The sequence below is a fragment of the Psammomys obesus genome, unplaced genomic scaffold (genome assembly GCF_907164565.1).
Source record: "Psammomys obesus unplaced genomic scaffold, mPsaObe1.curated_primary_1811, whole genome shotgun sequence".
Taxonomy (NCBI): Eukaryota; Metazoa; Chordata; class Mammalia; order Rodentia; family Muridae; genus Psammomys; species Psammomys obesus.
In genome coordinates this window covers 32761334-32905512 of record NW_026596073.1, presented here as the reverse complement: position 1 = coordinate 32905512, position 144179 = coordinate 32761334, and the positions used below count along the sequence as shown (strand labels likewise).

The window sequence follows — 144179 nt, the reverse complement described above, 5'->3', positions numbered from 1 at the left end:
TTTCTGTACCCATTCCTCCGTTGATGGGCATCTGGGTTGTTTCCAGGTTCTGGCTATTACAAATAAAGCTGCTATAAACATGGTTGAGCAAATATCTCTTTTGTGTACTTGAGCAAACTTTGGGTATATACCTAACAGTGGTATAGCTGGGTCTTGAGGAAGCACTATTCCTAATTGTCTTAGAAAGCGCCAGATAGATTTCCAGAGTGGTTGTATCAGTTTACATTCCACCAGCAGTGGAGGAGGGTTCCCCTTTCTCCACAACCTCTCCAGCATGTGTTGTCCCTTGAGTTTTTCATTTTGGCCATTCTGATGGGTGTAAGGTGATATCTCAGGGTCGTTTTGATTTGCATTTCCCTGATGGCTAATGAGGAAGAGCATTTCTTTAAGTGTTTCTCTGCCATTCGATATTCCTCTGTCAAGAATTCTCTGTTTAGTTCTGTTCCCCATTTTTTACTTGGATTACTTTGTTTGCTGCTTTTCAGCTTCTTTAGTTCTTTGTATATACTCGATATTAGTCCTCTGTCAGATAAAGGGTTAGTGAAGATTTTTTCCCAATCTGTAGGCAGGCATTTTGTTTTGATGACAGTGTCCTTTGCTTTACAGAAGCTTTTCAGTTTCATGATGTCCCATTTATTGATTGTTGCTCTTAGAGCCTGTGCTGTTGGTGTTCTGTTCAGGAAGTTGTCTCCTGTGCCAATGAGTTCTAGGCTGTTCCCCACTTTTTCGTCTAACAGATTTAGAGTATCTGGTTTTATGTTGAGGTCTTTGATCAACTTGGACTTTAGTTTTGGGCAGGGTGATAAATATAGATCTATTTTCATTTTTCTGCATGTGGACATCCAGTTGGACCAGCACCATTTGTTGAAGATGCTGTCTTTTTTCCATTGAATGGTTTTGGCTTCTTTGTCAAAAATCGAGTATTCATAGGTGTGTGGGTTTATTTCTGGGTCTTCTATGCGGTTCCATTGATCCTCCTTTCTGTTTTTATGCCAATACCATGCAGTTTTTATTACTATTGCTCTGTAGTACAACTTGAGATCGGGGATGGAGATACCTCCAGATGATCTGTTGTTGTACAGGATTGTTTTGGAGATTCTGGGTTTTTTGTTTCTCCATATGAAGCTGAGAATCTTTTTTTCAAGGTCTGTAAAGAATTGAGTTGGTATTTTGATGGGAATTGCATTGAATCTGTAGATTGCTTTTGGCAGGATGGCCATTTTCACAATGTTAATCCTACCAATCCATGAGCACGGGAGATCTTTCCATCTTCTGAGATCTTCTTCATTTCTTTCTTCAGAGCCTTGAAGTTTTTCTCAAACAGGTCTTTCACTTGCTTGGTTAGTGTCACCCCAAGGTACTTTATGTGGTTAGTGGCTATTGTGAAGGGTGTTGTTTCCCTAATTTCTTTCTCGGCCATTTTGTCTTTGGTATACAGGAGGGCTTCTGATTTTTTTGAGTTGATTTTGTATCCTGCCACTTTGCTGAAGGTGTTTATCAACTGGAGGAGTTCTCTGGTTGAATTCTTGGGGTCTCTCATATATACTATCATATCATCTGCGAATAGTGACACTTTGACCTCTTCCTTTCCGATCTGTATCCCCTTGATCTCCTTTAGTTGTCTTATTGCTCTGGCTAGGACTTCAAGTACTATGTTGAAGAGGTATGGAGAGAGGGGGCAGCCTTGTCTTGTCCCTGATTTCAGTGGGATTGATTTAAGTTTCTCTCCATTGAGTTTGATGTTGGCTATAGGCTTGCTGTATTTTGCCTTTACTATGTTTAGGTATGTGCCTTGTATCCCTGATCTCTCCGAGACTTTAAACATGAATGGGTGTTGGACTTTGTCAAATGCTTTTTCAGCATCTAAGGAGATGATCATGTGGTTTTTCTCCTTCAGTTTGTTTATGTGGTGGATTACATTGATGGATTTCCGTATGTTGAACCACCCTTGCATGCCTGGGATGAAGCCTACTTGGTCGTGGTGGATGATATCTTTGATGTGTTCTTGGATTCGGTTTGCAAGTATTTTATTGAGTATTTTTGCGTCAATGTTCATAAGAGAGATAGGTCTGAAGTTCTCTTTTTTTGTTGGGTCTTTGTGTGGTTTAGGTATCAGGGTGACTGTTGCTTCATAGAATGAGTTTGGCAATGTACCTTCTGTTTCCATTTTGTGGAATAGTTTGAGGAGAATTGGTGTGAGCACTTCTTTGAAGGTCTGGTAGAATTCCGCACTGAAACCATCTGGCCCAGGGCTTTTTTTGGAGGGGAGACTGGGAATGACTGCTTCAATTTCCTTGGGGGATATTGGGCTGTTCAGTCTTTCTACCTGATCTTGACTTAATGTTGGAAGATGGAATCTATCAAGAAAATTGTCCATTTCATTTAGATTTTCAAATTTTGTGGCATACATGCTTTTGTAGTATGACCTAATGATTGTTTGAATTTCCTCAGTGTCTGTAGTTATGTCACCCTTTTCATCTCTGATTTTGTAGATTTGGATAGATTCTCTCTGCTTTTTAGTTAGTTTGGCTAAGGGTTTGTCTATCTTGTTGATTTTCTCAAAGAACCAGCTTTTTGTTTCATTGATTCTTTGAATAGTTTTATTTGTTTCTAATTGATTGATTTCAGCCCTGAGTTTGATTATTTCCAGCCTTCTGCTCCGCTTGGGTGTATCTGCTTCTTTTTTTTCTAGGGTTTTCAGTTGGGCCATTAAGTTGTTTGTATGTGATGCTACAAATTTCTTCTTGCAGGCACTTAGTGCTATAAATTTTCCCGTGAGCACTGCTTTCAATGTGTCCCATAAATTTGGGTATGTTGTGCCTTCATTTTCATTGAATTCTAGGAAGTCTTTAATTTCTTTCTTTATTTCTTCCTTAACCCAGCTGTCGTTGAGTAACAGGTTGTTCAGTTTTCATGTGCGTGTAGGCTGTTTGTTATTTCTGTTGTTGTTGAGGTCCAGCTTAAGTCCATGGTGGTCAGATAGAATACAAGGTATTATTTCAATCTTTTTGTATCTGTTGAGGCTTTCTTTATGACCAACTATATGGTCTATTTTGGAGAAGTTTCCATGTGGTGCTGAAAAGAAGGTATACTCTTTTGAGTTTGGATGAAAAGATCTGTAGACGTCTATTAGGTCCATTTGATTTAGGGTCTCTGTAAGTGTTTTTATTTCCTTATTTGTTTTCTGTCTAGTTGATCTGTCCCTTGGTGAGAGTGGAGTGTTGAAGTCTCCCACTATTAGAGTTTTAGGATCAATGTGTGATTTAAGCTTTAATATTGTTTCATTTACGAATGTAGGTGCTCTTGTATTTGGGGCATAGATATTCAAAATTGTGATGTCCTCTTGGTGGATTTTTCCTTTGATGAGAATATAGTGGCCGTCCTTATCTTTTTTGATTAACTTGGGTTGAAAGTCTATTTTATTAGATATTAGGATGGCTACTCCCGCTTGTTTTCTGGAACCATTTGCTTGAAAGACATTTTTCCAGCCCTTTACTCTGAGGTAGTGTTTATCTTTGTTGCATAGGTGTGTTTCTTGGCTGCAACAGAATGATGGATCCTGTTTCCGCAACCATTCTGTTAGTCTGTGTCTTTTAATTGTGGAGTTGAGTCTGTTGATGTTGATAGAAACTAGTGACCAACAATTGTTACTTACTTTAGATGTGGTGTTGGTGGTGTCACTGAGTTTCATTGCTTGTCTTCTTTTGGTTTTTTTGTTGTGTAGTTATCTATTTCCTCTGTTTCCTTCGATGTATTTGTTTTCTTTGGTTTGGAGTTTCCCTTCTGGTAACTTCTGTAGAGCTGGGTTACTATGTAGATATTGTTTAAATTTGGTTTTGTCTTGGAATATCTTGAATTCTCCGTCTATGTTGATTGAAAGTTTTGCTGGGTATAGTAGTCTGGGTTGGAATCTGTGGTCCCTTAAGGACTGTATGATTTCTGTCCAGGCCCTTCTGGCTTTCATAGTTTCTGTTGAGAAATCTGGTGTGATTCTGATAGGTCTACCTTCATATGTTACTTGGCCTTTTTCCCTTGCTGCTTTTAGAATTTTTTCTTTGTTTTGTAGGTTCAGTGTTTTGACTATGATGTGACGTGAAGAATTTCTTTTCTGGTCTAGTCTACTTGGTGTTCTGTAGGCCTCTGTATGTTTATGGCCATCTCCTTCTTTAAGTTGGGAAAGTTTTCTTCTATAATTTTCTTGAAAATATTTTCCGTACCTTTGAGCCTGATGTCTTCTTTTTCTTCTACTCCTATTATTCTTAGGTTTTGTCTTTTCATGGTGTCCTTGATTTCTTGGATGTTTTGTGTTTGGAACTTTTCTGATTTTATTTTTTCTTTGAGAGATGTGTTAATTTCCTCAAGTGTATCTTCGGCTCCTGAGATTATTTCTTCCATTTCTTGTATTCTGTTGGTTATGCTTACCTTTGTAGTGCCTGAACTTTTCTCTATGTTCTCCAGCTCCTGGTTTTTCTCTATTTGTGTTTTCTTTATTGATTCTAATTCTGTTTTCATGTCTTGCACCATTTCCTTCATCTGTTTGAATGTGGACTCCTGCTTTTCAATGATAGCTTCTATTTTTTTGTCCGTTTCCTCTCTATGTATCACTAATTGTGCCTCTACTTCTTTGGGTATAATTGCCTGTATTTCTATGAGAGCTTTGTTCATTTCTTCTTTATTTGCCTTCATTTGTGTGGACATTTCTTTGAGAGCTTTGTGCATTTCTTCTCTGTTTGCCTCAATTTTCGTTGTCATTTCTCTGAGAGCACGATTTGTTTCCTCTTGGTTAGTCTCGATTTCTTTGGTTATTTCTCTGAGGGCTTTGTTCATTTCATCTTTATGGGCCTCTACTAGCTGGAGAAACATAGTTTTGAGGTCATTTTCTTGTATATCTAGTGAATTGAAGTGTCCATTGGTTTGTGGGGTTGCTGGTGAGGTCATTATGTCCTGATTTTTGTTGGGAGTGTTCTTACATCTGCTTCTAGCCATCTGGTTATTTATAATCCTCACTGGTTGTTCCTCGAGATTGTAGTTTGGGCTATGATCCTCTCTTTCTGTTTTCTGGGCTGTTTTTTCAGGAAGATGAGAGAGGTTCACTGCTTTGGGGGTGTGCACTGTGTTTTCAGTTTTGCCTAAGTAAAAAATGTGACGCTGGTGCTATTCGCGTGCGCTTATAGCGGGTGAAGTGTGCATGCGCGGATTCTCTGATTATTGCAGTGGCCTGAAAGCCACTATTACACAGTTCTGACTGAGATCCAAGGATTGTTTGCCTGGATTACCCTGGTGGACCCGCAAGGCAGAGGCTTTAATGTTGGGGTCGCTATCCCAAGAATCCCTCTGATGCCCACACTAGGAGTGTGGGTGGCAGGGATCTTGTCTGGTTACTTCTGTGGAGAGGCCCTGGGTCTGGGGAAATCTCTCCCTAGAAGGCTTACTCACTCTCTTGCAGGACCAGTTGGAATGCACAGGGGTTCCCCTTGCTCACTACTCTCAGTTTTGGTCCTGCTGCAGAAGTGCACGGGTAGGGTAACAGTCAGCTCTGTGACACTGTGGCCGCAGGACTCGGTGTCCACCTTTCCTGTGTGCTGCCTCTTTGTTCTTTCCCTCTGCCAGGAGGGGTTGTGTTGACTGGTCCCTGGGTGGCGCGGGAAAGAGTTAGGGTGAGTGTACTCAATCCCAGATCCTGGGCCCAGATCTCTCTGCCAGAAGCAGCCTAGCAGTAGAATCTATGTTTGCTGATCCCAAGAGAGTACCGGGTAGGGTTGAGTGTCCTCAGATCCAGAGCTTGGGTTTCTCTGCTAGGGGCTGCTGGAGAGAGGGTGCTGTGTCCTTGGCAGGCTGCCTCTCTGTCCTTCCCCTCTGACCTTCTCCTCTGCTAGGGCGAGCTTATGGAGGTGCTCTCAGGGGAGTGCCAGCAGGGGTTGGGGCTTCTCAGTGGGATCCTGAGCCTGAGTTTCTCTGCCAGGGGGCGGGGGCGGGGGACGCCGGTGATAGAACTTGCTGCTAGATCTTATTGCGCTGGACCCAGGAGAATCTCAGGACGCGTAGGATGACCACAGTCCCAGATCCCGAGCTGTAGTTTGTTTGCTAGGAGTGGCCGGCAGCACTGGAGTTCTGGCACTGTGAAGCCGCTGTGCGCCTCTTTATCCTTCCACTCCACTGCGGCAGGGTGATGGCGGCGTTTGGGGGAGTGCCCGTAAGGATTGGGTTTTCTCAGCCCCGATCTCGGGTTGGGGTACAGACAATGTGCTCTGTGGCAGATTCTGTTGGGCACCTCCTGCCTCCTCTGAAGAGGGAGTAGGGATTTTGAGCTGGGCGCGCAGCTGCTACTGCCCGAGGCGGGAGCTCAGTTGTGATGGCGGCAGGTACCCGCCCTGGTCGGAGAGACCTTCCAGGGAAAGACTAGGTGACCCGTGACCAGTCTGGCAACTTTCCTTCCCTGTGGGTTTTTTTTGCGACTGGGACTCGCAGCCTTAGGCCCCCTTGTGCCCACCAATCAGCCTGGGAAAGTGATGGGGACAAGCAGGCTTGCGGCACCAGCCCGGAGACCCAAAACCCGCATTGCCAGGTTCTCTTCTGGGTTCTGGCTGGGCAGCCGAGAGTGGACCTGACCGCTTCCCACGCCGTGAGAGCCTCCCCTCACCTGGGAAACACAATCGCTGCTGTTTTAGGGCCCAGAGTTCAGTCTCTTGGTCGCTGCATGGAGTGTGTTGTTCCACTTCTCAGACACGGTGTTCTCCCGGTGCCGCCATCTTGGCCCCTCCCCTTGATTAGCTTCTTAAGGGCTATAGATTTTAGTAGGTTTATTCTATATTATACGTCTAATAACAACTTACGAGTGTGTGTGTCTTTCTTATTCTGGGTTACCTCACTCAAGATGATCTTTCCTAGTTCTCACCATTTGCCTGCATAGTTCATTATTTCCTTGTTTTTAATTGCTGAGTAGTATTCCACTGTGCAAATGTACCACAATTTCTGTATCTATTCCTCTATTGAGGGATATCTAGGTTATTTCCAGCTTCTGGCTATTATGAATAGAGCTGCAATGAACATGGTTGAGCAAATGTCCTTGTTATATAGTTGAAAATATTTTGAGGTATATGCCTAGGAGTGGTATAGCTGGATCTTGAGGTAGCACTATTCCTAATTTTCTGAGAAAGTGCCAGATTGATTTCCAAAGTGGTTGTACAATATTACATTCCCACCAGCAATGGAGGAGGGTCCCCCTTTCTCCACATTCTCTCCAGCATGTGTTGTCACTTGAGGTTTTGATCTTAGCCATTCTGATGGGTGTAAAGGGAAATCTCAGGGTCGTTTTGATTTGCATTTCCCTGATGACTGAGGACATTGAACATTGCTTTAACTGTTTCTCTGCCATTCAATATTCCTCTAATGAGAATTCTCTGTTTAGCTCTGTATTCCATTTTTAAATTGGAGTTCTTGGTTTGTTGGTGTTTAACTTCTGTAGTTCTTTATATATTCTGAATATGAGTCCTCTGCCAGATAAAGGGTTGGTGAAGATCCTTTCCCAATATGTAGGCTGTCATTTTGTCCTGATGACAGTGTCCTTTGCTTTACAGAAGCTTTTCAGTTTCATGAGGTCCTATTTATATTGATTGTTGATCTTAAAGCCTGTGCTGTTGGTGTTCTGTTCAGGAAGTTGTCTCCTGTGCCAATGAATTCAAGGCTCTTCCTCACTTTTTCTTCTAACAGGTTTAGTGTGTCTGGTATTATGTGGAAGTCTTTGATCCACTTGGACTTTTCTTTTGTTCAGGGTGATAAATATGGATCTTTTGCATTTTTATACATGTAGACATCAGTTAGACCAACAGCATTTGTTGAATATGCTATCTTTTTTCCATTGTATTGTTTTGGCTTCTTTGTCAAAAGTCAATTATCTGTAGGTGTGTGGGTTTATTTCTGGGTCTTCAATTCAATTCCATTGATCCACCTTTCTGTTTCTATGTCAGTATGTTCTTAAAATCTTAATCAAAGTTTTTAAGTTTTCCTCAGAGTTCATAAGTATTTTTACCAAATTTATACTTAAGTATTCCAATTTGTGGGGTTTACAATATATAATAATGTGGTTTTAATCCTATCATTTATGGTTTAATGGGAAAAAAAAGGCTGACATTCGTACATTGACCTTGTATACTGCAATTCTGTTATCATCGAGTTGTTTCTAGAAGTGTCTTTGTTGTTAAATTTAGGTTTCCTGCATAATAGTCCTGCTAGCTGTGAATGACAGTTTTATTTCTCTCTTCTCAACATGTGCACCATTTGTTTTCTTTTTCCTGCCTTCTCTCCTTAGTTGTAACTCCCAGGAGTGTGGTATAGAAGTGGTGGTGACAGTCTACCTCCTTACCTTTACTAGATTTGGTGGAAAGCTTGCTGCTTCCACCACAGTCTGTGATGTGACCTGTAGGTATTTCAGACATTTTCTTGATCAAAAAGCTCTCTTCTTAGTTTTGCTTTAATCATAAAAATTGCTACATTTCTGTCATATGAGTTTGCTGTATCTGTTGATATGATCCTTGTTTTTGGTTTGTTTTCGTCTTGTTGCTGTGATAGATTGCATTAGCTGATTTAGAAAGCTGATGTAGCCTTACATGTTTGCAATGTGTCATGCTTCAAGATGGTGTGTGATTCTCTAAATACTATTATCGGTTCTCTGTATTTATATTTTATTGAGAACGCTCATGAGAAATGTCTGTCTGTAGTGTTCATTCTCTTCTTGTCATGTAGATGTGTCATTTGGAAATCAGAGTCATGTTAGCCATGAGGGCCTAGAAAATGCAGAAGATAATGTTATAATTTCTCTGTTAAATTCTTGCTATCATTCACCATCAGACCTTCATGGGCCCTGTGCTTACTTTGTTGATAGATTGTTAGTTGTTAATTCAGTTTCTTTAACAAGTATAAGACCATTCAGATTGCATATTTCTTCTGTGTGAGTTTTGTATGTTTCAAGGAATTTTTTTATGTTATTATAATCAATTTTGTGGGCACAGAATTATTTATGAAATGCTTTAAAGGCTTATTCTCCAAATATCCCAGAGATACGTAATAATGTTCCCTTTTATTTCTGATATCAGTGATTTATGTCTTTTTGTTATTTAACTTAGCTGGAGATTTATTCATTTTATTGATATTTTTCAGAGAACTAGCTTTTTGTCTTAATTTATTTTCTCTATTGTTCTGGCTCCATTTCATTAATCTTTCCTCTAACTTCATTATTTCTTCATTTTTCTGCTGATTTTGGAGTTTAATTTGCTCTCCTCATTTCTGCTTTCCTAAGGTTGAAGCTTGGATTATAGACTTCAGACTTTTTATTTGATTATTTATTCATTCAAAATGATAGATTATACTTTGATCAGTTATACTTTTAACTTACCTTAAAGTTTTTAAAATTATCTTGTTATTTTTCTTTGTGTTTGATTTATTTATTTCTATGGTTTTCTGAACTTCTTTGTATTACTGATTTCTTTGTGATCTGAGAGTAGACATAACTTGGTCTCATCTTTTAAGTCTAAAAATGAGTTTTAAGGCTAAGAAAACTGGTTATGTTGATGAACGCTCTGTTTGAGTTGGGTAGGGATATTTAATCAGCTTTGGTTGTGATGTCCTCTACAGGTGATTTAGTGCTGTTATATTGAACCCACTAATCTGCTGCTGTGAACCTGCCCATTTTCCCAGCTACAAAAGTGGTCTCTTACGTTTCTTCATGGACTTTTGGCAGGTTCTGTTGGGGATACCTGGAGGCAGTTCTGTCAGGTCTATGCACAATGCAATATTTCTCCTTGGACTTCTACACTGTCATCCTTACTCAAAGCTTTTCTTTTCTTTGGATGATTTTTTTTTCTCTGAAGTCTGCTAGGCTAAATTTAATATGGGTTAAAATGTAGTTTATTCTTACTGTGTTTGTCTTTTTTTAAGTTAAAGGAGTAACTTGATTTGTTTATTTTATTTTTATTTTATTATGGCTTGAGAATTTCATACATGTATATATGTTTTCATCAAACCCACAACCCATTTTCCCTCTTCCAATTTCTCTACTGCACATCTCTCCATTCTTCACTCCCAACTTCATTTATTCTATTTTTAAGCTCACTGACTGTACTTAGAGCTGCCTGTATACTAATATGTAGGACCAGGAGCTATTGGCAATAATGATTGCTGAAGGAGGGAGAGTTTGTTTTCTTTGGGGATGGGGGCCCTTCATACAAGCATGTCTTTTAACTTTGTTCTAGAAGTAAACATGGTTCCCTAGCTGCCATTATAGTATTAGAATATCATGAATACTTTCCTTCATTCTTGATACATTCCACTTCATATTTCTTCTAAGGCTTTTATAATTGGGGTGGTCTTTATCTTTCTGAAGGGTGGTTTTACCAAATTTATATCCCTGACAGGATGTTTTTGTGTATTATTATTTCTTTGTATACTCTGAACATGCTACCTGGTTCCCACTGAGCCTACACTGTCTCTACTGACAAGTCTGCCAATAATCTTAATTGCTGTCTTTGGTCTCTTGTCTTAAAGATTTTTGAACAGCTCACAATTTGGTTACAGTATGGAGTATTGGCATGCTATTGAGTTACCTTTCATGAAATCATTGGAACTTTATGAAGCTGCATGCCTACATTCATTCCAAAGCCTTTGTCTAGTTCTGACTACTTGTTCCTTGGTAATAGGTCAGTGTATTAGCTACCTTTCTCATTTCAATAATAAAATAGCTGATAAAATGACTTAAGAAGTAACAATGCCCTGTGGCTCTTGATTGGAGGGTACAGTCCATAATTACAGGGGATTTATGGTGACAGGTGCCTGGTCACATTGTATCTGCAGTCAAGAAGGTGAATGCTGGTGACCAGCTTGATTTCTCCCTTTCATTCAGTACCAGACTCCAGTCCATGAGTAGTGACACCTACCTTTCAGTTGAGTCTTTCAATCTCAAGGAAACTTGCCTGGAAACATACTCACACATAAGTCAGATGTTTGTCCCCTGTGTGATTCCACCTTGTTGGTAACCAAGATTACTCATGTAGTTACAGGGCAAATGCTCAGTCTAAGCTTAATGGGTGCAGGGTTTATTCCAGGTACACAGAGAGTGGATTTACTTTTGGTACCTATGAGGCTCCTGGAGGCCACTTGGTGGGTTCCTGAAAGGAACCGTACCAGTACCAGACGATGTCCTATAAGTTGTAACTGAGCCACAGGGATGCATCAGGGTCCTCTGCAGACAAAATCTGTGGGCCTGTTTTCAAGATTGTGTCCTGGCAGGCTCCATGATGGAGATGGGAACTCTGAGATCACAGATTATGGGGACTAGAGCCAATTTAGTGAGGCATTTAAGATCTGTGAAGGAGCAAAGTCGGTGTGCTTGTCTGCAGGGGTCTTAGGTGGGGGTTCTCTTTCCGACATGTTGAAGAGTGAGGACACTTCTCAGAGCTTGTCTGAGAAAGCTTAAAACTGTTTCAGGGACACTTCCAGTCTGTTGTTGCAATGTCACATTAACTTGTCTACTTCTAGGTCCCAGTTCAAACACTTCAGAGTGGCCTCAGCTGAGAAATGCTGATGCTGAAATTTAGTACCATTTCAAGGGTTGTGTAACCTGGAGAGAAAGCCTGTGACTTGAGGCTCAGGGTCACTTGAGTCCTTCTAAACTCCTTTGCCAGTATTTCTTGTTGCAAGTGACAAACCAAAGGGGCTGACAGAAAATCCCCTGTGGGTCTACTTCTGATTGAAGGAGGGATTGCCGTCTGTGAATGCACTGTGTTTTCTCCAGCGCCTGGTTTCAAGGTGACCTTTTCAATTCCCCAGCTCTTTTGAAGTTTTGCAGCTTTCTGCCTGAACCCCAAGACTCCCACAAAGCTGCTAGGCCTGTAGAAGCCATGGGATTGCTGCTGCTTGGAAACACGAGTGGGCCTTTTTGTTCTGCCATTACAAGTCATCTGTTTACACTTCTCATTTCTTCTTTCTTTGTGTTTGCCATTTACCTCACATGTTTTTGTTGATGTTGTTGTTTTTAATATACTTACTGCTTTTCATTATTGACAATTTGCAAGACATCATCACTTTCTCTGCTCTGGTTTGAATAGGAACAGTCCCCTCAGTACAGGCTGATGTGTCTAAAGGTCTGGTCCTAGCTGGTAGTGCCTATTTTAGAACATAATGCAAACATCATGGGATGGGGCCGGGCTGGAAGGAGGTTATTAGGAACATACCAGGAAGGCCCCTTTCTGTCTTTCTAAGCTTCCTGGATGCTCTGCGGGGAGCAGCTCCCTGCTCTACCACATTCTCCCATCACAATATTCAGCCTCACCACTCACCCAAGAGCTGGCCAGGGCCCCACTCCAAAACCATCGGTCACAATCAGTTTTTCTTTTCCAAACTAATTTCTCTCAGGTATTTGTCAAAGCGTCAAAAGTAAAATCTCTAATCTTGATACAGTGAGGTAAAATATGCATTAATTTACATATTGAAATTTTTAGATGTATTTTATTTTTAAGTACATATCTCTGTATGGGTATATGCATACGTGAACACACGTGCCCAAAGAGGGTAGACAGGGGCATTGCATCCTCTGGAGCCAGCGTTACAAGCAGTTGTGAGCTGCTTGACATAAATGCTGGAATACAAACTCAGGTTCTCTGTAACACGGTACACTTTTAAACCACTGAGCCATCCCTCCGTCCAATAATCAATGTTTTGTTTTTTCATGTTTAAAGCCTTTATTGAAAGAATTTCTTGGAAGAAACCTCAAGCAAATATGGCAGAGGAAATTATATAATTATTTGGTTTACTATATAAATTATAAGACAGTATGGATATAGTGACTTATATAAAGGATATACATTAGGATATAAAATAAACGTCCCTATACAGGAACCTTTACTGATCTACGTCTGATCACTTTGATGCAAAAAGTGCTCTTCTTTCAAAGTATAATTCCTAACAGCTATCACCCAAGAACAGAGACAACCATAAAACACTAGGTAATTTCAGAAGCCTTTTGTTTACATTAATTTACAAGAACCTTTTGCTTACACAGTAAGTTACCTGGCTACTGGACACATTGAAAGCAGCTTTACCTTATGCACATAATTTCTCTTGGTATCTTTAGAGGTTTCTGAAACACAGTGAACTTATGGAATCCATTCATCTCTGTGAGCCAACATATTTTAAGTAATAGAAAGAGCCTGGGAAATTCCTTATGTCACATATATATTTCTTGTGTTCTTTTATCATTTGATTTATCAAGTTCAGAAGTATTATTCTAATAAACCAACTGAACTTAAGAGAACAATGACATTTTTCTTTACAAGTAAACCAGGTTTTGAAATTGAATCCACATTGAAAACAATGTGGATTGTTTCCCTCTGAGAGGGAAACACACACACACATGATCTTTTGGTCTGTGATTTTTAAAAGGTACCATTGTTAGTTATTTTTGACTTCTATTTCTATACTGTCATAGCTAAAGGAAAATAGGCTTATGACTTGTGCCATTCAGCTGTACTTTTACTCATGCAGTCAAGGCTCTCTGTGCCCTGACATCCAAGGGCCCCAGTGATACGGCTGGTTTTGTTAAACATTTTGGTCATTATTTTAAGAGAATTTTTCTAGTTGAAATTTCTAATAGAATTTTAATAGCATAATTCTAAGAGAACTATTCTAACAGAAAGCCTTTGGAGACTAGATGTCTGTGAAGCACATGGGCTGTTTTAGCGAGGCCTTCACTGTGAGGAGTGACTTGGAGGAAGAGGTGCCTACATATGGAGAGCTCAGTTGGGATGACTCTCTTGGAACATGCCAAGGTCCTGCTCTGGGGTTGTGCCAGTGTGCTGAAGACAAGTGGGAGCTTCAGGGAGACAGAGAGGAAATGTTACAGTTTCCCAGACCTTAGTACAACTGTTGCCATGCTGGAAGTAACATGTAGGCCTTGGAACCCAGCACGTAGGCAGCAACACCTGACAGAAGGGGAACAAAGACCTAATCCATCAAAGTCCATAGTTCTGGAAAAGTCTCTAAATGTGCTAACTTTGCTTCTGACTTCTGTAGTTCCACTCTGGCTAACTAACTGTTTTTGCTAGCTGAAGTGTGTCAACTCAAGATGTGGTTTTCATGCTCGAAAGCTCACCCTGAGAAAGGTGGTCCTGAACTCCCACTGAAGGCATTGGCAGCTAATATAGACCTTCTATTGGCTTGAAACTGTGTCTGAGTGGTCTTCTCTGGGAGATACCACGCAGTGTTAACAATGTTGGCAATGGTTTGGAGATGAAGATATAATATGTAATGATGAGCTTCCCTATTGTTTGGGGGCAGTTGGGAAATTAAGGGTTAGTGTGCGACTAAACATTTGTTGAGAAGAAACTTGGCTTGTCTCTTCTAACTGCCATGTGAACAAAATTTTCTAAACTTCATGTTATACGATTGTTGCCATTATCATAACAGTTCACAAAGGGCAAAACCAAAGCCCATGTCAAATGAAGAAACTTTCTCAATTTCCTTTACTTAAGAATTGTTGGGATTGGAATAAAACCCTTGAGTCTATTCTCCATTCGCTCACTGATCACATCCGATATGCTTTAGACAAGCATATTAACATGTATATATTATCCAATCACAATAGACTACATGTCAGAGCATCGCTCCTGTCTGCCCGGGGTGCAACGGCTCAAGCATCAAGTGCTTAATTGAATGGGCTCTTGAGTTCTCACTCTTGAGCCACAAAGATCAGAGACTATACTCATTTCTCCATCAATGTGGGTCTAAGCTAGAATCAGGTAGGTGGTGAATGACAGTGGACAGGATGGGAAAGCCACCAAAAACTGCGTTCACTGAACGTATCTCTGCTGAAGGAAGAAGGCTGAGAGAATGGTCAGAAGATTGACAAGGCATGCCAGAAGTGACATCATTATGCTTCAAGCTGCCCTAGATGGGCAAGACTAAATGGAGAAGGACCCTGGAGATACTGAGGTATGAGGAATCTGGGAAGTTGTTCCAGGCGTGTGTGAGTCTCAGGGATGAGTCTCCCATTGTTGGTACCACCAACCACAGCTATGCTAATTTTTATTTTAATCTGTTTAATGTGCTTTAATGTGAATACAAGCAAATCTTGTCTATAAAAACATACATGGCCTGGTTTTGAAATTTGTCAACAGCACAGAAAAAGTTCAGATGAAAATATCCATGTGCATATTTGAAGAGAAAATTAAAGTCGCTTAATACTGCCCATGGCGGCTCTGAATGTATGAGGATAAATAAGGGTTTTATTTTCTCACTCAAATGCGTTCCTGATTTGATGAGTAAGCTGAATGAGCTGAAATGACAGCCATTATAGGCTCTTCCAGAGGAGCTCAGAGATTACCCAGGGTTTGTGTTTTCTTTCTGGCAGCTTTGTGTCTATGTGCTCGGGCAGATGTTCACTTTGTGACTACAGTCAGGTCATCAGAGAGTGGCCTCAGATCCAGCCACGTCACCGCTGTGAAGCAAGGCATTCTCCAGACCATGCGCCTCTGGGACAATTTAAAGATGAAGAGAATTTGCAGCCTGTGGGGGACTTAATCTATTTAGGAAAGGGTAAGGATAGGCGTATCCCAAGCTTAAGATAGCACAGATGAAAAAAGGAGCCTTCACTGGAGGAGTCAGAGGGGTGACCTAGATTAACTGGGTGCATCTCGCCTTCCTTCGAATTTCTGACAGTGTCATTGCTGTTGTGTTTTAGTTAAAGCCACTGACGAAAGAAAAACTCTCAAGGAACAAGTGAATCACATGAGATTCACACCAAATAGCACTTCTCAGGGCTTGTGGGTGTGCACCTACAACGCAGTGAAGGCTTGCACAAAACTAAACTGTCAGAACTTATTTCAGTATACCAGTTAGAGTCAGCAGAAAGGCCGGGTGCTTATGTTATTGTTTTAGACTGGTACAAAAGCTCTTACCAAGAAAACTAATGCAGGTATGTCCACAGAGCACTTGTTTTGGGGAGGTGAACAGGGTACAGATGCAATCTACAGCCCCTGGGTGCTTTGTATGTATCAGGAAGAATTTGTCCAGATGTGTATTTGAATAGTGTGTCCACAAGCAGGATATTCCAACCTGACTGAATCACACAGGTAAGTTCACCAATTCACTAAGAATCAAGAGCATTATAAACACTTCGTGTAGTTCATTAGGATATTAAACACAATAGTGGGCTCAAACGACATTCAAATTTATCCAGGATAATTCAGAACTGGAGTTAGGTTCACTACAACAGAAGGGAGTTTATGCACGCCTGAAGGGTTACTACAATGGCCTGACTCCAAAGTGTCACTGAAGAGATTTTTATTTAATTCCTTCATTAGCCTTTACATAGCTGGGCATAGGGGTGCACACTTGTAATTCCAGTTCTCAGAGCGCTTTGGCAGCAGGTCACGCATTGAGTTGAGCCTGGGCTGTACCGTAAAACTGGGTCTCCAAAAATCAAAGCAGAACTCTCTTCCCCTAAAACACACCCAGTTAATGCTCTCTTTCCTAAATCCAGGAGTGTCATATCACTCATCATCACATGAGTTTAAATCCCATTCCATCGCAGTTTTCAGTGGACATAAACTTGGAGTCACAGAGGTGAGGTGTATTTATCAGTGACAGAGGGCACTGGTACACTGGGAACAATGTACCAAGGGGCCAGGGGATCATCTTGCTTACATAATTGTGGGTGGCCAGACTCATTCTGGTCTCCATGTGCCACTGTTCTTTGTTGCTCCACCTTCAGTTTCCTTCTTACTTGCCATTCTTTGGATTTACAGATTCCAGCTACATTAGCACTGTTGATCAGGTGGCAGCACTATGATAAAACACCAGAGACAACCAGCTTAGACGGAGGAAAGGTTTACACTCACAATTTCAGCTAAGGGTTGGTTGCCCTGTTGATTTGGGGCGTGGCACATGGTATACATGGTAGGAGGGTGTGGCAGAGGAGATCGAGAACAGAGAGGGAGGAGAGGTGCCTGGCCCCAAATCCCCTTCAAAGCAACTTTACCTCATTTCTTTCCACTTACTCTTCATTGATAAAGGTTCTACTACTTGCCCAAGAGGGCACAGGCTGGGGTCCAAGCTAAGGTCCAAACAATAGCAATCTGTTCACAGCGTCGTGCTAATGTGGATCCTTTTGGCCATGGTATTTGTGGAATTTCTCAGACATAAGCCTGATAGCCCAAAGCCTGTGACAACAGAGTCCCATACAGAATACCAAACTTAAAAGATGCTTCAGAATGATCTTTTCTAGACCCCACCATTTACCTGCAAAGTTCATGATTTCCTCCTTTTTGATTGCTGAGTAGTATTCCATTGTGTAAAAATACCACAATTTCTGTGCCCATTCCTCCGTTGATGGACATCTGTGTTGTTTCCAGGTTCTGGCTATTACAAATAAAGCTGCTACAAACATGGTTGAGCAAGTATCCCTAAATATCACAGAAGGAGAAAGACAAACACGGTATATACTCACTTATATAGACCTATAAGATATGATAAACATAATGAAATCTATACACCTAAAAAAGATACTCAAGAGAGCGGACATGGGGTAAGATGATCAATCCTCGTTTTGAAAGACAGATGGGATGCACATTAAACATTAACAGGAGTCTACTGAGCGCGTCTGAAAGACTCTAACTAGCAGTGTTTTCAAAGCAGATACAAAGACTCATGACCAAACCTTCAGCAGAGTACAGGGAATCATATGAAAGAAGGGGAGTTAATATGATGGGGAAAGGATAGGAGCTCCACAGGACCCAATATATCTGGGCACAGGGTCTTTTCTGAGACTGACATGCAACCAAGGACCATGTATGGATATAACCTAGAACCTCTGCTCAGATTTAGCCTGTGGTAGCTCAGTAACCAATTGGTTTCCCATAGTGAGGGGAACAAGGACTATTTCTAACAGGAACTCAATGACTGGCTGTTTGACCTCCCCACCCCCCAAGGGAGGAGCAGTCCTGTTAGGCAACAGAGGAGGGCTTTGCAGCCAGTCCTGAAGATACCTGATAAAACAGGATCAGATGAATGGGGAGGAGGTCCCCTCCCATCAGTGGACTTGGAAAGGGGCACAGTGGAGATGAGGGAGGGAGGGTAGGTGTGGGAGGGAATGAGGGAGCGGGATACGGCTGGGATACAGAGTTAATAAAATGTAACTGATAAGAAAAAAATAAAATTAAAAAAAAGATGCTTCAGGAACTGTGTCAACCATAGTTTGTGGCTAATTTGTCTGAAATCTAAAACCAATATTTCAACCTTTCTAAAGGACACTAAAGTTTTTAGATTCAAGTAGTTTATCACGTCTTCCAATAGGCTTGGTAAATGAAAATTTGCCAGAACATGCCGACTTACACTTTTCTTTCTACAAAGAGTGAAAATTTTCCTGAAATATTTTGTTCTGTAGCAAATCAGACATGTCTCTTTCCTTGCTCATTCTTCTCTAAAACTCTCTCTCCTTCTCCATTGTCTTTCCCCACCCCTTCTCTTATGTAACATCAACAGATAGCACCAGCCTCCAGTATCTCCACTTTGGTTTATTTCATTATGCAAGGATTTGTAACAGTTTTCATTTTTTATTCTATCAGTTAAAATATTCTGAGAGTTGAAGTATCACACCTATAAATTTACACCTTGAAGGAAAACACATCTGCTGTGGGTCTGGATCCGGGTGTGTGAGCTTTGTAACCCCAGGCAACCTTAATTTCCCTGTGACAAGCTAAGAATATCATCTGTTCCCAAGTTTTATTGGGAAAATTTGCTAAAATATAATTTTTTTTTTCAATCTTACTACACATTGAGTAGTCAAGTAGTAGAAGCTACTAGTTTGTCAGTGTCTCTGACGAACTCGGAAGTTGACCAGGGACAATATTATTTAGTGTTCACTATCTTCTTTCATAAAATAATTTTGTTTCAGCTTTTGATCAGTGTAGTGGTGTGAATGGGAATGACTCCTCCCATAGACTCTTATGAATGCTTGTCCCATAGGAAATGGCACTATTAGGAGGCGTGGCCTTGTTGGAGGAAGTGTGTCACTGTTGGGGCAAGCTATGCTCAAGCCTCTCCCACTGTGGCTCAGTCTCCCTCTGCTGCCTTTGGAACAAGATATAGAACTCTTCTCAGCTCCTTCTGTAGCACCACATCTCCCTGCATGCCTCCATGTTGCTTGCTGTGATGACAATGGATAAACCTCTGAAACTGTAAGCCAGAACCAATTAAATGTTTTTCTTTGAAAGAGTTGTATGATCATGGTGTCTCTTCATAGTGATAGAAATCCTAACTAAGACCATCAGTAACTGTGCTCTGAACAGATGTGGTGACCCTCATCTATAATCTCAGCACTCAGGAAGCTGAGGCATGATGGTTATCAATATTCTGAAGCCAGCCTGGACTGTATGGTGCATCCAATGATAACCTGGACTAGTGGGTGGAACCTTGTATCAAAAATAAAGAACAATGAACATTCCTAATCATCTTTTAACCTGCCTCACTTTATTTCTGCACCCAGTTTTCTTCACTTATCTTTGTCTTCCTTCTTCCCTGAAAAACAACTGAAGTTATAATTTTGGCTAAGGATAACTTCCCTTTTCTACTGTTAAGATGAGCAGCTTTTCCCATGTTTTAAGGAATCATGGACACAGGTTTCATATTATGACAATTCTTTTCTTCCACAGCTGGTGCCAGCAGCTGATAGATACATTTAACACATGGTTGTTGGGCTGTGTGTCCAGCTTCTGTCACAAAAGGCACTTGTACTGCTAAAAGGAGGAGCTGAGATGTTGGCTCAGTCTTATGAAATGGAACACAGAGTTCTGCTCCTGTCCTCCTGGGACATCTGTATAGTGCTTGTCATTGCAACTCTGCTTCTCCTGGATAAAGAATGGCTGATTTAATACACCTTTTGTGTAGAGAGATGTCTGTTCAGAGCTGGAACCTTCTGGTGATTCCTGCTACGCTGTTTTTGTTTGTTTGTTTGTTGTTGTTGTTTTTTAATTCTTAATAGAGCCAATTGTTGGTAGAATACTCATGTACTGATGTCCATCTGACTGCACACTGTGCTTCCTTGTCCCAGCCTCTCTATGCCAACTGCCCTATGAAAACGATTTGTCCTTCACTTTTTCATGGATTGTTGTGTGACAGACTTCCTAGGAGACACAACACAAACAAATCCCAGAGAGGGAGCCGGTGACAAACCAAAGTACAGATACAACCAATGTCCAACATTGAGTTTTACAGGAATATGGGTGAGGAGTTACTTACATGAGCACAAAGGAATCAAAGACCGGTGCATTATCAAAGCTCATCCCAGCACGGGTAACAGTTCACAAAAGCTGAAAACTTGAAGTACACTGAACAGACTGTGGACAGGTCAGCAGGTTGAAGACAGTCCTTTCTAATGACTCAGAGCCTCTTTCATGCAGCTTCACTGGTTTTTGCTACTTCCAGGCAGTTTGGTTGGTTCCTGTTTATTCCAGGTAGCTGGGATGGTCTCAGTCTTCTTTGTAGCTTCTGAGAATGACTCAGTAGTCTTCTTTGTTTACTCTTAGGGAGGGAGGGGGCCGAGTAAATCTGTTTAGTTTCAGGAACTTCCTGAAATGCTTTTGAAGTTGTTTACTTTTTATTTTAATGAACTTCCCTGAAGGACTGAATCCTTCAATCTCAGAGATAACTGCTCAGAGATAACAACAGAGGTACAGTTTAAACATCTTTAATGCCTGTAGGTGGCCAGTGAACTTTTACTTTGGAACTCTGCCTGAACATAAAAAATTTTATCATATCTGATTATAACTCCAATGTGAGACAAAATCCTCACTGTATCAAGTTACATAAAACAAAGTATTATATTCTGTGCATTTATAAGGTTAATAGAAAACATTCAGTTTATTTCTACCTTGAAATAGATTCCATACCATAAAACTGTTAGCAATGAATTCATCTTGTTCCTCCTTGCACTTCCATTCAGACCATCTTTGTAATGCAGCTTCTTTAATTGGACTGTAATTTCTCTTATCGTCACCCTTTTATTCCCATGAAAATTTAGACTCCTAATCTAAGCTCTGATTAATAAACTCATCATGATATCCACAGCGAGACTTAGACATTCCTCACAACTCTATAATTGAGCTGACTTCTTTGCCAACCCGGACTTCTCCTCCAATCTCTCTCCCTGGTGTTTGGGTCTTACCAAGTTGTTGGGGAGCTTGGCAGAAAGTTACTAGCGCAAGTCTGTATCTGATACTATTAATCTTGTCTCTTTTTGACTTCACAGATAGTAATGGCTAACATCACAGAACCATAGCTGGGCATATGCAGCTTCCTAAGGATGATCTTCATGGTCTCCCGTCTTCCAGGAACCCCCTCTTTCTTATTCTTTCTCTTCTCTTTCTCTCTACCCTCTAGTCCTACAGATGGAGATGCAGTCAAGATCTCTTCCCCTTTTAATTTATTTATATTCCTCCCTCAGGTCTCCCTCTCATGGTCACACTCCACTCCTTTATCTTTAGTTTGTAGTTCCTCCCTTGATGCTCCTGATTACAGATGAGAGCTGAGACTCACCAGGCCCTTGGCAGAAGCCAGAAGGAGCACAGGTCAGATAGCATTCTCCCAGACTCCCACAGCCCGCTCTTCCAGATGTTCTGATTGCATCTCCTCCGCCCCCCAGCTTCTGCCTGCCGTGTGCCTCCAGGACGCACTCCACATGCCCGCCTCCTCTGCCTCTGAACTGCCTGCACAAGTTATCGCAGCAGACTCTGCAGCCCCTCAGTGTCATCTCCCAGACATGGGAAACATCTTACTTTTCTCTGTGTTCACAAGTGAAAAGGGCCGTTTGGTGATGCAGACGCTGTGCAAGTGTGTTCGTTGAAAGCCTCTGCGCTCCAGGAAAAGGAAATCGGGGGCACGGGAGGACCAAGAAATTGTAAATTTTAGCATGTAGTTCTTGGCGTCTAGGCTCAAAACCCATGGCCCAACCCTTCCCTGTACTGTGGTTTCAAGCGTATCCTCAGTGCAAAACACTGACCTCCAAACATAACCACTTACTGCTACAAACCTAGGTTAAGCATCTCTGATAAAATCTCTGCATTTTTAGAAGGAAAATGTCAAAGTGCAAAAGCTTAGAATTTGTAACTCTGTGCATTTTCCTACCTGAATTTTTGTTCTTAGGGGAACTGAAAGTTTACTTTTATAATCCTTGTGCAGGTGTGTTACTTAAAAGGTGATTTGTTTCCTTTTGCTCCTTTGAGACAGGATCTGGCAACGTAACCCAGGCTGACTTCAAATTTGCAATTTTCCTACCTCCGCCTCTGCAGTCCTGGGATCACAAGCGCGTGCCAGCACACCTGACCCTCCATTTTACTTCCTCTTAAAAAAGAACATCGCTACCATCAAATGCAAATATACTTGCAGACGTTATGCACTAATTAGAATTGTAAAATAACCATTTGTTAGAGTTTCTCTAAATAACGTCTTTCTCTTTTTTAGTCAATTTTAAATTCTGGTGAAAACAGGAACACATAGCTTTTAAAGAACGAGAAGCTTCATGAATATCCCCTTTAGCATAGGAGCAAACACATGAATTCCTGGATGGCTCTGGTCTGTCTGAAACATTTAGGCTGTATATATTCACTGGCAAATTAGCAGCCTGAAGAGCTAAAAGCTGAGTAGAACTAAAAATAAACATTATTGTCCTCCCAAACAACCAATGGCTTAAACTGTATTTACTCAAGCTATTTCTGAATGTTATGAATCACAATATATCAAAATATATGAAAATAATTTCTGTAATTGTACATTTACTTTCTTTTCTAAAAGCCATTTATAAAGCAGGAGGGTTGTAAGCTATACTTTATATAAACAAAAATCACTGAGAGTCTTGGCATCTCTGATAGGGTCTCAGGGCAGTGTTCAAATCCATGAGGCCCTAAAAGCTGGGATTGAAAAATGAGGGGAAAATAAAAAAGAAGCTTTCTATAAACATGAATTTTAGTATCTGACTTCAATTTCTTACAGTATCTTCAATTGCCTCTCCAGATATATTTGAAATATCAGCACAATCAGGCTATGAACTTTTGTGGCATTTATTGAGTTTATATTATTCACGAGTGCTCTCTCGGGTTCAGTAAGAGGCTCATTTCTCACCTTTTAGAGGGGGCTGTCTCTCTTCTAGAGAAAGTTCTCTTCAGTAATGGAGTAAGGCTGTTAGAAGTTAGAAGTCCTGTTTCCCAGCACAGTCTCCGATTAATGAATCTTCAAAGAATGGCTTCATTGGAATGAATTACTTCTGTACGACCCTGGATGCATTCACGGTGAAAAAGTTGCTCTTTAAACTGCAAAATACATCTTTTTTTTTTTTTTTAAATCCATGTGTGTCCCATAGGAATAGAATACACAATTTCATATAGATTGTTTCTGTGACGTCACCTTCCTTTATATGTGATTCTCTATCATCTTTTAGTATGAAAAACATTCTTCCTGAAGCCTAGCCTAGTGACTTGTAGCGCGAAGCTGTATTCGCTGTAGGAGTCATCAGGATATGTTGTACTTAGAGCAAGCTGAGGCGCACAGCCCTAAGCTATGTGGAAGAGGTGACCACAAGAGGGCGCGCTGAAGGAAGAGGCCAGACAGTGGGAGGAGATTCTCAGGGCTTTCTTGGTATGTGTGCTTTTCAGAATCAAGTGAGACATTTCTGTAAAACATATTTCTTTAATTTCAGAGACAGTTTTATGTTAATCAATGAAATTGGTTGGTCCCTATTTCTGTCTGTTGTATTTAAAAACAATGACAAGAAAATCAATAGTTTGTCCTTCGTTTCCCCCCCCCCCCTGTTTGTAGGTTGGATATTTCCCATGAAGGAACAGCAAACCGCCTAGAGAGTATTTCACAGTACAGTACTTGCTGATTTCTGTCCTTTTCAAGATAATATAAGACTAAAATGCTATTTTCTCTTGTATCTGAGATATCACTTATCATTTGAAGGTGATTATGTTAATAATTTTGTCCACTAATTCTACCACTGTCTATAGACTGATAGGACCAAAGGCTTTAGCACCCGTTAGAGTTTGGCGTTGAACTTTCTGAGATTTGGGGTTAAAGGAGTCTGTAATGGAGTAGGTGAAAGTCACAGTTTTTCTGCTTGAGAGCAATATTATACACGTACTTGATACTTTAGTGATGACGTGGTTTTTAACGCTATAATAATGTGGTGGTGGGGCATCATTTTCTTCTCAGGCTGTGGACTCACTCTAGCTGGTGAAAACTGAAGATGGCTAGCAGATCTCCCGTGCCGGGAAATTTCAGGGTACAAGCTTAATATTATATCAAAACAGTAAATCATCACTGGTATCCATGGGTCCTCAGAGAGAACGAGGAACGCAGGCTCGACAATCACACTCTCTCTTGTCCAACTTGCCTCAGGCTTTATGAGTTAGGTCAAATGACCAGTCTTCCTGGAAGAATTCCCTAATTCTTCATGCCCGGGACCTGTACACATCTTTATTATAAAACTTAGAAATGTGAAGGAAAGCAAGTCATCATCCAAGTAAGAAAAGCTAGATTATGGCCCTGGAAAGCTAAAAAACATCAGCAGAGAAAGAAACTTAAAGGAAAAGAGGTGATGGCAGACTAGGGAATTGAGACCAGGATCTAATTTTAAAATAACACTTTTTAACCTCTTTATAAAAAGGATTTGTGTCACAGAAGGTAAAAATTTTATTTTTTAAATTTCTGGTTAATTGGTTAAAAACACAAGCTGTAAATAGAAAGTAAAAATTTAATACTATGGTGCAGAAATTGATTTATTAAAGTGTATTTTCATCTCCAAAGAATCTGCTTCCTTTGCTTACAGATCTCTTAGCCACTAGCTCCAGCCACTGTATGGTCTCTCACTGGCCCCTACCCTCAGAGTCACTGTCCCCTAGACTCTACTGTCACCTTGTGACGAAGACTATGATGACTTACTGTAACATTCATACTTTGAAAACTTAATGTTTTAACTCAGGGAAGAATATAAAAGCTAGAAAATATATAACTTTTGTTTCAAAATAGTTTACAGAAATAGTGCCTAGAAACACAACTGAGTTTTCCATGTGTGGTATTTCGGGTTGGTTCAAGATAAAGCCAGGAGAAACAACGGAAATAACTCACTCGTGTGTGTGATGTATCGCTTTCCTTGTTGGCCATTATATCTTTAGGCTTATTGTGTTGATATTTGGTTTTGTTAATTTTCTCTAGTTTTTTTAGTGTTTATTTTCTAATATTTGTTATTTCCTTTTTACATAATATTTGAGGTTTGTTTGTCTTTCTTTAAAATAAAGTTAGGCTAGTGGGTTGAGCTAATTTTAATTAATGCTGAGATTACATGCATTTATTTCCACACTTGGCTCTTGATCTGTTTTGAGGAATTTACCTTGGAGATTTCCTGTTCAGTGCTGCTTTTGCTGTATTTCAGAATCTCTGGCCAACATTTCTATGCATTGTCCTGATTGTCTGGCAGCTACCCATTTAATGGGGAGTATTTGGGTAATTTCTCCTTTTAAAAACATCTCCAGGTCCAGACCTCACTCTCCCAAAGCTCCATTTCTTTCCTTTCTTAGTGTCAGTTGAAGCAAGAGACTCAGAACTTCTAACCCTGACACCTAAACTCAGTACCCTTATACAGCAGTGGTTCTCAAACTTCTTAATGCTGTGACCCTTAATAAAGTTCTTCATGTTGTGGTGACCCCAACAATACATTAGTTTTGTTGCTATTTCATAACTGTAATCTCGGTCCAATTATAAATTGTCATGTAAATGTTTTTGGAGATAGAGGTTTGCTACGGGGGTTGCAACCCACAGATTGAGAACATGGTTATTCAGCATGTTTATTCACATTGAAGAACTAAAAATCTGTGTTCTAAATTTTGCTTTAAAACTTAACAGTCATTTAAAATCAAGCCATTTATAGTTTCCAAGGAAAGTTACTGAGGATAAAACAATTAGTTGTTTTCAAACCACAGACATGCACATACACACACATACACACAGAGAGAGTTTTCAATGAGAATTTAAAGTTAAGAAAAAGACATTTGAGACATGGGAAGGAGGGAGATGGAGATTGTTATGATCAAAATGCATTGTGTAAATGTACAACATTTTCAAAGAGAGAGTAAACATGCCCCTTTAAAGATTTCGTGCTTCCTGTAACTACAGCAAGTTTAGAATTCACAAAGATGAAAATTTCTTGAAGAAATTTAAATAATTTTGTATCTCACTGTCACTAGCATGGCTACTCTTTGTACAGTAATTCTACCCTTGTCCAGTTTGTTAGCAGTGATGTCTTCCTAATATCTTAATTTTGAAATATTTTCTAAGAAGAGGCATTTGCTACACTCTTACATAGTTTTATTCGGTAATTTTCTGAGACAAAACTGGTGTAGTGATAGGAGCATAATAAATTAGTATAGAAATTCTTTTAAGAGATATCAGCACATATATTTCTAGAAATGAAACAATGGTGGGAACAGAAGCATTCATGCTGTGAGCACACTGCATCCTCCTACAGTCCATGTAAGTCACAACTGTCTGAGGAACTCTTTGCATAAAGAAAATTCATCCAGTGGGAAGAACTTACCCAATCAGAATCTTTTGAGTATAGTTCCCTACTCTGAATTGTAAATACTCGAGATAGAGCAATTTCCTGTACCCTCAATGAACAAAGATACTGGGAGCATGTTCCCTGCAGCCCTTCATTTTGGAAGTCATGAAGAGAGATTGCAGAGAAATGTTCACTCCCTGTTTGCTCTGAACTGGAATAATCTGGGATGCAAGGCTGATGGATCTTGGGTCAGACAGTGAAACCTCCCTTCACTTCAAGTGCCTGTCAACTCCAAGTATCAAAGACAGAGCACATTCTTGAGAATCCAAGTCATTTGAAGGCTGTCAGCAGCCAAACAGAGCTAGCCAAGATGTCTGATCAAGGGTGGATTCGCCTTACTCAGGAAAGCTGTCGTCTGGGGAACCAGGGTCCGACTTCTCTTGATGCAAATCCATCAGTCTTCAGTGTGTAGCCTCTATGACCTTCATCGGATGGGCTGCTCTGTAATTACTCAGGGAAAATTCTCCCTCAGAATGCAAAGCATATGTTTCAAGTATTCAGAGTAAAGCTAAGGAGAAGAAGCTCAGAGGAATTACAGGAATTGTTACAAAAACTTATCTTCCATTATTGTTCAACCCTGGTTCTCAACACACTGGCAAACAGTGCTCAGTGATTTTGCCTGAAATGAAAAATGTATACTATATTATTACACATTACAGAGATGAAATATACTTTAGATTAAATCCATCTCACATAAGTTTCCATCTCAAATAACCAAAGGGTTTTCAATTAAATTACTAGTGTGCCTCTGCATTCGGTGGTGAATGGTCCAATCGATCTTCTAGAGACCTAGGATGGAGGGCATGTGTGGATGTTCTTTGTAGTAGCTTTCCTCTGGGTTTAACTTCAGCTGCATACAATGAGGGCACTCTTCCTAAGCTTTTCCTGGGAACACTGAAGTAAATTGCAGCAACAAGCTTAAGAGGAAACAGATTTAAGCTTGTTGAGGGAAGATAAATAAAGGTTTTGTGACCAAGCTAAAAAGAATGTTATGTCACAGTGACATAGGTGTTCTCACCCATTTTGGGACAATAAAAGTCTCTTATAATTTGGAAATAGTTGGTCCTACCTCATTGGTACACGCTAGAAGTTTGAAGTGTCTCTCCATATAATTTGTGTTTTTTTTTTTAATTTTTAATTGTGAGAGTTTCATATATGAGTACTATATTTCCATGACTTTCATTCTTCTCCAACTCATGCCATGTCTCTCTCCCACTTCCTCCCAAGTTTGCGACCTATTCTTTAATTATTATTGTTACACACACAATAATTAATTAATTAATAATAATTAATAATAATAACATTGTTAATATATAACAATAATGTAATAATTATTGCTATCATTAATGTATAATAATTATTTATTTTTAAACACACACATGCAAGTGTGTGTGTGTGCTTGTGTGTGTGCATGCGCATTTTGTGTTGTCCATATGGACATAGGGATGACCACTAGGGATTAGACCGCCTGTAAGGGAACAAGTTCCTGGAGAAGACTGTTTGACTGTAGCTCTTCCCCTAGAGGTGGGGTCTTGTGAAACTTTTCTACATCCACACATCAACATTGACATGTGGGCTGCTGTATTATTTAGGTCTTGCTAGGGAACCATGTTGAGATTTTGTGGACGCAGCTTTGCTACCATGCCTAGAATCACCCTCTCACAGCAGGAGTCCTGAGACTTTCAGCAAGGGCTCCAAGAGACTCTCTAGAGAATAGAGGTTATCGTCATTGCTCTTGTTTCCCTTCAGAACTCAAAGGAAGGCCATGTTGCGGATGACAGCTCTCAGGAGAGTATTTTTAAAAGTTCTCCTTACTTAGTTAAACCTGTAGTAAATGCCAATAAATTTCTTGGTTTCTTTTCTTTATATTTACAAAACTTTTCCTAACACATTTGATGTATTTTCTTAAAGAAGGCATAACATATTTTTAAGAATTATCTTATTCTTAAACTTGGGTGTCTGTGCACTTTAGCGCAGTTGCTAAAAATGTCAGAAGAGGGCGCTGGTGTGGAGAACTGAATTTGGGTTCTCCGCATTCTTTTTTTTTTAAATAATCTTAAAATAATCTTTTTTATTTATAAAATTATGTTGAAGACTTGTTTCAAATTCTGAGCAAGGCAGACACACCAGAAGATACCAGCTTTATTTTACAGGCTGGAAGCTGAAGCCATGCTTCCTTAGATCACATAGTAGGTGAGCACTCCAACCCTGCAGTGCTCCCTACTAATACAGAATTTATATCCCAGAATGTTAAATACCTGTGACCATTTCTCCATGACTGCAATGCACATTTGGTTACATTTACCAATGCTCTCCAATAGCAGAGCAACACTGGACTCTGATAGATTTTTCTCTGACCTTGTAATTGGCATGTTCTGGGAAACTCTTAAATTTTTCTCTTTTGTTTTTCTTTTTCTATCTTTCTTTTTTTGTTGGTGTTTGTTTTGGTTTTTTTTTTTTTTTTTTTTTTTTTTTTTTTTTTTTTTTTTTTGTTTTTTTTTTTTTTTTTTTTTTTTTTTTTTTTTTTTTTTTTTTTGAGACAGGACTCTACATATAGTCTACGCTGGCACTGAATTGACAGAGATCAACTTACTTCTGCCTCCATAGTGTTGGGACTAAAGGCGTGTACCACTCTGCTGAGGTTGGCACTGTTAACTCAGTTTCACAGAGATGTTTCGAAGGGCCCAATGATACCTAGGCAAACAATAGCTCAAAGGAAACAAAAATCTCAATAGTTAAGAATGTGGACCCCTGGTGCTAGATCTAAGGAGAGGGCTCACAGGGAAATCTCCCTGAAGCCCAGAGTGAAATTTAGTGGGCATTCCCTGGGGTACATGATGTTTAGCAGACACAGTTTATCGCTGCATTCTTTTAATAGTTTCTGGGTATAGTCCTGGGTCTCCTGCAACTCTGCCTGCCTCTGCCGCCCAAGTGCTGGGATCAAAGGCGTGCACCAACAGGCTCAGCCAGTCACAAGTTCTTAGCAGAAAACAGCCAAGTGGGCAGCTAAGCTTCAGTCTCCTCCTCCAGCACTGAAGGAGACTAGTTTAACTGACCAATGCTACTAAAAGCAGGGCTGTCCTCACATAAGATGTTCAGGTGCCAGAGGGGTGTGTATCACCGCCATGGAGTTCCAAGCAAAGCATATGCGTGGATAGGTGTCCGTTTTCCTAGCATAGGGATCTCCCATCTTAAATCCTGAGCTATAGGAAAGGAACGGCCCTGCAGGTCAGGGCACAAATGCCACCACGCTGACTCAGGGACATGAACGTTCCAAAGCCGACACCCAAGTTGCAACATAGTCTCACAGCACAAGACTAAACACTGCCTTTGTCACCTTTCGAACTGCATTTCCTGTCTGAGGAACAAGCATCCAGGATGGGGGTGCGCACCCCTATAATCTCAGCACCTGGGAGGATGAGGGGGGGATTGGTGTGAAGTTTAAGGATAGCAGCACTATAGAAAGTAAAAAGCAAGACCCCTTTCTTCTGGATTCAGGTGTGCCCCTCGACGTGGTCCATTACTTTAAGAGTGTTAGAGGGATGTGATGTTTGGGCTATTTGCCCTCCCAACATTAAACACCAAGACGAAGGTAGGATGAAGCTGGGTAACTCTTTCCCTCGGCCTGCGTTGGTTTCAGAGATGGGGCAGCCAATGTGGAGATTGATAGTCCTTTTCCACAGAACTGGGCTGTGTTGATATGTTAGCAATGCCCATACCCTGTTGTCTTTCTCCTGACCCCTTCCTCCAGTTTTTGAGGGCAGAAAATAATTTTCTGTGAAGATGCTTGATAATTTTAACAACATAAACACTTTGGAAATCATGGTCCTTCTTTAGTTCAGCTGACGGATGAGTTAATTGATGCGCTCACCTTGGTAGCCAAGTGAGCCCATCTCCTTGAGGAACCCCACTCTATTCTTGACAGGCCACAGAGAGATGGGAAGGGCACAAGAGTGAAGAGATCTGCTGGAAATGCTTCCCTGGGAAGGCAATTTCATGGATAGGGTCTTCCAGGCAAATGACACCAAATCTCTCCAGGTGCTCCTCAATCACTGTGTTGTCTGTCAGAGGGACAGTCTTATCCTTAATCTTTGTTTGTCCGTGTTTCAAGATGAGTTCCCGGACAGACTTAGGATTTGGAAATCCCCAGATCACTTAAGATTTCACTGTGTACAATATCTTTACACTCTGAGGGGTGACAATGACAAAGACACCACTGAACAATTTCTTCAGGCGAAGTTTCCCCAGGGTCTTCTGCACCAACATACTCCTTCAGTTCTTTTCAGGTCTATAACGAAGGCCATGGAATGCTTATCAGGCACTTCCAAAGCCTGAGGCTTCACTTCTTGTCACTGTTGCTGCTGCTAGGACTCTCGTAGGAATGACTCCAGTTGCTTAAACCTGATCTCTTTCTGCTTCCTCTTCCTCTTCCTCATTTTCTATCACCTAAAAAGAAATCTTAGGAAAGAAAGGTGAATCTTCTCCATCAACTGTTATTAATATAGATGACTTTGGACCCCAGGCCTGGGGAGACTCTGCCCTACAGAACTGTGATCAAGTGTTCTCACAGACCACTGACAAAAATTCCTGTCAACCAGGAGAATGAAGTGAAGCCACAGTGATCTTTAGCCAAGTCTCCTCCCATTACCAAGAAGCAAAGATTCTAGGACTCTCTTTAGGTTTTATGGTTTAGAGGAGTCTATTCCAGAGAGTTTAAAATCTGGATAAAAACAGATTGTGACACAGATTGACTCTCCATCTCCAGGTAGACATTCTTCTGGCACCTGGCACTAACTGAGTCAACACTGTCCTTGCTGCTCATCCCAATGAGGCACCATTTTCCTTCCATCCAGCTACACCTTCGAAAACAGCTGTAGAAACTGCAACAGAACAAGAAAAATTTGCATTTAATGACTTAAAATTTCACCATAAATATTATAATAATACATCTTTCAAAAATATAGTCATGGCAAAAAAAACCTCAACGTGTTGTATATATGAAGTTAAAAATAAAACACCTGATTTTGATATGTGGTTTGGCATGGTAATAATTATTTCTGGCATGTGTGTCTACACAATTGCTCAAAGTAATGAATCATTTAAAGTTGAAGAACATTTCTTTTTAGTACCATTTATGTAAATTGGATAGAGTTTTCTATTAATAACAATAGGTGCTTGAAAAAAAAATGCTTGTGAGACTGAGAATCTCAGCAGATACAATCGCTGCAAAACGCATGAGGACCTGACTCGGATCTCCAGCCCCCACCTAAAAAGCTGGGTGTGGAGGCTGGGGAATCCCTGGAGCTCTATGCACAGCCAGTCCATCAAAATCAGTGAGAGACCCTGACTCAAAACATAAGGTGAAGAGTGATTGAAGAAGACACCCAATAACTACCTCTGGTGCACACACACGCATGAATGTGTGTGCACTCACACACACGGGACCATGGACACGCACTCACACACATGGATAATGCTGTATTTTTGAGGAAGTAAACTAGGTTACATGCATCTTCCTTGAAGTGAAATTGAAACATGTTAAGTATCCAAAATATATAGATGTTTGTGTAACTAATAGGTTCCCCTTATACAGTTTTGTGAACCAATGCAATGACTATACTGTAGTGTTAGTATTCCTTGTGTGTATGTGTGCTTGCACCCATGCATGCACGTGCCCACCGAGGCCAGAGAGGGCATCAGATCTTCATAGCTAGAGTCACAGGTGAGTGTGAGCTGCATGGTGTGGGTGCTGGGAAATGATCTCAGGCCCTCTGAAGGAACTCCTGAGCCATTTCTCTAGCCCAGGTGCGGTACCTGTGAGTGGTTACACAGGGATTAAACCTTAGCGCATGTCTCCATGCAGTGGGATGTTCAGTGTCTACTTTCAGTCAGGTAGAAGGGCCTTTGTTTTTGTTACCTGCTTAAATGGTCCCTTTTCTCTGAAGCAGCTGTTGGAAGGTAGCAGTGTTTAGCTACAGTCTCCAGCCCAACTCTAACCAGTGTCCTCCAGCAGCTATTCCAATTTAGAGGTCTTTATGGATGATATGCTACAGAGTGAGGATTTTCCACTTCTTTTTAAAGTGAAAAATTCTCTTCGCCTGGACGTCTTTCTTTTCACCCAGTGTATAAGAATGAGATGTAAAAAAGGGAGGGGTTTGGAGTAGGAGAGGAATAATCCACAGGTACCCAGGACAGAAAACGTAGAGTGGATGCTGCCAGTCATTTAGAGTGACATTCTCCTTGTCCTCTCAGTCTTAGGCACACACAGGGGACCACATCTTTAGTGAGTGTGGTTAGGAGTTAAAGAATTTTTAATTATCTTCAAAGGAGCGTGCTTCCTCACTTTGAGTAAACAACAGTTAAACGTAAGCTCTCTGTTTCATGCAAGGCCAGTGTTTTGTGTTTTGTGTTCAAGTGTTGATGGTGTTTAACTTTGACACACACACACACACACACACACACACACACACGGAAGGCCCAGATGAAATTGAAACCTTTCAGGTGTTCTTGACTTTGTACGTGATATCAACTTTAACAATAACCTCAGCATAAAGCTTTGGGGAGTCAATGTCTGCATTTTGTTGTAATTAAGGGATCTAATGGGGGAAATGTGAGTGGCCCCTGCTCCTCTGGTGCATGAGTGAGTGGCCCCGCTCCTCTGGTGGATGAGTGAGTGACCCTGCTCCTTTGGTACAGAGTGGCCACTTCTCCAGTTGACCTGCGGCAGTCCAGGTTCTGATTTCATCGATGCTTTTCAAGGAAGGGTGTTTTAATGAAGGATAGAAATGTAGATAATTCATTCCATGCTGTGAGGTTAACCACAAGCCTCTTCAAAATCACAAAACTTATTACTCCTGCAGCTGTGCTGGGGCTGAAGGCAGAGCCTGCAACAGGAGTGCTCTGTGGATTTTTTTTTCTGACTTGATTCCACTGTAAGGCATGGCCTAGTTAGGTGGCCAGATTTCTTTCTTTTTTCTTTCTTTTTCTTTTTCTTTATTTATTTATCTTTTTACAAGTAGAAGGAAATTTCTTTCTGCCTTTAGGAGAACATTCCATTTTACTGGTGTTCCGGAAACACAGTTGTGTTAATTCCATAACAGCGAAGGCTGAACAGGCAAAGCACAGTTCCTTTGTGTTTTCAGGGGAAGCGAAGCCCACGCCCCTGCTTCTGTCACTCTAATGAAGCGGGAAGGTGGGTTTAAAATCTTAAATGCTCATCTTCTTTCCCCTGCTTTCTGTAAGACTGATGCACATTGCTCTTTAAAGTTGAGTGGCATTAATGGAAATGGGGTTAGCTATTGTCCCGGTGAGGGGACTGAGAAGGAAGGAGCCATTGTAAACAGACAGGAGAATCCTTCTGTCCTTCAGGTCTCAACGAAGGTTCAAGAGGGGCAGGGTGGGCTCCAGTTCAATAAAGAAAGCTATCCAGGGACAGAGATCTGCTGCTGATTTCAGATAGACCTTCTAGGGTGGAAGAGGGAGAGGAGGACAAGACAAGACAAGAAGGTAAAATGCTGTGTGTCTCCTTTCTGCCCCTCACTTCTGACTATGTCCCAAGCTCTGCTGCCTCAAGCCTTTGGCAATCTCAGCTCAGTGGGGGGATAGGGGGTGGCATGGGGGTGTGCTCTATATCCACATTCCAGTCTTAAAGGCTGGGAGTGAAGCAGAAGGGAGACCAAGGTTAGCTGCAAACACTTTGACCCCGTGTGGAAGGCAGGGTGCTGTGCCACACAGGCTGCTCCACAAGAGTGACACATTCAGACACGAACTAAAGAATTTGGAGCTCTGAATGAGGTTCAGATATTACAACCTAATGGTATGTGGGCCAACAAAACATGGGGTGTAGTTATGTGTATTTTCTTTATTTTTTTATATCTAACTTTATGGCATGGGATTGTAGTATGGAAGACGCAAAACTATAACATTCGGATAATTCATTCAAATGATGTTAGTCCACCAGATCTTCCAGATTATGTAAGCAAGGCAAAAAGAAGAGAGTGGTGAAGTAACCGTAGGACACTGGCTATGGAATTGCGTGTTCACTCCTGAGGTGGAATGTATTCTTATAGAAAGTAAGAAGAAAATAGCAATATAAGAGGAAATCAGTGAGATAATAGAAAAATAAGTTTAATCATTAAAACAAAATTGTAGATTTATTTTATTTTATTTTATTTAAAAAACAAGAGTATCTACTCATTTGAACAAAAATGACACAGAAGAACAAACCATCAGTTTAGGAAAATGGTCACTGTTAGGTCCAAAGGAGACCCCCAAAATGGCAGTGCTGCTGACAATGTCCTAAATAATAGCCTCAGCCTAGCTGCAGGCAAGGCTCAGACTGGGCAAACAAGATTGCTATTCTGTAAAACTAAAAATTCCTCAGAAAACTCATAATTTGGATTTCTGTTTGTCAGGAAAAGCCATTATATCCCTTAACCATCCCTAATGGTCAACTACCTCCAACAAAGGGCAGCTGTTCTGGATTAACCCAGACAGCTAGCAACAGATCAGAACTCCATGCTAAGTCCCAGGCTGCTCTGGCTACAAATCTTCTCGTGCTACCTGTCCCTTTAAAACTGACAAGGTTTTCCTGGGGCCTGCTCTTCTCTGCCCCACCAAGAGATAACCTGGCACTTTGCTTCCCCAAATAAGCTGTTCTTTCTGCTCATGGAGTGGTCCAGTTTTACTGGTTTCACTCTGCCTCAGTTACAGTTGCCTATGAGGGAGGGAAAGAACTCCATGAAAAGAATGACTGTAAGAGATGCCACAGAAGAAAAGTTGGATGTGACACTGAACAGACCTCTTGCCTAATTGGAATACTCTGAGGTGTTTCATGCAACCAAAACCTAAACAAATAATGAAAATCAAGGAAGACACAAGGAAAACCCAAAGCTGTAATAAAAATAATAAGAAATATCACTACATTACAGAAAAAAGTTGTATAACTTTCTGAAAGAGGCAGGGGAAATATTAGCCCAATTCAATTCTAGAAAGCAGCAATTTGAATTAACACGAGGCCCAAACAAAAAACCGTTAATGCAGAACTTAGGTGCCGTGGTTGATACATTTTCTTCACTAAGTTATGGGTTAGCGATCTGAAACTAATGTTTGTTTAGAATATTACAAATAATGAGGGTCAGTCCTACATGGTGATGGCTTCTCTTTCTCCCAGGACCATAGGAGGCTTGTGAAGAAGGGCAAGAGGAGGGAGGGAGCATGCCACGCTTTTGTTGCTCTGCTCAGCCCTGGGCTGCAGAGCAACAGAGTATGTACAGGGCAGTGTTTGCTTTTTTCTCTTTCACAACTCCCCAGTCCTGAAAGTGATTCTTGGCCTTTGGAATAGATTTATGCTCCAATAGTGTGCCACAGTGCTTAGCCATGCTTTAAACTCCACATGTGGTAATAATGGTAAAAAGAAAAACAGCAATGTCCTTATAAAACTTTAGTTTAAATAGGTTTTTTTCAGATGGATTAAATTTTAAAAAGATTTGCTTGTTTGTCTTTAATTGTGTGTATCTGTGTTTGTCTCCTTTCTCTGTGTGTCTGTGTGTGTATCTGTGTGTTATCTGTGTTTATCTGTGTGTGTGTGTGTGTGTGTGTGTGTGTGTGTATCTGTGTGGGTGTGGGTTTGTGTGTGATTATGTGTGTGTGTTTGCCTATGTGTACCTGTGTGTGGGTTGATGCATGTGTGTGTCTGTGATTTTTGTGTGTGAATGTGTATATGTGTGTGAGTATACATGTGTGTGAGTATGTGTATATCTCTCTCTCTCTCTCTCTCTCTCTCTCTCTCTCTCTCTCTCAGTGTGTGTGTGTGTGTGTGTAGGTGTGGGTCTGTGTATGGGTTTGTACCAGTGTGAGTGCAGGTGTCTGTGAAGTCCAGAGATCCCGGGAGTTGAAACTTATGGAGCCAGAGTTACAGGCAGTTGTGAACCTCTCAACATATGTGCTGAAAACAGAAGCGAGATCTGTCAGAGCACCAGGCACTCATAACCACTGAGCCATCTCTCCAGCCCCAACTCTTTAAAGCAGACAGAGATTTTAAAGAGTCCCTCCTGCCTTGCAGATCATGAGAATTTATATGGCTGGGTTGTGTCTCCTACACACAGGCTGATGGAAAATGTAAAAGTCTGTTTCACAGAGGAGCAAGAATCAGGCCTACCTCAGCCAAGCTTTTATGGACTTTTTTCTATTATGTTTGTCCTTTTAACATATCTTCCCATTTTCATGCATATGTCTGTGAGTGTATGTGTGTATGTGTCTGTGTTTATGCATGTTTATGGCTGTGTGTTCATGTGTACATATGCATGCGGAAACTTGAGGTTGATGTCAGAGGCCATCCTCCATTCCTCTTCCATGATAGTCATTAAAGGTGTCTCAGTCAAGCCTGGAATGTGAGAGATGGCTGTTATCAGGACCATAGGGGATTCCTTATCTTCTTGATGTAGAGCCTAGTATTTACATGGATTCTGGGAATTTGAAGTCCTTTCCTCACACTTGTGTGGTAAGTATGTAACCACTGAGCCATCTCCATTTGGTGTAAATCATTAAACACCAAAATCCACTATTGTGGGACAAGTCAACCCCAATACTTCATGAGAGAACAGCAGGCATTGGCTTCTTCCCTTCTCCCAACCTGCTGCCTCATTATTAATCCCAGCTATCAGGCCTCACTCCCTGTTTGATCTTATAAGGTTTTTTACCCCTTGGAACTCATAGCCCCTGAGCATGCAGATGAAGTACATTTTGACACCCCTGTTTTGGCCAATTGAACATAGCTACACAATCCTTGCTGCAGAGACCCTGTCCACCTCCCCAGGGGCATAAAGGCATTCCCCTTCCCAATAAACTGAACCAGTTCTCCAAAACTGTTCCTGGGTATGTGCATTCTTTGCTGACCAAGGCCCGGGCTAAGCCTCCCACCCTCCAGCCCACACTATTTTTATAGTTCTTATGTCTATTATTGTCTATGCTTTTGAATCTCAACTTCTTAATCACTGAGCTACTATATATTTGCTAGACATTTACAGAGTTTTAAAAATAAAAGGTCATTGTCCCCATAAGACACAAAATTTAGTCCAAACCTCAGTAAATCTAGTTCTTGTCACCAATTCCTGGATGTATGTTTTACATGATATAAAATGACTCACTAGAAATCTTTATTTTGGTTTTGTTCATGAGAACTACCTAATACTTGTTTCATTTTCACTCAACGACAGACCCTGCTTCTACTGAAATTGTTTTTCCCCCCTAGCCTAAATGATCTTAAAACTTTATTAACTATTTCTCTAAGTTTGTAAATCATGTAGGATTTCTTTAATTAAAGTGAGAGAGGGTGACTTAAAACATGCGTGTTACAAGTGACATTTTTCTTATATAACTGAAAGACATAGGAAATGAGGGATTTGTAAGACTAGGGTGCTATGGAGGTGTACGATCTACCTCTGACGGCTGGAGCAATACTGGGTTAATGAGATGCTCCACGGATGCCTGGGAGATGGAAGTGGACTGGAATACCATAGAGCAATGTACCCAAAGTTGCCTATTCTTGATTTATAGATTAAAAAAAAAAACTTGGAGAGATGTCTCCATGGTTAAGATGACTTATTGGTCTTTATGACGGCTCACGACCATCCATAACTCTAGTTACAGGGTATCTCATGGCCTCTCCTGACTTCAGCAGGCACCGGGCACACATGTGGTGCAGAGAAATACAACAGGCAAAGGCCTTACACACATATAATAAGTTTTAGAAAATTTAGAAAACAAGTATGTGATTATAACTCAACTGTGCTATTTTGTCTACCTTACCATGCCATTGAAGAAAACCTTCCTCCACACTGAACTGAGAACAACCAAAAGGAGGCTATGACAGCAGTGAGCAAGAATTAGATTTTTTTGTTTCAAACAAAATAGATGAATTTACAGTGTAGATTATAAAAAATCCAAGAGAAACATAAATACTTTCTTTGAGTGATGGTATGCACAGAACATTCAGAGAATGCTGAATAAAGCTAAGGTAGTCATTGAAATTTATTGTTTTGAGTTTATTGGATCCAGCACAGGGTTATATTTATTCATGCTTCAGTAGTTACTTTAAATATATTCTTGTAAAAAAAATAAATGATTTAAATACCCGATGCTTTCTTAAGGAAGACTCAGTGACTTGTGTCCAAAACTTAAGCCATTTAAATTCTCATATATTTTATATCTACTGGAAATTTTCCACAATTGTTGACCAAGTAAGTTATTTTGGGCTTAGGAGAGGGTAAATCACATGGCATTATGATTATGTGTCTATATTCATCAGCTTGTTTTATCCAGTCCCCATTTTTGTATTTATATCTGTTTTTTTAGATACTTGTTTTTAAGTAGAAGACAGAACTCTGTTTATGAGAGCCGTAAGCAAATCTTGTGCAGAAAATCACTGTGCAATCAGACCCAAATGAAAGATTTTAGTGTTTGCTCTAAAAACATATTCTAAAAGCTTACTTCATCCCTAAGGGTTAGCAATTGGATATTATTATGAAAGGACACCCCACTGCTGTGTACCTATTTCCTCTGCATTGGATGACTATCCCTGGTGGGAAGGACACTCTTTTTTTTAAGTGTCAGGACATGGAAGGAGCCTACAAGGTTCTAGAAGTAAGCCTACATCACAAGTCTCAGGGAGACCCTAAGACTTACAGGATTCATCAGGCTCTTCCCCATGGCTATGGAAGCAGAAACAATAATAAGAAAAAGGAGACTCAGACCTTGTCTGAAAGTTATGCAAGAGGGCCCTGAAGATGCTGAACTGTGACCCATCCTTAAGTCACTGTCTTTGAATTTATACCTCAACTGAGGTCATAAAGATATATATGTTTCAAAATCAGTAGAGATGTAATTTCTTCTTTTGTTACTGTTAAGTCAAAATTCTTTTTCTTCCTTTACAAAACTGTAATAGCTAGGAAAATATTCCAAAACCCATATTTGGTATTTTTTTCTCAAATAATTTTTTTTTGCCTCAATTTCATTCTTCTTGCTTGCCAAATCTTCTGATATAGTTTCATAATCACATTTTCAGTGACATGTCCCAGAGGCTTCATATGCATGCATGAGCTATCCTGTCTCAACCTTTTCTACTCCCTACTCCTAAACTGAACGACAAAATTCTTTGTGTTTCATTGGTGTGTTGCATTTGATGTGTAGAATCAATTGTACCTAACTCACTTGTGAAAGCTGATCATTTTAATGAGCTTTCTAGAAAACGTCTACTTTGCTAGACTGCCCAATTAAATAAAAGTTTTAACTTCTTCATCAACCCTCAACTCCCTGTAGTAGTAATCTCTAAATACTAGTTCCCAGAAGCACCACAAAATGGCCTCATTTGCATGTACACATGTGTGTGTGTTCATGTCTGTGTGTGTGCTTGTGTGTGTTCATTATACATGAAGAACTCATTGACTTGAGAAAATAGAGAAAAGAAAATAGAAGTTGAAGGGGAAAAGGAGAAATGAAGCAAATACAGTACTTATGTATAAAAATCTCAAAAATACAAGCAAAAAAGAGGTTTAAGAAAAATATGGTATTTGAGTGATGCAAAATGCAATTTACTTTCTTTTTCTCTTGCCCATTTTCTTCTTCTCTGGAAATAAATGCAAAGGAGAGGTCAAAGTCTACTATGTACACTCATAGTTCCCACTCCACTTCTGGTCGGCACGCCCTGTAGCAGGTCAAGATGGTGGCTTAGAAGTCTGATGTGCAGTATCCTCAGGTCCGTGGATAATCGGGGCTGACCTGGAGGCTGCTCTGCATAGTAAATCATTTTGCTAACTTTTTAGTAATGTGAACAATTGTTAAATATAGCTATTATGAAAGCATGCGTATGTGAGCCTAGAACAAAGCATCATAAATCTTATTGCTTCCGATTATCCTATTATATTTTTTCAATATATTCCTGAGTCTATTTAAATTTGTTCTGTCTGTCAGGTGGGACCATATATGAGGGGGATAGCATGCCAGTGCTCTAATGATTGCTTTATAGTCACCTTGTAAGTGTGTAGGATATATATGTGTGTGTGTGTGTGTGTGTGTGTGTGTGTTAGACAGAGAGCAAGAGAGAAGGAGAGAGACAGGGAGAGAAGGAGAGATAAAGGGAGAGAGAGGAGACTAGAAAGAGGGGTATAGGGAGGAAAGAGAATTTTAAAAGTATATAGAGAGCAGAAAGCTTAAGAAAGAGAGAGAGTGAGAGCAGTTTGGTGCTGGTGTCTGTAGCCATCTTTAATCCTTCCTCTTGAACTGGATTTAGTTGAGGTTTCATTGTTTTCTTTTCCTCTTCCTTTTTTTTTTTTTTTTACATTGCAGGACTTAGGCTGCTGTAACTGAAGCTTTTGAATGGTTCCGGTGCTTAAGATCCTGGTCCTGCAGGCACTAGATAGACCCATAATAAAGCACCACAACAATTTCTTTAAGTACTTATGCAACATCAAGAAGTGATATAAAATGGCCTCAAATGAATTCTGCTATGAGGCTCGTTTTCCCCTTGTTAAAAATAGAGGGACTACTTGATGAAACTGTGGCATTTCTGACTTCAGTGCCTGTCTTTGTGTGTGTGCACATGTGTTCATTTGTATGGATGTGTGAGCGTGTGTGTACACTGTGTGTATGGAAGCCAGAGGTCAATGTCAGGAGTCCTCTGCCATTGTCCTACAGCTTATTTTTGAGACAGGATCTCTCACTGAACTCCCCCAGCACAGCTGGACTGGCTGTCAGTGAGCCCCAAGTTCTCCTTTTTCTGCTTCCATGGCTGGACCACACATGTGTACCACTTTTGCAATTGGCTTTTTAAAACAAATTCTGGGTGCTCCAACTCCGGGCCTCTATGACAAAGCAAGCTCTGTATTGGCTAGGTTACCTCTCAGCCCAATGTTGCTGTATTTCTATTTAGTTAAAAGTGTCCTTGTTTTAGCATCTGAGATTCCATTGATAAAGCATGCATTAGGGAAGCCTTGGCTAACTGTTAAAACTTATACTTCTTTGTCCCTCTTTTCCATTTTCTTGCATGTATTTGAGGCATGTCTGTGTACTTTGGTGCACTTCCTAACTTTCAAAATTATGATATGTTCTAATGTAGCTATTGTAGATTGTGATATAATTTTCTGTCAAAAAATCATTTTTATTTGAATCCTGATTTTTGTGGATTTTACTGTTATTTTATGGATGTCTTTCACATTGGCATTCTGATATCACACATTGGATTTAGTTTAAAAATTATAGCTGAAGCATAAATGTTTATCAGCAAATGTAAATTACTGTGTAATATTTATTTAGTATACTGCTTAAGTATGCTTATTTTTTCCTTAATGACATCCATGTGTTTCTAGTTCCCATTATTTTGCACAAAATTTATATCTGAATCAGGCTAAAACTATGTGCCTTTCTATTCCCTTAAGTCAGAGTCTTTATTCTTCTGGCATCCAAAGATTCTAGCATCGTTGTTTGTCTTCTGTGGAGAATTTTGGACTGATCCAGGTGAGTCAGTGGGTTCAACACCTCCGTACAGTGCTTGGAAAGCAGTGATTCGTTGCTAGTATAGAGCACGGCATTACGCTTCACGCATGTTGTGGATGAAAGTTCATGGGCTGTCTCCATGTAGCCCACGGCTACACACTTTCTGGTCCCCAATTTCTTCTCTGTTTGCTTGGCTAAGTATTTGAATTCAGAATTCACCCTTCAACGTTCTGACTTATATTTTTTGTACTTGTACTTTACAAGCCTGTAATGTTCTGACTTGTGCTTTTTCTACTTGCACTTTACACTTCTTTGGGGCCCTTCTGTAGCCAGAACTGTTTGTTTGGTCTTTCAAATTGCTTTGAGTTCAAGGTGCTTCTTACAATATGGAAGATCTGTGGAGAAAAATGATGATCAAGAACCAGGACGATAATGGGACTTTGTTTGGCCTCCAGCTTCCAAATAATGACATGGAGACCATTTATTAATTATGAAAGGTTGACCTTAGCTTAGGCTTGCTCCCAACTAGCTCTTATAACCTAAATTAACCCCTTTATACTAATTCGTATTCTATGACGTGGCTCCTTACCTCTCTCTTCTCAGTCCCAGCACCTTTTTCTACCTCTGAGTCTAGCTGGTGAATCCTTTGTGCCTGATTCTTTCCCAGAGTTCCTATCTCCTCTGAAGTCCCTCCCCTCTTTCCTCTCTTGCCTGAGCTATTGGGTGTTCTTGTTAAACCAATCAAAAGGTGTTGGAGGGAGTGTTTACAAAATATAATGGATTCATAAGAATAACAATACCAAAGGGCCTGTTCTCAAGTCTCTGCTGGTACAGAAATCAGCATTTGAATAATACAAAGACAACCTTTGTATTATTATACAAATAATACACTGACAACCTCTGTGCACAAGAGATTATTCAACACAGACAACATATACCACATCAACTTGGGAAAATATTTAATTTTAAAAAAATTCAGTGAACTAAGTAGTTGGCTACACCCTCAGGAGTATTTATAAATAAAGTCTGTGTTTTTAATTGATGCTGTTATTTAGAAACAATTTTATATTTATATTGTTTTTAATTTACTGTAACAATTAGACATTACATCAAGAGAACCCATAACTAACCAGGACACAGGACAAACAGCCACTCTTACTCTGAGTCACTAAGCCAGGAACTACATATTCTAATAAAATATGGATATATGAAACCTTTGGTTCAATTCTAATGATCACCAGGCTGTGTAGCTGTCTCCTTTAAGTTGACTGAGCCTGAATCAGTTCCTCCTGGAGGGAGAAGAGGGGCTCACGCAATACAGAAAGCTGACAAAGCCTGCAAGGCTAGGAAACTTACAAAACTCACAAGGCTCAGCTGACCCAGAAGGATATAAGGTTCAGGAGACAGAAGGGGTCTCAAACAGGCCCCAGCATAACAAATATGGTGATGGTAGGTTTTGCTCTTTCCCCTTCCCTCTCCCTTGCTAGACAGTTACATTAAATTCCTAAAGCTAGTCCCAAGATCCATTCCCGTATTTGGCCAGACCAAACACCAAGGTCCAGCTATCAAAACACCAAGGTCTAGCGATCAAAATTTATTATTTGACTACACTGGCTAACCTGTCCAGTCAGGACTTACCAGCTTACGTATCCCAGACTTTCCCTTTTCTCCTTAAAAACAGCTTCTGCAGAAACACTGCTGCTTGCTTGCTGTCTGCCTTTGCCTGATCCAGAGACAGCACCGCCCCCCCCCCTCCCCATCCTCCTCAAGTAATAAATCTCCTTTGTGCTGAAAATTTGGTGTCTGGGTGAGTTCTGAGCCGATTCCAAGGGACCCCCTTAAAGAGACCCCTCCCCAAAGGTGAAGAGCAGTAACCATCAGTGGAGAAGCAGCTGTGGTAGGTCCCTGGGGTGAGATTTTTGTGCTGGTGATGTTTTTTTTTTTAACAGTGCAGTTTCCTTTGAGTTACCCATGGATCCGAAAGCACCACCTCACCCATGTTCCCAGGAGCAGCTGCAAAAAATCTATTGCTTCACTAACCTAGACTTGGGTAAACTCATTCCTTTGGTCTCTTGTTGTTGGCTTATCTGGGGTGAATAGACATTTGCTCATGTCTCCCCAAGAAAAGTCAGTCCCAGGGCTTACTTTCAGCAGCATGAACAACTGTGAATTTAATCCAAGTTAGAAGAAATGCCACCAGGAAACAAGTGTCATCAGAGAGGCAGGTCAAGGAAGGCATAGAAGACTACCTTTCTGACAGTCAACACCCCAAAGAGATGATTTGCAGTAGGTTCCTTGGGTGAGCTTTCCTTTAACCAGAACAGCATTTGAAAATACTTATCATCTTCTCATCAGAGAAGTCTCTGCCAGAACTTTGTCAAACAATCCTGGCATGCTGACAAAATCTGGTATTGATAAAGACCAAATTTATCAAGTAAAGGCAGAAAGGGGGGTGGGGCAGAAGCCAAGTACAACTGTGATAAACAGCAGTCTGCGGAGGCTGGTGCACTGCAAGGGTTGGAGTCCCTTAGGTCTGTCTTTTTCACAGGGGCTCAGTGCTTTGCATAGGCCTTATGGTCCATACAGACTAGCTTTCCTTGCTGAGCATGCGCTGTCAGTCAGTCCTGTGTGCTGCGTGTTAGGTCCAAGGGCAACTCCAATTCCCCAAACTTCAGTGAAATATCCAGGCATGAGCTCAACTTGGACTAAAGAAGGATTTCTGGCAGTTAGATAAAAGCCAGCATTCATCAGGAACTTGTGAAACTGGTTCCCATTTACCAAAGGAGTCATTTCCCTTACCTCTGGCAGGAGGGACATATGGCTACCTGTGGTGTCTATTAGCATATCAAAAAACCTCATGCTGGCTTCCAGGCCCCCTCAGTATCAAGGTACCTGTTACTCATTTCAAAGTCCATGCTAGCAGACCTCCTCACTTCCTCCTCCCTATCCCTAAACTCCCTCCACCTAGCAGGCTTCCCTCCAGCTACTCACTCCTTTTAACCCTGTATTTTTTTCTCTTTCCCTTCCTCCCCACTGCCCCCCTCCTCTCTCTTCTGATCCTGCTTCTTTTGCTGTTTTTTCCATTCTCTGCTCTCTTCTCCATTCTCTCTTCTATTCTCTTCTCACTCACAGATAGCCTTGGCCAGGTCCAGTCTGCTGACCATATTCAGTTTACTGCTTTCTCTCTCTGCTCTCAACCCTTCCAGATACCTCTGGCTGTTCTCATATCTACAAGAAAAACCTATCCTTAACCACACCAGGGAACAGTTGCTTTAAGAGGAACTTGTATTCTGCTGTTTCAATTAATGTCTCAGAGGCTGATTGCCTCTGTCTGCTAACCTAGGCCTAGGCCTGAAAGCGTCTAGCCTCCTTATAATCTAACCTAGTTCTGGGCTGGCTGGCTTAACTCAGCTGTTCTGGCTCAAACTCCTCTCCCAACTAACTTATTCAATATGGCTTTTTTGTTGGCCTCTGAATTGCTCTGCTTGGCCTCAAACTAACTCAAGCAATCTGCTCTATCTCCTGGCTTCTTCAATGGCTCATTTGGTCCTGTGTTCTTTCTCTGCAACCCATCTTTATAACTCTCTCTCTCTCTCTCTCTCTCTCTCTCTCTCTCTCTATTTCTCTCTACTGAGAGACCAAAAGATAAATTAGCAGCTATTATTAAGACCTGAAGTAGGTACAAAAAAAGGCTAGTAATGCCCTGAGGGGAAGAGCCACCTCACTGCATTCTTTCCCCACCCACTAGAGATACAGTTGCTAGGAAACTGGACCATCCCTCTAGGGAGGGACACCTGGTCATTAATGGTCTGGGAACCTTCCTATAGCCAATCGATTCAAAATATAGCATTTTGACCAATAGATGCTTGCCAGGCAGGAATTGCCCCTGCCTTGGGCATGCTGGGATGGACCAGAATCTATATATCACCCAACTAACCTGGGCTCAGGGCGCTCAGCTCCCACCGCTTTGGCATTGGGGCTGTGTGGGCCCAAGCTGCAGCTTGTAATTTACAATAAAAAGAACCTCATGTATTTACAGCGGAGTCTGTTTATTCCTGGTCTTTTGGGGTTCGTGAACTGGGCAGAACACTACCACCCCTTACGTAGCTTCTGTTAGAATCGTGCAGGATGAGAGTTACACGGCGGGTTCACAAATCACGCCATGAGACCAGTTCCACGTGAGAGGTTTATTAGGGGAAGGGGTCGCAGGAACAGTCGCTGGACAGTCTGGACGAGGCAGGAGAGAAAAAGAAAGGAGGAGGTTTGAGTTCTCTTATAAGGCGACCCAGAGCATACAGAGGTAGTTTCCGGTGGTCAGTGGGTGGTCTTGCAGGTGGCCTCACAGATGCCAGATCATCAGGTCCCTGGGGGCTGGCCATAGAGATGGCTGTTATGGATCCCAACAGCTTCCCTTTCTCCTCTCTAAAACCTGTAACACCCATTCGGTCAAACCTTTCTCTGATTCATCACCTTTTCTGCCACTCAATTAAACATCACTTTCAAACACGGGTGCTTCATTCTACAAACTAACTTTACCCTCATTGCTTGGGATTAAAGCGTGTACCACCATGCCTAGCTCTAAGCTTTTCTTTACCCGAAACTTGCTCTATACCAGGTTGGCCTTGAACTCAGATCTGCGGGTCTGTGTCCTGGATTAAAGATATGTTTGCATTCCAGCCAGATCACACAGATCTAGAAGGTCTTTGAATGTGACCTCTTGTCAGAACAGCCATGTTTTGAATTAAAATTCTTCTACAAGTCACTGTTAGAAAACGTGCGAATGTAAAGGTTACACTGGGGTTCACAAATCACACCACGAGATCGGTTCCACGTGGGAGGTTTATTAGGGGAAAGGGGGAGAGGGGAGCAGAGAAAGAGTAAGAGAGTAAGAAACAGAGAAAGGAAGAGAGAGAGGGAGAGAGAGGAAGAACCAGGGAGCGGAAGAGGAAGAAGAGAGAGGGGAGGGCTCCAGTTCTCTGATAGGGTGATCCAGGGCATGCGCAGATAATTCCAGGTGGTCAGGGTGTCTTCACAAATGCCTGATAACCAACCGGTCTAACTGGGGCTGCCTGTAGAAGTGCCTGCTTACTGATCCCAACAGTCACATCATCAGATTATGCCTTGTGGACTTTGTTCTTCCTCATAGGAAGACAGGGAGGCTAAAGCCCTGGAGTCAGCAAAAGCTGTGCTCTCATGGGCCTCTGTCAAGGTTCCTAACCCTTTCATTGCTGCCTGTGACATTTTCCTGCCTGATTTCTGAATCCTGGTTTCAGAGTACCCTGATCTGGAAATGGGGAAGATCGGATGAGGTCTGTGCATTCCCGTTCAGGGCTAAGGGTCATGTCCCATAGCCCACTGCTTATTTCTGGTTAATCAGAGTTCATCCAGAGTCACCAGTTTCTCTCTTCTGACCTGCCTTGGAGCCCTCCTGGTCAGACCCAGAGTTGAAGTAATCACAGAGCCCCAGCACCTTCGTGCCCATCAACAGGATTCAAACACTTTGGCTGCACAACTAAATTGAGGACCTGTGGACATTCCAAGACACTGGGGGCCTAGATGAGGGTTTAGAAAGCACCAGTGTGGGTCCAGGAGCTGAGGAGAACTCAGAGAGACCCAGCCTCTGATGTCCTCTGACAGGTTCCTAATGTCTGGGTGGTGTGGAAGTATACAGAGCAGCCCCCTATTTGTTGAGAGGATTTCTCTTGGTCAGCCTGGTCGATCTCTAAATGACAATTGTTGATGATATCTTGTGTTTTCTGATGTCATTTTGGCTCTGTGTCTTGTCTTATCTGTCTTTCTGACACAAGGCTAATGAAAAGATGAACAATAAGACTGATAAGCTGGAGAGTTGCTCCTAAGGCCACCCTGGAGATGGCAGAGCTTTGGGGACATGGAGTTGATGTCTCCATGTTTGATGGCAGTATGTCTCAGAGTATAAGGCCCAGGGCCAGGCTTGGGGCTCGATGGGAGAAAAATCACCAACCCCGTGCAGAAGACCAAAGGTGGGTCTACTGTGGCTTCCCTTCTGCAGTCAGGGCAGCGGCTTGGGCGCTAATGCGCATGTGCAGCTGGAGTTACAACTCAAGCGCCATGCTCTGTAACCACTTGCTGCGGCAGCTGCCAGGGTGGCTCTGCTTGAAATTACTGCACTGGAGGAGGTAGGGAAAGCTTTTGTGTATTTTGTGTGTAGCATCCCTAATCTAACTTCTGATGTGCCTGTCAGTTTTTTTGTCTGTTTGTTTTTTGTTTTGCCAACAGGGAGCTGAGGCAGAATTGCATCAGGCTCAGTTGAATGTCTGAATGGATGGTGGCCACTGGTTTTGAATGTGTGAGTTTACTGGGATATTTCTCTTACCACTAGTCACCAAGGCTCAGAATTTATCTCCGGGCTTTCTGGCCACTGGAACTTACATAATAGGGATTCACATGCCAATTGAGTATTGAAAATATTGAAGTTGTTTTATGCTGTTTTACTTTACTGAAAAGCTGACTCTGGAATTGGGTTATGGCTCACATTTTTCAGACACAGGCATGCTTTTAAAGTCTCTATGTCTGGGGTTAAGAGCTACGATGAGGAAAAAGAATAAAGAACAGCTAAAAGGATTATTGGTTTATAGGTTTAGTGGGTATGGTTAAAAAAATCTGTAACATTTGTAACAAAAAAGTTAATTAAAAGCTCACAACATGAGATTGGTAATTGGAAATCTATGCATAAGGAATCCTAAAGGAACTATATGGCATGATTCTACTTTGGGATGTAAGCAACATATGGATTACCATCATCATTAGGCAGCCATCTTTGCTAGGGTTTCAGAGGAAAGATGTCTTATGGTTTCACTGTTATATTATGGGCAACCACGTGGTGTGGTTGACCAATGAAGATAACAACAGGACTCTAAAGATACTTATGAACTGGGCTGGATTTTTGTATTGTAATTCCTGTCCTGTCTTGAAAACAAGGTTTATAAAAGATAAGGTTTAAGAACAATGCTTATTTAAGAAGGTATTAAAGCTGCACCTCTAGGCATTCATATGCAAGAATGTACCTTGATGACAGCCAAGCTTTGTAACAGAATAGTCATCCAGATGTTACAGACAGTGTTTTAGAGACACTGGGTTGTTTGCACTGTTGGAACTTGGTTTTGACTCATGAAGATTTTGGTGGTGTCCTGTGTCTTCACTCTTGAAATAAAAAAGGTACTTTATTTTGATATTACAGGGACACACAATTGAGAGATTCAAATTTTTTTCAAGAGGAGATTTTTGAGTTTGGCAGGAAATTTAAATGAAAAAAAAATAACTGGGTAATTTTAAAGAAACAGTTTTTGAAAATATATAAGTTTTTAAGGCTATGGGTCATTTTCAATATATAAGATATTTATTATAAAGACTTAACAATATGTGATCTTGATAAATAGATAAATGAAAAACAATAAACACAAATAATAAAAAAATTAGGGCCATAGCATTGAGTACCAAACATTAAACGCCAGAGACCAAGGTAATCCTATCTTATGCTGCAGCAAGATGATGCAGACCAAAGCAGTCTGGCAGAGGGTCTCTCCTTACCTAAGGTCTATTCAGGCTAACAAAGACTGACTTAAGAATGTATGTCTATCTAACCTCCTTGTTTTTGCTAACATTGCTAAACTATAGCTATTTTGGTAAACTGAATTATAAAAGAAACTGTTACCTTCTATAATGGTATACTATGTAAGTACCAGGAAAATAGAGTTGCCAATCTTCCTATAGACTATTCATGAAAAGAACTTCAATTCAGAAATTGCTATTTTGTTATAAACTGTTAAATATAATTAAGCTTTTATATATTCAAAATTATACTTATAGCCATGCTAGGTACTAATGTAATTACGTACAGAAAAAAAAGCTTTATTTAGCCTCCTGTACATGCTTTCAGGGTATAGCTTAAAGCAAGTAACTAAAAACAAGCAAGGGTTGTTTAGATCATATATACTTAATAGATAATGAATCTCAAACTTGTCAGAGATCTGTTGAATGTGGCATTTAAGACGTTTAAGCTTCCTATGACAGAGATCCCACCTCCTAGCAGTGACCCTCCCCCAAGGTCTCCAAGAAGATGATGGGGCACTACAGTGACTTCACCTGAGCTGTGGTAACACTAACCATGGGGCAAGATTGCCTGCTGCCTTGCCTGCTGCCAGGACCTGGCTAAATTTGTAAACAAGCAGGACACTGGAGAGTTAATTGCCTCGCTTTGCCTAGACAAATTAAGAAAGGCCAGTCCCCCATGTTCCTTCTCCAGAGAAAAGCTTCTCATTTTCTGGGCGTGGTGTTTGAAGACTGATACATCCCTGGTACCTCTTCCTCCAATGCCATGTCGATACTGATAGATAAGCCCTTTGGATTATACTTCGTGCTATAGTTTATCCTTCTCAGACCTCTGACGTTGTCGAGGGCTAGGCTAACTGTAGCTTTGCTAGTTTGGCATCAACAGGCAACCAGATCCTTCCCCCAAGGTTGCCCATTCCCTTATTAGTTCATCTAAAGCTACTAGGTCTCTTGTTAAGAAAACACAGGCACGTTTCATACTAAAGGATAAACAGGTTTCAGGTATAACTTTTCAATAAGAAAACATGTCTTGCAATGACTGTTCTCAGTAATAACTACTCAGGTCCCTGAAAAATGATTATATGGAAAGAAAAAAAGGGTTAAAGTCTATGCATATCATAAAGAAAAATTATAAAAAATGTTTAAGCTATCTGAATAATGGGAAATGTTTTAGATTTTCCCCCTTCTCTGCTATTGTTATACTACAATTTCAAAAGTTCAGACTTTTAACATTGGTCAGTGGAGTTTGGAGAAGCTGGTAGGGCATTGACTGACTACTTGCTCTTTAGTCAGAAGCTCAAGAATTTAAATTTCATTTGGTTCTCTTCTAAGTATAAACTTAAAGATACTTCTCATTGGACTAAAAACATATACCCAGCTTTCTTGGATGAGGAAAAAAAATATTCATGCTTTTTAACTCAAATATATGGTTGTTACTAGGACTCAAAGGTGTAAGTCTATTCCAGCTGTTTTATAATACAGATTTCAGGACAGAGCAATCTTAGTATATCTAGAACTTTTATTTTATGTAGCCTTGGCTGTCCTGGACTCACTTTGTAGACCAGGCTTCCCTGGAACTCACAGAGATCTGCCAGCCTCTGCCTCCCTGAGTGCAGGGATGATAGGTGTGTGCCACTGAACCCAGCTTATATTTAGAGCTTTTATCTCTTTTTGTAAATTAAAAATTTCATGTAAGCTTCAGGGATGCAAAGAAGTTATATGACTTGGTTCTGCCTGTCACACGGACTTCAGTTCAGTGTAGCCTAAATTTCTCCACCTGTCTATTCCTAAGGATGGGATCTGTCTCTATTCCTTGGCCTTAGGATTTCTCCCCTTCTACAGTTACTAGGATTATAGACCTGAAAGTTCCAAACCTAAGATTTTCCTAGACGTTCCTAAGTTTTAACTCCTGTCCGGAGTCTATATTTGTAACAGCAGATTTTCACTTGGCTGACAGACACTATCTAGGAATCACCTGCAGACTGTAAACTGCTAAACTCTGGACTTTGGTAAAAGCTGATGTGATTGTTCTCTGTCTCTTTAGCCTGGTCAGCTAACCAGATTCTTTTGATAAATGCCCCATTCCCCAGCCTGTAACTAGCCTTTCAGCCTTCCTGAGCCCTGACACCACTGGAAGTAGTTACAAAAGAGAGTGTATTATCTCCTGTTTGTGCTCTCCACTCCTCTATGCCCCTACCTGACAATAGGATGAAATGCTAAGTCGAAAGGAAATTCTCTGGGATAGGGAACAAAAAAAAAAAATGGCTACCTAGAATGCTAGTTGGCCTATTAGGAAAATGGGCCCAGATTTATCAACAGTTAGATTCATTAACTGAGATAGTTTTATAATACAATACAATACTTGGCCTGCTGTATGCAGAACAAAGAAATATTACATGGCTCTGAAAGATAATTATTATTTCTACATGAAACATTCAGTATTATAATCTGGATGAACTAAAAAAAAGTTTGAAAAGGGGGTCTGAGATGAAATAAATAAATGTTACTCATCCATATCCAGGCTGTTCCTAGATAGTAACTCTGATGTCAGCCATCACAGGGCCTTTGACCCTCCCGGTTCTAATTACTGTTGGTTCTTGCATCATTGATATCTTAACTAGATGATAATTACTATCTTAGTACCATGAAGCTGATGGTTATTTGATCCCAGTATGAACAAGTACCCATCACAGAGTCAAGGATTTGGCCGAAGATACAACTCAAGGTAGAATGTAAGAGCTAAAGATAACCTATAATCCCCCATATGCCCAAGAACCAGGTAACTTCCTGGAATGCTGGGGATTGTATTTCTTCCTCCCTGCTCAAGAACCAGGTAACTTTATGGAATGTTGGGAGTTGTGAAAGTCTTAGAAAAGAAAAAAGCCACATGGAAAATATGGTGGCCATATTTTTTCCCCTCAAAAAGCCCCTAAAACATATGTCTTGTCACCCTTAGCTGGGATCCCAGAGAGTAGATCTGACCAGAGTCCATCCTGGTCTGTATTTAATTAAAGCTTGCTTCAAACTTGGCTCATAATTGTGGAACTGAGTTTTCTCTTTTAAATCTCAGAATTAGCGGGAAGATTGTTGTGTGATGCAGATGGTTTGTCTAGAATCTGGACTTATAGTAGGTGCCCTGAGATAGTGACATCTTGCTTGAGTCCTGATAGAAGGAAGAACCTAGGATCTTTCGAGGCCATGCCTTCAGGATTACTCTAGACAGAAAAACAGACACAACTGGCTGAAAAGGGCAGTCTTGGGTTTTTACCATGGGGTGTAATGCACCAGGCAATGGGAAAACTATGTAACATCAGTAAGTGGTTTTGGATTCAGTCAGCAATGGGAGGGTATTGGAAAATTTGGGGTATTTAAATCATTTGAATAACTCATACTATACAAATGTAATAATGATAGCATAAAGGAGAACTGGTTTGGAGTGACAGCTTGGAAACCAGTAACAAAAAATTTGCCTTCAGGAAAAACTCTCCTTAAAATAATAGAACCTACATAGCCATAAATATCAATCTGTTTATTTTATTTATCTTTGAGAATAAAAGTTATTATTCATTATTCAATGTTTAAGAAGACAACTGAAGCAATAGATGATTACACACATATTTCATTTATATGTATATATTTTCCACAATTTAAGATGTATGTGAACATAGACCAATAAACTTGGGATCAGATTTAGGGAGCCATCAGCGCCTTGACAGGAATCTAAAGTTGAGTGCATTGCAGAAGCCTGTGTCATCAGCAAACCATCAGACTGCCTTCTGAATAAGTTTGCTTATATTCATAGATTTGTGTTTCCCTCAGCTCTGGCTATCCAAGCTTCTTTCTGTAGTAGGTAGTAGTAATTGCAGGGACTCATAAATGCTCAGATTTCTGAGAATCAAGTGACCAGTGAATATCCATCACAAACCATCCACAAATGAACTATTTGTAGCACCCTGCCAAGGCTCAAGGAACACTATAGAAGGTGGTGTAGAAAGAACGTAAGAGCTAAAGATAGGCACAGAGTCTTGTTGAATACTTTTCCAGGAAGGACAGGACTGCTTAATGTTTGACCCCAAACAGCTTTGATTGACTAGGCACTTCTGGATCCCTGATTCTATCACGGAAGGATGAAGAGATCACGAGGCCCTGCCCCTCTCTGTAGATCTATAGGCAATTAGCAGTTGCTAGACAGAGGAGTTCGAAAGACACCCATACCTCATTTAAGACCTGTATGTAGTTAATGGTTTGGGGAGGGGAGGAGACATCATTTTCTTCTGTGTTGTAGTCACTGATAAGTTGCCTGTGGTCTGTGAATAAAGATCCCAGGCATGCTCATAAGCATTTCCAGCCCAAATCATTGGATCACACACATACACATACATACATACATACATACATACATACATACATACACATACATACATACACACACACACAATCAAGACATTACAGTAAAAGGGGGTATCGCTGGAAAGAGAAAGGGAGCAGTAAGAATGAGAGACCACTAGACTGTAGTGCAAGTTGAGTATGAGTCAAACACATTAAGTATGAACAAACCCTAATGAAGAGAAACCATCTGCTGATGAGAAGAGTTGAAATGAAAAGACGAAAAGCAAAAAAAAAAAAAAAAAAAAAAAAAAAAAAAGGTAAAAAGAGAAGAAAAAATAAGGAAAGTTTCTGTAACTAAGTGTTGATCCACAGTGCATGCTACCAAATGGGTGGCATGAAAGTCACTGAAGGGTGATCATGGGAGTTAGCAAACAGTCTGCAATGACCTAAGAACAGCTTCTTTTCTCGTTACCAGAATTAAATATTCTGTAAGTGGACTTAATGGCTTCTTTGCTTTGATATAGCATAGCTCCAGAAATGAGAGCATTCAGAAAATGTACGGAGAGCCCAAAGTCCAGAAATAACACAAAGCAAGAGAAAGCAGGAGAAGAGCGTTTCTCTCTCTCTCTCTCTTTCTCTCTCTGTGGATTTTGGTTTTTTGAGACAGTGTTTCTCTGTGTATTCTTGGTTGTCCTGGACTCGCTTTGTAAATCAGGCTGGCTTCAAACTCACAGAGATTCACCTGCTTCTTCCCAAGTGTGGAGATTACAAGCTTGTGCCACCACTGCCCAGCAGAAGAGAGATTTTGAATGAGTGAAAACTTCAGTCCCAGGGGCAAGTGAACTGTGGGAAGCTAAGACTGGGGAAACAGATCAATGGGCAAGAGTGTTTGCTGCACAACTAACAGGACCAGAGTCCAGATTCCAGCCCCTATGCAAAAAGCCAGGAGTGGTGATATACCTGCACTGGGCTCGAGAGGTGGGGCAGAAACAGGAAAGACGTGTTGGCAGAGGACAAACCACACACTCTGGTTTCACTGGGAAATACTGTCAAAGGAATAAGGCAGGGAGGAAGTGGGGACTCCCAGTGCCCTTCCCTGGCTTCCCTTCCCATACAGGTGCTGTAACACTTCCCCATATGTGTGGATACACGAACACCACACTGAACATATAAAAATAGAACTTGCACAACTGCAGATTCAAGAGCAGCACACATTGAAAAGATGGTAGGTGTGGAAAAAAACTTTCTCACCATTACAGTATAAACTACAACCAAAGACAATGCTAAAATTTATAATAACAACATTTAGTTGATTACTTTCAAAGGATCAAAAATGATGACTCAAAAGTATAAGGATCAGATTTGTGTCTCAAAAAAAACAAAAAACGTAAGGAAATGGTGATCCATTTGCTCTTTGAAAATGTTCAGAAATGAACAGAGAAAGACCTACTCTTCTACAAACAGAGCCTGCATCTGCTGTGGAGTAAGGAGCTCACAGCACTTCCCTCCAGGGAAGATCCTTTGGTGAAATGAACAAGGCAATGTATGTTGTGTGCCGTGTTCTGAGTCTCCCCATGGCAATGACTGTTCATCTTTTTGCCATGGAGAGGGCTGTGGAACCCACATGTCTGTCTTCCACAGTCTTTCCTAGTTGAAGGCTCATGAATGTTCTGGGCTTGAAGTTGGCCTTCTCAGAGTCTGATGGTGTCTGGGTTGGCTACATACTGGCCTACAAATACATTGCAATTTCTGCAAATACATTGAGATTTCAGCTTTATTTCCTTGTCTTTTCATATGTCAGCCACAGCCTGACTTCCTGTTTGTCATAAGCAGGACAATCTGTTCTGTCTCTTTTTAAAGGAAACTGCCCTTTTTGGCATCTGGTGTTTTTGTGATCTGTCTCTCTGATGAGGCCAGGAAAAGTTATCTGAATATATGGAATAGGATCCCTTAGCGAGCACAAAAACCAAACCAAACCAAAACCAAAAAGAAAACAGTACTTTTTGAAGATAAACAGAAAAATTCTTAATTATTGGATGTGTATCACAGCAGATGATAAAATATAATCCTTCACCCAGAAGAAGTGAATCATGAGTGAGCACTTGGGAAGCAGTGATGAACAATGGAAAAAGGAAATACATGAGTAAATCTAATGAACTGTGTCCACTCTAAAAATAATAATGACTTTCAGATTTAACAAACTTATATAACAACAGAAGCTCGGCCACGAGGAAGAGGCTTTAATTGAGTTAAGTCATTCTAATGGCCTTGGATTATCCTGGATAAATAATGGTGCTGTAAAAGAAATCATTACTCTTTGCGAATTTTTTTCATATGTACAATGAAATGCAACCATATTAAATCCTACTTCTCTCTTCTAAGTTCTGGATCTCTTCACACACATTCCCTTCCCAAATTCATGTGCTGCCCATATGTGCCTGGGTGTGGGGCCATCCACTGGAGCAAGGAAAACCTATCAGTGGCCACAACCTCAAAAGAAGAGTTCTTCTTCCTCCTCCAGCCATGATCAGCTGCTGATATCTCCCCAAGTTAGTGGTCATGAGCTCATCCTCCATCCAGAAATATTTTCTGGCTTGATCTTGTGCCAGTCTTGTGTAGGCAGCCACAGATGCTTTGTTCATGACTGTAATACCATGCCACGTCCAGAAGATGACATGTTGTTGTAAAAAATAAATAAATAAAACAAGAAGAAAAAAAAAAAACAACAACAGGTGTTTGACTATATATTATTAGCCTAAGATTATCATGGTGGTAGTATTTAACCTGCTGACACAAATAATAAGACACAGACACCTATTAGATTTATAGTTGCCTTTTTTTACCTTGGGCCAAGCAGCATTTCACTTACACTGTCTCAATTTTCTCACCATCCATCTCCCAGCCCCATCCAATGCCATCCACCTTAATCCCCCTCAGCTGGACTACCTTTCATCCATAATCCCATGGTACTTGCTTATATTCTTCATCTGGGTCCTTTCACACCATTACTGGAGTCCTTCCTTGGCCCCCGGGGTGTTTTCTCCAGGCTAACCCATCCTGGCAGCCTCCCTCTTCCTGTCTTTCCGTCCTTCTGTCTTTGGGATTCGCAAAAGCCCAGGAACCTTAGCCACACCTACCCTTTTCTTCCCTGACCAGATTGTTTAATTAGCCAATCAAGCTATAATGACTTAGGCAGGTTTACACAGAGAACTAGTAATTAGCATCAGACCAACCTCCAAACATGACATTTCAAAAAAATTTTCCCCATCCTACATTTTTTAAATTCTTCTATCCTTCTTGTCCACAGTGTTCCATGAGCCTGTTGATAAAGATGTCCCAACTAAGGATGAACATTTAGCAGTCATTAATTCTTAACACTTTGATTAATTATGAGCTCAGGATTGATTGCTACCCATTGCAAAAAAAAAATAAAAAAATAAAAAAATCTTTTCAAACCAAGGTAGAGGGTAGCCCAGGACTATTGGTATATACCTAAATATTCAGAAAGTGTTTTAACAACATGGCTACTTAATGATATATTCTACTACATACCATGACCTTCAGGCTTTGATTAGGTTTATAGTACCAGGCGTGGAATCCCTTCTGTGGAGCAGTCCTCAAATTGTACCAAAATGTAGTTGGTTATCCCACAACGGTTCTTTCACAACTGCAGCAGCAGGCACGCTTTTGTTTTGTGGGTGGACATCACAGCATGTGTGGTTTAGTGCTGAGTAAGGCCATTAACGTTTTCCTCCCCCACCAGCCTGCACCTTCTGAAACTGTGAAAGCTAACCAGAACGGAGGAAGTTCCCAGTCAGCTTGAGAATGAGATGTCTTACAGCCAGTTTGTGGTCTTCTGCAATAGTGTCTTACTGTGTCGTTACAGCGGGTAAACAAAAGACATAGCAACAATCTGTGTGATTTGGGATGCTTCTGGAGTCTTCTTGACCAGTAATGTGGAGGGAGGGATTCTGTGTATGGTTCAGTAATTTTTGTCTGCAGGGAGAAGAGGAAGGGGTGGGTGAGTCAAACAAAGCTAAGGATATATTTTTAAAAAGACTTATGGAAACTCAGTAGCTAGTAAGCTAATTTCAAAATATAAGTTTTCAGAAAGGAGTTTGAGTTGCTCCTTGAATGCTATATTGGAGCTCCTTTTCCTTCCTCTCTGTCTTTCTTTCTCTCTTTCTGGATGCCAGCAAGAGAATAGCTTTGCTCTTTGGTATACTCCCCACATGATTATCCACTGTGATGTTCCATAATCTCAGGAACAAGGAAATGAGCAAGAACTGCAAAATGGACATTGGCCCAGACCAAGACTTCCTCCCTCTAACCTGATAGCATCAGGTATCTTATCATGGAGTTGGAAATCTAACATGCCTCCGTAAACATTAGGTAGAGTGTACAGATTATCAGTTCACAGAGGAGATATAAATCGATGATGAGTCAGTAATAACCAGAGGACAGAAAGGTTTTTGTTCATTTAATTTTCAACCAGATTTAGTTAACAATATTTGTAAACATTCATTTCTCAAGATAATCTTAGGTGCACATGTGGATTGTACAGCGCAGAGCTCCTGTGCACAATGGTGAAAATTCTCTTGGAGATTAAGGGACATTACTTAAAGAGTTTACACTTTTACATGAATATTCATAATCACATATTATGGTTAATTTGTTGTCCAGGTTCGTAAGGTCAAAATGTACCTGTACTTCCAGAGCACTAGAACTGGAGTGAGAAGTTTGTGGTAGCCTACACACTTGTTGTCATGAAAGAGAACTCAGATTAAAAATGTTATGAGTAAGCCAAAACAAACAATTGACATATAACCACCTCTCGAAACCTAACGTTAACACTGAATTTTGATTACTATTACAGGCTACTGAAAGGGCTCAGTGGGGACAGGCACTTGCTACCAACCATGCACTATGACCTGAGCTTGATCCCTAGGATACTCAGGGTAGAAGGAGAGAACACACTCCTTGTAGTTGTTCTCTGACCTCTGCAAAAATTTTAAAGTAAAATTTAAAAGCAAGTATAAAATATAAAAATCAGATTTGTGCCCAATTAAACACATGCATAAAAATACTTTATGAGATATGTGTAAAATAGATAAACCATGTTAAAATCTAAAGATATGAGGGCAGTAAAATTTATAATGAAAAATGAAGGAACAGAAAAAGGGATGGCAAAATATCAAACAGAGCGTGGTTTTCATATAACTGCCCACATCCTATGAGTAAAATATGTGATACACCAAATCATCACCAGGTAGGGAAACCAGACATCTGCTAAAGGAGACGCTGCTTTGAATGAGTCCTGTCACTGACTGATTCTGTATTGTGCAGCATCAGGCTTTTATTGTGGATGTTTTCTCCCACACCACTTTGTCCTCTTCCACACACAGGCAGAAGTGGAAGGGAATTGGGTTGGAAAGGCAAAATCCCTTAGCTAGAGTTCTTTCCCAGAATGAGCTATTAAAGGCATGCACAGGTTCTCCTGAAGTATGACCTTTGAAATAGCAATCGTGGCACTTTAAGAATATTCCATTTGCCTTTAAGAGTTCCTGAGGCCTGTTTCTTTGACCAAGCGCAGAGCTTTCAGGGTGTATTGAACAAAGACGGACACCTCAGGGTACCCCTCTGCTAGCTACAATTTACTGCTTACACTTAAAATGTGTGCCCATCATTCAGGCATACTATCATATCATCTGAGAATAGTGATACTTTGACTTCTTCCTTTCTGACTTGTATCCCCTTGATCTCCTTCAATTGTCTTATTGCTCTAACAAGGACTTCCAGAACTATGTTGAAGAGATATGGAGAGAGTGGGCAGCCTTGCCTTGTCCCTGATTTCAGTGGGATTGCTTTCAGTTTCTCTCCGTTCAGTTTGATGTTGGCTATAGGTTTGCTGTATATCACCTTTACTATGTTTAAATAGGTGCCTTGTATCCCTGATCTCTCCAAAACTTTAGACATGAATGGGTGTTGAATTTTGTCAAATGCTTCTTCAGCATCTAAGGAGATTATCATGTGGTTTTTTTCTTTCAGTTTGTTAGTATGGTGGATCACCTTGATGGATTTTTATATATTGAACCACCTCTTCACAACTGGAATGAAGCCTACTTGGTCATGGTGGATGATATCTTTGATGTGTTCTTGTATTCGGTTTGTATGTATTTTTTTGGATATTTTTGCATCAATGTTCATAAGGGAGATTGGCCTGAAATTCTTTTTTTGTTGGGTCTTTGTGAGGTTTAGGTACCAAGGTGATTGTGGCTTCATAGAATGAGTTTGGTAATGTTCCTTCTGTTTCTATTTTGTGGAATAGTTTGAAGAGTATTGGTGTTAGCTCTTCTTTGAAGGTCTGGTAGAATTCTGCACTGAAACCATCTGGCCCTGGGCTTCTTTTGAATGGGAGACTTTTGATGACCACTTCTATTTTCCTTAGGGGATATAGGACAATTTAATTGATTTACCCGGACTTGATTCAGCTTTGGTAGGTGGAATCAATCAAGAAAATTGTCCATTTTATTTAGATTTTCAAATTTTGTGGCATATAGACTTTTGAAGTAAGTCCTAATGATTGTTTGGATTTCCTCAGAGTCTATTGTTATGTCCCCCTTCTTATTTCTGATTTTGTAAATTTGGATAGTGCTGGAGGGAATGTAAACTTATACAACCACTTTGGAAATCAATCTGGCGCTTTCTCAGACAATTAGGAATAGCGCTTCCTCAAGATCCAGCTATACCACTGCTAGGCATATATCCAAAAGACGCTCAAGTTTACAAAGACATCTGCTCAACCATGTTTGAGAAGAAACAGCCCAGATGTCCCTCAGTTGAGGAATGGATACAGAAATTGTGGTATATCTACACAGTGAAATATTACTCAGCGATAAAAAACAAGGAAATCATGAAATTTGCAGGTAAATGGTGGGAACTGGAAAAGATTATCCTTAGTGAGGTATCCCAGAAGCAGAAAGACACACAGGGTATATACTCACTCATAAGTGGATACTAGACATATAATATAGGATAAACATAATAAAATCTGTACACCCAAGGAGGCTAATCAGGAAGGAGGACTCTGGCTAAGATGCTCAATCCCCATTCAGAAAGGAAAAGAGGATGGACATCTGAGGAGGGAGAAAACAGGGAACAGGACAGGAGCCTACCACAGAGGGCCTCTGAAAGGCTCTACCCTGCAGGATATCAAGGCAGATGTTGAGACTCATAACCAAACTTTGGGCAGAGTACAGGGAATCTTATGAAAGAAGGGAGAGATAGTAAGACCTGGAGAGGACAGGAACTCCACAAGGACAGAGACAGATCCTAGAAGTCTGGGCACAGGGGTCTTTTCTGAAACTGATACCCCAGCCAAGGACCACTCATGGAGATGGCCTGGAACCCCTGTACAGAGGGTATCCTATGGCAGTTCAGTATCCAACTGGCCTCCATAGTAATGGGGACAGGGACTGTCTCTGACATGAACTGATTGGCCTGCTCTTTGATCACCTCTCCCCCCCCCACCCCGAGGGGGGAGCAGCCTTACCAGGCCACAGAAGAAGACAATGCAGACACTCCTGATGAGACCTGATAGACTAGGATCAGAGGGAAGGGGAGGAGGACCTCCCTTTTCAGTGGACTGGGAGAGGGACACAGGTGGGGAAGAGGGAGGGTGAGATTGGGAGGGAGGTACGGGGGGGGGATACAAAGTGAATAAACTGTAATTAATAAAAATTTAAAAAAACAAAATAAATAAGTAAGTAAATAAATAAATAATGTGTGGCCATCAAAAACATCCAAGTCCGTGATTTCTTTTCCTTAAATAATATAAAGAAAATGATGTGGGCTCTGGGTGTGTAGCTCAGGGGTCAGGTGCTTGCTTGGCAGGTGTGAGAACTTGAGTGTGACCCAACACCACATTTGAAGTCCATTTTCTGTGAATGCTATTCACAGATAAGAGCGCCAGTGTGGATGAGTTAGGGTGCCATTTCTCTCTAGAAATGCCTCCTCTAATGATGGGTATTGTAGCTATATATTTACTATGCCAGCTGCATGGGGGGGGGGGTTGTTGCCTAGCGTTGTGTAAGCAAAATGATAGATAAAAATGTTCTCAACTATATAAAAAGCTCAGCAATGTAGCCTCACAGGCACAATTACCATCTGTTTCTGGGCTTGGCTAATAAGAGAACTTGTTAAATTACACACTGCCTCAATCTGAAAATAATAAAACCGTGACTTCTATGCGTTAGAAAACATGCCCCATGACCTCTTCTCCTCAATCTCTGATCTCACTTGTTGAAAAACAAGGAAAACAGATAGACACACGGCCACCCACGCGGTTCTGTAAATTGGGGGGAGAAGTGAAAATAGCAGTCAATTCAAGTGAAAATGCTTGAATGCCTGAAAGTTTCCCTGGCCCTTCACACATGGACTTAATCACTTAGGCAAATTGTCCCTCCCTCCCACAGGAACTTTATAGGGCACTTTTCAAATTAAAAGTACCTTCTCCTCTTTCATGTTTTAACAAGTAGTGGCAGAGGAAAGCATCTGGGGAGTGATTGAGAGGAGAGCCTTTCATCATCAAGGGACTGGGCTGCTATAGGTGCCCTTATGGCAGGATGCTAGCAATTTCTGAGGGCTTTCTTTGTTAGGCGTATGTGTGCGGGAGTCACAGGAGCTACAGGGCAGAATCCATAAAGTCACAGCACACAACTGTCTCATGTGGGAGGCTTATTAGGAAAGGGGACACAGAGACAGTTTCTGAATGAAAGAAAAGGGAAGGGAGAGAGCAGGAAGGGAACTGGTCCTTTTACAAAGTGATGCATTGCATGTGTAGGGAAGGGACATATGGCTCAGGACAATGGTGAAGTGTGTGGCATCTCTGAGGTGGGTGATGATGTGTCCTGTTGTCCCTGGTCCCTGGAGCTGGCCGTGGGGGTGCCTGATTGCTAAAAGTGCCATACATACATGATTATATGCCTCCTGAAGTTCTCTCACACAGACATATTGGCGTTTCCTGAACCTCTTGCCTTCAGAGTCCCCCAGAGGGGTTGTTACTGTGCAAACTGACTGCTCCAGGGGAACACGTCACCTGACAAGACTGTCAATGCAGAGCCAAATGGTTTTAAACCCACCATTGTTCCAGAGCTCATTGGATATCAACAGGCTTGGAGAACTTTGGGGCTGGACTCTTCCCTGTAATCAACAGCTTATAAAAACAAGGACTCCAATTCTAAGCCAGAGGAATGGGGCCCAAGTAGTATCTCTGGCCCTGGAGATTTTACATCCTTGGACTGCCCAGAGAGTCACTACTACATGACTATGCAAACCTTCGTGTAAGAGACTAAACTTTGTGAGATTGCTGAGTAGCAAGGGGCTTTGTGATAAAAACAAAGACACACATTGCCTCCTGGTGTAAGGGTCAAATCAGACAGGCCTGCCAGCCGTCCTACAGGGCAAAGCGCCTCAGGAAACGCTGTTTGTTCTACAGGCTTAAAAATAGAGGAAGTCTACTCAGCATGTCCACCAACATAGTGCTCTGGCTTCTTTTCTGCCTTTCCTCCTGACACTGTAGCCCCTTTACTCTGTCATGAGCACAGGCTGCCTTCTATACCCCCATCAAGCATGGATTCTTTCAGTGGAGTTTACAAGACAAGAGAGTCAAGGAGAATCTAGACTGGAAGCCTGGAGTCACTTTCCTTAAACACTGAAGACTGTCACTCCCCAGTGGACTGGGGCCTTCATTGCTGGGTGTCCCTACAGATGTGGTCTCCCTTGACCGACGGTGTGAATCGCTTGCTGAGTAACAACTATGGGGCTCCAACAGAGGGAGTTCCCTGACCTTCACGGCTTATTTGATCTGCTCACCGATCACATCCCAATCTTCATTATGGTCAGTTGATTGAGGTGAAGGCATGAAGACCCTTGAGAGGTGTCCTGAGTGCTCCGTGGATGAGCTGCTCATCTCTGCTTAGCCTGTGCCCTCGACTCACGCCCATCTCTTCCAGGAACCCGCTTTTCCTGCATGGCTTGCTGTTCATAAGCCAGAGCTCCGAAAAAGTGTCCTCCCCCTCCACCCTCTCCATTCCCCCCCCCCTTCCAAAACACACACCAGCAAATCATTTTTATCTGCTTTGATCCTACTTCCCTCCTCAGGTGGATGTAGCTTGTTTTCTACAGAGCATTCTAGACTCTTTGGGGTAAGCTGGGGTGGGGGGAGGCTTGTAGCTGCTTACCTCTGCTTTGTAATACAAAAATAGACCTCCCTCTTCCTGTGAATAGCAGCTGTCTGTCAGTCCCCCATTCCTCTCCTGTGGCTGTCTGTCCCTTCCCCAAGTATTGCTTGCATAAGCAGAAGGCAGGCTGGAATCCGAAGTTGGCCCATAGTTTTTTGGTTTTGTTTTTGTTTTTGGTTTTTTTTTTTTTTTTTGAGGGGGGGTGGGGGGAAGGGAGTATCTGTAAACCTGTTTAGGTAATAGAGACAAATTCTTTGAATTTTTGAAGACAAAGTATCACAACCTTGGCTTTGTCAGGATGTGGACAGGACACTGACAGGTGTGTTCATTGCAGTGTGAAGGAGATGAAAAACTACGTGAAACCAAACCTTTGTGCTCTGAGAAATGGACAGACTTTGAAGTCTTTATATTGCATCTATCTATTATCTATCTATCTATCTATCTATCTATCTATCTATCTATCTATCTACCTATCTATCTATAGCAGAAACACATGTAGCTTAGGCTGATCTCAAATTCACTATGTAACCTTGGATGACACTGAATTCCTGATTCTCCTGCCTCTACAGCCTGATTGCAGGGATTGCAGAAGTGTCCAGCCATGTCCAGTAGATGTATTGCTGGAATCAAAAGCAAAGCTTTGTGCATGCTAAAACTGCATTCTACTGACTGGGATGCACCCTCAGTTTCTTTGCTTATCTGTGAAATGAGTTGATGCCTCTATACGGTGATAAAATGTGCATGAATGTGTATGGTTGGCCATGTCGTATTTCAGCCTTTCATTTAGAAAATGCGCTCAGCATACAGTAGGTAGACTGCATGGTTTGGAGTTTTGTTTAGAGACACCACTTAAGAACACCTAAGCATTAACACACATCTGTTTGAACTTGTACCAACTGTTCAGACAGTATCTAGTATCTGCCCACCATGAGTATCCTTTCACATGATCCTATCATGGAGTACAACTCCCTGTCTTTTTGTGATACATGGCTCATCTTTCAAAACCTATCTCAGTAATCTGTTTCTCTGGGATGTCCTAAATTTATCATTCACAGGCAGAGAAGCTTCTGTAAATCCCTCTGGCGGCACTAAAGACATTTTATTATTTTTATTTGCTAATTCTGCTTAGTAAGGGCACTTCAAAACTGTATACATAGTCTCATGAGTTCCTAAACAGCAATAAGAAAGAGGACTTTGGAATAAGACTGGTAAATGAAGTTATCTCCAGCAAACCACTTAATTTCTCCATGCCTCAGGTCCTTCATTTATGAAGAAGAGATTAAGGCAGTAACTGAAGGGAGATGTAATGGAAATTGTATGTTGTAATCTACATAAATGGCTTTAAGCCATGCATAAATGTGGCTGCAGCCATCAACATTGCTTTGGTATTTAAGTCAGCATGTCACACAGAAACAGTACTTAGAATGGCTTTCAAAGAACACAGTGCCACACATCTAATAAACGTTATGTTATAGCTACAATAAGTATTAGGTAAGATGGAAAACTATTTTATTAATGCCTGATTTTGATTTCTTATGGCACACATCCAGTTCTAGAAATTGCATTGTTTAAGGTTGATAGACTGCTAATGTATGGGGACTTTTGAGAAAAAAAAAAAAAAAAAAAAAGAATCCTTATAAATGATTTTTTTCCTTCCAGTCACCTTAAAAAAATATAACACCAAAGGACAAATGGCCAATAATTACATGAAAAAAACCTCATATCTTTAGTATAGAAATGCATACCAAAACTAAACTGAGGAGCTGGAGAGGTGCTTCAGTGGTGAAGAGCACTCACTGTTCTTGTAGAAGACCCAAGTTTGATTTCTAGCACCTCTGTCAAGAAGCTCAAAGCCTTCTGTAACTTCAGCTCTAGGGTATCTAACACCGTCTCCTGGGCTCTGCAGGTATACATTAATTCTGCATTAATGTACGCACACACACACTTAAAAAAATAAAATGACATTAAAAAGTTAATTTGAGATTCCATTCTACCTCAATCCAAAAATGGCTACCACAAACAACAGCAACAACACAAAATAACCAATAACATAAAAACCCAAACCAACATATAACAACAGCTGAGGGGAGCTACTGCTGGTAAAATGCCTTCCCCTGGACTGGGCACGTCAATTAAGTCATGGCGACCCAAGCAGCTGTGGCTGCCTGTCATAGACCTGTACACGATCAGGCCTATCTACTATTGAATATGGATCCTGAAGTGTTTCTTGTGGCCCTAACGCTCTACCCTGAACTACTGGCTACAGATGGATAAATGATTAATATAGCTCAAGACCTGACCTTTCTAATTAGGGTGCCTACTACTTCAGAGTGTAGTTCATAGTGTATCTAGTGTCTGTTTGCCATGTGCCTCCTTAAGTCATTATGTCATGGAGTACAACTCCATGTGTCCTTTCATGATACCCAGCTCATCTTTCAAAACCCATCTCAGTGGTTTGTTTTTCTGTAAAGGTCTGTAAAAGTAAATATTTGGGGAGCAGTGCAGCCGGTGTCTTCAGTAATGTGCCCACTGAGGAGCCCACCATGCTTCAAATAAATAGCTCCAAAGCCAGTGCCACACAGATGGTCCAAGGTAAACTCAGTAGGCTCACAAAACAGGAGGGGACTGAAAGGCAGGCCTGTGGGGAAAGACTTGGTTGTGTAGGGAGTGGCAGAGTTTCTAGGGATGGGAAGAAGATTAAAATGTCTTTGGGTGACAGCAATCAGAATGCTCTCTATTGCTGTAGAAAAGCACTGAAGAACAAACTCAATAAAAAGTTACAAAGTAGGGGTGAAGAGTATGTGGCCAATAAGGAAACGTTTGTGTCTGAATAAAATGCTGTTTTCTTTTTTTATATATATAACATTTTTTTATTAACTAATTCAAGTTACACCTCAGTCATAGGCCCCCCTCTTCTCCTCCAAGTCTAATCCTCCCTCTCACAACCCCTCTCCCTCAGAAAAAGGGAACCCCCTACCCAGACACCCCAGTTCATCTATTCACAACAGGACTGAGTTTGTCTTCTTCCCCTGTGGCTTGGTAGAAAAATTCAATCAGGGGGGAGTGATCAGAAAGCAGGCAACATAGTCTGTGTCAAAGACATTCCCTACTGCCCTAACCAGTGGGCCAACAAGAAGCCTAAGATGCCCACTGGACTTATCTTCTAGGTGTCTGTGGATTGTGGAATGTCTATCCTGTACTGTTTGATTAAAATCTGCTTATAAGTGAGTATAGACCATGTGTGTCTTTCTGGGTCTGTGTTATTTCACTCAGAATGATCTTTTCTAGTTCCATCCATTTGCCCTGCAAATTTTGATTTATTTGTTTTTAATGGCTGAGTAGTATTCTATTATATAAATGTACCACAATTTCTTTATCTATTCTTTAGTTGAGGGACATCTGGGTTATTTCCAGTTTCTGGCTATTACTAATAAAGCTGCTATGAACATGGCTGAGCAAGTGTCTTTGTTGTATGGTGGAAAATCTTTCAGGTATATGCCTAGGAGTGGTATAGATGGGTTCTGAGGTACTTTGAAAATCAATCTGTAGCTTTCCAGAAAATTAGAAATGTTGTTTTTATTTATTTATTAATTTTTTATTAATTACAGTTATTCACTTTGTATTCCAACTGTAGCCCCTTTCTTGTCCCCTTCCAATCCTACCTTTCCTTCCTCTTCTCCACCCATTCCCCTCCCCAAGTCCACTGATAGAGGAGGTCCTCCTCCCCTTCCATCTGACCCTAGCCTATCAGGTCTCATCAGGACTGGCTGCATTATCTTCCTCTGTGGTCTGGTACAGATGCACTCCCCCTCAAGGAGAGATGATCAAAGAGCTAGCCACTGAGTTCATGTCCGAGACAGTCCCTGTTCCCAATTACTAGGGAGCCCACTTGGACTATGAGCTGCCATAGGCTACATTTGTGCAGGGGTTCTCAGATATTTTCATGTATGGTCCTAGGATGGAGCATCAGTCTCACAAAAGATCCCTGGGCCCAGATTCTTTTTCTCTCCTTGTGGAACTCTTATCCCTTTCAGGTCTTTCTATTTCCCCCTTCTTTCATAAGATTCCCTGCACTCCGCCCAAAGTTTGGTTATGAGTCTTAGCCTCTGCTTTGATAACTTGCTGGGTAGAGTCTTTCAGAGGCCCTCTGTGGTAGGCTCCTGTCCTGTTCCCTGTTTTCTCCCTCTTCTGATGTCCATCCTGTCTGCCTTTCTGAGTGAGGATTGATCATATTACCCAGGGTCCTCCTTCTTGATTAGTTTCTTTAGGTGTACAGATTTTTGTAGTTTTATTCTATGTTATATGTCTAATATACACTTTTGAGTGAGTATATACCATATGTGTCTTTCTGCTTCTAAGATACCTCACTCAGCATGATCTTTTCTAGATCCTACATTTGCCTACACATTTCATGATTTCCTTGTTTATGGTTGCTGAGTAGTATTCCATTGTGAAACTGTACCACAATTGCTGTATCCATTCCTCAGTTGAGGGACATCTGGGATGTTTCCAGGTTCTGGCTACTACAAATAAAGCTGCTAAGAACATGGTTGAACAAATGTCCTTGTTGTATACTTGAGTATCTTTTAGATATATGCCTAGGAGCGATATAGCTGGATCTTGAGATAGCACTATTTCTAATTGTCTGAGAAAGCACCAGCTTGATTTCCAAAGTGGTTGTACCAGTTTACATTCCCACCAGCAGTGGAGGAGGGTTCCCCTTTCTCCACATCCTCTCCAGCATGTGTTGTCACTTGAGCTTCTTATCTTAGCCATTCTGATGGGTGTAAGGGGAAATCTCAGGGTCATTTTGAATTGCATTTTTCTGATGACTAAGAACATTGAACATTTCTTTAAGCGTTTCTTTGCCATTTGATATTCCTCTACTGGGAATTCTCTGCTCAGCTCTGTACCCCATTTTTTAACTGGGTTACTTGATTTGTTGCTGTTTAACTTTTTGAGTTCTTTATATATTATGGATATTAGCCCTCTGTCATATATAGGGTTGGTGAAGATCCTTTCCCAGTCTGTAGGCTGTCGTTTTGTCCTTTGCTTTTTTCCTAACTCTTATCTACTGATCCTGTTGGTCACTGCCTCGATTTGACTACTGTGACAAACTGTCTCTAGCACCTGCTCTGGCTTCTGCATAAACAGCGGCAGCAGCTCTTCATCACCTTTGGTAATAACAAGGGGAGTGAGGCTGGGTGTTGAGAACCTGAGTTTGATCTCCAGATCACATGTGATGCATGGTAAAAATTGTGCTTGCTTTAATAAGGCCAGGAGTCACTGTTCCTGTCTGTGTCCTTGCCAAAAAGAAGAGATGAGTGTCAGCTTTGGGCAACAGTCGACTTGCCTCTCAGCTGTAATCTGGAGGGATCACTCAATTTGAGGAATGTTTACTCAAAGTCACAGTGAGCAGCTGAAGTCCTGAGGGGGTCTCCTTTTCTTGTTCATGGCCTGTCCCACCACAATGGGGCTTGTATTTTCTAAGCTAATTATCAGTTCGGTTAGATGGTTTCACCTCCTCAGAAGGATAAAAGAATGTACCTTATGCACTGCAGTGTGAATCCAGATTCAAGCGGTTTTAATCCATGTTTAAGCATTTATGCTCAAGCCCACTGATTTGATAATGTGCATTTAACTAAACGTGCTTCATGCCTGCTGGCCTGGAAGAACAATGAACTAAAATTCAGCTTGTATTTAAAAAATTCTCTCTCTGTGATGTAATCATCTCACTGATAAGCTATGATCTATGGATCTGAATTTCAGTGCTGGACAGAATACCTGGAGTGATTTGGTTGGACTGGAGGCCACAGCTGTGCCAGAGCAGATCCAGAAAAGCAAAGGTCCCAGCTCTGCTTTGCTCACAGGCGAGGGCCCCCCCACCAAGCATGTGTCAGTTTGAACTTATAATAGAGTGGGCAGGTCATTTAGAGTGCAGACGTGCAGCCTTTGCTGTGCTATGTGTCCGCAGACTCTCTAGTTCTGTGGGGAACGCTAAACAATGAGCTTTACAGCGACACAAAAGCATGAGTTGGTGACGGGGTCTGTAAACACTTCTGGGAGCATAGTGATGCCTGCACTTGCCTTGGATGTTTAAGAAGTCCACGCCTCCCCCCTCAGGAAATGAGAGCACTCTTATTTGTCTTTGAATGTAATTCCAATGCCTTACTTTTTTTGTAATGTGTTTTCTTGTAGGAGTATTTTTGAAGACATTTTCCTTTAATACGTTTATAATAACACCCTCAGTTCTATGAATAGAATTCTCTTTTAGCATCAGGCAAAACCTGAATCCTTTTCTTTTTAAAACCCAGGTTGCACATTGGGGAGATAGCTCAGTGGATGAAGTGCTTGTCTTGCAGGCATGAGAACCTGAGTTTGATCCCCAGATCCCATGTGACAGAGTTGGTCACAGTGGCACATGCTTGTGATCCTGACAGGAGGGATGTAGAGACCGGGCTCCGCTGCCACACAGACAAATCGGCACTGGAGGCTGGTGAAGAAAGCCTGTCTCAGAAAAAACAGTGCATGGCTTCTGAGCCACAATTAGGGGTATTTTTGGATACTATGTGCTTATGTACACACGCCTGTGTACCCCCTGTGTGTGCGCATGCACACAGACACACACATACACACACACACACACACACACACACATACACACATACTCACACATACACACACACACACAAACACACACACACATTCTCTCTCTCTCACACACACATACACACACACTTACACATACACACACATATAGGGTAGGGGGTGGCAGCTGGACAGACACCCAAAACATAGATTAGAACATCGAAAAGGTATATTCTGATTTGTGAACATTATGCCATCTAGATTAATAATGAACACCAGCATTTCAAACCCTAAGAAGTTAGAGTTGAGAATTTACTAGAGGTGTCTCATTAGGCTGATTTTGAGAAAGTTGGAGAGTATGCAATGATTTACACTGTGGCACAATACAGGAAATGAAGGTGATTTTCCAGTTAGTGCTAAATTAATCAAAAGAGAAGTAAAAATGTGTCCCAGAGGGATTTCTGTGTGTCATGGTTCTTTTATCTAGGCTATCACGAGTGTGAGCTTCCAAGATACACTCTATATGTACAGCCTAATTATGTTTAGTTGCAGTGTTTGGGTTTTTTTTCCCATTTATTTTAGTACAATTAAATAATATCAGAACTTCTAACTTTAGGTGATGTTTTAAATTTTAGGACAAAAAAACATCTGTGATATTTCTTTTTCCTTTGAAACTCACTCTAGTGATGCTTTTTTTCTTATGTTTCATCATCCCCAAGAAACTGAATAGTGACAGGACCATCCCTGGCTTTTGAGGCAAATGCCATAGCCAGCCCACATCCCACAGGCAGCCCACAGAGGATGCTGTCCTGCTCTTGACTGCTGTTCCTGAATGTGCTTGTCCACACTGCCTGCTGAGGGAAAAGGGGATGCTATGGAGTATTTGCTCTCTCTGACTCATGGGAGACGGAGGCTTGGGCTGGGATTTACTCCACACAAGTTTCATCAAATATAAAACTACCCTGAGTGCTGATTGGCTGGCAAGACACATTTCTGCTAATGAGTTACTAAACAATAGGCATGATGAGGGGTTTTCCAACCCCATAGTCAGCCTATCAGTGGACAGGACTCCAACAGAGCCTGTGCTGTGTTTTGCACATAATTTAAAAGCTCGAGGCAGCTTCCGCTGAGCTGGATTGAATTCTTGAAATGCAGTGGTTTGTTGTATGGAAACAGACAAGTTTGGCTGGTTGGAGCCTCACAGTTCTGGCATCAGTTATGATTCGGAATATCATCTATTCTTATGTGTCTGATAGGAAACATCTTAATGAGGAGGCCATTTTGTTGTCACACTGGCTTAGAAGTGCGGTCCTAGGCAGCTTTTGCTCATCCGTGCCTGACCATCTGATTAGGACAGGCAGCGGATCAACTTCTGATTCTTGGGATGACTTTGCTTGAGATTCGCCTGCAAACCATTATTTCACCTTTTCAAGACTCGGTGGCACATTTCACTGGCTCTCTGAATTAACAACAAATTGAAGGAAGAGCTCTGGGCATGGCAGGAGCTGGTCTTCACCGTACATGAAGGGAAGCCTTGGCCCACAACTGATAAAGCATCAATCAGATATTTCAACACTGACCCGTGATGTAGATTCAAGGAATTTGCTCCACTAGCCAACATATTGAAGGGTTTATCTCTTCAGCACGTTCTTCCTAGGAAAATTATCTCAGCTCTCTAATAATTCAAACACAAATATTTGCCTCAATCCTCTGTATTTTAAAATATCTAGGACTGTCCCCAGTTAATTTTTATTCCAGTTTATAAGATTATATCAAAGTGGATAATATTTTAACCCTACTTTAATATTATCAACTTAGAGTAAGTAAATTTTACCCATTAAAAAGTACCTTTAACTTAAAGACACCCACAACATACCTTTACATTACATAGAGTATTTGATTACAATATTTGGGAAGATTATGTAGGTTATCTATACTATTCTTAAATTAACATGTTTGCATAATTGTCATAACTCTACATAACATATATGTATTACATGTATATTTATTTATATACTATAATTTACAGTAATTGGGTGAACTTAACTACAGGTTTACAAACTCAATTCAGACTGAAATTTGTATATTTCAGTTTTTCAACTGGAACTAATTCCTCTGTCTAGGTGGGTGGCTTAGAGAATGGTGTCACACTAATGATGTATCATGTGTCATTAAGTTCAATTAGCATTAGCAAAACTCTCATAAGTACTCAGATAAGTCAAATCAATTAGTTAGTTTTCCTATAGCTCTATGAGTGGGAAAGTATTACTGTCTGAGCTTTGTAGGCCTTTGCACTGAGTTAGGGGTAGGGTTGAGGACTGTGAAAGCACAGGTTCCTGGAGTCAGCAGGAAGAGTGAAGACAAGAGCCTGGTCTTAGTGACTTGAAAACTCATGCTGCTCATGACTGGTCAATAGTACACAGAGATAAGGGAAATATCCAAGTCCTGATGTAATGTGCCCACAGAAAAAAAAAAAAAGGGAGGGAATATATTATTTAGTAAACAATCACAATCCAAATGAAATGCATAGAGGCCTCTCCATGAGAGTCCAGAAAAAGGAGTGGACATTTATCAGGGAAGAAAATGTTCCAGAGAAATCACTGTATCAACGAACTAACAAAAACATTTCCAGATGAATTTGTAGGACCAGATAGCCTGGGAGGAGAGAGCAGAGGATGGGAGAGATTGTGGGTGTGGAGTTCTGAAATACAGTAAACTTGAGTTCTTTCCTATTCTCCTGTATACGGGCAACCTAGTTGTAGCACCAAATGTTTCTGTCACTCTCTTTCTATTTCTATCTAGGACTTAATGGCACAGCCAGAAATTGCTGGTTTGGCTTCAAAGAAGCCTTTACATGCTCTTCAGAGTAAACTAATAATTCCTCATATTCCAGATTCAAGTTGAAGGTACAATAAATTTAATAATCTGGCTATCTTGTCAACATTAGAAACAGCAAATCTTTTAACCAAGGAGAAGATGAATCAATGGAAATAGGAACCTTTTCAAAGCTATGGATTTCTCAGACGTAAACTCAAGGACAAAAATTGTGCCATTTCACTTACTGATATATCCTCAATATTGCTGTATTTCTAGAGAGTTGTAGATGTTGCAGAATTATCTGTTGGATGAAATGACAACTAGCCATAAAGAAAACTCACAAATACCATGACAAGAAAACAAGCTTTCTAGAAAACCCTTATAGACATGCCCAGAGGTGTGTCTTCCAGGTGATTTTAAATCCAGTCAAGCTGACAATGACGATGACTTCTTGTCACAGCTTGGTTCATAATATCCACTCAGAACCATCTTGTGGGAAATCACTTCCCCGAGTGTACATCATTGAGGTGCCAACTGCTAAACAGGAGGCTATTTTTATTATTATTTGAAAAGTAAGAAACAGGTAACATGAAATTATTACATAAGTCTACAATTGTGACTGTGTAAAAGATAAAGTGTGTGTTTTGGTGATGGGTTTTTATCTGTATGCTTTATATATGGTATAAATAAGGGAAAGTACGTTTGTCTGTAGTGTTCAAATTAATAAGAACAAAATAACTTGTCTTTTGCAAATTTTGGTTTTATTTGGGAAAGAGTTGAAAAATTTCATGTCATACCTTCTCATGATATGTTTTCAGTCAAATGTGGAAATAAGATAAGGCATTGTACCAGAGGAAGTCAGGTCAGGCTTCCATTCTTTCATAGTTCTCTGGCTGTTCACTTTTTCAAATACTGAGCATAAAGAAAAGTAGAGTATGCAAGCCTTCACTTGAAAAATATCAATGCAATTAATTTGTTTCAATTTAAATCTTTAAAATGTAGGTTCCTCATTATTATTTATGGAGATTAAGTTAATTTTTTTCTAATACAGCCATGACTGTCTGGTCACTTATAGTTCAGCCTAGAGAGTTGGTCAAAGTAGGATTTTTTTTTTGAATGGGGGTGGGTGGTATCATGTGCCATACTCTGTAGCTTAGGTGGTCAGGGTTGACAGAAAGTGCCATTAACCACTGAGTAAACTTTTGGGTCTTTCTATGGTTTTTAAATACTTTAACCCATAAATTATGTCCAGTGCATCACAGGAAAAGCAGGGTTCAATAAGTATGTGGTTTGTACATGATGGTATCTCCATACCTTCCATAATCAACATTTATTATCTGAAAGATGATCTGGTCAGAGGCTTAAAATTTATATAATACAATATTAAGTAGCTGTTATATGTAATTATCTATAAATAATTTACATTTAAATATATGTTATAGATATTTAAATTAAATTTTAATTTAAAAACCATATTAAACATATATGTAGCATATGATTCTTTTTCACACTTTAACAAGAAAACCCAAAGAATTTGTGACCTCGATGTGAAAGACATTTGGGTGACTTCTCCTCTTTCCTCTCTTCTCTTCCTCTTCTCTTCTTCCTTTTTTCCTCTGTCATCATCTCCTTCTGCATCATCTTCTTTCTCTTATTCCTCATCTTCTTATCCCGTCCTCTTCCTCTTTTCTTCTTTGTAATCATCATAGTCTTCTTTTTCTGTCTTTCTTTCAATTTGTTATCATTACGGTCATTTTCTTTTTCTCTTCTTTTTTTTTTCTTCTTATTCCCTCTCCTCCTCCTCTTTTTTGTTTTTGTTTTTGTTTTTTTTGTTTGTTTTGTTTTTCCTGTGTTTATTTCTCTCCTTCCATAGACTTCACACTTTTGAGGACTGACTTGTCTGCAATTATCTAAATCCCATCTCTTAAATCAGCTGAAGTGGGCAGGTCAGTACACTCAATCCTGGAAGCTCTGTGTTCTAGTTTCTGGGATGTCTGTTGACGTTATTGTAAAAATTAAAATGATGACTACGTGAAAAGTCAATCAAGCAGGAGAAGTGCAAGGAAAACATTATACATCTTAATTGTTACTATTTTCTTACAGCATAAAGAGCAGACAGTGTGTTCTCTCAGCCTTAAGCCCACCCTGGTGCAGAAGGGAAGAACATCAGAGAAGAGTATTGGCTGAAACCTGGGTTTTTGAATTGAGAATCTAAATCTTCTAAAATATGTAAACGAATCTTTTAGTGATATCTGGAAAAATAGGCCAGATTTGAGATGGTTGAACGCTGAGATTTTTTTTTTTTTTAATTCTTAAGAAGCATTAGTAACCAATAGTTCTTTTCAATGTAGTCATTATTTCATTTATACTAACTTTAATTTAAAATAAGATGACTATAATTTCAAACAGTGGAATCTAGATTATAAATAAAAATGTTATTTTAATTTTTATACATTAATGATTGTAGCCAATTCTTTTTCCCTTCCTCTCTTTAAAAAATGTTTTTTTAAAAATTAATTATTTATTACAATTTATTCACTTTATATCCTGGCTGTGGCACCCTCCCTTGTCTCTTCCCAATCCCTCCCCCACTTCCTCTTCTCCTCCTATGCCCCACCCCTGGTCCACTGATAGGGGAGGTCCTCCTGTCTTTCCCTTTGACCCTAGCCTATCAGGTCTCATCAGAACTGGTTGCATTGTCTTCCTCTGTGGCCTGGAAAGGCTGCATCCCACCCCAGGGAAAGGTGATCAGAGAGCCTGTCACTGAGTTCACGCCAGAGAAAGTCCCTGCTCCCATTACTAGGGACCCCACTAGGGATCCAAGCTGAAGAATGAAACACATTCTTTAAAAGATAGATTTATCCTATTTAGTTTTAATTGCTGCACTTTAGTTGATTCTTTTCATCTGAAGCGATACTAATACTGGCTTTACTTGTTTAATTTTTGAGTCTACGGGCTACATCTGAGCTGGGGTTTTAGGTCCTCTCCATGCATGGTCCTTGGGAGACTCATACCCAAACTTTGGGCAGAGTGCATGGAGTTTTATGAAAGAAGGGGCAGATAGAAAGACCTGGAAGAGACAGGAGTTCCAAAAAGAGAGCAACAGAGGAAAACAACAATAACAACAACAACAACAAACCCTGGGCCCTGGGGGCCCTGCGGAGACTGATACCTCAACCAAGGACCATGCATGTAGCCATTTCTTTAAGAATACAGAATCTTTGCCTTAGGTTATGGAGGTATCACGTTGTGACCCAGTGTGTTTGCAGCCCCACTTTGTGGTTTGTAAACTCCCTTACTTTGCGTTTTCTATAAATTCTATTAAAATATCACTCATTTCCAGCTGAAGAGTGAAACACATTCTTTAAAAGATTTATCCTGTTTAGTTTTAATTGCTGTACTTCAGTTGATTCTTTTCATCTGAAACGATGCTAATACTGGCTTTACTTATTTAATTTTTGAGTTTCCATGTATTTTCATGTATTTCGATCACCTACCTCCAAGATATTCCTATTAGATAAGGTCCTTGCTCAAATAAGCCCAACACACAATTCATTTAATTTATTGTTTCACTTTTTTTTTTTAAAGCATTCATAAAGTCTCAGGCGTGAGTCTCTTCAGGGAATGGCACCAAACAACATAAGTAAGTCAGGCATGAAATTAGAAAGTAATGTAAATAGGATTAGAAAGTCTATTTTCTTTAATGGAATTTCTAGCCATAGCTTAACACATTGAACAACATTAAGTTATCTTAAGAAATCACAGTGCTCTAGAGTGCAGGCATCAAACAGTAGTAAAGTCCTTTGGAAATGATGCAACATTCTGACAGCCATTGATGCTTCATTTGCTGGGTGGAGCTAGAATTAACCTCTCCCCAGCAAGGTGGGGTTGCATTTGCTGCTGTGTTAACCCTTTCTCTTTCCCCACAGCATTTTGAGATGAGTTTAGAGGTAGATAACACCATCTGCTGCGACTCCTGTTCAGACAAGCATCTCTCTTCCATCGTAATCCCAAACTTGCACTTAAACAGACTACAGACAATTCACTTAGTGCTCCCCCAGCATAATGGATATTCTAGAACAATGCCCAAATAGAGTTCTCATGTACATATATTTAAGGGTACTATGAATGTACCATTTATCTGATCCTTCTCCAACTTATTGATTTAAAGACCATTATAGGATTGAATATAAATAAAGAGTGACCTCTTTCAACTTTTCTCCTTAGGTGGCTCTGGACTCTTCATTAATAAGTGGTAACTCTATAGGGTCATTTGTAAGCACGGTCAAGGGGATTTATAGCAGATAGAATGAACAATAGTGTTAGGATCCCAGCGCCAACTTAAACATGATATTTATTTTGCTACAATGACAATACTGGTGTTGTGAAATGCTACATCTTTCAGTCTCTGATTATAGAAAGAAAGATTTTATTTATATATAAAAAACTAAACAAGCTGAAAAGCAGCAAATCAAGTAATCCAACCAAAAAATGAACAGAGCTAAACAGAGAATTCTCAATAGAGGAATATCGAATGGCAGAGAAACACTTAAAGAAATGCTCAACATCATTAGCCATCAGGGAAATGCAAATCAAAATGACCCTGACACCTTACACCCATCAGAATGGCCAAGATCAAAAACTCGTGATAACACACGCTGGAGAGGTTGTGGAGAAAGGGGAACCCTCATCCACTGCTGGTGGGAATGTAAATTTGTACGACCACCCTGGAAATCAATCTGGTGCTTTCACAGACAACTAGGAATAGTGCTTCCTCAAGATCTAGCTATACCACTCTTAGGCATATATCCAAAAGAGGCTCAAGTACACAATAAGGACATGTGCTCAACCATGTTTGTAGCAGCTTTATTTGTAATAGCTAGAAGCTGGAAACAGCCCAGATGTCCCTCAACTGAAGAATGGATGCAGAAACTGTGGTACATCTGCACAATGGAGTATTACTCTGCAATGAAAAATAAGGAAATCATGAAATTTGCAGGTAAATGGTGGGATCTGGAAAGGCTCATCCTGAGTGAGCTGTCCGAGAAGCAGAAAGACACACGGTATATACTCACTCATATAGACATATAACATAGGATAAACCTACTAAAATCTGTACATCTAAAGAGACAGGATGTATTTTCAACAAATGTCTTAAACAAATATATGCCATCAGAAAAGCTGACCAAGCACATGACAATCTCCCCTGCCAGCAACTTTGATTGCTTATCAAATAAGTGCCTATCAAAGTTTTAAGGATTGTGAAATGTAAAATATGTGTTTGAGTAAGGTTAGAAGGAAGCAACTGAACAGGGCACTTTGGTTTGTCTCTATCGTGAACTTACTTACTCATATAATTTAATGAGGGTGATAATACTGCACTGAATTCCTGAAGGATTGGAGCAAAGAGCTAACCATCCTCGGCTATGACTGACGTGGAGAGTCTTAATTAAATGGCTGCTTATCTGGAAGGTGGCTGTGGCTAGGACTGACAATGTATTAGGGACTCTTGATGCACTCTGAGATGAACCATGACTAGATTCATTCAAGGGTTAGCTTTGCCAAGCTGGTTGCAGGACTTGGGATCTGACAAACTCATATAGAGATACCATTGGGATCCAATCTTAGAGGCCTGTCTTCCTCCGCCCCCACCATCCATTGTAAAATGGGAATCTAAAGCCATTAAGATCGTTCTAGAAACCTTCCAGGACACCCAGATCTAGGATACTTGCTATTTCTTAAATATATATTTGCTTCTCTACTCAGCTCTTACTATTATTTTTTAAAAAATTTATTACTAGGTGAAAGTAATAATTGTCATGGTCCAAAAAAAATTTTTGCACATAAAATTATGCCTGAGTTCTTCTACTTCATAGCAAGGGGAGCGGAGTTAACCACTTCAAAGATTAAAAAAAAAAACAATTCACTGCTACACATTTTAGTGTTTGGTAATGACTTTTCACTGTGAATTTTTTTCGTGTCATTTTTATCTGAGGTCCCTGCCTGTATTGAGTCAATTTTATTATCGTTAATGGGACTCTCAATCTTTTGGCAGCATCTAGGAGCCTCAGGGAGGGCGGCCAACCAGCAAAGAGAGTGAAGGCAGAAACAGGAGTTGGTGGGGAGGGCTGAGAGAAGGGAGACCAGAAGTTCAGCCAAACAGCCAGCCAGAGGGACTAGGCCAGTTCCAGGAGGTCAGACATCAGTCAGCCAACATTTGATAAACAAGTGAACTCAGCTACTGAGCTTCAGTCAGCTTCATTTTGCTGGGTCCCATCTTAGGAGGGAGGTGACCTGACTATTCCTTAAGCTCTGAAAGACTTTCCAACAAATTCACTGTGTTCTGGAGCCAAGCTGTGAAGAACATTACATATGGGACCAAAAGAAATGATGTTGTTTTCATCAGCATTGGGAGGATAGAAACAAAAAAAGTTCAAAGATAGTTCTGTCCTTGCCAAGTATCCAGATCAATAATGGTGCATTGGACTCTAAGTCTCATGGGATAGGATGTGTATTTAGCATTTTTTTTTGTTGTGTTCCTTTATTTCTCTTTATCTGTTTTAAATTTGTTTCAAATTTAGATATTCTTTGCTAGATATTGCAACAAATTCCCATACTCTCCTGACAAAACAAAACAAAACAAAACAAAAACCAAAACAAAATCCCCCAAAACAGATTTTTAGAGTCTTCCATGGTTAACACATTACTGCATTTGTCCTGACCTAGTTCTCTCTCTCTCTTCCCCATACAAAATATTCCTGTTCTAAGTTCTTATTATATAGTTCTCCCATTAAGAACCTAGCAGTGATATATATGTTACTCAAACCACAATGTTCAAATTTCTCCAACTGATCCAACAACCTTTCTTTCTTTCTTTCTTTCTTTCTTTCTTTCTTTCTTTCTTTCTTTCATCTTTCTTCTTTCCTCTTCCTTCCTCTCTCTCTTTCTTAATTTCTTTTTTTGTTCAAGATGGTATTTAGCCATCCATGTACCTTACCTGTCAGTTCTCATTGATAGTCTTTAATTATTCCTTAACCTCTCCCCATTACACATGCTAGTGAGGATCTGGAAGAATCCATTTTTACAATCTTTTATCCTCAGTCCAAATGATATATCCACACAAGCAGCTGTAAGCCAGACATTTTTGGCAGGGATTTCATTGAAGTGAGGTGTGGCAATCCCACAGAACTCTCTGTGACCCCAGCCTCCTTTCTTCACAGAAGATGGCCATCTCACTAGCTTAGTCTGTTCCTCAGTTGGACTCACTACCACATCAGTACACAGGGCCTCTGGACAAGAACTGTGTTCTATCCATATCCTATCTTTCACAAATATTATAATCACGTTATAAAGTTATTGAAACTGTGGAAGAAGAGAAGAGAAATTAGGTTTTGGACTATATGAGAAAATAACAGAAAGGTAAATAATTATTTGGAATCGAAATTTATGAAGTACAATGAAAAAGAATGAATGAATGGTTTTATAAATGGAGGAAGGAGGTGAAACATACATTCCTGGGACTCATTGGGAGGAAGAAACAGGACTGGGAGAACAATTCCAAAATAAGAAGATGAGAAATGAGGAATTAGAAGGGTACCTTACTTGGTCAAAAGTCACACATAGGTCAGACAGAGATCTCAAATGCTGAGACACAATCCCAGAATAAGCAAAATTCTACTACTGAATATTTGTATGCAACAAAGAAGAATGGCTTTAAAGTACCATGTGAAAATTTACCACAGGGACAGCCATGAAACTTGGTGGGAACAATGGAAAGCAAAAAAAAAAAAAAAAAAAAAAAAAAAAAAAATTGAGAGTTAGCAACACATAAAGGCTGTTACTTTACTGAACTGCAGCTGGCCTTCTTTTCTTTAAACATTTTATAATCAGTTTTGTACATTCAGATCTTCCCTCAGACCCAGATTCATATTTATTGGAAATGTTAATTGGAAATGTTATGTGGAAAAATGTGAGTTTGGGCAACAAAATCCTCCAAGTTAAAAAAATGTTATTTCTATGTCTCAATAAAATGGACTATTTATCTGTTAGCAAAATAGTTATGGTCTTTCTCCCAGTTTTAATTGGGTTTGATTTTATTCTTTTTTATTTTCTGAAGGAGAACTAATCATTCCTCGCCATGGTTGTTGGGTTACTACTGTTCTGAAGACATACCTTCACTTCATGTGTAACGGTTCCATGATGTCTGGTATCGGAGCCTCCCCCCTCTATCCTGTGGGTGTGTGTGCTTACACCATCACATCACCATGGGAAATAACAAATACAGAGAACAGCACCCAGCAAAGGGACCATGATGATAACAATATCTGTAGCATCGAACCAAATATCTGCATCCCGTATCTGAAAAAATTAACATACAATTAACTTTGAAAGAGTTAATATCCAAAATAACTGAGGGACTTGGTTCAACAGTACAAAATCAGATGATATAATTATAAAATGAGCAAATAACCTGAAGATATTTTTTAAAGGAAGACATACAGAAAGGAGCAATGCATGTTTAAAAAAAAATGTCCAGATACAATCAACACTACAACGCGTTGTTTCAAAACTGTGAAGGTGGCTCTTAGTAGGAAGAAAGAGGAATTATAGTCATGGACATGGCAGGAAGAGGGCCATGCTGTACTACTCTAGAGAGGGGGAGTAGGAAGAGTTACAGCGGCCAATGCTCCAGCTGGTCCTCATAAAATTAAAAGTAGAACCACTATAAGACCTGGCAACCTTGTTTTTGTGTTATTCTCAGATACAATGAGATGAGGGTCTCGGAAAGACACCTGAATACCCACCCTCACCACAGAGATGTTCAGCTGGCAAAGATGTGGACTCAACCTAAGTGCTCAATGGGGAAAGAAATTGTAAAATACACCTTTTAAAGGGGGAGGGAGACAGAGGGAGAGAGAACTAAGACTCAACCTCAAAATGACAGGAATCCCTTAATTTGCAACAAGATGAATGAGCCCAAGGAACATTGTTCCACGTGATTCAAACCAACCACAGGAACAACAGCAACAGAAAGCGGTGGCAGGTCTGACCTGTGTGTGGAATCTAAAACAGTAGGACAGAAAAGCAGAATGACAGCCGTGGAGAGCCGGAGGGTGCAGTGTGCTCACAGTTACAGCATGCTCCGGCTTTGAAATTTGCACGGAGAATCGGTTTGGAACGCCTTGTAACCATGTAAGAAGATGGAGATGGTAATGGGTTCTGCTGAAGCCCTTATTTCATGTGCATATGTCAAAGCTTCATCTACACTGTAAACATGTGCATTTTTGTTCAGAATTGGGAACATTACTAAATAAATATATGAGGTAGCGATAGCTCATAGTGAGAGACTAAAAGATAAATTAGCAGCTATTATTAAGACCTGAAGTAGGTACGTAAAGAAGTCTAGTAATGCCCTGAGGGGAAGAGCCACCTCACTGCATTCTTTCCCCACCCACTAGAGATACAGTTGCTAGGAAACTGGACCATCACCCTAGGGAGGGACACCAGGTCATTAATGGTCTGGGAACCTTCCTATAGCCAATCGATTCAAAATGTAGCATTTTGACCAATAGATGCTTGCCAGGCAGGAATTGCCCCTGCCTTGGGCATGCTGGGATGGACCAGAATCTTTAAATCACCCAACTAACCTGGGCACAGCGTGCTCAGCTCCCACCGCTTAGGCGGTGGGTGTGTGTGGGCCCAAGCTGCAGCTTGTAAATTACAATATAAAGAACCTCATGTATTTGCAGTGGAGTCTGTTTATTCCTGGTCTTTTGGGGTTTGTGAACTGGGCAGAACAATAGCACTAAAGGTTGGTGACTCTGTGGAGCAGGAAGCCCAATCTTAGGAAAAAAGCATATAAATCATCAAGCTTATGTAGTAAACAGTATAGAAGAGAAGGGAGAGGGAGGGAGGAAAAAACGAGACACATGAAGAGAGACAAACAGAGAGGAGTAAATGAGAAAAAAAAGAGAAAATAGGTACTATATTTTTGCCAGAAGGCACACGAAAACCATCTATAAGCATTGTAGACTGTCCATGATGTCAATCTCACCTCTTAGTGCCTTTTTTTCCCCAACATTTAAATCACTACCGTTTGTGCAGCTTTCTGATTCTTTGAAACATTAAAAATATGCCCCAGTTTTTCTAGTTACTCTTGGCAGGAGCTAGTTTGTAACACATTATTCAGTTACTAAATGGATTGCTGTCTTTTGAATGTTTATTATCCTCAAAGTTCTGTGGGGAGAAGGCATGGCTCTTAGGGTGGCTTAGGTGGAGGTGTTTTGCTTATCGGATGTGGGTCCTCACACATGATTGTAGGATGCTGGTGTCATTGTCTAACTTCATGTTTGTGATGTGTTTTTTGCTGCCCCATCCTCATGCTATAACATTTTGTATATGACAGAGACCCAAACCAGTAGGCATGCTTGATCTTGCACAGGAACTTCCAGAATCATGAGCCAAAATAAACCTTTTCTCTTTATAAATTTATGGCTTCATGTATTTTGTTATAGTAGTTCAAAGATGAACGGTAGAGTAATTGTTACTTCACAGTCAGAAATAAAGTAACTTTTATTAGTAATATAGAAATGGAAACACAGAGAATCTGAGATGCCATGAGCCTCTCTATAATGTAATTGGCATGAGCTTTCTCTATAATGTCAACATTAGACACTGGCATGCCCTAAATTTCCAACTTTAAAAAAAAATTGAATTGAGCTATGACCAGTCTGAATTTTCAGACTCCAGCTCGTCGTGAGTCTGAGAGTAGTGCTGACGCTGTGTGGTAGCTCTTTACTACTGTAATGTACAATACTTTGTCTTACATTGCAACAGCCATAGTCTTCTTTTACTGTCCCTCATAAGGTTAGCTCGTTATCTATTTTACATCCAACGGTTTATTTCTTTCATTTTGTTTCTATAATATGTGTATGAGTGTTTGCCCAGATGTATTTATATGTACCCCGTGCATGCCTGATGAGCAAGGAAGACAGATGAGGCCATTAGATACTCTGGAACTGGAGTTGCAGACGACTGATTGTGAGCCACTATGTATGTGCTGGAACCAAACCTGTGTTCTCTGGAAGACCAAGTAGGGCTCTGAACTACTGGGATAGCTATTCTTGTTTGTCAACTTCACTACATCTGGAATTAACTAAAACCCAAGTGGCTGGGTATACCTTTGAGGAACTTTTTCTTATTTAAATCATTCGAAGTGGGAAGACCCACTCCTAACAGAACTTTTGAGGCAGAAAGAGCCACCTTGAATCTGGGCCACACCTTCTGCTGTCTGCCTGTACAAAGGACGTGGAAGAAGGAAGCTTGGTCCCTTGGCCTGCTTGCTCTTGCTCCAGCTGACAAGTCCACCCTTGCACTGGCGTTAGGATTCTAGCCTGCTTCCTGGGGATTTTGGCATATACTGAAGACCGTCGGAGACCCACCTACTGGACTTTTGGACATTCAGTTGGTAGACAGCCATTGTTGGATTAGCTGGACTATAGCCTATAAGCCATTCTAAAAAAAAAAAAAATCTTCTTTATATACATTAATTCTATCAGGTTTTTTTTTTTTCCTCTCAAGACTTATGTAACCACTGACCCATGTCCAAATGATCATTTGGACAGCACTGTAAAAGGTTATTTTAAATAATAAATTAAGAATCCTAATTCTCAGAGACCTGAAGCCAGTTTATTAAGGTCTGGATCAAGTCACTAATATTATAACATGCACCAGAATATTCAGCAATTACATATATAAAAGTGAAGTCCCAAGGAGAAACATAAATAAAATAATCTTATTTTACAGAGAGCAATGTTTTTTTTTTCGCCCCTTGAGCTTTAGAAATGTAAAGTTCCCATACTTAAAGTTGTTATAATCTACTGATGTGTGTTGAAAGAATGTTCTGAGATTCCCAGGATACTTTTTAAATTTTAAAATGCTGAAGTCAATGGATGGAATGGGACTTAGGAGTCAAACACATCACAGAGTGCAGAGGCAGGCACTGAGGAGGAAGGTCTACACGACACGATGTGATGGGATGCTTTGCTGCACTCACACCCAGGACTCTGGAGATGTGTAAACGGCAGCAGCGTCATTTACACACTGTGCACTGTGAATCCGTTTCTTCTGAGATTTAAGATCCCAGAGTGACTTCATCAAGTTCAGAGTTACAAAGGGAACGGGGGGGCCTTTGTGTAGGCTAGCAATGATCTAAGCAGAGACTGTGTCGTTGTGCTTCTAAGTAAGTCAGCTATACTCCAAAGTTAGCTACAGATAATTTCACAGAGTTCTACTCTGTGACCTGTTACAGCACAGTATGCTGAAATGCAAGTTAACTGGCTTGGGGTTGGGAAACATGAATGCTCACGCATGTTGAAGAAGAAAATGGAATGACTCAGCCAATGGAGAGAAGGCGATGGAACTATGTGTCCTCATAACTTCAGACAGCCCATGTAACCTAAGAGTTACATGCTCTGACCACTGGGTTAGTTTTCCACCGAGAGTGCTCAGTTGTATCCTCTGCATGAAACACAGAGCACATTCATTAGGAGTAGGAAGCTTGGAGGTCTCTTGAGAGGCTGGGAGTGGACAGTAGGTCAGAAGTCACAGCTCCTCCCAGGTGCAGCAAACAATTACATAGAAACATTTCTCTTTGCTTTTGTTTACTTATTCTAGCTGAAGTGCTGAAGGAAATGCTGTGTTCTCACTAATTTGTGCAACGCTATAGTTCAGACAAGTAGCTGTTTAGAATCTAAGTATGATTAGATTCTAATTTTGGTGTTAAAAATCCACCTCACTGAAACAGAAAGAATCCTCTTAACCGTGCATCTTTCCCATCTGTCCATCTATAGTTTCAGTTATTAATCCAGCAACTTCATTCTTTTGAAAGTTAATATGTATATTGCCTTGTCTGCTGATAATGATACAGTTCAAAGATTACTTTTGAATCTGCACAAAGAAAAAAATCAGGAAAGATAAAACTTTGGTTAGGAAGTGAAGGTACAAGTGTGAAAGATTTTATGTAGAAAAAGGAGCCATATTAAGTTTTATAATATGACAATTTTAAGGTTCCTCTGTGTGTGTGTGTAAAAGGAGAGAGACAGGGATACATACACACACAGAAACAGAGAAAGAGAGGGAGGGAGAGAGGAAGGGAGGGAGGAGAATGAGCAAGCAGAAAGTGAGTTTTTGTGGGTCTGAGTCTAGACCTATCTCTCTCTGTAAGGAAGAAACAGGGATGCCTTCTGCATACCTTTTCTTACTTTCTTATGGGATCAAGACAATGTAACTTTTACTGGAAAAACACATGTAAATTTCAGCTACGATTTGTAAGTAAGCTATTATTTGTAAGTAAGAAGTTGAGTGGCAGGCTTTGGTGCCAGGGGGCTGGAGAGATAGGTAGTTCAGTGGTTAGGAATGCATACTGCTCCTGCAGCAGACCGGGTTCAGGTCACGTTCTGGGACTCTCAGGCCACTCTGGCACTCCATGGGCGTCTGCACACACGTATGCACACTAACTCATGTGCACATGCACAAGCGCACACACAGAGAGACACACAAAGACAGACAGACAGATGGACAGAGGGTCAGGCAGATGGAAAGACATGCACATACCCACGCACCTTGCTCAGTTTAGACTTGCACCACAGTGTGGTCATCACTTTCCCTCTCTGCCCTGGATCTGGTGGAATAGGGTCTGCTCAGTTCATACCAGCTGGGGCTAGTTGGCGCATGGTGTTGGCGAATCTTTCATTCCCTCACTACCTCATGCCCAGTTTATGTGTGATTGAACATGGGACACAATATTTAAATGTTATAAGGGAGTTGTCAACTTCTTCTTTTAGTTTTCTTAAATTTACTTCATGCATTTGGGAGCCATGTTGTTAGAGGAATATATATTTACAATTATTGTGTCTTTGAGGGTGGACTTTTGATTTTAATGCTTTATAGTGAATTTGAGTTAAGTTACTTTCCCCTTAAAGCCTATTTTGTATATTACTATATACAAATATATATATAAACACACACATAAGATATATACATCTATCTATCTATATATATATATATGAGATCATCTCAGATCTCATTTGAAAATGTTGACATGAGTATATTTCAACCAATCAAATCACTTCACCTACCCTTATATAGCTACTTTTTAATTGGAGAGTTTAATCTATTTGTATTTAATGTTACTTTGTCTAAAAGGATTTCTTTCTTTGCTGTCTGTTACCTATATATCCTTTGCCTTTTATTATTTCTTAATCTCTTCATGATAGCCTTCTTTTACACCAAATAAATAATCTCAAATGCAGCTTGTCATTTTTCTATGCTTTGAAGATATTATTTCCTCATGATAATGTGTTGAAAGCAAATGTGTGATTTGGGTAAACACCAACTTAACTACAGTTTATTTTAAATGCTGCTCTAAATGGTTAGTTTACTATGACCATGCTGCGTCCCTTCTCCACGTTGCATGGCTGTCGGGTGTCCTTTCAGCATGCAGAATCTTTTTTGTTGTGATGTGGAAATACAGAATATTTTCATGCATCAAGTGTGGATTTCATTTCTTCCACTTATTACAGCCACCAGTGTTTAAATTTTCTGAACTACCCATGCAAACTCTGTCTCTTATTGTGACTTGAAGTTTCTATTATGTTGGGAAGTGGTCAAGCTGACTTTCAAATGGAGATTTTCTTAAATAGTTAGATCCTTACAAGTTTTTCCTAGTTGCCCAAGGCCTGAGTGACTGTGAGTACTGGGGGTGCTAACAGTTCCTTCCCTACAGTCCTTTGTCCTTTTGTGTATCTGTAGGATCACTGGAGGTAGAAACTGCAGCTTTTTTCAGTTTGTTTTGAGCATGTGAACAAAATGAACAAGAATGTACTTTCTGCAGGTTTTAAAACTGTTGCTCTATAGTACAACTTAAGATCAGAGATGGAGATACCTCCAGAAGATCTTTTATTGTAGAGGATTGTTTTAGCAATTCTGGGTTTCTTGTTATTCCATATGAAGTTGAGATTTTTTCTTTCCAGGTCTGTAAAGAATTGTGTTGGTAATTTGATGGGAATTGCATTGAATCTGTAGATTGCTTTTGGTAAGATGGCCATTTTTACTATGTTAATCCTGCCAAGTCATGAGCATGGGAGATCTTTCCATCTTCTGATATCTTCTTCTAATTCTTTCTTCAGAGACTTGAAATTTTTTTCATACAAGTCTTTGACTTGCTTGGTTAGGGTTACTCCAAGGTACCTTATGTCATTTGTGGCTATTGTGAAGGGTGTTGTTTCTCTAATTTCTTTCTCAGCCCTTTTGTCTTTTGTATACAGGAGTGCTACTGATTTTTTTTTTTGAGTTAATTTTGTATTCAGCCAATTTCCTGAAGGTGTTTATCAGCTGTAGGAGTTCCCTGGTGGAGTTTTTGGGGTCACTCACTTATACTATCATATCATCTGCAAATAGTGATAATTTGACTTCTTCCTTTCCAATTTGTATCCCCTTGATCTCCTTCAACTGTCTTATTGCTCTAGCAAGGACATCTGAAACTGTGTTGAAGAGATATGGAGAGAGTGGGCAGCCTTGTCTTGTCCCTGATTTCAGTGGGATTGCTTTAAGTTTCTTTCTGTTCAGTTTGATGTTGGCTATAGGCTTGCTGTATATCGCCTTTACTGTATTTAGATATGTGCCTTGTATCCCTGATCTCTCCAATACTTTATACATGAATGGATGTTGGATTTTGTCAAATGCTTTTTCAGCATCTAGGGATATTAGCAAGTGTTTTTTTTTTTCTTTCAGTTTGTTAATATGGTAGATCACATTGATGGATTTCTGAATATTGAACCACCCCTGCATACCTGGGATGAAGCCTACTTGGTCGTGGTGGATGATATCTTTAATGTGTTCTTGTTTTTTTTTTTATTTTTTTTGAATTTTATTTTTTTCTTATCAGTTATATTTTATTAACTCTGTATCCCAGCCGTGTCCCGATCCCTCATTCCCTCCCAGTCTCTCCCTCCCTCCCTCATTTTACTGTGCCCCTTGCCAAGTCCACTAATAGGGGGGACCTCCTCCCCATTCATCTAATCCTGTTTTATCAGGTATCTTCAGGACTGGCTGCAAAGCTCTCCTCTGTGGCCTAACAGGACTGCTCCTCTCTTGGGGGGTGGGGAGGCCAAAGAGCCAGTCATTGAATTCCTGTTAGAAATACTCCTTGTTCCCCTCACTATGGGAAACCAATTGGTTACTGAGGTACCACAGGCTACATCTGAGCAGAGGTTCTAGGTTACATTCATACATGGTCCTTGGTTGCATGTCAGTCTCAGAAAAGACCCTGTGCCCAGATATATTTTGTCCTTGTGGAGCTCCTATCCTGTCCTCATCAGACTAATTCCCCTTCTTTCTCATGATTCCCTGTACTCTGCCAAAGGTTTGGTCATGAGTCTTTGCTTTGAAAACAGTGCTAGTTAGAGTCTTTCAAATGTGCTCAGTAGACTCCTGTCATATGTTCAATGCGCATCCCATCTGTCTTTCTAAACGAAGATTGATAATCTTACCCCATGTCCGCTCTCTTGATTATCTTTTTTAGGTGTACAGATTTCATTATGTTTATCATATCTTATAGGTCTATATAAGTGAGTATATACCGTGTTTGTCTTTCTCCTTCTGGGATATTTCACTCAGGATGATCTTTTCTAGGTCCCACCATTTGCCTGCAAATTTCATGATTTCCTCCTTTTTGATTGCTGAGTAGTGTTCCATTGTGTAAAAATACCACAATTTCTGTACCCATTCCTCAGTTGATGGACATCTGGGTTGTTTCCAGGTTCTGGCTATTACAAATAATGCTTCTATAAACATGGTTGAGCAAATACCCCTTTTGTGTACTTTAGCAAACTTTGGGTATATACCTAGCAGTGGTATAGCTGGGTCTTGAGGAAGCACTATTCCTAATTGTCTTAGAAAGCGCCAGATGGATTTCCAGAGTGGTTGTACCAGTTTACATTCCCACCAGCAGTGGAGGAGGGTTCCCCTTTCTCCACAACCTCTTCAGCATGTGTTGTCCCTTGAGTTTTTCATCTTGGCCATTCTGATGGGTGGGAGGTGATATCTCAGAGTCGTTTGATTTGCATTTCCCTGATGGCTAATGAAGTTGAGCATTTCTTTAAGTGTTTCTCTACCATTCGATATTCCTCTGTCGAGAATTCTTTGTTTAGCTCTGTTCCCCATTTTTTAATTGGATTACTTGGTTTGCTGCTTTTCAGCTTGTTTAGTTCTTTATATATACTGGATATGAGTCCTCTGTCAGATAAAGGGTTGGTGAAGATTCTTTCCCAATCTGTAGGCAGGCGTTTTGTTTTGATGACAGTGTCCTTTGCTTTGCAGAAGCTTTTCAGTTTCATGAGGTCCCATTTATTGATTGTTGCTCTTAGAGCCTGTGCTGTTGGTGTTCTGTTCAGGAAGTTGTCTCCTGTGCCAATGAGTTCTAGGCTGTTCCCCAATTTTTCTTCTAACATATTTAGAGTATCTTGTTTTATGTTGAGGTCTTTGATCCACTTGGACTTTAGTTTTATGCAGGGTGATAAATATAGATCTATTTTCATTTTTCTGCATGTGGACATCCAGTTGGACCAGCACCATTTTTTGGAGATGCTGTCTTTTTTCCATTGAATGGTTTTGGCTTCTTTGTCAAAAATCGAGTATTCATAGGTGTGTGGGTTTATTTCTGGGTCTTCTATGCTGTTCCATTTATCCTCCTTTCTGTTTTTATGCCAATACCATGCAGTTTTTATTACTATTGCTCTGTAGTACAACTTGAGATCGGGGATGGAGATACCTCCAGATGATCTGTTGTTGTACAGGATTGTTTTGGAGATTCTGGGTTTTTTGTTTCTTCATATGAAGCTGAGAATCTTTTTTTCAAGGTCTGTAAAGAATTGAGTTGGTATTTTGATGGGAATTGCATTGAATCTGTAGATTGCTTTTGGCAGGATGGCCATTTTCACAATGTTAATCCTACCAATCCATGAGCACGGGAGATCTTTCCATCTTCTGAGATCTTCTTCAATTTCTTTCTTCAGATACTTGAAGTTTTTCTCAAACAGGTCTTTCACTTGCTTGGTAGTGTCACCCCAAGGTACTTTATGTGGTTAGTGGCTATTGTGAAGGGTGTTGTTTCCCTAATTTCTTTCTCGGCCCTTTTGTCTTTGGTATACAGAAGGGCTTCTGATTTTTTTGAGTTGATTTTGTATCCTGTCACTTTGCTGAAGGTGTTTATCAGCTGGAGGAGTTCTCTGGTTGAATTTTTGGGATTGCTCATATATACTATCATGTCATCTGCGAATAGTGACACTTTGACCTTTTCCTTTCCGATTTGTATCCCCTTGATCTCCTTTAGTTGTCTTATTGCTCTGGCTAGGACTTCAAGTACTATGTTGAAGAGGTAGGGAGAGAGTGGGCAGCCTTGTCTTGTCCCTGATTTCCGTGGGATTGATTTAAGTTTCTCTCCATTGAGTTTGATGTTGGCTATCGGCTTGCTGTATATTGCCTTTACTATGTTTAGATATGTGCCTTGTATTCCTGATCTCTCCGAGATTTTAAACATGAATGGGTGTTAGACTTTGTCAAATGCTTTTTCAGCATCTAAGGAGATGATCACGTGATTTTTCTCCTTCAGTTTGTTTATGTGGTGGATTACATTGATGGGTTTCAGTATGTTGAACCACCCTTGCATGCCTGGGATGAAGCCTACTTGGTCGTGGTGGATGATATCTTTGATGTGTTCTTAGATTCGGTTTGCAAGTATTTTATTGAGTATTTTTGCATCAATGTTCATAAGAGAGATAGGTCTGAAGTTTTCTTTTTTTGTTGGGTCTTTGTGTAGTTTAGGTATCAGGGTGACTGTTGCTTCATAGAATGAGTTTGGTAATGTACCTTCTGTTTCTATTTTGTGGAATAGTTTGAGGAGAATTGGTGTGAGCACTTCTTTGAAGGTCTGGTAGAATTCCGCGCTGAAACCATCTGGCCCAGGGCTTTTTTTGGAGGGGAGACTGGGAATGACTGCTTCAATTTTCTTGGGGGATATAGGGCTGTTCAGTCTTTCTACCTGATCTTGACTTAATTTTGGAAGATGGAATCTATCAAGAAAATTGTCCATTTCATTTAGGTTTTCAAATTTTGTGGCATATAGGCTTTTGTAGTATGACCTAATGATTGTTTGCATTTCTTCTGTGTCTGTAGTTATGTCACCCTTTTCATCTCTGATTTTGTTGATTTGGATAGATTCTCTCTGCTTTTTAGTTAGTTTGGCCAAGGGATTGTGTATCTTGTTGATTTTCTCAAAGAACCAGCTTTTTGTTTCATTGATTCTTTGAATAGTTTTATTTGTTTCTAATTGATTGATTTCAGCCCTGAGTTTGATTATTTCCAGCCTTCTGCTCCTCTTGGGTGTATCTGCTTCTTTTTTTTCTAGGGTTTTCAGTTGGGCCATTAAGTTGTTTGTATGTGATGTTACAAATTTCTTCTTGCAGGCACTTACTGCTATAAATTTTCCCCTTAGCATTGCTTTCAATGTGTCCCATAAATTTGGGTATGTTGTGCCTTCATTTTCATTGAATTCTAGGAAGTCTTTAATTTCTTTCTTTATTTCTTCCTTAACCCAGCTGTCGTTGAGTAACAAGTTGTTCAGTTTCCATGTGCGTGTAGGCTGTTTGTTATTTCTGTTGTTGTTGAGGTCCAGCTTAAGTCCATGGTGGTCAGATAGAATACAAGGGATTGTTTCAATCTTTTTGTATCTGTTGAGGCTTTCTTTATGACCAACTATATGGTCTATTTTGGAGAAGGTTCCATGTGGTGCTGAAAAGAAGGTATACTCTTTTGAGTTTGGATGAAAAGATCTGTAGATGTCTTTTAGGTCCTTTGATTTAGGGTCTCTGTAAGTGTTTTTATTTCCCTATTTGTTTTCTGTCTAGTTGATCTGTCCCTTGGTGAGAGTGGAGTGTTGAAGTCTCCCACTATTAGGGTTTTAGGATCAATGTGTGATTTAAGCTTTAATATTGTTTCATTTACGAATGTAGGTGCTCTTGTATTTGGGGCATAGATATTCAAAATTGTGATGTCCTCTTTGTGGATTTTTCCTTTGATGAGAATATAGTGGCCGTCCTTATCTTTTTTGATTAACTTGGGTTGAAAGTCTATTTTATTAGATATTAGGATGGCTACTCCCGCTTGTTTTCTGGAACCATTTGCTTGAAAGACATTTTTCCAGCCCTTTACTCTGAGGTAGTGTTTATCTTTGTTGCATAGGTGTGTTTCTTGGATGCAACAGAATGATGGATCCTGTTTCTGCAACCATTCTGTTAGTCTGTGTCTTTTAATTGGGGAGTTGAGTCCATTGATGTTGATAGAAACTAGTGACCAACAATTGTTACTTACTTTAGATGTGGTGTTGGTGGTGTCACTGAGTTTCATTGCTTGTCTTCTTTTGTTTTTTTTGTTGTGTAGTTATCTATTTCCTCTGTTTCCTTAGATGTAGTTGTTTTCTTTGGTTTGGAGTTTCCCTTCTAGTAACTTCTGTAGAGCTGGGTTACTATGTAGATATTGTTTAAATTTGGTTTTGTCTTGGAATATCTTGAATTTTCCGTCTATGTTGATTGAAAGTTTTGCTGGGTATAGTAGTCTGGATTGGAATCTGTGGTCCCTTAAGGACTGTATGATTTCTGTCCAGGCCCTTCTGGCTTTCATAGTTTCTGTTGAGAAATCTGGTGTGATTCTGATAAGTCTACCTTCATATGTTACTTGGCCTTTTTTCCTTGCTGCTTTTAAAATTTTTTCTTTGTTTTGTAGGTTCAGTGTTTTGACTATGATGTGACGTGAAGAATTTCTTTTCTGGTCTAGTCTACTTGGTGTTCTGTAGGCCTCTTGTATGTTTATGGCCATCTCCTACTTTAAGTTGGGAAAGTTTTCTTCTATAATTTTCTTGAAAATATTTTCCGGACCTTTGAGCCTGATGTCTTCTTTTTCTTCTACTCCTATTATTCTTAGGTTTTGTCTTTTCATGGTGTCCTTGATTTCTTGGATATTTTGTGTTTGGAACTTTTCTGATTTTATTTTTTCTTTGAGAGATGTATCAATTTCCGCAAATGTATCTTCGGCTCCTGAGATTCTTTCTTCCATCTCTTGTATTCTGTTGGTGATGCTTACCTTTGTAGTTCCTGATCTTTTCTCTATGTTCTCCAGCTCCTGGTTTTTCTCTATTTGTGTTTTCTTTATTGATTCTAATTCTGTTTTCATGTCTTGCACCATTTCCTTCATCTCTTTGATTGTGTACTCCTGCTTTTCAATGATAGCTTCTATTTTTTTGTCTGTTTCCTCTCTATGTATCACTAATTGTGCCTCTACTTCTTTGGGTATAATTGCCTGTATTTCTATGAGAGCTTTGTTTGTTTCTTCTTTATTTGCCTTCATTTGTGTGGACATTTCTTTGAGAGCTTTGTGCATTTCTTCTCTGTTTGCCTCAATTTTCGTGGTCATTTCTCTGAGTGCACGATTTGTTTCCTCTTGGTTAGTCTTGATTTGTTTGGTTATTTCTCTGAGAGCTTTGTTCATTTCATCTTTATGGGCCTCTACTAGCTGGAGAAACATAGTTTTGAGGTCATTTTCTTGTATATCTAGTGAATTGAAGTGTCCATTGGTTTGTGGGGTTGCTGGTGAGGTCATTATGTCCTGATTTTTGTTGGGAGTGTTCTTACATCTGCCTCTAGCCATCTGGTTATTTATAATCCTCACTGATTGTTCCTCGAGATTGTAGTTTGGGCTATGATCCTCTCTTTCTGTTTTCTGGGCTGTTTTTTCAGGAAGATGAGAGAGGTTCACTGCTTTGGGGGTTTGCACTGTGTTTTCAGTTTTGCCTAAGTAAAGAATGTAACGCTGGTGCTATTCGCGTGCGCTTATAGCGGGTGAAGTGTGCATGCGCGGATTCTCTGATTATTGCAGTGGCCTGAAAGCCACTATTACGCAGTTCTGACTGAGATCCAAGGATTGTTTGCCTGGATTACCCTGGTGGACCTGCAAGGCAGAGGCTTTAATGTTGGGGTCGCTATCCCAAGAATCCCTATGATGCCCACACTAGGAGTGTGGGTGGCAGGGATCTCGTCTGGCTGCTTCTGTGGAGAGGCCCTGGGTCTGGGGCATTCCCTCCCTAGAAGGCTCACTCACTGTCTTGCAGGACCAGTTGGAATGCACAGGGGTTCCCCTTGCTCACTACTCTCTGTTTTGGTCCTGCTGCGGAAGTGCACGGGTAGGCTAACAGTCAGCTCTGTGACACTGTGGCCGCAGGACTCGGTGTCCACCTTTCCTGTGTGCTGCCTCTTTGTCCTTTCCCTCTGCCAGGAGGGGTTATGTTGACTGGTCCCTGGGTGGCGCGGGAAAGAGTTAGGATGAGTGTACTCAATCCCAGATCCCGGGCCCAGATCTCTCTGCCAGAAGCAGCCTAGCGGTAGAATCTATGTTTGCTGATCCCAAGAGAGTACCGGGTAGGGTTGAGTGTCCTCAGATCCAGAGCTTGGGTTTCTCTGCTAGGGGCCACTGGGTGAGCTGGAGAGAGGGTACTGTGTCCTTGGCAGGCTGCCTCTCTGTCCTTCCCCTTTGACCTTCTCCTCTGCTAGGGCAAGCTTATGGAGGTGCTCTCAGGGGAGTGCCAGCAGGGGTTGGGGCTTCTCAGTGGGAATCTGAGCCCTGAGCAGGTGTTTCTCTGCCAGGGGTCGCGGGGGGTGGGGGGCGCCGGTGATAGAACTTGCTGCTAGACCTTATTGCACTGGACCCAGGATAATCTCAGGACGTGTAGAATGACCACAGTCCCAGATCCCGAGCTGTAGTTTGTTTGCTAGGAGCGGCAGGCAGCACTGGAGTTCTGGCACTGTGAAGCCGCTGTGCGCCTCTTTATCCTTCTGCTCCGCTGCGGCATGGTTATGGCGGCGTTTGGGGGAATGCCTGAAAGGATTGGGTTTTCTCAGCCCTGATCACGGGTTGGGTACAGACAATGTCGTTTGTGGCAGATTCTGCTGGATGCTTCCTGCCTCCTCCGAAGAGGGAGTAGGGATTTTGAGCTCGGTGCGCAGCTGCAATCCATGTGCAGCGGGAGCTCAATTGTGATGGCGGCAGGTACTTGTGGTCGGAGAGACCCTCCAGGGACAGACTGGGTGACCCGTGACCAGTCTGGCAACTTTCCTTTCCCGTGGGGTTTTTTTTTTCGACTGGGACTCCCAGCCTTAGGCCCCCTTGTGCCCAGCAATCAGCCTGGGAAAGTGATCGGGACAAGCAGGCTTGCGGCACCAGCCAGGAGACCCAAAGCCCGTGTTAGCAGGGTTCTTTTCCGGGTTCTGGCTGGGCAGCCGAGAGTGGACCCGACCGATTCCCACACCTGTTAAACATGATCGATCACTGTTATTTTAGGGCCCAGAGTTCAGTCTCCTGGTTGCTACACGGAGTGTGTTGTCCTGCTTCTCAGACACGGTGTTCTCCCGGTGCCGCCATCTTGGCCCCTCTGATGTGTTCTTGTATTCGGTTCTTGCAAGGTATCATAATCACCTCTCACTCCTTGTAATCCCCCACAAGACCACCCTTCCATTACCTACTTCCTCTCTACTTCTTGTCCTCTTTCCTCTTCTTCTTTTTAGTGCAATTTGTGTTGCAAGAGTGCATGAAAGGTGTCAACCAAGAAAACAGTGAATGTAGAAAGAAAATTAAAAAAAAAAATATATATATATTTTCTAAAAGTGATCACTGGGAGTTTTCTTGAAATGCTGTTTGTTGAGACGTATTGGGCTGAATGATCACTGACAAGACAGAGGAAGAGTGAGAAGGTGGAACAAACAGAGGGATAGCATGTGTGCACCCAGGACTGAGGGATGAGAGTGTACAGTGTGATGGACAGACAAGGTGTGGGGCCTGATATACCTGGGGATGTAGTGGAGTGCTCTGATTCCTTCTGAGGGCTTTTAGAGGAGGAATGGGATGATTGAAGTCAAGAAGATTGTGTTGAGCTGTGCAATGGCAAAGCGAATTCGCAGAGAATCTTGCTGTCTAGAGAACTGAAAACCTGACTGGTCTTTAATAATATAACTGAATTTCTTAGGCCTGTTGGCCTGGTGTAATTGGACATCAGCACACATGACTTACTCGGTTTACCTTGTGCGTTTGTTGTCCTTTTGATGCTGTGATGGAAGTCAACACTTGCGTACTAATTAGTGAAATTAAATTCATATTCGTTGGATTTAGACATACCAAGAAAATAGCAGAGGCTGGCCATATTCCATGTTAAAAATATCAAGGAAAAACCATTCTTGTTACAAACATTTTAAGGCCTGGGGCAAAAAAAACTTCCTAAGGAGAAAAAATTGGTTAAGAATACATGGCAAGATTTGCGGGGAAGGGCCTGGAACTCATTGGCACAGGAGAGAACTTCCTGAACAGAACACCAACAGCATAGCCTGTAAGAGCAGCAGTCAATAAATGGGACCTCATGAAACTGAAAAGCTTCTGTAAAACAAAGGACACTGTCATCAGAACAAAATGACAGCCTACAGATTAGGAAAGGATCTTCACCAGCCCTATATCTGACAGCGTGCTGATATCCAAAATATATAAAGAACTTGTGAAGTTAAACACACCAAACCAAGTATTCCAATTAAAAAAATGGGGTACAGAGCCAAACAGAGAATTCTCAATAGAGGAATATTAAATAGTAGAGAAACACTTAAAGAAATGTTCAACCTCCTTAGTCATCAGGTAGATGCAAATCCTGAGGTTTCACCTTACACCCATCAGAATAGCTAAGATCAAAAACTCAAGTGACAACACAGGCTGGAGAGGATATGAAGAAAGGGGAACCCTCCTCCATTGCTGGTGGGAATGTAAACTTGTACAACCACTTTGGAAATCAATCTGGTGCTTTCTCAGACAATTAGGAATAGTACTACCTCAAGATCCAGCTATAGCACTCCTAGGCTATATCCAAAATATGCTCAAGTATACAACAAGGACATTTGCTCAACCTTGTTCATAGCAGCTTTATTTGTAATAGCCAGGATCTGGGAACAACCCAGTTGTCCTTCAACTGATGAATGGATACAGAAATTGTGGTCCATTTACACAATGAAATACTACTCAGCATTTAAAAACAAGGAGATCATGAAATGTGCAGGCAAATGGTGGAATCTGGAAAAGATCATCTTGAGTGAAGTATCCCAGAAGCAGAAAGACACACATGGTATATACTTACTTATAAGTGGATATTAGACATTTAATATAGGAAAAACATACTAAAATCTGTACACTAAAGAAGCTAAGCAAGGAGGACCCTATGTAAGATGCTCAATCCTCACTCAGAAAGGCAAATGGGACGGACATTGGAAGAGGGAGAAAACAGGGAACAGGACAGGAGCCTACCACAGGGGGCCTCTGAAAGACTCTCCCACAAGATATCAAAGCAGATGCTAAGACTTGTAGTCAAACTTTGGGCAGAGTGCAGGGAATCTTATGAAAGAAGGGGGAGATAGAAAGAGCTGGAGGGGTAACAGCTCCACAAGGAGAGCAACAGAACCAAAATATCTGGGCCCAGGGGTCTTTTCTGAGACTGATACTCCAACCAAGGACCATGCATAGAGATAACCTAGAACCCCTGCATAGATGTAACCCATGGTAGCTCAGTATCCAAATGGGTACCCTGGTAAGGAGAACAGGGACTGTCTCTGACATGAACTCAATGGCAGGCTCTTTGACCTCCCCATCCCCTAGGGAGGAGCATCCTTGGTAGGCCACAGAGGAGGACATTGTAGCCAATCCTGAAGAGACCTGATAAGCTAAGGTCAGATGCAAGGGGAGGAGGACCTCTCCTATCAGTGGACTTAGGGAGTGGCAGGAAGGAGATAAGGAAGGGAGGATGGGATTTGGAGGGAATAAGGGAGGGGGCTACATAGTAAATAAATAAACTGTAATTAATATAAAAATGAAATTTAATAAAAAAAAGGAAAAGACTGAAGACAATTTAAAAGAAGTAGTGGTTTCAGGTAAACTAAGTTCCTGGGATTTTACTAGTTTTTTTTTTTTTTCTTAAATATCATGGCAGTTCTTAGGAGCTTTATAATTAGACTTCATAAGTGTTATGATTACGTGTCTACATGCAAAAGATCTTTAGGCCACTTATTTGGGCAATGAGAAGCCAACAGCTGTCCATAAAAAAAAAAAATCACATTAAGGACATTGTCTAGGTCAGGGTATGTGCTCACACCGTCACTGTGCTGCCTTTGATGAGTTCTTGAAAGCATGATCAGATGATGGTACTTATATTGAATGAGACTCAAGTTTTGCTGAAGAGATTTGGGGTTCACCAGAATGAAGAAGGAGAAAGTCAGTGAGGAGAAGGAGCAATCATCTCAGTAAATAAGACTCCATGTGGGATTTCCTTAAATGTGATAATTTTAAGTGGGAAAATTAAGGATGCTTTTCCCTTCCTAATTAAAAGCATTTCATAATTATACACAAATTCTAGAGCTAAGACTAGAAGTTCATGTGCAGTTTGTTCTATACCTCTGTCTATTCCTCATCTCTTCTTATTCTCTTATCTCCTCTGCCTCCTCTCTTCCTTCCTCCTCCTCTTCCCCTACCCTTCTCCTGTTCCTCCCTCCTTCCTTCCCTCTCTGCCTCTTTCTCTTCTTCATCCATCTCTCTTCTCTTCTATTTCTTATACCTAGTTTTGTGCAGCTAAACTGATACTGTACTACTGAATTTCATCCTTAGCCTGGGTATTAGTTGTTTAATTAACAGAATGTGCTAGACGGCGGCACAGAGGTTTCTGTGGACTCACCCGTAGATCTCGCTTGATGTCCTAAATTGATGCCAGTGGTAACTGATACAGTGAGTGATACATATTGAGCCCAGGGTCTTTTCTCCAATGACATCACTGATCCTTATTTTCGAGGACTTGCTGGTACTAACCAGGCTGCTTTTAATTAATTTGCTCTACTCCAAGCAGAAGAGGCTTTTGGAGGGATAAAGGGACACGCCATTCTCGGTAATAGTTTTGAGTGCCCTGCACTGATCTGCGTGCATGTTTTCCTGCCTAGCTTATCAGTACTTCTGACTGACACACACTATCCCTGAGAGGAGCCTTTGCCCAAGGCTGTAACCAGATCTTCTGGATAGGCCCAGGAGACGTAAACATTCTTTTTTATGAGTTGGAAGCATGCCCGTTTTCAAATTTGTTTAAAGGGAAAAGGAAATTTTCTCCCTACTGCTTATTCTATTTCTAAACATCTCATGAAGGCCTCTTTGTCATCTTTTATTGCAGGACATTTTGAGGATGGCAGAAATTAGGCGTTCTGGGCATTTACAAATGTAGTGTTTTTTGAAAGGTAGACTGCTGTTTCCTGTGGAAATGAATGTAATAAGAACTCCTTTACAGACACTCTGAACTATAAAAACACAAACACGTTTCGTGTGTGGCATTTCTTCTCAATAGCGTAGTGGTGATGGGGTGGAGTGACTCTTCCACAGCCCAGATACAGTGTCCTTGGTCCTGCCAGCTTCCTGGCTGTCTCCGTGCCTAACTCTGAGTCTAAGCCATATTGTGTCCGCCTGTGTTTCTTCGCCTTTTATTTCCTTTCTCCATCTCTTCTACCTTTTTATGAACCTGCCCTGACCTGAAATGCTTTTCTTCCTTCCTGACTTATACCAGTCTCATAGGCTAAAGCCTGTTACCTTTATCCCACATTGGCTTCTTTTTCTACGTGCAGCTGAACTGGAACATGCCCTGTGAGTCTCCCTGGCTGGAGAATTTCCCAGCAGCAATGATAGTGTTTCGTTCTGTTTTTCCTTCCCTGTTTGAACCCATATATTAGTACATTCTACAAAGAAGAGGCCAGAGCCTTTCCTGAAGGTCACCCCAGTCTTAGTAATGTTTGTTTTCTCTCTCTCTCTCTCTCTCTCTCTCTCTCTCTCTCACACACACACACACACACACACACACACATCTTTGTTATAGAATGTTGGCATTGTGAAGCATCCTTCGCTCCTGGACATTTGCTGACTACAAGCATGCCCAGTCATACAACTAATTATGACAACTCTGATCGTTTTGAGTCAGATGTTGGACACTATGCTCCATGTCTGTATGCATGTGTACGCACACATGTGAGCATGTGCATGTTATATATATGTGTGTGTGTGTGTGTGTGTGCATCTGCACATGTGTGTGGAGGCTAGAGGTCAAGCAGGTACTGTCCTCTATCATGCTTTACCTTACTTTGGGGACAGGGTACATCACTGAGCCAGGCGGTCAAGGGCTGGCTAGATTGGCTGGCCTGTAAGCCTCCTGGGCACCTCCTTTTCTGCCTCCCCAACACGAAAACACAGGTGCATATCCCTGATCCTGACCTTTCACACGCCTACTGATGTCTAAACACAGGTCCTCTACAGCCAAATATTGTGACAGAAGTTTAAAAAAAAGGGGATGGGTTGAGGTGAAATAAGTTGTTAGAAAGCCCTTCATAATATTTTTATATTACCACCTTTTAAATTAAAAATTTTTTTATGATGGCGTATACATTTAACACATTCATATGGTCACATGTCCAAATTACTTATAAAGGACGCATGTACGTGTTTGACCGATAATCCTGCCTACTGGAGGGTATGAGACAGAAGGATCAGACGTTCAAGGTCAACCTATGCTATAGTGATTTCAGGCCAGTTTGATAAAGAGGAAACTTCAAAATTAAAAAAAATATATATATATATATAGATAGATAGAGAGAGAGAGAGAGAGAGAGAGAGAGAGAGCACGCTAAGTAGTAAAGTGTTTGACTAATACACATTTATCAGGTTTAATCTACCTGATAATGCAAATTGGTAGCGTGACAAAGAGTCAAAAATGCAAAGGGTTAATAGTAGGGACTCTATCTATAAAAGTATGTGAACATTTCTTTTCCTTTTAAAGTAATATATCTGTAACTTTGACTTTTTGGATGAAAATGTAGAGTTAAATAACATAGTTACTTGTTACAAGGTGAATTTTTTCAACTTTGTCCTTAACTAGTCCACCAAAGGACTAAAGTGGGGGATGTGTGGTGTTCACTCAACCTTTCCCTCCACTAAAGTGCTCCCTCAGGAGGACTCCCTCATCTTCAAGCGGAAGACGGAAGCCCCATCCTCAGAGGGACTGGCTGATGTGTTCCTCAGAGTTCAGGTCTCACAGGGAGGGGTTCTCAGGGTGTGAGGTCTGTGCTTATTCTGTGGGGGTCATGTGAAGGTCTTCAAAAAAGGCATTACAGAAAAAAAAATGATTTACTTCTTTGGTTTATTGTTGTTTTTATTTATCATTTTGATGTATTCAAATATGAATTCATCCATCCAAATGTAGTGTGAAGGTAATTATAAAAGTACCCTTTAAGAATAAGTAGTATCTTTTCTAGTTCCCACAATTTGCCTGCAATTAATTGCTGAGTAGTATTCTATTGTGTAAATGTACCACAATTTCTGTATCCATTCCTCAATTGAGGGACATCCGGGTTGTTTCCAGATTCTGGCTATTACAAATGAAGCTGCTACAAACATGGCTGAGCAAATGTCCTCGTTGTGTTCTTGAGCGTCTTTTGGGTATATGCTGAGGAGTGGTATAACTGGATCTTTAGGTAGCACTATTCTTAATTGTCTGAGAAAGTGACAGATTGATTTCCAAACTTGGTTGTACAAGTTTATATTCCCACTAGCAATGGAGAAGGGTTCGCCTTTCTCTGCATCCTCTCCAGAATGTGTTGTTACTTGAGTTTTTGATCATCCTGAGTGAGGTATCCCAGAAGCAGAAAGACACATGGTATATACTCACTTATAAGTGGATATTAGACATATAATATAAGATAATCAGACTAAAATCTGTACACCTTAAGAAGCTAATCAAGGAAGACCCTAGGTAAGATGATCAATCCTCACTCAGAAAGGCAAATGGGATGGACATTGGAAGAGGGAGAAAACAGGGAACAGGACAGGCACCCACCACATAAGGACTTTGAAGGACTTTATCCTGCAGGGTATCAAAGCAGATGCTGAGACTCATAGTCAAACTTTGGGCAGAGTACAGGGAATTTTTTTTTCTTTCTTTCCAGTGAACCATTTATTATCAGTGTTAAATACTGTTGAATTAACATTTCAGGTAGTAAGAAAATGACTTTTAGCTTTTTTAAAATTCTTTATTAATTATAGTTTATTTACTTTGTATCCCCCTGTGGTTCCCTCCCTGCTCCTGACCCAATCCCTCCCTTTCTCCACCCTATGCATACATGCCCCTCCCCAAGTCCACTGATAGGGAGGTTTTCTTTTCCTTCCTTCTGATCCTAGTCAATTAGGTCTCATTAGGAGTGGCTGCATTGTCTTCTTCTGTGACCTGATAATGCTGCTTCCCCTCAGGGGGTGGTAATTAAAAAGCAGGCCAATCAGTTCATGTCAGAGACAGTCCCTGTTCCTCTTACAATGGAACCCACTTGGATACTGAACTGCCATAGGCTACATCTGTGCAGGGGTCTAGGTTATCTCCATGCATGGTCCTTGGTTGGAGTAGCAGTCTCAGGAAAGACCCAGTACAGGGAATCTTATGAAAAAAGGAGAAGCTAGAAAAACCTGGAGGGGACAGGAACTCCACAGGAGAGTATTAGAACCAAAATATCTGGGCATCAGGGTCTTTTTTGAGACTGCTACTCCAACCAAGGACCATGCATGGAGATAACCTAGACCCCTGCACAGATGTAGCCCATGGCAGCTCAGTGTCCAAGTGGGTTCCATAGTAATAGGAACAGGATCTGTCTCTGACATGAACTCAGTGGCTGGCTCTTTGGTCACCTCCCTCTGAGGGGAGAACAGCCTTGCTAGGGCACAGAAGAAGACAATGCAGCCAGACCTGATGAGACCTGATAGGCTAGTGTCAGATGGAAGGGGAAGAGGACCACCCCATCAGTAGACTTGGGGAGGGGCATGGGAGAAGAAGATGGAGGGAATGTGGGATTGGGGGAGACAAGGGAGGGGTAACAAATGCGGTACAAAGTGAATAAACTGTACTTAAAAAAAAACAAATAAATGAAAAAAAGAAAGCCAATAAACAGAATTCTGTTAAACATTAAAAAAAAAAAAAGAATAAGTAGGATCTAGGCACTGGGCAGGAGGCACACTCACTGCACACCTCCCCCCAAAAAGCCTTGTGCATCCCAAAAAAGCCATGAACGTCGATGAACTGTGGAATCTGGTGCAAGGTTGAGCTGAGCAAAGGTTAGCTGGAGGAGTTCGAGTTTTCTAGAATGTGAAGGAAAGAGGCTTAGCTGTGTGGTAACCCAGGCTCTAAACCTGCATTCTTCCTCAAAAGCTCTCCCCCTCCAAAATGGTGCTGTCTCTCCTTACAGGTTCCTTTGCCAGTAGCTTGGGTCTTTCGCTTTATATCTGTCATTAGAAAGAATATGTGTTATGCATGAGAGCAAGGGAGACTGAGTCATCTTGTGATGAATAGTTAAAATTAAATTTCTATATGAACACTGTAATTCCTACCATTCCAGAGAGCCTAGCTCTTATGAGTAATTCAGTATCTTTTGTCAAACACTGTTTTAACTACGCAATATATTTATGCATGTATAGTTATATATGAATGCAAATATATGCAGAAAATATGCATATAATTATATATGAAATATTAAGAAATTACCATTTGATATGGTCTCAGAAATCTTTTCATAAGCACTGTGTGAAAGCTACCAGGAATTTTCTTGTTTTGTTTTGTCTTTGCTTTTTGATACAGGGTTTCTCTATGTAGCCTTGGCTGTCCTGGACTCACTTTGTAGACCAGTCTCCAACTCATAGAGATCCACCTGCCTGTGCCTCTGTGAGCGCTGGGATTGTAGGTGTGTACCACCATGCCAAGATTTTTAAATTTCTTATTCTGAGAAGTGTGTTTTGAAAATTTTCCTTTATCTCGTAAATATTTTCAATAGTGACATTACAAATCATAGATTTAAAATCTCCATTCTGAAGAAGAGAAGGAGTCCAAGACGTTTAGATGACTAACCTGAAGTGCTGGATGGAGCCTAGTGTGTGATTGAGGTCTGATTCTTTTCTGTCCAACACACAGCTATGGGCAGTCTTATTGATAATCTGTTTGTTTTATTTCTTGTTTCCAAAGTAAAACCATGTTGAGTCAGTTCTGATTTTAACAAGTGGTCTGAGAAAATGTTGTTCTGAAAAATAGAAGTTGGTGTTAATGGTCTGAGACTTGAATCATTTCATGGGTATAAACTACCTTAATAAATAATTCTATGAAGCTGTACAATTTAATTAGTCATTGAAATGACATGTCAGTTTTTGCATTATCTCTTTAAATCTTTCTGTGGCTTTGCACTAACAATGTAACCACATTATCTGTTAATAATGAGACAAAATTGAGTATTAACTTAGAACATGATAAAATGCAGCCCTTGATGTAACTTGAGTATCATTATCATGGACTAATAGCTCTGCAAGTGAGATTGAGTTCAGTAGATCAGTTCAGTTCTTCCAGTGTGATTTTACTAAAACCATTAAAAGTACATGAAAGAAAGCAATCTTAGTGCTCAGGAGGAAAAGCCAAATGAAGAAGGTTGATTCAGACCAACAGGTTCAGAGTGCTGCGGGAGCTTCAGAAGTGAAGCCTGCACTGCCATGTATGTGTTCCTCTTATGTTCCCTTATGTAGTAATTTGCTTGTCTTCCTGGGATTGGTGTCCAGCACCTACACAGGTGACAGTGTTGGAAGGTCTAAGAGCTCTGCCACCCTCCTGGTGCTGTGGAGACTTGGGAATGTCTCCATGCTCTCAGAAATGCAATGGGACCAAGACTGCTGTGTATCCTCTAGGGACACCTTCCGTCTAGAACCCTCTTGGGAGTGAGGGAGTAGACAGTGCAGTTTGACCTCACCTGACTTTCCTTCCTCTAAATGATTGCACGCCAGCAACCCATGAGCTACATTTCTTTCAAATATTCATGGATTCACTGTTTTTTTTTTTTTTTTTTTTTTAAGTGGACCAAAGGGTTAAGTATTCTCTGATAAATTTTAAAGACCTGTGCTATTCTGAATGTTTTGAAGCATTTTTGAAAATGTAGTTTGGTTTTATATGAGTGGGCTTGGGCCTGTCTGTAGGACTGCTTACCTGGATGGACCCCAAACTCCAAAGTGGGTCATCATGTGTGGGCTGTGACAAGGGGAACTGCTTGAGTGGACAAAAAGAGAAAATCGTATTTTATACGTTTGGTAGACACAGCATGGTGATGTGGAGGGATCTCATTTCCTAACACGTATTCTAACCTGAACTGTCACACTAAAATTTGAGAGAAAAGTCAGGAACGTGTAATAAATTTTAGAAAGCGTCTTGTTCCTTTTGAATGGTTTCGTGGAGTTGAGCATCAGGCAGTCCCGCACAGCTCCGCAAAGACCTCTGTTCTGTCCACACCATGATGGATGTTGCTTTCACTCTCTAAGCACCAAATGATCTGGACTGAATTAACTTGAGCTCAGTAGAAGTTCAGCTATAAGGTACCACTAATTGACCATCTTTTCTTAACCTTTACCTCTCAGTCATTAATACATAAAGTGCTTTTCAAGTTCAATTATCCCACATGGGAATATTTTACTTTCAAACCTAATATACTTTCAATTGTATTTGTTATATGGTTAAACACACATGTTTTGAGTGAGATTGCTTCTGATGTTGGTTAATAATCATTTATTAATTTTTGTGACTTTACCACCAGTAGACACAACAATGCTTTATTATCCATCTTACATGATTATCTGAGTGTGTGGAATTCAAGATGTTTTCAGTTTTATACATCAACACAGGCAACAACTAGATAATGGAAAACATATTCTTATTCCCTCTGATTGCATTTTATGTGAACCATAAAAAGAAAATATTAAGCAGACAACTGAAGGTTTTCAGATTAGGAAAAACCTAAAGATAAAGATAACACATGAGCCTGAATTTCCATGAACAATGCAGCAAGGAACCCATAAAACATAGCTGTCTTCTCTCTTTCAAGGTCTTTTACTTGAACCACAATAAGGCAGCATCCTTTTTCATCAGGTTTGAACTAAAGATAAGGATTTGGCTCATCTGTTTTCTCTCTCAATCCTCTTTCACCTTCCAAACAACCCAGTAACAGGAAAAATAAAAAGCTGTTCCTGTTTGACTTTCTTTTTATATACCAGTTTCTTATTCATGTGGCTTTATATATTGTACCAACATTTCTTTTGTTTGTACTAAGAATGTTTTGTTGGTATGTTCATTGTGCATAGTGTTGGGTTTAACAAAGTAAATTTCTTTTGATGGCATCATACACTTGTATTGTACCCATCATCTTCCCCCACTTTTGTAGATCAGCTTTCCCCTTTCTCTTTTTTTAATAAGAAAATTGCATAATTTATTTTTCTCATTTATTCATTATATTCACTTTACATCCTTGTAGACCCTCTCTCCTCACCTCCCAGTTTTACCCTCTTCCTGCCTCTCCTTTCTCCTCCATCCCAGCTCATCAAATTGCATCAGGACTGAATATGTATTTTCCCCCTGTGGCCTGTCAAGGCATTTCCACCAAGGGAAGTGATCTAAAAGCTAGCCAGCGAGTCTGTGTCCAATGCATTCCTCACTTCCCTTACTGGAATATCCACCTGAAATGCTCTGCCATACAATGAGGACACTTGCTCAGCTATGTTCATAGGTACTTTATTCATAATAGCTAGAATCTGGGAACAACCTAGATGTCCCTACACCGAAGAATGGATAAAGACACTGTAGCACATTTACACACTAGAATATTACTCAGCTATTAAAAACAAAGAAATCACACAGGCAAATGGATGGAACTAGAAAAGATCATCCTGAGTGAGGAAACCCAGACTCAGAAAGACACACATGATATGTCCTCACTAATAAGTAGATTTTAGCCATATTGTACAGGCTAAACATACCACAAGGCACAGACCCAAAGAAGATAAGCAACAAGGAAGACCCACTTTCGGATGCATAAATCTCACTGGAAGGGGAGATAGAATAGACAGAGGTAATGGCTGAAGAGAGGGAACAAGGTAGGAGACAGGGCACAGAGAGTTATGAGGGTGGAGACAGACCTGAAGAGAACAAGGGAGAGAGGACAGAAGGACTGTAGAAAAGAGGAACTGAGGGTGGGGACATCTCTGTGACAATCTGGTGACCTAAATCAGGATAATCTCCTGGGAGAATATGAGGGGATTAAAGCAGAGAATCCGAGTAGCAGAGACCATAGAGACTGAAGAGGACACCCACTAACTAGACTAGTCTTTTAGTAAATGGTGGGGAACACCAACCCACCCAAAAAACTTGGACCCCAAATTTTCCCTGCTTATAAGATAGATGTTCAGGGATAAAGATAGAGCAGATAGAGCAGAGATTGAGGGAATGCTCATCCAGTCCCTTGCACAAAGACCCCACCTTATTGGGGAGTGCCAACCCCTGACACTAAGAAGGATACTCTGCTAAGCCTGCAGATGGGAGCCTGTCAGAGTTGTCCTCTAAGAGGCTCTACTCAGCAGTGCCTCAAAACAGATGGTTGGACTCCATTGGGTGATGCATAGGGAATCTTATGGGAAAGTGGGAGGAAAGAGAAAAGGACCTGGAGGTGACAAGAGCTCCACAAGAATAACAACAGAGCCAACCACCCACGGCCCAGAGGGACTTGCTGAGACTTAAACAGCAACCAAGGACTATGCATGAACTGGACCTAAGCCCGCTACAAAGATGTAGCAAATGGGCTCCTTTCTCTTTTTTCAGCCGGCTCCATCTTTCCCCAGGTTCCCTTCTGATTTAGTTTGTGTGCATGCACACCTGTGTGTGTGTTTCTTTGTGTGAGCGTGTACACACGCGCACACTTGTGTATATATGTACATTGAGTATGTGTGGTACATATCCTACAGTAGTGCAAACGGGCAGAGGACTACTTTTCTGAGTCAGTTCTCCCCTTTCTTCTTTATGTGGGATCTAGGATCAAACTTAGATGCCAGACCTGCAGGGTAGGTGCTCTGCACTACTTATTTGCCCTGGAGTTTCAAGTTTCTGAGGTATTTGGTATAGTTTGTCTTGCTTTCTGTACAGGCATCAGTCAATATCTAGCATCATCTTTCTACATGTGGATACCGAGCTTTCACAACGCCGTGTGTTGACAAGGCTATCTTCTCTCAAATGTCTGTTTTTATCTGTCTGTTTTTGGGCCACTACTCTGCTAGTCCTGTAACCATGGCTAATGACTCGCATGCCTGTTTCTTTCTCTGGTCTTTTTATTCAGGATTACTTTGACTATTCAGGGTCTTGTCTATGTGAATTCTGTGAATAAAGAGTGTCATTGGAATTTTGATGGGGATTGTGTTGACTCTCTGGATCACTTTTGCGATATTAATTCTGTCAATCCATGAGTGTAGATCTTCCTGTCTTCTAGTGTCTTCTTCAAGTCATTCACCTTTTTTCTTTCTTTCTTTCTCTTACCTACCTTCCTTCCTGTCTGTCTTTTTTTTTTTTTTTTCACTTGACATCTTCATTAACTTTCTTAGTACATTAACATACTCAAAATGACCCACATCATCCAAAGGCGGAATATTTTAAAACACACATGTGTTAGTTTAGTGTGTAGAAATGCAAATGAATGTGTTTTAGGCATTGTGCTGCTATCTGTTCTTTGGTGGGTAAAATTATGGTTTGTTTCATTTTGTTTTTAAATCTTATCATTTCATTTTTTGGACATTTCACTTATTCCAATAGCTATATTCCTGGGAATCTTTTTTTTTTTTTTTTTTTTTTTTACTCTATTTGAATAAGATTGTTTTTTTTTTTAATTTTCTTTCTTATTATAAAATATCATAAGCTGACTTTGGTATGTATTGGTTTAGAATTGTGATGTCTTCCTGATAGATTCTTCTCTTAAGCCAAACAAAGTGATCTTAATCTCATCTAACTAATTTTGGTTTGTAGCCAATTTTGTCTAAATGTTCTAAGTCATCTAAAAGTGCAAAATAAAAACAAATGGAAAAGACCCCGAAAAGGATAACAAGTAAAAAGTAAGAGTGGCAGGAAAATATTAAGTATCTTAATATTTTAAAGACTTAAATTAATATTAAATCAAACTTTCATGAAAATATAAAACTATAAGATGCTAACAATGTTTACATCAAGGATAGTTTAAAGATGTACACATTAGGTTTATAAATTTTATAATTCCGGAAAGTGGTTTAAAGTCCTTTAAAAGAAGCATTTAGTATCATATTAATTTAGAACTCAATTATCTACTAATTATCAGAGGTATCAGAAACTTAAATTATTTTAAATATTAAAATTAAAAGCTACATAAAAATTAAATTCAAATAAAGTGGAAACGTCTATGAATTTTGGAACATTTAGAACTTAATGTTAAATTTCAAGTGAATATTTATTAATTTTATAGATAATGATTACTAATCTTATAATTACTTTTCATAAAAAGCCTAATTGCAAGAAACACATTGTTAAACAATCAACAAAATAAAGTTTTCATTAGAATATCTCAGACAGTGTCACCAGTACTAAGAACATTCAGTCAACAAAATCTCTAATGAACTTTTTGTTTGAGTTTGGAGAAAATGAAATATTTATTCACCCTAAATAAAACATATATACTGAAGAAAAAAAATACTCTTTCTTCATCTATCTGTGTGCTATTTAAGTTGATCTTATTAACAAAGACAATAGTAGATTTATATTATATGAAGAATATACATGCAAATTAATTATTTGAATCAATTATTTTGATAAATTAAACTTCAGAAATTTATTAAATAATTGGATCAAAAAGAAACAACTTTTGAATAAATTATTTAATTTTCTGTGTTTGAACGTTTTGCCTGCCTGTGTTCCACATGTACGCCTGGTGCCTACAGAAGCCAGAAGGGGACATTAGATTCTCCAGAACTAGAGTTATAGATTGGTATGAACCAGCATGTGTGTGCTGGGAATGGAATTCAGATCCTCTAGAAAACCAGGCAGTGTTCATAACCTCTGATCTAGCTCTTCAGTCCAGGAAGAACTAATTGTTAATGTGCACAGTAATATGGTTCCCTTGATTATAATCATAGAAATATGACTGAAATCCTTAGGAGTCCCATTTCTCAAAACCACCATTTATGCTTTTGTCAATAATCATACAATAGATGTGTCAAGTTTACACATTAGTAAAACATGAAACTGCAAATTAAATTAAAAGAAAAGCATAATTCATGCATACTACAAATATATTTCCTTTTCTACACCAGAATTACATATTTTTATTTTATAAACTCATTCATCAGAAAACTTCAAAATAATTAAAAATTAAGGACTAATTTTTTATGCTCTAACTCATATGTGGCTTCTAGTTTCAAATTCTGGAGTACTTGTAAGCAGCTAGGAAGCTAGAAATGGGCTATTGGCAGAGTGTACTCAGAAAGAGTAATATTAGAATACAGGTGACGTCTATAGTGGAGAAAGGGGGTCTTGGAGGCAGAAGGAGCCAAGATCATAGGAGAGTGATGGGAAGGGGGAAAGCAGAAGCCAGGGGAAGGTTAACCAGGGTTAACCTACATAAAACTGTGTGAGAAAAAGCTACTCAGAGATCTTGCCATCCAAGTCAAAAGCATAACTAGGAGATGGTAGACTATGTGGGACATGAAAGAACAAGGGTGTAGAATACTAGAAGTTGAGGGTGTAGGCAGGGGTTGTAAGGGTGGGTTAACCAAAACTAGATATATGAAGAAGCCCTATGAAATCCCACTGTGCATGATGTAAATAAAACATGAAAGAAATTAAATACAGCCCAATTTCCTTGATGCTAACCTGGGAAGGAGGAGGAGGGAAAAGATGTCCTCCTGTCTTACCGCAGCTGCAGATAAGAAAGGTCTCTTGGGGGGGGGGGGTTCCAATCCACACTCCTGTTATATGTATTTGTCGTGTCGCACATGTTCAATCGTCGTCTTCTCCAGTACACTTGGTTTTCTACGCTTACATAGAAAGGAGTCCAAGGTTTTAATTTCAACTTCCCCTTCCCCTTCCTGCAGTGTCTGTGCAAACATTGTATCTGAGAATCAGCCACTGCCACAACGGAAGGCAAAGTTTTCATAGCTGGATGTGATGAGTTCCCACCCAATGGGCATAAGAGGCTGACTTCAAAGACTGTTGGGAGAGGTGTGGAGTAATCTCAGGTCTGGACCAAGAGGAAGCTGTCTCTGTGACCTTCAGTTCCCATCTATCGTTAGCAGAGCCTTCTGGGCCCAGAGGTCATTGTCTCCCCAGCACTGTTCACCTGAAGAGGCAGGCAAGCTGGCATCATTATAGCCTATCTGGGCCATAACTGAATACTATGGCAGGAAGGTGTTATTCTTGGAGAGAAGAGCTGCTGAGTGTTTCAGAATTAAGCAAAAGGCCAATAAAATTATTACAGAAAGATTTTTCTTTGGACACTGGTAAAATTAAAAAAAAAATGAGCACATATTTTAAACCAGAAAGGTAACATTAAATGAGAAGATTTTATGGCCTATTTATATGGAAAGTAATAAATGATGGTGTTTCCAGTAAAATGCTGTAAATTATTTCAAATTACACTCAAGTTCAATTTTAGAAGAGTTACATATAATGGGAATTTAAGAGACTTTACATTTTAAAGAGATAATTTGTAACATAAAATTCTAAGTTTAAAATTGATTCTTGCTATTTATTAAAAACCATAAATCCTTTATCATCTCTATTACAAAATAATTACATATATATGCAAACGCAAACAATATGTTCCATAATTCCTTGATTTCAGTGTATAAGTTTTATGAAAGGGATTTTTTATCAAGGCATAAAAATACTAACTTTTTTTACTAACCTTCAATACTAACACTGGGGAGACAGAGGCAGGAGGATGACAAGCTGGAGACCCAGCCTTCCCTGAACTGAAATCCTGTGTCAACAATAACTAAACACAACAGAAAAAAACCTTAAAATAGTCTTTTTATTTTATGCCAGATTTTATAATTCAGAGCCCAAATGGAGTTGACACTCTATTTATTATTGAAAATCAGTTTATACATTTGATTTAAATTCCTTGTTTTAAACAAGAAATGTTATGTTTCAGAACTTAAATTATTTATTACACATTTTAAACTTTTACTTATTATTATTATTTTTTAAATTAGGGTCAGGTAGAGTAACATTTTACAGATAAAACACAGAGCCCAGGACTGTCGATGTTTAATCAGAGGGTTAGTTTTAAGTATGAACAGAGACCTCGAAGTCTTCTGCTGTGCTTAGAGCACGGTATTCCTGCATAGTTAGACGCTTTGAACAGCAGTAGCCTCAGACATGACCATGATCCCAGACAAGAAGAACTTTTTAAAAAAGAAGCTGAAAACTTTGTGTCACTAGTGACATCAGGGCATTGCAAGAATATACAGAATTCAGTGCTCACACACTTGAATGATGCTGGCAGCAGCCATCCTGCGCTGCCTGGCAGGCAGAGTTATAGTACACACACAGTCCCGGGCGAGACTTCCTGACGAAAGGAGAGCACGTTGCTGGTTTCTTGTTTTTAGCATATCACACTTTTAAACCACGTGACAGTGCTTTCTTTCTAGATACGTGCTTCTATGTAAACATGCCAACGTCTATTTAACATAGGTTGCTATTCATGTGTCCATACGCAAGCCAGTGCAGAGAGGCCTCTACAAGGTCCTTTGGAAGTCTCCTGGTGAGAGACAGCAGCCCAGGTGTGTGTTGTCCCTCCAGTGAGGGGCGCTGACTCTGTTTTCCTGCGCTAACACTTGTGCTGTATTTTAGCTGACGACGAAAAGTGAAATTAAAATGTTTAGAAGTAAGCTGTACTCACACCCCAGGTATGCGGTAGTTAAGCTCCGTGCTCGTGCTCTGTGTGAAGCGATGCCTGAGTTGGGCACCGACGCTCTGCTCAGCAAGTGTCCCATTTGCTGACTGCACTTTTCTTCTGTCTCCATTGGGCTCACAAAAATAGTTCTATCACTTCAGACACCAGGCTTATTGTAACCTACACCATGAAAAGAACAATTTCTGCAATCCAAACGCTCTGTATGATTCTTTCTTTTGAAAACTGACGCTTCTACTCTCACCCTGCTTATTAAGTTACCTGAGAAGTCAGCTCAGGGACAAATGTAATTGAGTGGTGAAAACAGATTCAGTGTCTCCTTTGAGTCTCCGATCTCAAAACATTCAGCATCTCCCCACCACATCCCCCAGCCCAGTGTGTTCTGTTTGGGAGCGCCAGCCTAGAGGCAGTGTCCTGGTGCTGCGCCCGGCATGGCTGGGCCAAACACTGGTAGCATGTGTCTCTAGTCCTGATCACACTCAAACTTTCTTTTCCTCATTCTTGTTTTTTTTTTGCCGTTGTGGTTCATCTGAATTGAAATTCAACCTTTCTTTCTTTTTTTTTCTCTTTTTTAGACATTATTCTTGTTTTTAATTATTTTCATTTTTATTAATTACAGTTTATTCACTTTGTATCCCCCCTGTAGCTCCCTTCCTCCTCTCCTCCCAATCTCACCCTCCCTCCCTCCCTCTTCTCCACCTGTGTCCCTACCCCAGTCCACTGATAAGGGAGGTCCTCCTCAACCTTTCTTAACTTCTCTTTTCTTGGTTAATTTTCTCCAACTGGAAGATGAGTCAGGGTGAGCTAGGTGACAGATTTTCATCAATTTTATTATTTAACAATTTCCCTGAAAGAGGTTTTTAATTTTGAATTCTTGTATAATGTATGTTTGGAATATCGTTTTCTTCCCAATGTGCCTGATTTTGCAATTTTGTTCTTTTGCTCTGAAGAAAAATTCTCTATGCAGGCTCCAAAGCTGGGTTTAATTCCTCTTTAGGCCTCTAAGAAACTACATCTTCCTATGACATCTGTTTTCTCATTTAAATTTTTGCAATTTTGCATGATTTTTTGGTGCTTCGCTTAAGGATTTTATGCTGTGAAGAAATTAGTATGTGATTACTTGATGTGGCTTATTTCAAAGATCACACAGAAAGGGAAATGCACCCTCAATTTCAACTGTAACACCACGCACCCACCACCCTGTGAGCCTGGATCTCTGCTGCCCCATGCGTGTGAGGAGACAGACAGCTCACCCAAACCAGAGCTGTGCTCAGTGAAAATTAAATGCCAAGTTACCAGGCCCAGATCCACCCTCCTCCAAGGCTGCTGGTCCTCAACTATTTCTCTAGATCTTGTTTTCACCAAATTCTAAGATGCCACCCCTGGCAATCATTTTCCCCACATTAGAAATATACACATATGCCGTGATTCTTTACCACCGACTGAGCACTTCAAACACCCCCCACTGTGCTGGGTGCAAAGGTGTCTAATCAGTGGTTAATATGTGGCACATATTATTAGTAACAAAATTAAAATGAAAAAAAAATGTGGCATTAATGTTATCATGACCTTACTGTGATATATCTAACTCTTACTATTTTAATATATAGTGATATATTAAACTATTTATAGACATAATGAATTATATAAATACAATGCAAATATATTGTATATATTTTAATAAAAGAGTTTGAAATCTGGTGAAGAAACAGGCAGTCTGTCCGCATCCATTCCTCCCTTCTGGGGAGGCACTGGCCCCAGGGGCTCCTGCAATCCATGCTTATCTTTCATGCTGTCTGGTCCTCCTTTGAATAAGCCTGAGTTTAGAGCAGCTTGGGAAATTTCTCCTTAGAGAGCATTCCCTGCTCTTACGTATTCCCACACTGCTTATGCTGACTTCTGAGAGTCATTTCTCTACTTCATAGTTGGCTGTTCAAACTTTCTATTGATGGCTGAGATAGTGTCTTTATAATCAACATCACCGTCACCATTCAGCATTCATCATTCTCAGTAAATGCTCATTAAACTGACAGGGTAAGAGCAACATGCTGTTTGGCTATAGATGGGGCATTTAAAGGGTCTTCAGCAACAGGAGGACTCCTGGTACCTGGGGCACATATTGTATGCATTGCACTGAGAAAAATTACGGATGAAGGTGTGCCATGTGTCTCTAAACAGTCCTTTCATTAGCCTGAGCTATGGAAGCACAAGGCTGCCTCTGACCTGGGATTCCCAATGGGTGTCTGATGAGTCTGTGTGGACACACCAGGAAGCAGGCAAATGCCCACTTAACTTTGCATTCACCAGCCACTTCATCCTAGCTTGGTCTTTTCTACCTTATAGTCTTAATTTTGTATAAGTTCATATGGTGTTTTCAATCACATAATAAAAACCCATTTAATTATTTATCAGCTTGGGTTATGGCCTTCAAGTAGCTTCCAACTGACATAAGCCCCAGAGGAAACAGTCTTATGGATTGTGTCATGCATGTGTACCTGTTGACCTCGTGGCTTGGGTATCAACTCTTTGTTCCCTAAATTTGTGGACAAGATTAGAAGATTACAATGTAGAACTTTGAGTCATCTTCTGATTTTGTGCTTGCAAAGCTTCTGTGCAGTCCTGTGGACAATTTATTATGGTTGGATTAACATGCTGGGCATATTGGAGAAAATGCTGGGCAAGAAAAGGTCTAAGATCTCTCTCAAAACATCTGTGGAACAGAATGTGTGGCCACAGTAAGGACCCTAGCAGACCCATGGCAGTGGACATGTGGACATAGTAAGGACCCAAGCAGTGCCCATGGCAGTAGGCCTGTGGACACAATATGAACAGATGAAGTGTTTTTTCATGGTCTGAGTTTGGGTTATGGTCTTTCTCTTATTCATCTCCAAGTTTCGAATCCCTGACATTCCTTTCAGGGAAAAGCTTTTGTGCTACCAGGCTGGCACTTGGACCAGCAGATATCTTGGTCTCAGCCTCAATAGAACATAACTTAGTGCTCCGAGGCTTGCCAATAGAGGTGTTGGGACTTGTGAATAGTCACGTTCCTGTGAGTCTATTCTTTAATAAGTCAAAGCTGGTCTCTCCTTCTGTTCTCTTCTCCCTGTGTACACACACACACACACACACACACACACACACACACACACACACGTATGAATGCATGTAGATACGCATCTCCCAACAAGAACAGTGGTATCCTCTGGTTACATACCAAGAGCTTTCCAGAGGCTTCAGAGAGCTTCCATGGAGGAGATGACTACTCAACATTTTCTGAACTCACTGAACCATAGATGAACCTTGCATTTTTGTTGTTATTGTTGTTTTGTTTTCAGCAAAATGTATAGAAAAGACACATTATAGAATATGAGCAACATGTGTTTTATACATGTATGAGATGCTGTCAACCTATTATTCTAATTAGTAGTATATGCTAAAGAAAACTTTTAAAATATACATTTCATATATGCATCAATAATACAGCTTTTATTTTTTGAAACACTCAGGCAATATTCACCTTCAATTCTTGGATCATATGGATTCGTCAGAGCCTGATTTAGAGAGGAATCCCATTACAGGGTTAAGTCTGAAGTGTGCAAAGGGGAAAAGCTGTAAGGTTTTATGCTATACTTACTGTGGTTGTGGGAGGCCATAATGGTCCACAGCAGTATCTGCTTCTGAACTTCACCTTTCCCCCAGATACAATGGCTTCTAATTATGTCTGTTTGTGTCAGCTCTATGAAGTAGCTCACCTAGGTGATTCTTGTATAAAGTATTTTAAAGCAATAGCCATAGTAAAACCCCAGGACCTAGAGGATGGTGGTGGGTGGAGCTCCAGGAAGGTTGCCTTCATTGTTGTTGGATGTACAGAGATTTCAGAAAAGCCACCGGTGGGTGCGTGGAGTCTCTGGCAGAAAAGCATCCGTGTTAGAAATCCAAAATTCCACATTGGTGACCTGTGTGAGCCAACAGCCTTTCCTAAAAGGCACCAGGAAACAATAGCATTTTCTTGTTATTTACTTTTAAACATTCAGGAAACATGTCTCATTTGAGGGTTTGTGATGGGTCTGTAAAATATTAGTAGATTTTTAAAAGTCTCTGCCATGGAGAGATAGCTTAAAAGAGTGGGGATAGATGTATTTGAAAAGGGTAAGGGGTATACATAAATCACAGTAGTGGGGGAAGAAACAGTGGACGGTCATGTTGGCTTAGAGGAAAGGGGGAACATTGCAAGAGTGAGATTTTTATACCACCAATTGGTATCTCTAATTAGTTATCACAAAGGCTTGGGTGGCTCATGATTCTTGAAGAATGAACCTCCACTAGGTAGCAGCTGTGGGGCATGGTGTTAGACAGGCAAAATCTGGATATGTACCACTATCAAAGACTGGTGGTGCCAGAAACCCATTTCATTAAGTAAACCAGATGATTCAGATGGACACTGCCTTGAAACCCATGGGTACAGAGGATTTGCATGGAATATTCCATGGATGTTACTTGGATCCTAGCAAGGGGAAAATGGCTCAAAGCTTTATATGCTCTCACTTGAAGTTGAAATGAGTGGAGATTCTGTCCAAGAATAGCTGGGCAGGATGAAGAAATTAAAAAGAAATGAGCCAGAAAGGCTTTGCATTTTGCCGAGTATTAGCTTAGAGCAGGAAGCTTGGTGCCTGAATTAAAGCAGAAAAGAGCTGGCAAACTCAACAAAAAGGTATTGAAAGGAACTGATGTAAATGACTCTGGTTTTAATGTAAGATGTAAAAATGCATAGAATAGGGAACATAGATGCGGCTCAAATCTCCTGTGTGGCTGGCCCATTTCTGTGGTACCCGTCCTTAAGCAGGAATTCTAGCCTTACTGAGGAGGGGCAGGCAGCAACTCTTCTCTGTGAAATGCATAAAACTTCATCAATTCATGAAAAACACCTCGCCGGAGTGATCACCATGCTAAGGGTTGCAATGAAAGGAACTCTTTATTTCCGAACACAGTCTCCATCTCCCCGTCCCCATCTCTAACTTTCAAAATAGGTTAAAAAACCCACAAGAGACAAAACAAAAAGCAGAGGCAATTATCAGCTAACAAAACACTGGGAGTTTGAACTCTTATCATACACAAAGTAAAAACAGGTTTTCTAACTGTCTTTTTAAATTTACATTCTGCTTCTGTATGAAGAAGTTTTCCCAAGTCATCTAACAGGTAGCATGCGGGCAGAGTTATTCCTGCAGACAGACTTCCCGGGGGATTGAAATGAATGACTTCTGAAACCAAGCATTTCTTAACAAATCATATAAAAACCTCACTGGAGATGTCTGCTGCCAGGAGAAAGACTCTAAGCATCCGCTGATGGCTCCTCCAAGACAATAAAGAGCCAGATGCCTCGGGCTTGGCGCTTAAAACTGCTGATGTCCTAAGTATGCTTCATCTCATTTTGAGGAACTAATGTGGTGTTACATTTTTGCCTGTGAGGTAATGCCGCTTTGCTTTGTAGAACCTTTCTTTCCCGTTAAAACAAGTCAGAAGAGTGGCTGTTTGTATAAACAAAAACAAACAAAAACAAAACAAAACAAACAAACAAAAAACAAACCCCACCAAACCATGTATGCTGAATAATTTTGGAATAAAGATGGATCATGTTTTCTAGTGAGGAACTGGAAAGGGTATGGAGGAGGAGAGAGTACAGGAGGAAGATGAGAGAGGTGGAGAAGAAGGGGAGGAAAAGGAGGGGGAGAGTAATCCTCATTACCAAAGACACCAGACAGGTGAGAGTCTAATTCTAACCAATGAGCTCTGCTGGTTAGGAACCAAGGAGAAACTAATATATGGACATCTGTAACAGATCGGGGCTTCCGAGCGTTGCTAATGACTTGTGGTCTGTAGAAGAAGGTTTGAGGTGACCGAGCTATTCACAACTCTGCCAGGGAAGTGGCTATGTGGAGACACGGGTTTGTTTAAACCTACAAAATTGTGTTGTAAAAAAGGGGGCTTTTTCAGATTTCTTGAGAGACACATAGCCGTCCTGAGCATCTTTGCAGTAACTGTCTCTGGTGCATATTAATTTTATAATTTATTGAATTCACTAGCATAGAGAGTTAAAAATTAACGCTGAGGTCTGGAATGTCTATAAAAAGTTGCACTGAAATAAAGCAAGTTATAAAGTTATAAAGCTTAGCGCAGAGTGCATGGGGAGCTTTAGATGCAAAAGTTCAAGTTTCATATTTTCCTCCTCCAAACTAGATTCACTTCACCTTTGTTGCAAGAGGCAAAGGTGATGACATTAGTCATGTCCTGAAGATGAATAGACATTTTGCTAAGTGCTCTATATCTGCCATAGTACCAGCTAGCTATTGCCTATGAATATTTACAGACTTGGATATGGTCCTCAGTGCAGAGCAATGGGCTTTCACCAGGTGGTTTAACATTATCTCATCAGTTTCACTTTTGTGGTACACAATTAACAATTTGGGATTGAAAATTTTTTTCCTCCCACAATAGATTTAATGAACTCTATTTTTAAAGCTGATTGTTAAAATTATTTCTGACATGGCTACTTCCAATCTCTTAAACTTTGGATTCTAACTCCCTCTCAGCCAAGCCACTTTAACCTTCTAATGGTCCCCTTACTTTTCCCATTAAATCTTAACAACCTATTACTGGCTTTAGGCTGGTCTGGCTTTCTGCAGAAATTGGTGCTGCCTCTGAATCATAAATATGAAAGGATTTTTTTTTTTTTTTGGAAGGGTGGGTCAGATGAGGGCCATGGGGTAGAGCCAACCTGGCTGGAAGTGTCCATATCTGCTAGAAAACTGCAATGGAGCTTGTTATGGAGAGAATGGGGAGGAGAGAAACCAGCAGACTCTGTGTAGCTGGTTGCAACGTCCTGGAGGCATCTTTTAAAGGAAAATCACATGTTTACTTAAAAGCAATGGCTTGCATCATGTGACCATTCTCTCTCTCTGGCCTTTCATTCGCTTGCCCTAATGTGTTAAGTTGCTCAAGCCACTTAATCTCTTTATTCTGTGCAGAAAACACTATTTGCAAAATCTGCAAAAGAAGAAAACAGGATTGTTTTTAACAATTCTCACTTACAAGTGGATATTAGACATATAATATAGGACAGACATACTAAAATCTGTACACCTAAAGAAGTTAAGCAAGAAGGAGGACCCTGGGTAAGATGATCAATCATCATTCAGAAAGGCAAATGGGACAGATATTGGAAGAGGGAGAAAATAGGGAATAGGACAGGAGCCTACCACAGAGGGCTTCTGAAAGACTCTACCCCACAAGATATCAAAGCAAATGCTGAGACTCATAGCCAAACTTTGGGCAGAGTGCAGGGAATCTTATAAAAGAAGGGAGAGATAGAAAGACCTGGAGGGGACAGGAGCTCCATAAGGAGAGCAACAGAACCAAAATATCTGGGCCCAGGGGTCTTTTCTGAGATTGATACTCCAACCAAGGATCATGCATGGAGATAACCTAGAACCTTTGCACAGATGTAGCCCAAGGCAGCTCAGTGTCCAAGTGGGTACCCTAATAATGGGAACAAGGACTGTCTCTGACATGGACTCAATGGCTCTTCTATCACCTGCTCCTGAAGGGAGAGGAGCCTTGCCAGGCCACAGAGAAAGACAATGTAGAGCTGGTCCTGATGAGACCTGATAGGCTAGGGTCAGAGGGAAGGGGAGGAGGACCTCCCCTATCAGTGGACTTGGGGAGGGGCATGAAAGGAGATGAGGAAGGGGGCTACAGCTGGGATACAAAGTATATAAACCGTAATTTATAAATAAATAAAATTTAAAACAAAATAAAACAGCAAATATTGATTCTGTAATGACTGTAATCTCTGTCAGTTAACACTTCAGAGATGAGCACATCTCCAGGAAACATGAAAGAAACTAAAATGACACAAAAACATCTTGATGAAAAAGTGTCTGGTATAAATCACCTCAACAAATGATGCAATTATTGGAGAAATGTAGAACTCTAAGGATTCCATTTAACATGAAGCTCCTCATATCTAGGTAGGCACTCAAGCAAGGTTGTATGAGAGGGCAAATCCTTCTAAAACAAAAAATGTAAAAGATGAGCAGGGGAGTTAACACAGGCTCTTGAACAGCCATTGGAAATTAGAAGAGGAGTTGGGGAATTTCTCTGAGGGGTTTTTTGACTGAGCTTTCAGACTTACTTGGTACAGCTACCAATGCTGCCATTTAAGACACATGGAAGCAGGCGTGCTGATGTGAAGGATGTGGGCTTGGTCCCCTCGCTTCAAAAGTATTGTTGTAGGTTGTGTCTACATCACTGACAATAAGGGGAGTTGAGCCTGGCATTGTTAAGTGTCTGAAACCTTTGAAAGAAGAATAAGGAATGTTGGAAAAAACAGGGTTAAGAATGGAACTAAGGAGAAGATAGAAGCGTTTTGGCACTGTGTGTGTGTGTGTGTTGGGAGGGTCATCAACAATTAGAAAAAGATGGAGGCTTCCTTTACAGTCACACTGCATTCCACTTCTCTTTCTGTTGCTGTGATAAAATCTGACCCAAAGCACACCACAAGAAAACCCACAGAATCAAATAACCTGGCCTCCTAGGTGCCCACAGAGAATCTGCACATTCGTAACAGCTGTGAATCTCAGTCTTCATGGGGGACTCCTAACACCTGGAACAGGGGCTGTCTCGGACTCTGTTGCCTGCCTCTGGGACCCTTTCCCCCTACTGGGCTGCCTCTTCTAGCCTTCTAGGAAACTATGTGCCTAGTCTTAATGCAACTTGATATGACTTGGCCAGTTGATATCCAAGGGAGGAGGAGGAGTGGGGAGGGAGATAGGAGAGAGGGACTAGAAGAAGAGAGGAAGGGAAAACTGCAGTGGAGCTGTAAAGTTAATTAATTAATTAATTAAAAATTTAAAAAATTAGCAAAAAAGCAGTTTAGAGGAAGGAAAAGTTTTATTTCAGTTTCTAGGTCACAGTCCATCATTTAGGGAAGTAAGGGCAGGAACTTGATGTAAAAACATGTGAAACTGATGAAGGAAAGATGCTTTCTTGACTCATTGTCAGTCTCATGCTTAGCTAGTTTTCATATACATTTCCTAAACCACCTACCTGACCAGGGAATGGTGCTGCCACCTCACCCATGCCGACTAGGACATTCTGATCTGGGAAGTCCTTCAACTTAGATTCCCTTCTCGGGTGACCCTAGGTTGTGTCAAGGTGACGGTTAAAGCTAAATAGATACTGCACAAGAGTGAGAAGGTTTCAGAAGCCCACTCCATATTTGGCTCACTTCCAAGATGATAGTATTCATATCCACACAAAAATGGCTAGAGATTTTGTCACTTCTGTAATCTAGGTCTCTCAGGAGGATAGAGAAAGCTTGAAGCCTGACCTGAGGGAGCTGGCAAAAGAAATTGGCTTGCGTTTTAGCCCGGCAGGCTTGGCCATGAGCGGAAGTTGTCAGCTCTGGGCCACTGAGTGGTTTCAGTGCAGATTATGCAAGTGAAAAGGCACAGAGAAGCTAGGACCCTGCTTAGCTTGGCAAGTGGGAGCATTAGAAGAAGAGGAAAAAAGAGAGCTTAATGGCTATCAGCAGTCAAACCTCAAAAATGCAGTCAGAGTTCTTCTTATCCATCAAGTTACTTTATTGCTGCAATCTGAAGCCTTGTGTAGCCCTATGAAAGAAGTCTATTTTTCTGTTGACTTTCCATAACAAATTTCTTCAGGGGTTTCAGCTTACATTCAGACCCAAATTCTAACGTCTGTGCTACTGGGAAGGAATGCCCATGCTGTCTGATACTTGTGTAGATAACTTCTGGCTCCCAAACCCACCCAGCAAATTTGCTCAGTGTCTTCTTGAGGAGGGCTGGATGCCAGATGTCAGAATACAATCTCTACTGCTCGGAAAAGCCCTTCATAAAACTGCAATCTGAGATAACTCCAGGCATGGCTGGAGGGCTCATCTTTTCTTGGCTGGCCTGAATGGCTACTCTCAAGGTAGAGAACCAGAGGCTTCTGCCTGGGGAAGGAACAAAATTCAGCAAAATCTCATTTAGAATTCTGTGAGTGGAGAAGGGCAGCTATAATCTCTGTGAGGTAGATGATTCTACTGTCATGGCCACATAGAATAGCTGTGGCAGGAAAGATTCCTACATCAAGAAAAGAAATTTATTCCAGGGGAATGATTTACTATGTTATTCATTGTGCTGGAGGCTCTGAAGTTCTAATAACCGCATCTAGAGAAACCATGTCTCCATGGCTGATAGATTTTTGTCACTTAACACGTGAAAAATGCATTACATACATACACACTATACACATGGTTAATGAAGTTATTCTATTGCTCTAAGCTCCCCAAGAATAATTATTGATCTGTAATCTTTATGTTCTTATTCAATAAGCGCTTTGATGACCTATTTCTGTAAGGTAAAGAATGAGGTACTACAGCTATATGGGTCTTCTCCAATGTATTTATCCTTGATTTTGCGTCTTAGAGCAGAGATTGCTCGTTTGTGCTCACTCATAGAGAGCCAAGAAGTAGTAGATAGAACTTCATCATTCTTAACTTGTCCCCAGAAACAAAACAAAAACAAGTTTGTGCTCTTTCCACCTACACTGGTAAGCTAATTTTTATTGTATTATAATTTCAGTTTGGTGTCTGAAGTCATGTCAGATAATGTTGATGTGCCCATTTTTGGCACATTTTGTACTTCAAAGTATACAGTGATTAGCGTAGCTTTTCACCCTGAATTTATGGGAACATGCTCTTCTGCTGTGGAATAAGTACTGCTGAGAAAAGATTCACGGTTGTCAATATTCCCTTTTGTATTGAAGTGCAAGAATTAAGCATTTACTATTTGGCTTTTAGCAAAAATGTCCTTTTGAAATAAACAGATGCCAAAATTTTGTTCCGTGTCAGCTTTCACTAGATATTAAACAAGAAGAGGGAATTTAGTTTGGGTAGATCAAAAGGAGCCCAGCTCAGCTTTGGTTTTCTGCCTTTCTGGGCTGGCCTTGTTTGTGCAGTCACTTTTATCAGCTCTGCGAGCTGTCATGGAAAAGGAAAGGCTGGGTGATTTCCATCGCTCTTCCTGTTTTTGTTTGGCACCAGTTCATGCATCTTGAACAAACGTCTTTTCAAAAGCCAAAGGAAAGAGGCTAAGGATGATTTCCCAAATTTTAATCATATTTTCTCCAACTTCTGAGTTTCATAATATTTTATCTTTGTTTAGGCTAGACAGTAAAAAAAAAAAAAAAAATACCATTCCAATTCAACTATTTTAGTTGATCTTATTTTTACATTTACCTGTGCAGAAGATTTTGAATAAGTATTTTTTTTCTCTTCTTTGTAAACACATATGTTTAAAGCACATTTATCCAGAAAATGTGTTAACCAGATTTCGTCTGGTGAATTTTGAACATCATTGCTTTTCATATCATCATAATATCATTCAATCCATTTTAAACTTCTGTTTTTAAGAACTTTATTCCTCCCTAATTTTACATTAGGACAAGGAAGAAATGTGCAACCAAAGAAGGAATTAGACAAATCACAAATAATGTTCCTTATATGTTCTTTATGTTATGGCAGACATGGCAAGAATATTCTGTAATATTTTATGGTAATTTTAATTTGTCCATTCATGCATTTTTCTTATGCTTCTTTAGAAGCCATGAATGGTGGAATGTCCTTGCAAAGATGTCCTCACCCTAATCCAGAGACTGTGAACATGTGACAACACACAACAAAAACAGGAAGATGTAATTTGATTGCCATGTCCAAGTTAATCCTTTATATTTTGGAACCTGTTAGAAGATAGTCACTTAAACACAAATCCTGAAAGTTCCTGAGATATCACCAATCCCGATCATTGCTATCATAAAAAGGACATAGACTCTGGACAAATATAAGGAAATGTGTCTGCATTTATTGGGGCAGGTGTTAAACTGCATAGTATTTGGATAAAACGTTGAAACATCTCAAGCTGGGCACAAACAAGAAGGTTTTTTTTTTTCTGTTTTTATTTTAATGCAAAATACTTAACTCCTGGTCATTATAGATTGGGTGAGCCAAACTCAGGAAGATGGTGGAAAGATTTGTCTCAACACAGTAGTATAAGACACTCATATCTGGTTAAATCAATGTCTGAGACCAATTTCAGTGGGTGCTCCTTTGCATATTTGTGCCTCCATTTGCATTTTCATACCCAGAGCTAAATTCTTCAAAATTGAGAAGAAATGGAGCTAGAGCATACAGCTATTCCCAAAATTTTGGGGGAGGTGGTGAGGTTCAGCAAAGCATTGCTGTGAGTATTTGGATAACCAGTGTCTCCTGACCCATACTTAGCAAAACAACCATGAAGTGAACTGTCATTGTAAACTGTAACAACAATGGAAGAAAACAACCAGACATATGAAAAATGGCATCATTCCATAGTAAATAGGAGAATAGAATTTTAAATAGACTTTTATGATCAAATGACAAGCATGCGAGCACACATACACACACGCATACACACAATTGCAATCATTGATTTTGGGACTGGAGAGTTGGCTCAGTAGTTAGGAGATTTACTGCTCTAGCAGAGGGCCCTGGTTTAGTTTCATTACCCACATCAGGTGGCTCAGAACTGTCTATAACTTCAGATCCTAAGGATTTGACCCCCTCTTCTGGCACAGAGCAACGAAAATACAATATGTCTTAAAAATTAAAACAATCCGTGAGGTTTTCCTTGAAATAACTATTTGACAGAATTGAAGAAATTGGTCAGAAGATGAAATTGAACAATGATGAGATGTTCAGAAGCTAAAGGCAGATTTTATAGGTGCTCAGATGATGAGTGATATTTTAATAACGTTCTACAATGTTTAATTTAGTTAAAGTTAAATTTAGGAAGCAAGAATGCAAAGAAAATCCAATTTATATCAATTAACTATATTTCATTATATTTCCTCAAACTGACTTTTCTCCATTGATAACATTAGTGTTTCCAGATCTTGTTTGCTTTATTTTCTGTGTAAAACTAGCAAGTGTTTTCTTTTCCACTGCCTGCAGATCATTATTATTGAGAATTCTTATGAGACTTTATCAAAAGTATTAAAATATGAAAAATAATTTGGATTTTCAGAAGCATCTTACAAATGATCTTAGATCACATTCTGAGACTGGAACTGTGTAGAGAGTGGGTGGTGGCAGCACTGGGCTGGCCACTGGCTTTGAAATAATTTCTTTTGTATATGATGGTGATTTTACAATTGTGCACATTTATGCCCTTAAATTAAACAGGATCAGTGTGTGTGTGTGTGTGTGTGTGTGTGTGTGTGTGTGTGAGTGTGAGTGTGAGTGTGTGTGTGTGTGTGTGTGTTTGCATGTGCAGGCCTGAGGTTCATCTCAGCTGACCTTCCTCAGCCACTGTCCACCTTGTTTTTTGATGTGAGCCTCTCACTGGCCTGAAACTGGCTGATTTGGTTAGGCTGGCTGTTCACTGAGCCCTAAAGATCTGTCTGTCTGTGTCTCTCCTGCTGTGACTGCACCCACACGCCCACGCCCAGCTTCTTTAACTGTTTGTTTATTTTATTAACATGGGGTTGGGAGACCAAACTGAATCATCACACTTGCACAGCAATCACTTTGGTGGCTGACTTAGCCAATGCCTCAACCTCCTAAACAATTTATATTGTTTTATTTTTTAAGAATTTAATGATATTAAATTTGTCTTCTTGACTAATATATATTATATTATAAATATAGTTTATATATATTATAAATAATATTGTAACATATTATATTTTATGTATTATATTCTACTGTATTCTATGATTATAATATATTATAATCATGTATATGATTAGATTATATCATGTATAATATGATTATAATATATTATATATGTAATACAGTAGTCTATATTATATTATATTTTATATAAACATATATTTATGAACACATATAAATATATATTTATAATATTTATATAATTATATGTAAATATCTTATATATGATATATCTAACAGAACTATATATGTATTCATGAACACCTAAAATTATCTCACAGTTATTTGAAATGTGTTGTTTGTTTTTATCAGATAAATAACTAAAATCTTCCTTCTCCTATTGGTCTCTCTATGTTACTGGAAGTCATCTCTGGTACCTCTGATCTAATATCCTGTTTTGTAGTAAATTGCTTGTCAACTGAGTAATGCCTAGGAAGTACCCTGTTAGTATAGACATGGAGGTTAAAAGAATTGTACAGTCAGAAGTTATTATGTTATATACAGATCAACTGTAGCTTTTGAAGTGATCTTTGACATAAAAAGTCATAAAAAATAAAAAATAATCATAAAGACATAAAGGATAATCCTATGCTCTCTTTTACACTCCATGGATAGAGTTGAAAACAAACAGCCAAAAGCAAAATGCTTTTATGCTCTTCTGAACTTGCCAGAATAAATCTTTACATGAAGGAGAAAGAAAAAAGAGGCAGGAAACATGTAAATTTGATGTTTTGATAGTGTTAAACACAGTTCTGAAGTAGTCACTTAGTGACTAGTGAGATAAAATAAAAATGTATTTTCACTATACCTATTTTGTTTATCATTCTTAGCATAGCTAATTCTTTATTGATATTCTGGCAGTTGGTATATTTTCCTTCAATCCCTCCACAAAAGAGAATTGTTAATGTATAAACTGTAAAAGCTATTTTTATGTTTCACATATAATACCAAGAAAAAAATAAACATTAATTAACAAATGATGAATTGACCTATTTTAGAAGAAGGGATGTGGCAATTTGCTTCTTTGAAAAATATAAACAATAGTCTCATAGTCATTTTTTAGACCAATGCAACTAGACTGTAAATATGCAGAAAGGTAAACCTACAATTATATAGCTTATAATGAAAGAGGCCATGGGTGTACTTACTCACTTCTGGATTCTATTATTTATATTTCTGGTAGTTAAATAAACCAGGACATCCACTGGCATTTGTATCTAAACATATGCTCAGGAGAGATAAAAATTATCTTATTTTGAAATACAGAGCCTATCTGCCTATGTAGAATATTCTTCTCAGGCATAAAAGCCACAGGAGTGGCTGCAGCCTTGAAAGCATTTTATCTTTTTTTTTTTTTCCTTTATTTCACTTGTTTCTTTTTTCTTGTAACATTCATCTTTGAAGTTTCAAGGACAGTTTGCTGTGGTATGGAGTCAGCCATGCCCCACTCATTAAGGTTACAAAACACCAGGGACCCTATGTCCTTTATTGCTGTAATGGATAGCCATGCTGGCACTTCAGCTCCATGAACTTTTTAGACAATGAGTTTTACAAAAACATTTTTAAAAAAGTGTCTTAGTGTGGAACTCTGCTGGATAAGATTTAAGTCTGACATTTCCGGATAGTCTCTGTGCTCCATCTATGATTGTGGACTCCCTTTTCTCAGCAGGGTGCCCTCTCTGAAAAAACTTCTAAGGAGTGTCACATAGCCCTCAGGGACAGTTACCGACCGGACTTTTTCCTGATAAAACCTGTTTAGCAAGCACCCGTGGATTCCTGGAAATACCCCACCCTATGCTAAGTAGATCATAGTTTTCAGCAATGTCCTTCAATTGTATGTAAAGATTTTTTCCCCACCCATAGAATAAGTACTGTGTTCTCCTTCTTGTGATAGGACCGTGCTACTGCATGTAAAGAGGTACTGTGCCATTACATATAAATCAAGTATCCCTAGCACTTCTAGCTGTATCGAGTTAAACACATTCACCCATGAAACCCCCTACCACTGCCCAAGATTTATAAGTCCCTGATTTCACATGAAATAAAGGTGGGTTCTTCTTTGTGTGACAGCATCAGCTTTCTAAGATGGCCACCTGAGACTTGTCATTTATTCTGGGGAAGGGAGGTCTCCCCTCCTCCCCAGAAATTCAATGCTGTACTCACTGGCTTGGCTGCTAGCCAGGTTGGCTGTCTGCCAGACTGTCACAAGCTCACTGACCGCTAGGGAAGCTTGCTGGCTGCAAGGGATGCACCCACCGGGGTCTGGACCCACTTTCTGGTCTGCAGGGTCAGCACCTCAGCAGACCTGCCCTCTGGCCCCCTGGGTCTGGGTCTTGCTAAGCCTGTGTTCTGGCTGCAAGCCAACCATGCATGGGCTTTCATCCACATTCTCTGCCATGCTTATCACAGCAGCTTAACCAAGGAGCAGTAACACAGGCTCCTGAAACTTCTGCATTTCCATCGCCTCTGATACCCACAATCTCATTTTAAAAGAGCTAAATTGTAAGACTTTGTGGAAAACTCTTTCCACATCCTTACCCTAGAGCACTCTAACCATTCCTGAGAGACTGGAATCCCAGAATCCCCTTTGCCACACCTGGCTAGGGAAACATCAGAGGACAGCTGAATCCTGGGATTATCCAAGCTTGCTGGCCATCAGACACAAAGAATGACCACCCAGTTCTGCTGAGTGGACTTTTCATGTCGATTAAAATCTCTTCCCCTAAGAATTAAAGTAAAAAATGTCATTTTTAACGTCCTTACAATAAAGGTGGACACCAACAGCTTTCTGCATTAGAAATACTCCCCATATGCACAATTGTTGTTTCTGTCAGATATTACTGATAATGATGTATTTATATTCAACTTTATTATGCCCAAAGTTTCTTGACTTTGGTCTGAACAATGCCCAAAATATGTGATACTTAAAAAAAAAAAATTTAGTTTGGAGATGATGGCTTGCTTACATATCCTATTCATAGCTATGGAGATCAATTATGGAGGAAAATTAGAGTTCAAAAACCACAGTATTAAGAATCATAACAAGAGCTCCTGTGGTGCCTTCCTGGGAAGGGGCACTGCAACCTGAGTTTGATCTCTATGACCCACATTATGGAAGGAGAAAGACAACCTTCCACTGTAGGATAGTCCTGTGCACCGTGTATTCAGATGCTGATTTCTGTGCCCCGAGATCTGGTTGCAGTCCAGACATGGGCATTGTCATTTTTATGAAGACTCTCCAGTCTCTACGTTGTACAAAAATTGCCTCCCAATTATCTTTGATTGGTTACTAAAGAAGCTTATGAACCAATGACTGGGCAGATGAGAGTGGTGGGAATTCCTTTCCTAGTCTGGGGGTCTCAGGTAGAAAGAGGGAGGGAAAAGGGAAAGGAGGAGAGAGGAAGAAGCTGACCTGAAGAGGAGTTCACCATGAGGATAGAGATTCATAGCTGCAGAAGTCAGAACAAGGAGATACCAAGCCAAGACTGAGATGTCAAGCAAAAGGGCATGTGGCTGGGAGGTAGCCAGACTAGCATAATTGCGCTAGTATTCCTGAATATCTGCACAGTTACAGAGTTTAAATCTTGTTGAATAAATATAATAGGTCTCTGTGTCGATTATTGGAGACCTTGGGTCGGTAACAGAAAAGGTCCCTACTAATGTGTTTCTTCAAGTTGTCTCTGATCTCCACACTTGGACTGTTTGGCAGTACATCCAGACAAAAGGAATCCACACAAAATTAAAAAAAAATAGGTGTATAAAAATTAATGACCCTAGAAATATAAAATGATCTGCCTGTTATGATTGAAGCTGTACAAGTATGTAAAATAAGCTAATGAGTAATATTGTGAATGTGTGCTCAACTAAGTGTAAATTCACAGACTTAGAAACGAATGTTCACTGCGTTGAGCTACATGGACCCCCCCATCTTAGTTCTGATGCTCTTTCCCTCCCTTGTTTGTCCATCCTAAGAAAGACCTAATTATTGACAAGTAAGTAAAGCAAACATTTTAGATAAAAGTGTATATTCATTATTAACCTGCTTTCTTATTTCGTAACAATGTATTAGGTATCAAGACTGAGGAATACAACAAGCAAAAATTGTTAATAATATACTGTTATACCAGCAGGGGGACCGGGGCTTTATGGCTGTGGGCCCTGTTCCAGCTTCAGTGGAGAGACCTTGCCTCAAGGGAATAAGATAAGCAGTGACAACACAGGGCATCTGACATCCTTTGACCTCTGTGAGTGCATGGGCACACACACACACACACATGCACACACGCACACACACACACAAGCACCCAACCAACAATCAGAAAACCCAAACCTATTATGTGAGTTTGAGTCAGTCCGGGTCTATGTAGTCCAGGGTAGTCTTGAGGACCTAAATGAGACCCTTTTTCAAAATATAAAATAAGTAAATAATAAATAAATAATAAATAAATAAAATAATAAAGCCAAAAAAGAATAAAATGAAATGATATTAATTCTTTGCATAATTTAAATTGCTATGTTATATCCGTACCGTGATTTGTATGTTTTTGTCAACCTTAGTATTTGCCTCAAGTTCATACTTCACTGTCTTTTCTTGTCCAGACTCTGCACAGTTTTCTGTGTTCTGATTCTTTTTCCTCCTGCTCTAACTCACATCATGCCACCTCCATTTCCCAGAAGACACTTCCTCCAAGCCCACTTCCCTTTGTTTCTTTCTATCCTGTTGTTTTCTGACTTAGTGCTGTCTTCTTGCACTTTTCTACGCCTAGGACACACTGCTCTGCACCTTGCCTGATTTCTTGTCCTTTCATTTCCCCTTTTGGAGCCAGTTCTGTTCGAAGTGCTCCAGGCTCTCTCATGTGAATTGGGTGATGTCGGGGTGTCACCTAATGTGGCCTGCTCTTGCTGTCAGCAGGTTCTTAATTCTGTCAGACTACATGTCCTGTAAGCTCCTAGGTGTGGGTGTGTGGACTGGAGAGTTCTGCACTCCACACGTTCTTGATGACTTCATTCTACTGGTGGAGGCCAGCAGATCTGTCAAAAATCTTATGCCGCCTGCCATGTCACCCTGTCCACTGCTCTTGCAGCCTAACCTTCACTTAGACCACGAGTTATTGTTTGACAAAGTTGTCCTTTGAAAGGCCCATGGTCTTTCTCCAGAGTGTATACAAGCTGTTATGCAAAACTGCAGATTAATAAGACCATTTGAATCACAAAAATATTATGCAAACCACGTCTAAGTGTATTGCTCAGATTATTAATGTTACAGATTGAGCAAATGCTGCTTTGAGTTCCCCAAGGGCTGTCTCCATGTTCAGTGAGTTTTCCTACTACAACCATATTTGTTACCAATATATTTGTGCTTTGTTTATCTCACTTTTTCTTTGCAGAGGTCTGTATATTGCATTTCTATTCCCACTGTAAAAGATACTGTAGCAAAGACAATCAGCATGCACTCATATCTAGCATTTATTTTACACTGAGTTTGAAAAAGCTTCATAGAAAAATCTTTTACTAGTACCTATGTACAGAAATTCAGAGTTGGTTTAAAGAAGGCTTCCTACACAGAACTCTTTGAGGAAATATGTGTATGTATGTGCATGGAAGAAGGCTTGTATGGATATTGTCCCAAGGTTGCTGGGTCTGAATTATTGCTGCATAAAGCCGAGGGTAAACTCGGTCTGATCCTGAATACCTGGTCTTTATTAATCTAACAGTAAATCCTTTCATGTAGTGGATGCTATAGGGGTGTAGAACTCAGACACAAATTATCCCAGAAGCTAATATTTGAGGGGTAAAATGGATTGCATATTTCATTTACATGGGCACATAGATTGCAAAGCCAGATGTTTAGAACAGATGTCAAGGAGCCATTTGTCATACCCTCTGGCTTGCAGCTATGGACCTGCCATTTATCACTTCAGATGGGAGCAGTTAATTTGACAGTGAGCATGTTGGTTATTAGCCAGTTTTTACATGAGTCCTATGTTTGTGATTTCTGATTTGCAGAGATGTGATCAAAGACCCACTGCTATCATGATTTCTGTGTTTTTGAGTTTACCAGCATATATAATGTGGATGGGGGAATGTGTGCCCTCTCATGTGGATGGACATAAATTGGGTGTTGGCAAAGAAATAATGAAAATATCATGACTGAAATATAGCATGGCTAATCTAATTGTGGATTCTGGGTAGCTGAAAATCAGAGCCTCATACTGATGTGTAGCATAGCAGGCTATATAGCCTTACTTATTTTATGTATTTGGTTGTAACTGAAGTAGTCATTAAAATATTTATGGTATTGTTTGTACTTTACTCATTTTCAAAATGGATTTAAAATTTTTCTTCATTAAGGAATAATTTTGCTGAACAGAGAACACCATAAATATCAAGTTATCTGTTGGATATGTTGATGTAAAAATACATTTAAGCAGCCAGTTTCTATAGTCTGATAAGAAACTAAAATATAAAAATAATGCCATTTATGAAGCAGGTCAGGGGCTGGTGATAGTGACTGCATGTAAAGGGTACTTGTCACTGAGTATGACAGAATAAGTTCTATATCTGGACGTACATGGTAGAAAGGAATAGCTCATACCAGACAGTTGTCAGGTCTGAACAATATTGAAATGTTAAATAAGCATGCATGCATGTATTCTGTTTGTAATTTCATGTTAATTTGGTGAAACAATCACTATCTTATTTCATTTACCTCCAAGGTTGTTAAAAGACCCTCATTCTAGAGTCTCTCCCTTTATCTGTTCATCCTTTCTTACCTCCACCTCTTTGGTGTTGAGGATGGAATCAGGATCTCTAGAAGGTTTTATTTTATTGCTGTCACTCTATTTTGCCAGTCTTTGTTGAATCACAAAACAATCAGCCACTTTAGTCTGAAGGTTGAAAAAATGGATTGAGTTCTGCTCTAGGAAGTCTGAACAAGCTACCAACAGCTTAAGACTTTCAAAGCTTTACATAAACTGATGACTTTAAAACGTACCAAATAAATGGGTTCAAAATTTTCATCTACAACCAGTTGCTTGCCTAATGTGTATCCTCTCTTTCTTTAAAAACACAATCACTCAGATGCTGCCTACATTTCTATTCTAAAAACCTTCAGCACGAAACAAACAAACAAACAAACAAACAAACAAACAAAAAACAACTGAGCATGAGTGGGTATTGTTTTTAATGCTTTTTGGAGGTTGTAGATCCTGTGTCAGAAAAGTTATTTGTGCAGTCCTGTAGGCTTAGATTTTTTAAGCACCTACTTTACTTAAGGTTCTTAAAAGCCTTTACCTCTCTTCCAACCCTCCCTCCCCCCTCCTCCCACCACACCTTAGTTAGGAGATTAGCAGGGAAAGGTGCTGAATCATGATTTTTATAAGTGTGCAGATTTCAATTTCATTGACAATGATGATCATATCAGTTGTTAATCTGCTCTGAACCAGACATGAGGGGTTTTGTTGTTTCTAAATGATTAATATTGGCTAATTAAATATTGGTTGATCAACTCAGTGGCCATGTTGTAGTAGCTCTGGTTCACAGAGTCCCAAAAGGACAGTCAACAGCTTCAGAGACACCATGTGAAATCTGTCAAGTGTGGGAATTGGAATTATCTCCACCAGGCAGGCAGGATTTAATAAAAATAGCTTGTTTGATGAAAACAAACATGCTATTTTCTCACAGCAAACAGAAATTATGTGTTTCTGTAGTCTGACCTGGTATCCGGGTATAGTGAAGTGTTTGTAGCAGGAGTGGAAAAGACAGACTACTAAAGTTATGTCCCATGCATAACTGTGTTATCAGATCTTGAAAAGAAGTGGAAGGACATGATGACAGTGCTGAGGAATGAATGAGTGGGCTCAAAGCTTGAGTCAGTTAATCTGTTCCCACCACGTGTGTTTGTGTGTGTGTGTGTGTGTGTGTGTGTGTATTTGAATATGAAATGTCTTCAGCAGACTGTGTTAAGACCATTTGGTGGAGGGAGGGGGCTACAGCTGGGATACAAAATAAATAAACTATATAAAAATGAAAATTAAAAAAAAACCATTTGATGGTGGTTCTGTTTTAGAAAGTTTTAGAAATATAATCAGGTGAGAAGTAGTTCTTTGGTTTTACCTGACTACTTTTTTTTTTACTCTTTCCCTGCATCTTGTTCACCTCCAGGTGAGCAACTTTATCTACCACATTTTCCACATTGATGTTGTGCTTCAGCATGTGCCATTTCTACCTCAAAGCACTGTGTGTTGTAGTTCACATGCCTTCCAGTGTCTGTATGCTTTGGACATCTACTCACAAGTGTGCAATGCTGAACCTTTAAGAGGTGAGCTGGTCATGAGCTAAACGCCCTGAACACAGCAACAGATCCATTGTCAGAAGTGGAGATGCTGTGGAAGATGGATCTTGCCCCCTCTCTAGCTCTCCATTGCCCTTGCCATGCCACACTAGTTACTTTTCTTGTTGTGACAAAATACTTAACGAGAACAATTTAGGAAAGCAAGGGATCCTATTGGTCCATGGTTAATGGATACAGCTCATCTTTGCTGGGAGATGTTCCACCTGAATTTGCAACAGCACAAGACAGCTGGTCACATTGAGGCCACAGCCAGGAGGCAGAGAAGGAGATGAATACTGGCGCTCATGTTGCTTTCCAGTCTTCGTTCAGTCTCAGACCCCAGATTACGAGACGCTTCCTCCAAGGCTCAGAATGGAATGGCTCTATTTAGTTAAACCTCTATGGAAACATCCTCACAGGCACACGCAGAGATGAATCCACGGGGGCTTTTGAATCCTGTCCAGCTGAATATCCATTATTGACTTCCTCTGTGGATTCAGCAATCCAGCCTTAGATTTAAGCCTCAGAACCATGAGCCAAATAAATTTCTCCTTTTCATAGCACAGTAACATAAAATAAACTAAGGCACTGTCACATATAATTATTAACCCATTTCAGCTCCAATGGTTGATACACTATTGTTTAGGATAAACAAAGCAACAGAGGGCTTATATTCCCTTTCGACATAAAACCTTTATGCAAAACAGGAACTTCATAATAACTCTGGTCATCTCTCCTAGGATACCTGGACGTTTTCTCTGTAATGAGACATTCCTTTGAGGTCCCCCCCAGCACTAATATCTGTCAGAGAAATGTTTATTTTTCACATAACTATTAGTGACAATTACTGAAGGGTTTAAGAGCTCTGATTATTTGGTTAATGTGAATTTGGCCCCCTTAACATTTTTATAATTTTATTTTATGACCCAGATAAATATGATCCTCCAAGGGAAAAGTAACTGAAAATATAATATCCATCAGGTCGTAGGTTTTGTTTTTTCATCTGCAGTTCTGCAAAACACATTCCATCTCCATCCACAACTTCAGTTCTCAAAAGTTGTCTTAAGAACTTTATCTGCATGAAATTTTTAGTGAGTTCTAAGTAATTGGAAAAATTTCCAAAGCTATTATGATTAAATTACTAGGAATAAAAAACCTTACGGGCTTGGGATTTCAGAATGGTTTGGTTAAGCAGGCCTAGTCTTCCATATTTATTAAGCTGGATGGACACTCATAGCCTTCTCTGAGTCCCACACATCTCTCGGCTTAAAATATACTGAGATTTTGCATCTCCGATGAGGAAGACTACAACAACAGGATTAACCCAGAGTGACAAGGAGGACTATTTTTTTTTTCAGGAAAATTAATTTTCAGCATTTTCTTTGTCTATTAGTTGTGCCAAAATCTTCAAACCTAAGCTGACTCGGTTGCCAGGAGCACTTAATGCTTTCCTGGGAATCTGTGTTTGGTTCCCAGCACTCAGGCAGGGTACCTCACAACCTCCTATTACTTCAGCTCTAGCAGATTTAACACACACACACACATACACACACACACTGAAACGGAATAAATACAACTGTTTTCTTTCTGGTTACTAGACAGTGTTCTACTGAAAGAAAAGAAAACAAGCTTGAATCTTTGTGAAAATTAATTATCAAATTCTTTGCAGTTTTCTTCTGCAGCTTTTGTAAAACGTCCTATTAGAGATTTGAGACATTCTAAAAGGGACAAGGACTTACTTGTCCTTGGAGACCCGAACCCACTCCATGACCGGGGCTTTCATTTATACACACACCTGAAGTTATTTTTAAAAGATTCATTTTGTGTCAGGAATAATTGACTAGGATCAGAAGGAAGGAAAAGAAGTCCTCCCCTATCAGTGGACTTGGGGAGGGGCATGCATGCAGAGGGTGGAGGAAGGGAAGGATTGGGATGGGAGGAGGGAGGGAACCACAGGGGGGATACAAAGGGAATAAAGTGTAATTAATAAAGAAAAAAAATAAAATTAAATAAAAATAAAAAAATAAAAAAAGATTCATTTATAATTTTTATTGAGCGCATGCATGTGTGTCTCTGTGTGAGTATGTGTATGTGAGTGTAGATGCCTTCTGAAGCCAGAGGACTTGGTACCACTAGAAATAGAGTTATAGACAGTTGTGAGGTGCCTGCCGTGGATGCTGTGAACCAGGTCATCTGCAAGAGAACCATGCTCTCCTGACCACTGAAATATCTCTCCAGCCTTAAAGCAGTATTTTTTAAAGAAGTAATGTTGAAGTTTACCATATCAAGTGAAGGGGCATACAATGTTAATGTAGGGACTCATCCTTAGACTTTCACATAGGACTGAAAATCTAAGAAAGAGTAATGAGCTCCAGAGCCCCAAACTGAACACACTCTTTCATGGCTTTCCGGTATGCAGGATTGTATGAGTGCTGGAGATGCTTCTCTGAATGGCTGTTAGTCCACATTCAACTGCTCATTGTTTTTAGCAGTGTCCAACAGATACACAGGTATCAATAGATCCCTTGATAATCGAAAGGCAGCCTCAAATATCCAGCTTTCTACAGCTGAAACAATCATCAGGATAAAGAGTGTGGTAAGAACATTATAAAAAACAGTGAAAACTTTTCAAATTAATCTTAGCTCAATATTATTGAAGCCGTGTAATAAATGTTAGTCACTAAAGGATAGGCTGTGCTATGAAAGTAAACAGGAAGTCCTTAAGAACCCAATTTACTTCATTTTCCTTTTTCTGTACTCAACATACCACTGATGTATTTCACCCTTTAATCTTAGACTTCATTTGTCTGTGAGGACTGCCAGGTTCCTGCCAAGGCAACAGCACAGAGACACAAAGCAAGGATGAGTTCCTGACATTAATGACCCAGCCTGGTCTTCCCAACTTTGTTTAAACTAATGGATCATATGTGTCCATTTTCTTTCAACTGTATCCAAGAACATTTCAGCACAGGAGAGGGGGCCATGGACTTCCATGCGACCACCAGCTCGCATTTATTTGCAAATTAAGACAAGGAATGACGGGTGTGATACAAGATGGATGCCTCTTGATGAATGCCACCCTCAGTTATCTGAGTTGTACCATGAGCCAGAATATTAAATTTTTGTTATTTAAGTTATTGTATGAGAATTTGTTTCTGAGACTTTATCAGTGTTTCTACAGTTGGAAGCTGTCATAACGCCTAGTCAAAGAATAACCAACATCTATTTTGAATAGTGAGATTGATCTCTCTTCCTTGTACCACTCAAATAGTTTGGTTAAGCTTTTCTCTGTATCTGAAAATCTCAAAGAGTGATGTGCATCACAAAAGTTTAGAGAGCACTGGGGGAGAAGGGCAGATTTTCAGGTAGTAGTGAGAAATTAGGGAGCCAGCCAAAGATCATTTCAGGGTACAACACATTATGAAAAAAACAAAAACAGAAGCAAAACCATAGAACAAAAGACTGGTATGTAACCAGAGTCAAAGGGAGTGGGTCTTGAGAGAAGGCTGATCCATAATTCAAATCTGCATGGAGATAGGCAGGCCGACATTCTCCCCAGAAAGAAAAAGATGGCTGCAGCACACAGTCAAATTCAGGACACCACAGGGGTGAGTAGACCTCAGTACCCAGGCTGCCTCTGATTTCAAGTCTCTTTGTCCTGGGCTGGGAGCTTGGTTTGACAGCTCATTCTAGAATGTGTTGAGAGTATGGCTGGTGTTGCTCCCTGAATGGACAGTCTGTGGCTGACCTCTGAGACATCACCAAGGGAAGAACATAAGTTCCCTGGACCTTTGACTCTGAGCTCCCCAAGTCTGTGGAGGGATGCTGGGTTACTACAGAAAGCCTTTTGTAATTGTAATGGTTGAACCCACATGGCAAGTGCTACCCAACTGAGTTCTAGCCCCAGACTGCTTAAAAATACCCTTTTGGGGCCTGGCCTGGCTAATGGCCCCTGGTTGGTCCAAAACTTGTTCTGTAACTCAAACTGGCCCCTTTTCTTGATGTCCAGATTAAATAGGGTTGAGGTGTGCATGCTACACCTCTTCCTCTTCCCACAGTGTTATAGTGGTGACATCTGTAAGGAATATGTAAGAGAAATAAGAATCACAGAGATTGGTGCCTGTTCTGTCTAGCCAGTAACTCTCAGGCATGGAACTAGAGAAGTGTTCATTTATGGAATAAGAATGCTTCTCACAGTCATGCTTGTTGATGCAGACAATTTTCTAAAATTAAAAAATAAATTCAGAGAAACCCGTAGCTTGCAAATAAAAACACATGGTTTTTACCAAAAAAGGTAACAAAGACCCAGAAGTAATAGCAATATAAACAGGCTAAAATCTACTTTTCCTACTTCAGATTATATCTAAGATATACATGAAAGACACCACAGGAAGGAATTGGAAGATGAAAATTTAGAAATTAGAGTGTCAGTATTATCCAGTGTTTTTATTTCATTTCCTTCCTTAATTTATTGATTTTCATTGGTCTTGAGAGAGTTGACATTCATCACTCTTCACCATCCTCTTTCCTAAGGAAATATTTCTTCTTCTTCTCACTGTCATTATTTTCTTTAGTTGAATTATAGAATAATATGGATCTTTAAAATATTTAACATTTTTTCCTCTAACAAACTAAGAGTAGAAAGTACTTTCAACTACTTTCCCTTTTCATCCTCAATGCATTTATTGGTTTTATTAAAAAAATACAAAAATTGACATTCAGATACAATAATATGAGCAAATAATAAAATAGAAACAAAGGTGGAGCGGCTAACGCCTTCTGTGGGGGACTTGACCCAGCTTACTCAAGCCTGCTGCTGACGGCTGTTTGAACATAACCATAGAGTAGACCACATTCTCCTGGAATACTTTTCTTGCCGTGTGGGGAAAAACAAGCAGTGGTTCTGAAGCATGCCCGCTCCAGCTCCAGCGGAGGCTGCTTGCATCTTGAAATGGCTCTGGGAACTGTAGTTGTGAAGGTCTACATCCTGGGTTCAAATCAGACAGTGACACCTAACACCTTTTTAAAACCCAGTCTTCCAGTTCTCAGTGGTGTCCTGACCTACTACGGGACTGGCTGTGTGCTAGTCCAGACCTCGGAGACATTGGGAGGATGAATTGGAATCTTTGCCAAAAAAAAAAAAAAAAAAAAAAAAAAAAAAAAATCAGCTCTCAGGAAATGTTATTGGTGTCTGTACTGTTTTGAGTTAAATGAGATTTAAACCATACCATTTAACATTCTGATTTAAAGGTAGTGAGTCATCATTTGTTTTTTCGTACCCAGTGTTAATAATTGCTTGTTACCTAACAATATATCTCCATGTGAGCACTTGAGTTATTTTATGCAACAGAAACAAAACAGATGGTTTCCTAGCCACAAGTAGGGCAACCTGAAATCTTTGCTTTTGACAGTGGGGCTAGGGCCTTGCTAGGGAGTTACAGAGAGCAACCAAAAACATGGATTTACTAAATTAACACTCAACACTAATGAACATTTTAGAAGACAAGCTTCTTCGTAAGAATCTTCTTAGAACATACAGCAGCAGTGCTTATGGCTTGTTGGTTAATGTGGGTTTCCCTTGTGCAGTTAAGCGTGCAATATGTGGAACTCAGCTGTCACTTTTATTCATTCTTCTTCCCATAATGATTTCATTATATTTCATTATTGTGTTTGAGGAATAAATACAGCCAATTAACAAGTGTATTCCAAGTGCTTTTTAATGTAATGTTTATATAATTCATGGGTTAAGTCTTATTGTGGTACTCTCTCTTATATTGATTTAATTAGCACATTACACTGTTTGATTGTGAGGAATGTGTCTAATGGGTTTTGATTTTACTGTTGTTCGAAGCTCTCATTTTAACTCCACAGCCACATAGATGATCTGAATTTGAGTTAAAACTTTTTTTGATACATTTGCTTTGTATATTATTTCCGGGGATTACAACCTCAGAAATGAAGTATGTAGCATGTCTCAGTGCGATCACTTTTTAATAAAAACTTGAAACGTTTTTGAAAAATATTATGAATAGGCATTATCTTTAAAGACAATTCCAAGTTTTTTTTAAAAATTTATAAAAAGAAAAATATACTTCTAGAAAAGTTTCTACACAGGACTGATGAAAATGACTATTTTTTTTTATATTAGAGTTAAATATTCCTTGCAAATGATTGTAGTTTCTACAACCATCATTTTCTGTGACAGGAATAGGAATGATGTTCATTTTTATAGTTACTTGAAAGTCTAGAGAAATTTGCAGGGCGGAGATACTCGTATCACTGCCCCTAGATCACTGCCCCGAGATCTTTGGCTCCATTCGGTAATAACTTCCATCAAACCCCATGTTCTGCTGTTTAGTTCCACAGTCTCTGAGCTGAATGGCTGAGGGAGGAGCGAGGGAAACTGAAGCGCAGTGTCTTAACCAAAGCAAGAAAGACATGTAAGTCTGTGTCTAGCTTCATGTATGCAACTCATAAAATATGCATACTATATACCGTAATTTCCTCATTAAATATACAAAAGGAATGCTTCTGCAAGCATGCAATATCCCAGATTCTGAAATCCCCATCTTGATTTGAGAGAACACATTGGAAACCTGTTCTCCTTGTTGTTTCCGTGGGTTTCAGGATACACAGCAGACTCTGGTGCTTCAGAGTTTACAGGAGCCGTTTTAGAGAAATCAGAGTATCTACTTCCTGGGGAGGGCTAAGAAGGCAAGGCAAACCCTCCCTCTGTAACCCTAGCTGGCCTGGAATTCACGACACTGCTCATGGTGGATTTTGACTTAAAATGATTCTCTTGTCTATGCTGTGGTAGTGCTGGCATTATAGGCCTGTGCCTCCAAGGATAGCTTAATAGGTATTGAATTTTAAGTAAACTTTTTATTAAGGTCAGACACAGGTGCCACACACACACCAATTTTTGAGTCTAGATGATGTTCCTTCTTCCAGAACTCCTGTGATGTCAGCACTTCACAGGAGAAGCAGAATATCCCCAGCATCAGAGACTCATCCACAGGACCCTCCCCCAGTCTCCTTAAAGTTATTGCTTTCTGATGCTGAACGTTAGTTTTGTCCATAGTAGCTTTTGATTAACCACTGCACACCTACTTAATATCACAAGAGAATCCTGCTTGAGCACTAAATGAAAATTCTAGGTGATTCAAACCATCTTGATTCTGTTAGTGGCTAACAAATAAGGAGGAACAGAACTAGCAAATAAGTTAGAAGCAGAACTAAACTCACTGAAATTGATGCAGAAACAGAAGTACAAACACAGATATTCTGGGCATCGATTGTAACAGGACCTCACACCTGGAAATCTGGCCTGTGCCCTGCTCAACAATTTACAGCATGAAATACTTTGGCATTGGTCATTGCGAGCTCAAAATAAATAACCCAG

At 40.2% G+C, this 144179-nt stretch overlaps 1 pseudogene; it reads right to left on the bottom strand.

Moving 5' to 3' along the window:
• Positions 1-30486: 30486 nt before the first annotated feature.
• LOC129690530 (60S ribosomal protein L7-like 1) lies at positions 30487-138545 on the bottom strand (annotated as a pseudogene).
• Positions 138546-144179: the final 5634 nt, after the last annotated feature.